The 144,179-nt window shown below is 39.8% G+C and overlaps 2 protein-coding genes across 5 annotated transcripts; one reads left to right on the top strand and one right to left on the bottom strand.

The window, feature by feature from the left end:
- Positions 1–42,367: 42,367 nt before the first annotated feature.
- AP3S1 (adaptor related protein complex 3 subunit sigma 1) lies at positions 42,368–118,130 on the bottom strand. 4 transcript variants are annotated; one of them, XM_019968033.2, is made up of 7 exons: positions 117,927–118,127; positions 87,200–87,291; positions 83,782–83,893; positions 69,627–69,698; positions 52,289–52,396; positions 49,101–49,141; positions 42,913–43,087 (listed from the first exon to the last, which is right to left on the bottom strand). In XM_019968033.2, exons 1-6 carry the CDS (start codon positions 117,993–117,995, stop codon positions 49,106–49,108), a joined length of 489 nt encoding a protein of 162 aa, XP_019823592.2. In that variant the 5' UTR covers positions 117,996–118,127; the 3' UTR covers positions 42,913–43,087; positions 49,101–49,105. The 4 variants fall into 4 exon arrangements, with proteins under 4 accessions (XP_019823591.2, XP_070652935.1, XP_019823593.1 ...); XM_019968032.2 differs by lacking the exon at positions 49,101–49,141 and having other exon boundaries at positions 42,368–43,087; positions 117,927–118,122; XM_070796834.1 differs by lacking the exons at positions 49,101–49,141; positions 117,927–118,127 and adding an exon at positions 108,270–108,290 and having other exon boundaries at positions 42,368–43,087.
- A 96-nt stretch (positions 118,131–118,226) lies between these two features.
- Positions 118,227–141,426, top strand: ATG12 (autophagy related 12). The gene is made up of 4 exons (XM_019968031.2): positions 118,227–118,645; positions 130,629–130,765; positions 138,978–139,040; positions 139,654–141,426. The coding sequence occupies exons 1-4, from the start codon at positions 118,483–118,485 to the stop codon at positions 139,711–139,713; spliced, it is 423 nt and encodes a 140-aa protein (XP_019823590.2). The 5' UTR covers positions 118,227–118,482; the 3' UTR covers positions 139,714–141,426.
- Positions 141,427–144,179: the final 2,753 nt, after the last annotated feature.

Genomic DNA, 144,179 nt, shown 5'->3' with positions numbered 1-144,179 from the left:
ATTCTCCAGGCAAGACTACTGGAGTGGGTTGCCATTTCCTTCTCCAGGGGATCTTCCCGACCCAGGGATTGAACCCGGGTCTCCCGCATTGCAGGCAGACACTTTAACCTCTGAGCCACCAGGGAAGCCCTTTCACTTTCACTTTTCTCTAACCAAAGAATGTACAAACGTCTAAGGCCCTCTGTGGAGCAGAGTCCTCACGGGCTGCCAGACAGCTGCCATGAGAGGCCTTACTGCATAATAGCTAAGGGCACATACTCAGAACCAAGCATCAACCTAGTTCCTCCATTAGTCAGCTTGTCATCTGGGATGGTTTCCTGCCTTATTGAAGATACAGTTTCCTCACGCATAAAAAGGAGACAAGATGCTGTTTACTTCAGAGGGTGGTAGCAAAGCTTAACTGAAGTCACCCAGGTGAAGAAATGGGCACAGCACCTCGTCCAGGGCAAGTGCTGAAGAAATATTCATACTAGTACTATTGTGCTTGATGTATCCATCAGGATGATCAGGCTTAATCAACAAAGTATGGCTTTGGCTAATATAGGCAGATAAAAAGGAACATGGTAACTTAAGGGAATAGCTTAGAGACTTAAGAGGTAAAGAATTAGATCATGGAAGGGACGGAAAGCAGGGATCTGCATAACAGCAGGAAGAGTCTTTGTAGGGGACTACTGTCTCTGTTTTTCACTCTGAATATCGCTGGGCTCAGACTTACATTCCAGGGAGAAAGTAGGTGATTGGCTTACATGTTGGTTCCATGATTAGCCCACCCAACTCTTGGAAAGATAAAGATGCAGAGAAAACTCCTTAGAAGCTGTGGTATTTTTTGGTCAAGGGGAAGAGAAAAGAGGATGTTCACAGTGAGAAGCCTAAGGCCAAGCAGCAGCATCACTACTGGTAGGAGGGTGAAATCTGCTGACGTGGTCAGAGAGACAGAAGATTGTGGTGATGCGCATAAGGAGGGCCAGACTTTCCAGGGGTTTCTGGAAGGCCAGCAAAAGGGGTTCAGAGTTGGTGTGTTAGGAACTTAGGAGACACTGAAGGGATTTGAGGAAGATTAAACATAGATTAACGTATGTTTCACATATAGAGTTTGGCAGGGTTGGGTAGTATAATTTGGAAAGGGGAGAAAGAAAGCAGTTTAGACTCCAGAACACTGCATAATTCTCCATTTCTGTATTGAACTAGATGGGGATATTGGGAAAGGACTAAAAAGGTCTAGACGAGAAAGATGTTGCCTTTTTTCAGAAAAAAAATTTTTTTCAAAAGTCAATAGGATAGCTAACATCAAAATGTCAGATAAGAACAAGAGTTGGAGAGTAGGTAAAGAAAATGGTACCCTCATACCTTACTGGTGGAAATGGAAAGTGGTACAGCTTTTATACTTTGGAAAACAGTCTGACCATTTCTCAAATGATCCATCTCAGGGTTACTATATGGCCCAGCAATTCTAGTCCTTGGCATGTGCCTAAGTAAAGTTAAAACATATGTGCACACAAGCAGTTGTGCATGCATGTCTATAACATCCTTATTCATGGTAACCAAAAAGTGGAAAAATCGAGATGTCCACTAGCTTATGAAGGGATAAACAAAAGATAGTATATCTAGACAATGGAATATTATTTGGCCATAAAAAGGGATGTTGCTGCTGCTAAGTCGCTTCAGTCATGTCCGACTCTGTGCGACCCCATAGATGGCAGCCCACCAGGCTTCCCCGTCCCTGGGATTCTCCAGATAAGAACACTGGAGTGGGTTGCCATTTCCTCCTCCAATGCATGAAAGTGAAAAGTGAAAGTGAAGTCGCTCAGTCGTGTCTGACTCTTCGCAACCCCAGGGACTGCAGCCCACCAGGCTCCTCCGTCCATGGGATTTTCCAGGCAAGAGGACTGGAGTGGGGGGCTGTTGCTTTCTCCAAAAAAGGAATGAAGCACTGATATAAACTACAACACACATGGAGCTTGAAAGCATTAAGCTAAGTGAAAGAAGACTGCATGATTCATATGAAAGTCCAGAACAGGTAAATCTATAGAAACACACAGGAGAGTAGAGGTTTCTTAGGGCTGGAGGCGGGAGGGACTAGAATGGGAGGATGCAGAGTACAGGGGGGGATAGCTTGAGAGAGCACATTTTCTTTTTGAGGTGTTGCAAGTGCTCTAAAATTGACTGTGATGATGGTCACACACATATACAACTATCCTAAAAACCCACTGAACTGTACAATTAAAGTGGGAAAAATGGCATGATATGTGAACTATATCTCAATAAAATGCTTTGAAAAAAGCCATCAGGATGTGGCAACTTAGGATAATGGGGAATGAAGCAGAGGAATAAATCTATGATAGTCATAATGCAAACTACTGGGGTCAGTGGGAGACTACAGTGTAAGGACAAAAAGAAGATGGACAGAGGAACCTGCCTGGTGGCAGAAAGAAACATACACAGGCGCACCCGTGTACCTGAGACACAGGCAATGAGTCCACAGTGGAAGAGCCGTGCTGAGTGCGGAAGAACTGATGCCTTCTAACTGCGGTGCTGGAAAAGACTCTTGAGAGCCCCTTGGACTACAAGGAGACCCAGTCAATCCTAAAGGAAATCAACCCTGAAAATTCATTGAAAGGACTGATGCTGAAGCTGAATCTCCAATGTTTTGGCCAACATCATGATGTGAAAAGCTGACTCATTGGAAAAGACCCTGATGCTGGGAAAGATTGAAGGCAAAAGGAGAAGAGGGCAGCACAGGATAAGATGATTGGATGGCATCATTGACTCAATGGACATGAGTTTGAGCAAACCCCAGAAGATAGTGAAGGACAGGGAAGCCTGGTGTGCTATAGTCCCTGGGGTTGCAAAGAGTCAGACACGACTTTGTGACTGAACACCAATAACAAGAAAGTTTTAAAAGTGACCAGGAAACAAAGGATGTGAGAATGCTCTTGGGTCAGCTAAAGTTCCTCTTCCTGGAGACATGGGCTGGTTTTATAATGACAGAGGAATGCATCAGACCGGATTTCAAAAAGGTTGTACAAGTTTAGATGTAGAAGAAAGACGTTCATTTTCTTCCCAGGGCTAGGTGGCAAGTTATTGAACAATACGGTGTTTCTGTTACTACAATACTGTCTTCAGTTCTGTGTGCTGACTTCAGATCCTGGCTGGCTCACCTCGACGTGCCCCTCCCCAGCTAGTTCACTGTCCTGCACTTAAGGACTATTCAATAATTCTTAGTAATCTCAATTTTAGATTTTCACTTTCACTAATCTACCCAACATGGGAGATACAAAGATAGTCCATATGATCAGCCCATACCCACCCCAGCTCCATCTGCATCCTCCTACAGCTCCGCACAGATATTGTGATGGCCTTTCTGTGATTCTGCACCCTCTATAAGATTGTTCTTGTTGATTCTAAGACATGAGTGAGGCAATATCACACACTGCAGATGACTTCATCCTATTTCTGGCATTTCTTCCCTCCTTGTTTCTGGTTTGCAAAAATCCAAGGAAAACCAATAATGGATGATACCTAGAGAGAATCGTGGTAAGCCCCACCTGATGATCTGAAGATGTTTTTAAAATCAGATCACTGGCCAGTCTCTACACATTGTGTCAAACTGACCAATCTCTACACACTCTGAAAACACACGCCTATGTCAGATTGGGCCTAATACAAGAAAGGCTATGATCTCTCTCTTGCAGTGATGAAAACTGACTTTTCTCTCTACTGAGGAATCAGATAAATCTCTGGTCACGAATATTTCAGGTCTGAACCTGGCACTTCGTGGACATTGTCTTTTTTAATGTTCACTGAGATGAGATGGCCATCTCATGTGAAGAGTTGACTCATTGGAAAAGACTCTGATGCTGGGAGGGATTGGGGGCAGGAGGAGAAGGGGACGACAGAGGATGAGATGGCTGGATGGCATCACTGACTCGATGGACGTGAGTCTGGGTGAACTCCAGGAGTTGGTGATGGACAGGGAGGCCTGGCGTGCTGCGATTCATGAGGTCGCAAAGAGTCGGACATGACTGAGCGACTGAACTGAACTGAACTGAACTGAGATGAGAAAACAGGCCCAGAAAAGCAAAGGGATTTGCCCTCCATCACTTAGGCAGGATTTCTGTTTACAAAGACTGGCTGGTAGCTGATATTCTACAATGGCTTGGAATGTTTAATGCCCACCATTCAATAATGCCTTTGGACAGTGGCGGCCTCTCAACTCCAACCCAGTTGCATTGCTCGGCCGTCTCCCAGCTGGGACCGGCCTCAGCAGAACCAAATACAGAAGCTCCCTGCTGCTCAGGGATGGAGGAGCCTGAAGCAGGCCTGGTGTTCTGCCTCACTGTTCAGACACTTTGATACTGACCACCTCTTAACTAAATATTACCAAATAATTCATTCCCTCCCTTCATTTTAAAGACCACGCTCATTTAAAAGGAAATGTAATCCATATGTTTCTAGTTCCTTTACATTCAACTCACTAACAATATATGCTTTTGCAATGGCTACTTCATGTCCAAATGTCTTTGGAGACTTTTTTTTTTTTCACGAGGCCAGGAAGCTGTATTTTGGACAAGAGTAATCACCAAAAGGTTTAAGTTCACAACTTGAAACTTCAAACCCATAAGGTTTAAATTGTAAACTTGCCCACTTCGTATTCTGAAAGGGCTCTAAAGAGCAATAATAGCAAGGATCTGGCAAGTATTAATACATGAACATCTGGAAAAGGGAGGTGAGGTGCAAGGAGGGGAGAGGACAATGACCGATGCGGATGCCCTCAGGAAGCCAGGCCAGGGCAGGGTGCCTGGACGGATCCAGAAGACACTGCGTGCTTGTACTGCTGATGTTCCTGTTATGAAATCAGCAGTGGCAGCAGCAGCCAGGAGAACACACCAGGAGCCACAAGGGAATCAGGGTCGAAAACAGAGCGAGGACTTGGATCTGTATTTTATATAAAACTGAAAAAATCCGTGGCTGGGCTCTGAAGCCCCTATTTGTTCAAATGTCATAGGAAAGGGTCTCTCCTTCTGCTGCATTACAGGTAAAAAAAGTATGGAAAGCTAACTTTTCAGTCCGTGGATTAAACAGTAACTCTCTTGATGAGCTCTATATACTGTAGTGCCTTCTTATGTGTTTCTTTTTATCTTGATTTAGATAGGACCAAGGATTTTCTCAATTGTGATGAACATCACAAAATGGAAATAAAATTTGACTAGCTTGGGACCTCCCTGGTAGTATAGTGGAAAAGAATCTGCCTGCCAATGCAGGGGACACAGGTTCGATCCCTGGTCTGCGAAGATTCCATATGCCTCGGGGCAAGTAGCCCTGAGAGCCACAACTTCTGACCTTGCATGCAGCAACTACTGAGGCCCGGGCACCTATGCTCCACGGCAAGAGAAGCCACGACAATGGGAAGCCCACACATGGCAGCGAAGAGTAGCCCCCGCTCCCTGCAACTAGGGAAAGCCTGCATGTAGCAACGAAGACCCAGTGCAGAAAAAAGTAAATCTATAATTTTTTTAAAAAGCACTGTTTCTTTAAAAAAATAAAGTTGACTGGCTTGAAAAGAATAAATAAATTCTTCCTAAAACTGTTGAAATGTAAATATTTTCTATTATTAATTGTAGATAATAGAAAACAAAGACAGAGGGGTGTATGAAATCTGACCAGATGGGCATTTTCTTGGAGAAAAATTAAAATTACATGATTCCTAGCTAAAGGACTCGCGATGGAAGTAATGATTTAAAAAAATGCATGATGGGTTTCTCCCATGACATCACAGGCCTCATGGAGAGGTAGGCAGCACAGGAGAGCGTGAAACGACAGTCTCATAGACAAAGTCCTCACTGACGAGCTCCAGCTCTTTCCGCCACCCACACCTGCACCAAGTCTCCCTTTGGGTCTCCTTGGCCTAGTTTCTTGCCTACTCATGGAGTTAAGACAATGATCTCCTAACAGTCCTCAATTCCACAAAAGGAGCCAACAGTTAGGGCAGGATGTGGAAGGAATTTTCGACACTGGAAGTACACACACCCCATCAGGTCTGAGCTCTCGTACGGAGCGAACGGGGAGCTAGCTTCCTGTCAGTGTCTCTGCATCATTTATCCTGTTTCTGGATCAAGCAACACAGAAATTGAAAGGAGATGGTTCTGACCGACACTAAATTCTCCATCACCATTTCCCTTGAAAGAAGGAAATAATATATTGATTGGGAAAGAAGACTTGTAAAGAGGCTCCAGGTAAACTGGATGGAAGGAAGAGTGAACCTCCTAAAGAGAGGGTCCCAGGGCATCTATGCACACCCTATATGTCTGTGTGTCTCATTCGTGGAAGAAGGCAGGCCGTGACTCTGCACAGGCCAACCTCCTCTGACGCTGCCCTACAGTGGCCAGCATGAGCAACAGAATTAGGAATCATCAGGAAAAATACTCTATTGCTGCCTGGCTCTTCAGCCTTTACCCTAACACTTCCCACTACTCCCTAAACTGTTTAGTTGCTCAGTCATGTCTGACTCTTTGCGACCCCATGGACTATAGCCCACCAGGCTCCTCTGTCTATGAGATTTCTTGCCATGAGGCAAGAATACTGGAGCAGGTTGTCATTTTCTTCTCCAGGGGATCTTCCTGACCCAGGGATCAAACCCATGTCTCCTGCATTATAGGCAGACTCCTTACCACTGAGCCACCAGGGAAACCTACCCCCTAGGCTACTGTAATGCTAAATGGGGCCACACTGAAAGAGCAAAGATGGGGGCAGAAAGAAGGTATGGAGCTCTCTGCCTCCTACCTGGCCTGATACACATGGAAGCCACGGCTTTGGTAAGTAACTCAGAAGGAAATACAAGGGCACAGGTATTCTGCAACCATCAAATAATGAATATAAATGACCTATATGTCCTGACCTTTGGATGTAGCCAATCTTTAGATACAAATGAGGTCGCATGTATGGTACTGCCCCAAAGACACTGTTTGGTACACTAAGTAGCAGAAATTGCAGTGCTTTCTGTCCAAGAGTTCTCTGGGCCCCAGATAGCTTCATATGGTGTTACCAATAAGAGCTAGAAATTTGCTGCTGTCACCAATACAGCTGCTCTTGGACGAGATTAGGATTAGGCCCCTTGAGACCACTGTTGGCTAGATGTAGAAGACAAGTCGCAGGTTCTTGAATGGCCTAACTTTTCCAGTTCATTACACACATTTGACACATTCTGGGCGTGCAGTATTGGAAGCTGGGTGGGTGGGTCCTCCAGAAGCAGATGCTGAGATGAAGTTTGGAATATGAGATATTTCAGTTCAGTTCAGTTCAGTCGCTCAGTTGTGTATGACTCTTTGCAACCCCATGAATCGCAGCATGCCAGGCCTCCCTGTTCATCACCAACTCCCGGAGTTCACTCAGACTCACGTCCATCGAGTCAGTGATGCCATCCAGCCATCTCATCCTCTGTCATCCCCTTCTCCTCCTGCCCCCAATCCCTCCCAGCATCAGAGTCTTTTCCAATGAGTCAACTCTTCACATGAGGTGGCCAAAGTACTGGAGTTTCAGCTTTAGCATCATTCCTTCCAAAGAAATCCCAGGGCTGATTTCCTTCAGAATGGACTGCTTGGATCTCCTTGCAGTCCCAGGGACTCTCAAGAGTGTTCTCCAACACCACAGTTCAAAAGCATCAATTCCTCAGCGCTCAGCCTTCTTCACAGTCCAACTCTCACATCCATACATGACCACAGGAAAAACCATAGCCTTGACTAGATGAACCTTTGTTGGCAAAGTAATATCTCTGCTATTGAATATGCTATCTAGGTTGGACATAACTTTCCTTCTAAGGAGTAAGCGTCTTTTAATTTCATGGCTGCAGTCACCATCTGCAGTGATTTTGGAGCCCCCCAAAAATAAAGTCTGACACTGTTTCCACTGTTTCCCCATCTATTTCCCATGAAGTGATGGGACCGGATGCCATGATCTTCATTTTCTGAATGTGGGGCTTTAAGCCAACTTTTTCACTCTCCACTTTCACTTTCATCAAGAGGCTTTTTAGTTCCTCCTCACTTTTTGCCATAAGGGTGATGTCATCTCCATATCTGAGGTTATTGATATTTCTCCTGGCAATCTTGATTCCAGCTTGTGTTTCTTCCAGTCCAGCGTTTCTCATGATGTACTCTGCATATAAGTTAAATAAACAGGATGAGATATTTACTAGGAGTCAAAACCTGTGACAGGAAGCAGGATAAAGCAGGAATGAGCTGAGGGAAAAGTCAAGCTGTGGCATAGGCCAAACCAGTGCGGAACTCTGGGCTGAAAACGGCCCTTCAAAACTTACTCAAAGCAAAGATCTGAGAATTTATACCCCTGAAATAAATGGCCAGCCCATGTTCAGTTACCAGATGTAGACTACTGCCTGAGAATGGACGTGGCCTTGGGCAAAAGCAAGTTCTCTGCAGGTGAGGTAGAGTCTAAATCAGATGATGGCTAGAGGCTGTTTGCTGGTTGCACGTCTCACTGCTGGTTAGCAAATGCTTCCTTGAAGAGAGATCTCTATGGTGCCTATCACTGTCTACCATACGGATGGGTTAGTCCAAACTAGGGACGAGGGGAAAGAGATGAAAAGATCAGTTCAGTTCAGTCGCTCAGTCGTGTCTGACTCTTTGCGACCCCATGGACTGCAGCACAGAAGATAAAAATATATAAATGGGACAAGGAGTGAAGAAGCTGGAGCCAGTGTGTGTGTGTGTGTGTGTGTGTTAGTTGCTCAGTCATGCATGACTCTTTGTGACTGCATGGGCTATAGCCTGCCAGGCTCCTCTGTCCATGGAATTCTCCAGACAAGAATACTGGAGTGGGTAGCCATTCTCTTCTCCAGGGAATCTTCTGAACCCAGAGATCAAACCTGGGTCTCCTGCATTACAGGAAGATTCTTTACCATCTGAGCCACCAGGGAAGCCCAGAGCGACCTAGACTTGAGGCCAAACCCACTCCCAGTCCTCGGCCTGGGAAGACCTGGAGTCAGAGGTCGCTTTTAGCCTCCACTGTAACGACCCCCACCATGAAGCCTCCAACAACCTGATAGGCTTGCTGATTGCAACTTGATCCTCTTGGCTTGGGCGTCAATCTCCTCAATGATGATGAGGCATGGGACCACTCAGTGCCCACATTTGTACAACCCAAAAGGGGGAGTGGTTAAGGAGGTGGGCAGTTAAGGTCTTATTTGACAATCAGTTCAGTTCGGTTGCTCAGTCGTGTCCTACTCTTTGCGACCCCATGGACTGCAGCACGCCAGGCCTCCCTGTTCATCACCAACTCCCAGAGTTTACCCAAACTCATGTCCATCGAGTCAGTGATGCCAACCATCTCATCCTCTGCTGCCCCCTTCTCCTTTTGCCTTCAGTCTTTCCCAGCATCAGGGTATTTTCCAATGAGTCAGTTCTTCGCATCAGGTGGCCAAAATATTGGAGTTTCAGCTTCAGCATCAGTCCTCCCAATGAATATTCAGGACTGATTTCTTTTAGGATGGACTGATTGGATTTCCTTGCACTCCAAAGGACTCTCAAGGGTCTTCTCCAACACCACAGTTCAAAAGCATCTTCAGTGCTCAGCTTTCTTTATAGTCACATCCATACATGACTACTGAAAAAAACAGCTTTGACTAGACAGGAGGCAGAATATAAGTTCTTGACCTTCTCTTCAGTTCTGTGAGACTGAGAAACCAGTTGTATTTGACACCAGCTGTGGAGCTGGCAATACACTATTATATTGGATCTTGGTCCTCCCCACCTTAGCCCATTCCCTAAGTCCTTTCCTGGGGGTGCACAAAATAATAAAGCACATAAGTTTCTACCTCCGCCTCCACTCATTGAAGAATCCAGGCTAAGATGATTTGTTTCTTAAGTTAGGGCAAAATGTTTCAGTATTAAAAGTTACCATGCAGCAAAACAACCAATCATGTGCAAAGGACATGGCTGGTCCAGGACCTCAAGACTGTTGCTGGGTAGAAATTCCCCACCTCAACCCTCTTACCCTGCTGGTGGGAATGTAAGTTGGTGCAGCCACTAGGGAAAACAGTATGGAGGTTTTTCAAAAAAAAAAATGGAAACAGATTTGTCATTGCTGCTGTTGTTCAGTCGCTCAGTCGTGTCCGACTCTTTGTGACCCCATGGACTGCAGCACGCCAGGTCTCCCTGTCCTTCACCATCTCCCAGAGTTTGCTCAAACTCATGTCCATTGGGTCAGTGATGCCATCCAGCCGTCTCGTTCTCTGTCATCCCCTTCTCCTCCTGCCTTCAACCTTTCCCAGCATCAGGGTCTTTTCTAATGAGTTGGTTTTTCACATAAGGTTTCAAAGTATTGGAGCGTCAGCTTCAGCATCAGTCCTTCCAATGAATATTCAGGGTTGATTTCCTTCAGGATGGACTGGTTTGATCTCCTTGCAGTCCAAGGGACTCTCAAGAGTCTTCTCCAGCACCACAGTTCAAAGGCATCAATTCTTCAGTGCTCAGCCTTTTTTACTGTTGAGCTCTCACATCCATACATGACCACTGGAAAAACCATAGCTTTGACTACACAGATCTTTGTCAGCAGAGTAACGTCTCTGTTTTTAATATACTGTCTGGGTCTGTCTTTGCTTTTCTTCCAAGGAACAAGCGTCTTTAATTTCATGGCTGCAGTCACCATCTGCAGTGATTTTGGAGCCCCCCAAAATAAACTCTCTCACTGTTTCCATTGTTTCCCCATCTATTTGCCATGAAGCGATGGCACCAGATGCCATGATCTTTGTCTTTTGAATGTTGAGTTTTAAGCTAGTTTTTTCACTCTCCTCTTTCACCTTCATCAAGAGGCTCTTTAGTTCCTCTTTGCTTTCTGCCAGTAGGGTGGAGTCATCTGCATATCCAAGGCTATTGATACTTCTCCCTGCAATCCTGATTCCAGCTTGTGCTTCATCCAGTCTGGCACTTCACATGATGTAGTCTGCATAGAAATTAAATAAGCAGGGTGACAAATATACAGCCTTGATGTACTTCTTTCCCAATTTGGAACCAGTTGGTAGTTCCATGTCCAGTTCCAACTGTTGCTTCTTGACCTGCATACAGGTTTCTCAGGAGGTAGGTAAGGTGGTCTGGTATTCCCATCTCTTTCTTTCAGAATTTTCCACGGTTTGTTGTGATTCACACAGTCAAAGGCTTTAGCACAGAGTCAGTGAAGCAATCTCACTCCTGGGTACATATCCAGTTCAGGTCAGCTGCTCAATCGTGTCCGACTCTTTGCGGCCCCATGAACTGCAGCACGCCAGGCCTCCCTGTCCATCACCAACACCCAGAGTTTACCCAAACCTATGTTCATTGAGTCGGTGATGCCATCCAACCATCTCATCCTCTGTCGTCCCCTTCTCCTCCTGCCTTCAATCTTTCCTAGCGTCAGGGTCTTTTCAAATAAGTCAGTTCTTCGCATCAGGTGGCCAAAGTATTGGAGTTTCAGCTTCAGCATCAGTGCTTTCAGTGAATATTCAGGACTGATTTCCTTTAGGATGGACTGGTTGGATCTCCTTGCAGTCCAAGGGCCTCTCAATATATCCAGACAAAACTGTAATTAAAAAAGAAACACACACCCAGATGTTCACTGCAGTACTATTCCCAACAGCCACGATACGGAAGCAGCCTATATGTCCATCGCCAGATGAATGGATAAACATGCGGTACAATACATAATGCAATGTTAGCCATGAAAAAGAACCAAATAATGCCACTTGCAGCAACATGGATGGACTTAGAGATTATCATACTAAGTCAGAAAAAGAAAGGCAAAGACCGTATGATATCACTTATATGTGGAGCCTAAAAATATGACACAGATGAACATATCTATGAAATAGAAACAGACTCACAGCATAGAAAACTGACTTGTGGTTTCCAGTGGGGAGGAGGGATGGTGGAGGAAAGGCTGGGAGTTTGTGATTAGCAGATGTAAACTATTATATATAGAATGGATAAACAACAAGGTCCTACTCTATAGCACACTGAAATGTATTCAATGTACTGTAATAAAACATAATGGAAAAGATTATGAAAAAGAATATATATATATTTATACATACCTATATAACTGAATCACATTGCTGTATGGTAGAAATTAACACAACATTGTCAATCAACTATATGTCACTAAAATTAAAAAAACATTTCCCCTCCCCACCCCACCACCCATCAAAGGAAAAAAATCTAGATTCTAACTTTGCCCCTTGCCCACTTCCCCTTGTAATTTAGCTTTAATGCATGCAAGTTTGCCCCAATCTCTTGCCTTTTACTATGACCAAAAATTCAGGGAAGTACTTATATCATTTTTTCCCCCAGCTTAGAAGGCTGGGACTATTGAGTGTACTTGTATTTCTTCTTTGAAGGTGAAAAGTGAAAGTGAAAGCGAAGTCGCTCAGTCGTGTGTGACTCTGTGCAACCCCATGGACTGTAGCCTACCAGGCTCCTCTGTCCATGGGATTTTCCAGGCAAGAGGACTGGAGTGGGCTGTCATTTCCTTCTGCAGGGGATTGCCCCGAGTCTTTGAAGGTAGGGAACTCAAATCAAGAAGAGAGTCAGAAACATTCTATGTCCTGAACCTTCATCTGGTATCTGGTGTCCAATACAGAAACATTATTCCCATTGTTCAGACACACCCATAAGAGGCACATTTTCAGATGTGTCTTTATGAGGAATTCCTTAGAGCCACAGTGGAACGGGCCAAAGGAAAACTGCAGCGCATTATACCAAGCAGCACCATTTACAATTCCAAAGAAATTATTCCAGACTAACTGAATCCTCTCAGCGCTGCACCTAAATGTGCACCATAATGTGCTGAAACACCTGCTAGAGATGAAGTACGCTGAGTTCCCCACACAGGAACCTTCAAGCCGTGAACTTTCAGAGTGCAAACATGTGCTCACACGTCCAACCACACAAGTTAGTTCACGTGTCTGGCGTGCATCGTCACGTGTGTGCGTCCTCTACAGGGAGCTGTGCTTTTCTGTACTTTACCGGGCAGTTGTTTCTGATGTCTGTGGATTTGAGAAGGCAGATGACGAGTCCAAAAAACAACTTACCAACCCTAAGTGAGAACCTAGAGGTGGATCTGCAAAGGGACGATTTCACTGAATTCCTTTCGGTGCAACATGAGGAGCTTACCAATGAAGACCTGATGGGATTGGAGGCCCAGAGAAAGGATAAGAGAGACAAGAGGAAGAACTCACAGAGGAACTGAAGAGATTCACAACCCAGGGAATAGCAAGGGGGTTTTCTTTATTTGAAGAGGCACTTTTAGCTTTTTGAGGCACAGGATCTGAACATAGAATGGTGCACGAAGGTCATAGCAGCCATCCAGTATGCAATCCAGGGCTGCCGTGTTATCTAAAAGAGCTACTACCCAGATGTCACTGGATCGTTTCTTCAAGAGCGTAGATATGTTGCTGGTGAATTTGAGGTTTTTCTTCATGGTAAAAGAATTTGGAGATGAAGCAGAGCGGTTAAGAAAGTAAAGTGAAAGTTTACTTAAGTAAGAATACACCCTTATTGGCAGGATGGAAGCTGAAGCTCCAATACTTAGGCCACCTGATGCAAAGAGCTGACTCATTGGAAAAGACCCTGATGCTTGGAAAGATTGAGGGCAGGAGGACAAGGGGGCAACAGAGGATGAGAGGGTTGGATGGCATCACCGACTCACCAGGCAGAGTTTGAGCAAACTCCAGGAGACAGTGAAGGACAGGGAAGCCTGGCATGCTGCAGTGCATGGGGTCACAACGAACACCACCACCCTCAGAGGGAGAGCAGGCCGGCAGTGAAGAGCTGCCACTGGGACCTCTCTGGCAAGCCAGTTATGAGGGGCATAAAAATGAAGGGGCAGAATATTCACTGGGGAAGTAGGAGTCTGGGGGTTGACTTCCGTGACTTTTATCCCAGCTCCATTTTCCCAAGAGGAGGAGGGATTTCTGTCGCTACTCAACTTAGATCAGAAGGTCATGTTGTTGGGACAAGATGAGTAAGATCTGTAAGGCTAACCTTCTGGTAATGAAGCACAATGAGCAAAAGTTTGCATTGGGATGCAGGAGAGGAGATTCCCACCTTTCCCCACCTTTCTTTGTCTGCTACTTGAACCCGTAACACCCAAAATGTTTGGTGGCCCATCAGTACGAAGATTACTGCTTTCCTTTGTCTGCCTATGTTGCTGTTCTGTAATTAATTTGTGTCTGACTCTTAGCGACCCCGTGGACTGCAGCACACCAGGCTTCCCTGTCCTTCACTGTCGCCCAGAGTTTGCCCAAACTCATGTCCATTAAGTTGGTGATGCCATCCAACCATCTCATCCTCTGTCGTCTCCTTCTCCTCCTGCCTTCTATCTTTCCCAGCATCGGGATCTTTTCCAGTGAGACGGCTCTTTGGATCAGGTGGCCAAAGTACCGGAGCTTCAGCTTCAGCATGTCTGGCTGTGGACCCCTGTACTTACAAGATGCATGATTTCCTGCCCCTGCCTCCATTTCTCTGCTCATACCTAGCTACCTGCCTGCTGCAACAGACAGACTCCAACCCAGCAAGAAACCAGAACCCGTGTCGTCAACATCAGGCATGAGTGAAATTGCAGCTTGCCCTACATCTCCTACTGCTGATGACCCTTCAGCTCTCGCATCTCCCATACCCCCTCCCTCCTCCGGTCAGTAGCTCTTCTTGCCTGCTCACTAGGCTGTGAATGTTTTTTGACACCCTGTATGTCAGCTGATGTACTGTACTACTGCCCTTACTACTGTAAGATTAAAAAGGTTTTCTCTATTTTTTTGTGTTTGTTTTATATATTATTTGTGTGAAAAGTATTATAAACCTATTACAGTACAGTACTATATAGTTAATAGTGTTAGTTGGGTGCTGTTGACTTAAAAATTATTCATAACCTTATGTCTGGAGTGATGTTTCATTTGGTGGGAACTTTTAGGACTTTAAGCCCAGGAGACAGCAACTCAAGTAACCCTGAGAGAGGTGTTCCGAGGACATGGGGAAAGGAGCCAGGTTATAGAGAAGTTTTGCAACCAAAGGCAGATAGTCTGAACATCAAAATATTGTTATTAATTAAAGGAAGCCAGATAACTCAAGTTAAGGAATTTAGCACTTTCTATGTATGGGAAAATGCAAGAGTCTGGGCTCACTGGAACCATTCCTTTGATAAGCACCTCAGCTGTCTGGGGCCAATCTCCCATGTTTTCACACCCTGAGCTTGCTTTGCTCCGGTCTTACCATGGAGAGTAGCTGTAGTCTGACAGCTGCTGCTGCTGCTATGTCACTTCAGTTGTGTCCAACTCTGTGCGACATAGACGGCAGCCCACCAGGCTCCCCCGTCCCTGGGATTCTCCAGGCAAGAACACTGGAGTGGGTTGCCATTTCCCTCTCCAATGCATGAAAGTGAAAAGTGAAAGTGAAGTCGCTCAGTCGTGTCCGACTCTTAGCGACCCCATGGACTGCAGCCCACTAGGCTCCTCCGTCCATGGGATTTTCGGCTGCTGGTAGCTCTTTTCCTTACCAGTTCCCTTGGCGCTCACCGGCTCACACTGGAGGGCTGCGATCTCGCTGCTGACTGTGACACCCTTGTTTCCTGATACAGTAGGAAAGACTCCATTCCTTAGTACCTAGGCTAACTTTGCTGGAGTTTGCTTTCAGAATGAAACTCATTCATATATAGGGGACTTACTGTGATTTTTCCGTCTTCAGCTTCGCAACGGGGAGGCGGGGGATGCTCTGGGGCAGCCCTCGTTGGAATAGCGCGAGGGTCCTGTTGTTGAGAAACAGGGCAGGGTCAGGCTTCGGGTGTCCCTGCTTGTTACACTCCCAGAACGCCCCGCCCGCCTGCAGGTGCTGTGAGCTCGGGAGGCACCTGGACACCAGTGCGTTGCTCAGAACCTGTGGCTCTCCTTCCCGGAGGTGGGGAGCCTGTTCTGTAGGGAGGAGCTGGGAACCTGAGGGACAGAGAGCAGGACCCGTCAGGACCCCAAAGCTATGCAAACCTTCAGCTCCGTGACGCCCTCCCCCAGTCCTCCAACAGTACAGAAGCAGAGGCTTCACCAAAGAATAAGCAGGAGGCCCAGAAGAAATAATAAGTGATCCAGGGAGCTTAGCGGAACTTTAGGCCGTCACTGCAAGGAGGCAGAGGCCTGAGGCAGCTGTCCAGACGTTACACCTCGGCAGTCTCTCTCCTCTGCGCTCCCGGCGCTATCTTCCTCTAAAGCCACAGCTCCATGCAGGATCCTGTGAGCCTAGTTTCGAAAGGACAGTGCTCCCGAACAGGTAGAAAAAAATCAAACAAGAGGGGAACCAGCTCCATTTGAATTAAGTGTCAGGGGCTGGAATAAGAGAGCGTGTGGCATGGAAGCAAGAGCTCTGGGCTAAGCAAGAGGCTGCTTGACTCCCGTCCCTCACCCACCCGAGAGAGATGTCCATGAGTGCCCCAGTAAGGCCCTAGCCCCTTGGAACCACAGAGGTCTCACCTCTGAGGAGGCTGGCTGTTCGCCTATATCGGAGATTTTCAAGCTTGTTGTGAAGCGGAACACTATTTATTCAAAACAGATTTTTTAATTTATTTTTTTCAGGAACTGCTGTGGTTAAACTTGGAAAGGAAACAGTTGAGAATTCCTGGTCTCAAGGATTGAAAATTCCCCAGCACGACTCCCTCATGCCCTGCACCCTCCCCGGACACAGATGATGTCTTATCCTCCACACTCGCACAGCAAGACCCCCTTAAGGGACTCTTCAAGTTTCTAAGTGATAGTCAAAGATCAGAACTGTTATGATGTTCTAGCAGAAAAGAGGGAAGATGAAAGATGATCTGGGCCCCACTCTGTGACAGTTACTTGTAAATACAACCACAACGGGAACAACTCTGCATAAATTGGAGAAGAAAACATGCTGAGGAATTTTGTCCTGGTTGGTAGACCCGGAAAATGCCTGGGAGAAAACGGGGGCCCAATAAATGCGTCCAGAGTTGAGACCCTGTTTGCTCAAGGCTTTGCGGGTTACCAGCCTTCCCTGCTCCGCAAGAGAGTTCCTCAGCCCCCGCAGGCCTCCTTTCTACCAGTGAAGACACCCTGGTTCCATCCTGGCTCATCCCAACACGTCAAGAATTCAGAGGCCCTTGGCTGGATGCCAAATGTCTCTAGCCTAAGAATCTCCTTCAGCATGCTGCCATTAGCTTCTGAGGGTCTCTCTTTTCCAGAGACCCTGGTACCCCTCATGCACCAGCTGGTATAAAGTAAAGATGGAATTCTAAGCCTGGAGTTGGCTTGGAAGCCCTCATAGACTCATCTGTAGCATTCCCAGTAGTTTCCAAATGTGGAACAAAAATTTTACACACACCTCTTAGGAAGTCAATTGATCCATCAGCACTGAATGTACTTCTTGAGAGCAAGGAAATATTCAAACTATGAACCAAGTTCTACATCACATGAATGGACAAATCAGAATGGATGAGAACGTAGTGGGCCTTGGAGACCTCCTGTTGGGCCAGGTGTTGACTTTATTTGATAAATAATGTTAAGGGTTGAATTGTGTCCTTCTCAAAATTCATATGTTTAAGTCCTAACCCCCAGTACCTCAGAATGTGACCTTATTTGGAAACAGAGTCATTATAGAGACAGTTAGTTAAAATGAGATTATACTGGAGGATGGCAGGCTCCTAATCCAATATGAAAAGGGGACATTTGAACAGATATACTCACAGAGAGGACACCATCTAACATGAAGGCAGAGATCATCAGACCAATGTGTCTATAAGCCATGAACACCAAAGATGGGCAGCAAGCTCCAGGCAACTGTGGAAGAGGTCTGGAATAGACCTTTCCCTGAGCTGAAACTCCAATAATTTGGCCACCTGATGAGAAGAACTGACTCATTGGAAAAGACCCTGATGTTGGGAAAGATTGAAGGCAGGAGGAGAAGGGGACGACAGAGGATGAGATGGTTGGATGGCATCACCGACTCGATGGACATGAGTTTGATCAAGTTCTGGGAGTTGGTGATGGACAGGGAGACCTGGGGTGCTGCAGTCCATGGAGTCGCAAAGAGTCAGACACAACTGAGTGACTGAACTGAACTGAACTGGGCATCTTCAGAGGGAGCATAACCCTGCCAGGATACTGATGTCAGTGAGACAGTAAATTTCTCTCATTGAGGCCACCCAGTGTGTGGTCGTCTGTTACAGCAGTCCTAGCAAGTCAGCATGGATGGGGAGTGGGGTCTGGGGGTCCTGGGACAGAGCCTGGGTGGCAGAGGGAGAACCTTCCGAGGCTTATGGCAGTGTGTATTTTCCAACAGGTACGAAAGCATTTCAGTACTTGAGCAATCAGCTCGGCTATGCATCAGTTTGTATACAAACTGATTACCCGGCCAGACTCTGCGGTGGGGGGCTCACAGTCCGTCTCTTCCAAGGATATATAAGAGGAAAGAGGATTATGTTTTCAGGAAAGTTAGAGAAGGCACCTGCTTTAACGGGGGTGAGAGAAGAAGATGCTTCTTCAGGTCTGTTTTAGCTGTGTGAGCGCCTCCAGCTCCATTCTGGGTTACGCACCTACTACAAGCCACTCACGCTTCCCAGGTGGCTCAGGAGTAGAGAATCCACCTGCCAACGCACAAGACATGGGTGGGTCCTAGGGTGAGGCAGACCTCCCGGAGGATGAAATGGCAACCCACTTACTCCAGTACTCTTGCCTGGAGAATCCCATGGACAGAGGAGCCTGGTGGGATACAGTCCATGGGGTTGCACAGAGGTGGACACGACTGAGCGACTAAGCATGCACTCACCAGTTGCTTAGGTGGCCCAGGCACAGCAGAGGACACAGAGGCTAAGACTCAGCCTCTCATCTCCTATAATTTGCATTTAGTTGGAAAGACAAGATTATGTCATTTAAAAAAGAAGCTTATATAAACCTATGAAAACTTGAGTTCAATATAACTCATACACATTGTTGTTGCTATTACTCTAAGAACCCACTCAGATGACTACACTGAATTAAAGATTCACGTCATCCTAAGAGCTCTTTCATGAGATGAATGGCTATGAAATGCTCAAGCTGACCTTCTCTTCTCTTCACACCTTCTCTCTCAGATTGTGGGCTCTTTCTAAACAAATCAGAACAGATCCATCAGCTTTCCACATATGATCTCAATGTTCCCCTCACAAAGTTTTATAGTCGCATTCTTGACGTTTGAATTCATTTTACATTTGGTTTCTGTGAGTCCATCATGGTTGTGAAATGTTAGGGGGCCTAGCTTGTGTTTCATTGACTTGCCCTCAAGCCTGCTGAGATTTCTAGTCTGCTTAGGGCATGTGGATGTGGGCCAGACACGCAGATAAGAGCTGTGTACTGACCCTTTCTAGAAAAAACCCAGGAGCATTCTCCACGCAGTGAGGAAGGCAGGTCTGACGGACAGGAAGAGGGAGGGGATGGGTGAGGCTGAACAGCAACAGGTCTTCCCAGAAGTGGAGGATTTGCCCAGGGCCTTCCTGGGACCCAGGGCCCACCAGGAACACGGTGCCCTTTTTAGCCCCGTTTATACCAGAAGGGCACACAGCCTCAGCATCATTCCCTCTGAATGAGAATGTGCGGGAACAGAGAGGATGTGGACGAGTTCTCATCTCTCAGAGAACTGTTGTTGGAGATTCCATGGGATATAATCCTGGCCACACAATCCAGGAGGAAGCTCCACCATCTGCTCCCTTTGTCTCTGGGCCCAGTCTGGATTCCGTGAAGTCAACTGGCAAAATGCGTCCTTTCCTCTGGCCAGAAACACGGCGTCTTTAGAAATCTGAACTCACCTTGACTCTTCTTCCCTCTTTTTGTTCTTGGGCTTTGCTTTTCTTAACTACTTCAGATCTGAAACTTGGACACCCACTAAACAAGAAAAACCCTGTCACTGCAGATTCTGTGAGGCTGGGAGACAGGAGCTTCAGGAATAGAACTGGGAACAGATGCATTTTGAATATCTATTATTTAGAAACGTACCTGGATGTTTTATAAACCTTTGAATCGACTCTCCACAAAGCTCCTGTTGGATCTGTCTGGATCCCTCCATCACCGTCACAGACCCAGGGGTAGCAGTGCTGTGGTGTAAGTGACGCTTTACTTTCATCATCACAACCCCAATTATCAGCCCTTTACAAACGATCACAGTCACGTGCACATGGTGTGCTGCTGCTGTAAACGAAGGAGAAATTACGCTATCTTTTCATTTTAGTCCTAGCCCTAGAGTTGGTCTGTTGGTTACAAATTCTCCAGGAACTGTGTCAGCCTGGGATCATCTGCAGGCAAACACCTTCTCAGGGTGGAGGCTTCAGAAGAGTGTTGGCTGACACTTAGGTGGGCTTTAACACCCTGCTAGTAAAATCTTAACATACTCCTAAGAAGACAAAGAGCAGAGTCATATCTAAACCCAGAATGTAACAGTTTCAATAATCTGGGTGAATTAAAGCATTAAGACACACACTCACTAAAAAGTCCAAAATAAAGGCCAATTGAAAAGTAAAAGATTTAGAAGAATTTTAATATTTTCTACTTTCAAATTCATTTCTGTGTAGGTTGGTTTATTTCCTTGGAAATATACATAAGCAAACACTTGACTTGTTCTAGCCAGACATTTGTGGGCTCTTGGCCTGATGTACAGACAGCCACGATGGGGAGGAAGGTGGGGACGCCAGGGAGTGGAAGTGACACTCAGATCCTGGTGGTTGTTCCTTGTGGATGGACTCTGATGATTTCTAGACATTGTATCAATCTGTCCGCAGGATCAGTGTTTTCTCCAGGGTCTCCTATTAGTTCACAGTGGAGCTGGAGTCTGCTTCTACCATGCTTGCAGTGCCTAGCACAGAGCTGTGTCCACAGGAGACATTCCAGGAATGAATTCTAAAGGTTGTGGGTGAATTCCACTTTTATAAGTTGAATTATACTTTAAGAACATACGCAGGGGGAGAACATATGGGGAACACATTTAAAGGAATACTGCATTGGACCATTTTGTAAAGTTAGAATAACTTCCTGATTTATTTGTTCCGTAAGCAGAATTGGGCTTATCAGGTTTCCTTAAAACTGAACACACAGAACACTCTGTTCCTCCATTGTAACGTAAAGGGATCAGGCTCAATGATTTTGAATATTTTTCTTTTTATTGAATATTTCTTCCAGTGCTAAAATTTTAAGGTTTTAGAATCTTCCTTCAAATAACATTGAAGTTTAGAAATTGAGAGTTTTGGCTGCCTTTTCTGCTTTGAGGGACAGAGAGAGAAAAATTGAGTGATTCTTCTCAAGTTTTGTCTTCTTTTCATTTATTCACAATCAACTCCTTATTGCAATTATATCCTCCTGAAATAGTTATTTGTATTATGTCAGCCCTACCTCTCCTATTAGGCAGAGCTGTATGGCACCCCACTCCAGTACTCTTGCCTGGAAAATCCCATGGACGGAGGACCTAGTAGGCTGCAGTCCATAGGGTCACTAAGAGTTGGACACGACTGAGCGACTTCACTTTCACTTTTCACTTTTCACTTTCATGCACTGGAGAAGGAAATGGCAACCCACTCCAGTGTTTTTGCCTGGAGAATCCCAGGGACAGGGGAGCCTGAAAGGCTGCAGTCCATGGGGTTGCTAAGAGTCGGACACGACTGAGCGACTTCATTTTCACTTTTCACTTTCATGCATTGGAGAAGGAAATGGCAACCCACTCCAGTGTTCTTGCCTGGAGAATCCCAGGGACGGGGGAGCCTGGTGGGCTTCTGTCTATGGGGTCGCACAGAGTCGGACACGACTGAAGTGACTTAGCAGTAGCAGTACTCTGGATTAAATGTATTGTTTGCCTTTAGATATGCTTTACTTCTTGACCACAAAAGAAACGAACCCTATTGGGTTGAAGTGGAAATAACAGAGCACACCACCTCCCACCCCCCATCCCCGCCCCCGCCTCTGCCCCATCGTGGCTGGCTGTAAAAGTCATGTATCTTGGAAGCAAAAATCACACAATTAAGACCCTTTGTGTGTGTGGGAGGGGTGGGGGGAGGGAGTTTCCACAGGAAAAATGTTTAAATGCTTTTTGTTTTTTTAGATTATGAAAGTAACAACAAAAAGGTAACAACATTAAATGTACCGATGGATTATGATAATTTAGCAAGCTCTCTCTTGAGCCAAGTATCCTATAAATCCTTATAGAAGGGAACTACGTTGGTTCCTTTCCTACCGTAACTAAGATAGCATCGAGTTCTTGATGACTGGTACTTCTCTCTTCAATGCCTTTATTTAAAAAACATGGTGACTTCAATACTTTGATAAAAATAACATGATTATTAAAAATAATTCAAGTAGTTCAGAACATCACCACAAATTTCATTAGTTAGAAACAGTAGTCCTTAAAATGTGGCGGACAAACCCTTGCGCGCTCTTGGAGAGAACGTAAACTGGCGCAGTCATCACGGAAACCAGTACGGAGGCGCCTCAAAGTTTGCAAATAGAATTTCCATACAATCTAGCGATTCCACTTCAGGGTATTTATCCGGAGAAAATGAAAACACTAATTAAAAAAATACATATATGCACCCCCACGTGTGTATGTGGGGCATTGTTTACCATCGGCAAGGTATGGACGCAGCCTGCGTCCATCGACAGACGAATGGATAAAGAAAAACAGATCACACACCAAAGTGAAATACTACTCAACCATATAAAAGAATGAAATTTTGCCGTTTGCGGCAACATGGATGGCCCTAGAAGGTATTATTATGCTTAGTGAATAAGTCAGAGAAAGACAGATACTGTGTGTGTTCACTTACATGGGGAATCTAAATATCTAAACGAAACAGAAACACACAGATACAGAGAATTATACATACAAACTTCCTTCTGTGGCTGCCAGAGGGAAGAGGGGTGGAGAGAGGGGCAAAATGGTGAGTGGAATCAAAAGGTACAAACCACTAGCTATAAAATAGCTGTTACAAGGATATCATGTATAACACAGGGAATATAATCAATCTTTCATAGTAACTTTTTATATGGGATATAATCTATAAAGTTATTAAATTACTGTGTGTATACCTGAAACAAATGTAGTATTGTCAGCTATATTTCAATTTTTTTAAGTGTCATTTCGCTGGTCAGAACAGTCAAAATCAATAAGTTTACAAATAATAAATGCTGGAGAGGGTGTGGAGAAATGACTCCTCCTACACCGTTGGTGTAAATGTAAACTGATGCACTGATGGAGAACGTTATGGAGGTTCCTTAAGAAACTAAAAATAGAGTTACCATATGATCCAGCAGTCCCACTCCTGGGCATAGAGCTGGTAAAAAGGGAAACTCTAATTTGAAAAGACACATGTACCTCAATGTTCACAGCAACACTATTCACAATAGCCAAGACAGGAAAGCAACCTGAATGCCCAATGACAGATGAATGGATAAAGAAGATGTGCTATGTATAAACAATAAAATATTACTCAGCCATAAAAAATGACACAAAATAGTGCCATTTGCAGCAATATGGAAGGACCTGGAAAGACAAGTATATGTCACTTATTTGTGGAATCTAAAAAAGACACGAATAACTTACAAGACAGAAACGAGTCACAGACGTAGAAAACAATCTTACAGTACCAACGGCGAAGGCACGGGCGCGATAAATCAGGAGTGTGGGGTTAGCTACTGTATATGAAATAGATACACACTACAATACACCCTGGGCTTCCCCGACGGCTCAGCGGTCAAGAATCTGCTTGTTACGCAGAAGACCCGGGTTCGATCCCTGGGTCAGGAAGATCCCCTGGAGAAAGAAATGGCTACCCACTCCAGTGTTCTTGCCTGGAGAATTCCATGGACAGAGGAGCCTGGCGGGCTACAGTCCGTGGGGTCACAAAGAGTCGGACACAACTTAGCAACTAAACAAAAGCAAGAAGCAAGGATTGTACAGAGAGTTCCCTTATGCCCAGCTATCCTGCCTCCAGTCGTCCCCATTGTTAACAGTCCCCACTAGTCCCCATACTCCGTTAGTATCCTCCATTAGGATACTGCTGATGAGGGGGTAATTTGCCCCCTATCCTTCTTAAGTTCTTTCAGCTGGTCTGGTAATTAAACTGATACAAGACAGAAAAAAACAGGAGGAAAAAACAATTTAATTTGTATGCATGGAGGTCTCATAGAACTAGAATCCCCGAAGTGACCAAAGCAAACTGTTTATGAATCATATTTAGACAAAGAAACAGTTATTTGTGAAGACTTGACAAAACAAAGGGGCTTGTGCTTGGAGCAGCAGACTGAATGAAGAAGCAACAGTTTGTTTACACAGCTTTCCCAGCCCTGAATTCCCTAACTGGTGACCAGGATGCTTTCCATCCTCCTGGTGGGAGGACACCTTCACTTGGGAGATTTATTTCCTGCTTTCAGAAAGACGGGGTCAGAGTCAGTTTTAAAAAAAAAATTTTTTTTTCACCAGCAGCTTCTCAAGTAACTTTAGTCCAAAGCAATCAATATGCCATTGAGGTATATTTTTGGACAGCGCTAAGTGTGCTCCGTCATGTCTGACTCTTTGCAACACCCTGGACTGTAGCCCGCCAGGCTCCTCTGTCCATGGAATTCTCCAGGCAGGAATACTGGAGTGGGTTGCCATTCCCTTCTCCAGGGGATCTTCCCAACTCAGGATTGAACTCAGGTCTCCTGCACTGCAGGATTCTTTACCGTCTGACCTACCAGGGGACAGCCCTGGACCTCAACAATACATTTGTCAAAACTAATGATAATTTGTCAAGGCTAATGAACATTATTACTGACAAAATTCCATACTTTATTCAAACTTCCTTAGTTTTCACTTGATGTCCTTTTCCTGTCCCTGGGACTCATCTGTTGGTCGGACACCACATTACAGTAAGTCGTCACTTCTCTAGGCTCGTGTGGTCTGTGACAAGTCCCTCAGGTTCTTCTGGTTTTTTAGACTTGAGAATTCTGAAGAACATGGGTCAGAATACTTCATAGCTTGGCCCTCAGTTTGGGTCCGTCTGATGTTTTTCTCATGATTGGAGTTAGCATGCTTGGGAGGAAGACTGCAAAGATAAAGTGCCATTCTCATCCACCATGTCCAGGGTATATGCTATCAACATCGCCGATGATGTTAACCTTGACTACATCTGCGGCCGTGTTTGCGGTGTTTGTCAGATTTTTTTCCACCTTGTCCTCCTTTCCAAACTGTACCCTTTGGAGGGAAGTCACTCTAGGCAGCCCATATTTAAGGGATAAAGAGTTATGTTCTATTCATTTCAGAATATAGCCCCTACATAAATTATTTGAAATTGGTTTTTGTTTTTTGCCACAATGCTCAGCTTGTGGGATCTTTGTTCCCCAGCCAGGAATTGAACCCAGGCCCTCTGCAAGTGGAAGTGAGGAGCCCTAAGCACTAGACTGCTAAGGAATTCCTTGAAATTCTTTTGTGCAGAAAATTTGTCTCTTCTTATTTATTTACCTACTCATTTATTTGTGTCAGTATGGATTCAAAGGTATTTATTTTGTACTTTGGGTTATAATCCAATACTACATTATTTATTTTGCTGTTCCAATTGTTTCAGCTTTGGCCATGGATACTGCTTTCAGACAGTCCTTGACTCCCTTTGACATACACCCAGTGTCTTGTTTTTTTGTTTTTTTTTTGAAGGATAATTGCTTTACAGAATTTTGTTCTTTTCTGTCAAACGTCACCATGAATCAGCCATAGGTACACATATATCCCCTTCCTTTTGAACCTCCCTCCCATCTCCCTCCCCAGCCCACCCCTCTAGGTTGATACAGAGCCCCTGTTTGAGTTTCCTGAGACATACAGCAAATTCCCTTTGGCTATCGATTTTACATATGGGAATGTAAGTTTCCATGTTACTCTTTCCATACATCTCTCCCCCTAAGTCAGAAAGAGAAAGATAAATATCGTACTCTAATGCATATATACGGAATCTAGAAGAATGGTACTGAAGAATTTATTTACAGGACAACAATGGAGAAACAGACTTATGGACTGTCTTGTTTTTCTGAGCATTTCTTCACTTTCTGGCACCATAAGATGCTCTAGGTTCATCTTGTGTATTCCCGTCCCAGCCCTACGATCAGACATTTCTCCAGTGAGTCCTGTTCCCCTTTATGGAAAGATGGTATTTAGAATCCAAGATCTGGTGCTGGGTGTTCTCTTTGTTATTGGAATCTAGCACTTCTTTCCTTCTGGTTTCTTCTAGACCCTCTCAGCTGACAGAGTAGAGAATTTTTTCTGTGTATACTAACCAGTATATATACACATATCCCTTGGACTGCAAGGAGATCAAACTAGTCAACCCTAAAGGAAATCAACTCTGAATATTCATTGGAAGGACTGATGTTGAAGCTGAAACTTCAATATTTGGGCCACCTCATGCGAAGAGCTGACTCATTGGAAAAGACCCTGATGCTGGGAAAGACTGAAGGCAAAAGGAGAAGGGGGCAGCAGAGGATGAGATGGTTAGGTAGCATCACCAACTCAATGGACATGAGTCTGAGCAAACTCCAGGAGACAGTGGAGGACAGAGGAGCCTGGCGTGTTGCAGTCCATGGGGTCACAAAGATTTGAACATGACTTAGCAACTGAACAACAAAAATATACATATCTATAAATATTCTTTATGCATCTGTCTATATAGTATGATAAACATGAGTCCATACTAATGTCTGCAAGTCTAATCCATTACCATACATTTTAAAAATACTGCGACAGTAGAGAAATGTAAAGCCAATGTGATTTTTTTCTCTGCTTTTATTTAATTCACTTTTCATAGCAATTTTATCTTTGGCATTCAGTAACTTTACCAGGCCCTGCATTAGAGTTGACCATTTTGACTGAACCCAGGCTCCATGAGTGGGACAGAAGTGTTCAGAGGACAAGACAAGGAGAGCACCTTCTCCACGATTTCCGGGCTAAGCTCTACGGTGGTTGCTCCATTCCTGACACGAAGATTTCTCTTTGGCCTCTCGTATTGTTCAACAAGTGTAAAAACTCTTCCAGGGCAAGTAACTTAAAGTAAGGAATTGTAGTTCACTTAGTTTTAAAATATATGTTTACATTTGTGCAGAGTAAAAGTCACTATTTGTGATGCGTAATTCAGTGTCTTTTCACAAATGTATAGAGCTGTGTATCTATCCCAACAGTCATGATACAGAGCAGCTCATGCACCCTCTAAACTGCCCTATTTCCCTTCATGGTCAACCTTCCTTCCAGCATTTGATAACCACTGACCTATTCATAAGCCCTATAGTTTTGTCTTCTTCAGAATGTCATATAGCATGCAGTCTTTTGGATCTGGCTTATTTCACTTTGCAAAAAATGCATTTGAGATTCTTCAACATTATTATATAAAATCTCATAATTTTAATATTAATGTCTATATGTACTATATCAGCATAGCTTAGGTTTTTGCTCTAGTGAAACCCTAGAACACCTCTTCTAGCTTCCTTTTGCTACATAACAGATCAGCGCAGTCTTAGGAAGTCTAAACATCAGTCTGGACTTCCCTGGTGGTGCAGTGGATAAGAGCCTGCCTGCCAGTTCAGGGGACACAGGTTCGATCCTGGTCCAGGAAGATCCCACACACCGTGGGGCAGCGAGGCCTGTGAGCCACAACTACTGAACCCAAGCTCCAGAGCCCGCCAGCGGCCATGACTGAAGGCCGCCCACCGAGAGCCCGTGCTCTGCAACGAGAGAAGCCACAGCAATGAGAGGTCTGCGCATGGCCACGAAGAGCAGTCCCCGCTCACTGCAGCTAGAGAACGACTGTGCAAAGCAACGGAGACCCAGTGCAGTCATAAATTCATGTTGATGTATGGCAAAACCAATACAATATTGTAAAGTAATTAACCTCCAATTAAAATAAATTTATATTAAAAAATTAAAAAAAATTTTAAAGCCCAATAAAATTATATTACAAACCCTCCCCCCCACCAGTTTATTAACTCAGTTTCCATGGGTCTGGAGTCCAGGCTCAGTGGATTCCTCTGCTCAGGGTCCACAGGCTGCAGCCAACATGTCAGTCTGGGTTGCCACCTCACCTGAGGCTCACAACCCTCTTCTAAGTTCACCTCCGGCAGAACTTCAGTTCACTGCAGCTACAGGGCTGAGGTCCTCGCCCTGTCAACACTTTGACTTCAGTGCTGTGACACTGATTTTGGATTTCTGACCTCTCAAATTGTAAGAGAATAAACATGCGTGCTTTAAGCTACTAAACTGTGGTCATTTGTTACAGCATCAATGAGAGACTAAAACTGCGCACTAGGAGAGAAGGGTATGGCCAGAGGATGTGTTAACAGAACAGGGACTCTCAGGCTCTTCTGACTGTCAACTCTTGGTAAGAAATACGTTTTATATTATATCCAGTATGAGCAAACACACACAGTTAGACACAAAAACATAATGCAAAGTTTTACAAATCAATATTTATTCCACAAAGTATTACCGTGACATTTTCAGAACTGTTTTATTCTATTCCTTTTTTTTTTTTTAAATGCTGGTTGAAAGTGAAAGTCAAAGTCGCTCAGTCGTGTCTAAGTCTTTATAGTCCATGGAATTCTCCAGGCCAGAATACTGGAGAGGGTAGCTGTTCCCTTCTCTAGGGATCTTCCCAACCCAGGGATCAAACCCAGGTCTCCCGCATTGCAGGTGGACTATTTACTGTCTGAGCCACCAGGATAGCCCAAGAATACTGGAGTGGGTAGCCTGTCCCTTCTCCAGGGGATCTTCCTGACCCAGGATTTGAACCTGGGTCTCCCGCATTGCAGGTGGATTCTTTACCAGAACCCACTAAATAGATTTCATAATCTCCTGAGTATCTTGAAAAACACTCCTGTTCAGGGAAGAGTCTACCACCTAAGAAACGTAGACTAGAACCTAATTGAGATGGGCTTTAAATGTCAACTTCTTGGGAATTCCTTGGGCGTCGAATGGTCAGGACACCACGCTTCCACTAAGATCTCACAAGCTGCACGGCACAGACGAATTAAAAAGAAATGTCATCCTCGTGACAGCATAGGACAAATGCTTATAGTTGGTGCTTATAGTAGCTTATAGTTGGTGCCACTGCCATCTGGGGCCCAAACAAAGTGCAGACTTTGTTTAGCTTTTCTCTGGAATTCCAAATGATTCTCTTCTCCAGTGGTTCTCAACTGAGGGTGATTCTGCAGCCCTGGGGACACGGGACAAACATGTCTGGAGACGTTTTTGTTGTTGCAACTAGGAGAAAGACTGCTACTGGCATGAAGTGGGTGGAGGCCAGGGCGGACACTGCCGACCATCCCACAACCCGCGTGACAGCCCCCACGACAATGAATTATCCAGGCCTCGTGTCTATGTTGAGGTTAAGAAGCCATGCTCCACCTGAACCTTCTCTTAGTCTGCGGTGTCCAAATCAGCTGTGTCTGTCTCCTTAGAAGCCCCTTCCAGGCCCATCCTCCCTTACTATGCCCTATGGTCTAAAATGTTGCCTTTTCTAGCTGGCCGAAGACAGTCACAAGCTCTTAAGAATTATGTTTGTGTTTTAGTCCATGAGGGCTGCTGTAACAAACACCACAAACTGGGTCGCTTATACACAAATGTGCTTCTCAGTTCAGAGGCTGGGAGTCCAAATCGAAGTGCCAGCGTTACGGAGTGAGGTGGTCCTCTTCCGGCTTGAGACTTTCCAGCAATCCTGGGTGGTGGAAGAGGAGAGGGAGGCCCAGGGTGCCACCTTTATAAAGGTATGGGTCCCATCTGGGAAGGCTCTGCCCTCATGACTAAGTGCCTCTCAAAGGCCCTGTATCCTGATAACATCACCTTGGGGGGGTTAGATTTCAACACATTAACGTTGGGGGAACACATTCAGACCACAACAGCTTGTGATAAACGGCAGCTGCCTTTAGAAGGGCTTACAAATGGAAAGCAGGGATTGGTGAAAAATGCATGAGCTCTTCTTGGCACACAGCGGCTTACTCCAGACTGCAGCGCTCAGTGAATGACTCCACCACACCTACAAACTGTTTCAGACTTGCCAAACTACAAAACAGCTCATCTGGCCATCGTTTTGCTTTATTAGATTTTACTACAGTCAGACTTAGGGGCTTCCCTGGTGGCTCAGATGGTAAAGAATCTGCCTGCAATGCCGGAGACTCAGGTTCAATCCCTGGGTTGGGAAGATCCCCAGGAGAAGGAAATGGCAACCCACTTCAGTATTCCTGCCTGGAAAATCCCACGCACAGAGGAGCCTGGCAAGCTACAGTCCATGGGGTCACAAAGAATCAGACACAACTGGGCAATGAACACACACAGTCAGACTTTACAGTTGAAAGCCATCTGAATGGGAGACAAGCAGCACTGGTCCATTGAAAACTGAAAAGATAATGACTTCCATATTATAAAGCTGTTTAAGAGGTTTTTCATTCTAAAAATAACTTTACAGTGTCCCTAATTGTGTACGTTCCATGGGCAGGGCACTGGAAAGCAGTTTAAGAGTAGAAGGGAACAGTCAATAACCACCTTCTGTTGCTGCTGCAAGTAAGTGGTGTAAAGTATACCGTATGTTTAGGAAGTGACATCTAATTAGAGCTGATGGGGGACAACTTTCTAAGGGAGGTGCAGGCCATAATCGCAGGGCCTTGGGAGACATCAGGAGTGACATGCATAGAGGAGGGCGTGGTAGTGTCTACTGTAAAGGGTGGGTTGTGAAAATAATCTATTTCAGCCTTCATATTTGGGGTGGTCTTTAGGGAAAAAGTACCACATGCATTGTTAATTCTAGAATGAATGGTTCTGTGGTTTAAGTATGACTGTCTCGTCCAGTTTCAGAGAAACATGAAAGCACCTATAAAAATAAACTCCAGGAAGTGGAAGATACGTTACAAAGAGGGCTTTAAACATAATAATTAGAATTCCTGCCTTCCGAAACGAAGATAGCTTTACTGTGGAAAATACTCCGGCCTGAATTTCTGTGTTGCAGTATGCAGCCCTCCCCCAGCCCCAGGGGAATCTGGAATAGTAGTCTTGGCAAACCAAGCATCAGGAGCTTAAATGGTTAAGGAAGGTGTCTGAAAGGGAAAGTTCCAGAAGGGCACTGTTCCAAGCAGAACAAACCTTGAAAGTGAAAAATATTCTTTACTAGCCAGCCAGGATCCTTCTGCACTTGTATGTATTTCGCCCCCTGGAGCAAAAACACATTTTTTTTTTTTTAACACAACCATTTCATTAAATGCCAATCTTGTTTGGCACTGTGCTAGGCACATTACATAGATTATTCATGGAGTTTTCTGCTGTGTAGTTGTCATGTCCGACTCTTTTGCAACCCCATGGACTGTAGCCCACCAGGCTCCTCTCTCCATAGGACATGTTGGGCAAGAATACTGGAGTGGGCTGCCATTTCCTTCTCCAGGCGATCTTCCTGACCCAGGGATCGGATTGAAACCACGTCTCCTGCAGCTCCGGCATTGTCAGGCATACCACTGAGCTACCACGTTAAGCCCAGTTCATATAGTCATCCCAGTAATTCTATAAGTACCATTGACATATTCTACTTACATGTGAGAAAACAGGCTTGGCCGCCTTGCATATTTGGTTTAACACGAACAAGCTAGAATTAAAAATCTGATGATTTGCGAGGAAACCAGAATTGAAAGAGACACGTGCACCCCAATGTTCATCGAAGCACTGTTTGTAATAGCCAAGACATGGAAGCTAAGAAAGCTGTGGTACATATACACAATGGAGTACTACTCAGCCATTAAAAAGAATACATTTGAACCAGTTCTAATGAGGTGGATGAAACTGGAGCCTATTATACAGAGTGAAGTAAGCCAGAAAGAAAAACACTAATTCAGTATACTAACGCATATATATGGAATTTAGAAAGATGGTAATGATGACCCTATATGCAAGACAGCAAAAGAGACACAGATGTAAAGAACAAACTTTTGGACTCTGTGGGAGAAGGCGAGGGTGGGATGATTTGAGAGAATAGAATTGAAACATGATGCACGTGAGTTTGGGTGAACTCCGGGAGTTGGTGATGGACAGGGAGGCCTGGTGTGCTGCGATTCATGGGGTCGCAAAGAGTCAGACATGACTGAGTGACTGAACTGAACTGAACTGATATATATTACCATATGTGAAATAGATTGCCAGTCCAGGTTTGATGCATAAGGCAGGGTGCTCAGAGCTGGTGCACTGGGATGACCCTGGGGGATGGGATGGGGAGGAAGGTGGGAGAGGGGTTCAGGATGGGGGACACATGTTCACCCATGGCTGATTCTTGTCAATGTATGGCAGAAACCACTACAATATTGTAAAGTAATTAGCCTCCAATTAAAATAAATAAATTAATAAATAAAAATCAGGTGATTTGAATCTAGAGATCATGAAATTAATCATTGTGGTACCTGCAATCTTTCCCCAGTGGCTCTCCTGCAAAGCAGGAGCTGCTGGAGGCATGGGTTTGATCCCTGGATTGGGACGATCCCCTGGAGGAGGTCATGGCAACCCACTCCAGTATTCTTGCCTGGAGAATTCCATGGACAGAGGAGCTTGGCGGGCTGGGTGCTCAGGGCTGGTGTCACAAAGAGTTGGACGTGACTTCTTACCCTTAAACATCTCTCATTCCCTCAACCCCGAGCACCTCCACGGGGTCACAGAGTTGGACGTGATCTTTTACCCTTAAAAAACATCTCTTGTTCCCTCAACCTCCAGCACCTGGTAACCACCATTTTACTCTGTTTTTATGAGTTCTGCTTTTTTTAGATTCCATCCTCAGGTGTTATCATACCTACTATTTATCTTTCTCTACCTGACGTATTGCACTTAGCATAACCTCAAGACCCACGGGGCTGTAAATAGCAGGATTTCCTCCTTCTCGTGGATGAGTAATACTCCACTTTGTGTGTGTGTGTTTCTTCTTTTCCATGTCCTCACTGACACACACCTCTTGTTGTCTTCATAACAGCCATTCTAACAGATACGAGTTGATATCTCACTGTGACTTTTTTTAACCTTTTTAAAATTGTAGTTAACTTCCAATGTTGTATTAGTTTCAGAGGTACAGCAAGTGATTCAGTTATATACATATATATACAAACATATTTTCCTCAGATTCTTTTCCATTATAGGTTATCATGAGCTACTGAATATATTAATAGTTCCCTGTGCTACACAGTCGATCCTTGTTGCTTATCTATTTTATGTACAGTAGTGTGTATCTGTTAATCCCAAACTCCTTGTTTATCCTATCCCTTTCCCTTTGGTAACATAAGATTGTTTTCTATGTCTGAGTTCCTTTTGTAAACGAATTTCTTTGCATCATTTTTTAAGATTTCACAAGTAAGTGATAGTGATACTCGTCTCTGACTTACTTCACTTAGTACGATAATCTCTAGGTCCGCCCTTGTTGCTGCAAATGGCACGATTTCATTGCTCTTTACAGCTGAGTGTGTGTGTCTGTGTTTGCCACATCTTCTCTCTCCATTCAGGTCTTGATGGACACGTACAGTCCTTCCGTGTCTCGGCTATTGTAAACAGTGCTGCTGCGAACACTGGGGTGTGATCTTTTTGAATGAGAGTGTCCACCCTTTTTGGATATATGCCCAGGAGTGGGATTGCTGGATCAGATGGTAACTCTGTTTCTGTGGAAGATGTCATTGGAACGTCCACAGTGGTCACTTTGAATCTGTGGGTGGCTTTGGGAATGGGGGGTTGCTGTCAGCATCAGGGCGCCACGAGCTGCTCCTTTTCCTCTCCCCTTTTATTTGCAGCAGGTTGGTCATTCACAAGCAAACGAGAGTGCCTCTTTATATTACACCAGGAAACAGAGTCGGGTGGGAGAGGGGAGGTGAAACTGAATGCAAAATAAGGCGGACCAGCAAAGGAAAACAGAGAAACCTGTGGAAGTCCAGAGAGGCCGTCAGGAGAATCAGGAATGGGATGAGAATGGAATGGGAGAGAGTCAAGTTTGGAAACAGAGGAGGAGAATCTCAAAAAGGCAGCCCTCCTTCCCGGGGTAACACCGCCCGCTCTGGGCTTTCCCTGCATTGACAATGGTGATTCCCTCACAGTTCAGTTCAGTTGTCTCTGACTCTTTGCGACCCCATGAATCACAGCACACCAGGCCTCCCTGTCCATTACCAACTCCTGGAGTTCACTCAAACTCATGTCCATCGAGTCGGTGATGCCATCCAGGCATCTCATCCTCTGTCGTCCCCTTCTCCTCCTGCCCCCAATCCCTCCCAGCATCAGAGTCTTTTCCAATGAGTCAACTCTTTGCATGAGGTGGCCAAAGTACTGGAGTTTCAGTTTTAGCATCATTCCTTCCAAAGAACACGCAGGACTGATCTCCTTTAGAATGGACAGGTTGGATCTCCTTGCAGTCCAAGGGACTCAGCAGTGGCCACAGGACTGGAAAAGGTCAGTTTTAATTCCAATCCCAAAGAAAGGCAATGCCAAAGAATGCTCAAACTACCACACAATTGCACTCATCTCATACACTGGCACCCCACTCCAGTACTGTTGCCCGGAAAATCACATGGATGGAGGAGCCTGGTAGGCTGCAGTCCATGGGGTCGCGCAGAGTCGGACACGACTGAAGCGACTTAGCAGCAGCAGCAGCATACACTAACTGCTGCTTAGTCGATTCGGTCGTGTCCGACTCTGTGTGACCCCATGGACGGAAGCCCACCAGGCTCCCCTGTCCCTGGGATTCTCCAGGCAAGAACACTGGAGTGGGTTGCCATTTCCTTGTCCAATGCATGAAAGTGAAAAGTGAAAGGGAAGTCGCTCAGTCGTGTCCGACTCTTAGCGACCCCATGGACTATAGCCTACCAGGCTCCTCCATCCATGGGATTTTCCAGGCAAGAGTAATGGAGTGGGGTGCCATTGCCTTCTCCGATACAGCAGTAAAGTAATGCTCAAAATTCTCCAAGCCAGGCTTAGCAATACGCGAACCGTGAACTTCCAGATGTTCAAGCTGGTTTTAGAAAAGGCAGAGGAACCAGAGATCAAATTGCCAACATATGCTGGATCATGGATAAAGCAAGAGAGTTCCAGAAAAACATCTATTTCTGCTTTGACTATGCCAAAGCCTTTGACTGTGTGGATCACAATAAACTGTGGAAAATTCTGAAAGAGATGGGAATACCAGACCACCTGACCTGCCTCTTGAGAAACCTATATGTAGGTCAGGAAGCAACAGTTAGAACTGGACATGGAACAACAGACTGGGTCCAAATAGGAAAAGGAGTTCGTCAAGGCTGTATACTGCCACCCTGCTTATTTAACTTCTATGCAGAGTACATCATGAGAAACGCTAGGCTGGAAGAAGTACAAGCTGGAATCAAGATTTCTGGGAGAAATATCAATAACCTCAGATATGCAGATGACACCACCCTTATGGCAGAAAGTGAAGAGGAACTCAAAAGCCTCTTGATGAAAGTGAAAGTGGAGAGTGAAAAAGTTGGCTTAAAGCTCAACATTAAGAAAACGAAGATCATGGCATCCGGTCCCATCACTTCATGGGAAATAGATGGGTAAACAGTGGAAACAGTGTCAGACTTTATGTTTTGGGGCTCCAAAATCACTGCAGATGGTGACTGCAGCCCTGAAATTAAAAGACGCTTACTCCTTGGAAGGGAAGTTATGACCAATCTAGATCACTTTGCCAACAAAGGTCCGTCTAGTCAAGGCTATGGTTTTTCCAGGGATCATGTATGGATGTGAGAGTCGGGCTGTGAAGAAAGCTGAGCGCCGAAGAATTGATTCTCTCATAGGGAGATGGAAACAAAAGGGTGAGTGGCTAACCAGTGGGCTGCATGGGTCACAGGAGGATGACCTGTTTCTCTAGCAGCATGGATTTCTGAGGAAGTCTCTGTGACTGAGGGGGAAAGTGGGTGAAGGAGGAAAGGGAAAGAGGCAGACAAGTAGAAGGAATGGCCTTACAGGAACAAGAGCCCTGCGATCTGCTTCAAGATTTTGGCAGGAGGTCTAACCCGCAATCAAGGCGCTCCCTGCTGCGGAATGGGCATCCACAAAGCCCCAGGTGCTAAGCCTACACTTCCCCAGTGCGCTGCTAGCTTTTTCTATGCCAGATTCTATTCTACCAGGAGCTCCGAAGTGCAGCCCCAGCGCTCGTTTAGGTAAGTGGAGCCGAAAGTTTGACCTATAGCGCCACCATGTGGAAAACAAAAGTTTCTAATCGCCCATCTGCTAAATTGAACAAAGGAAAACAAAGAAAGGTGTGTGGTATTTCAAATGCAACCATACAGGCGCATTTCATCAAACACTGTAAAAAAAAAATCATGGTAATATGGTATAACAAAACGAAAACAATAATTCTGTAGCAACGGAGCCCACAGGTACAGAATATTGCAATCTGATAAAGAATTCAAAACAGTTGTTATGAAGAGATTCAATGAGCTACAAGAAAACTCAGAACAGCAATTAAAAGAACTCAGGAGTAAAATTAATGACTAGAAGGAGTTATTTACCAAAGAGACTAAAAAAAAAAAATTTTTTTTTTAACAAACAGACAAAAATTCTGGAGCTGAAAAAGTCAATGACTCTGATAAAGAATACATTTGAGAGCTTAGGAAAAGACACAGAAAGATAAAAAAGGAATTAGTGATCCAGAGGATAAGAACGTGGAAATGACTCTGAAGAGTAAAGACAAACTAAGATGTTTAAAAAGTAAAGAAACCCTATGAGAACTATGAGTTATGATGAGAAAAACAAATAGAATAGTTGGTCTACCAGAAGAGTGAAAGAGGGAGCAGAGAGTGTATTTAGAGAAATAATAGCTGAGAATTTCCAAACCCTGGGGAAGGAACTGGATAAACAAGTCCAAGAAACTAGTAGACCATCCTATTATCTCCATGAAAAAGAGAGCTTCCCAAGACACATTATAATGGAATTGCTGAGAACTAGCAAGAAGGAAAGAATCTTAAAGGCAGCCAGGGGAAAAAAGGAAGTAACCTACAAAGGAACTCCATTAGGCTATCAGCAGGATTTCTCATCAGAAATGCTACGGGATGGGAGAAAGTGACATACATATTCAGAGTGCTGAAAGATAAAAACTGCCAGCCAAGAACACTTTATCCAGCAGTTATCCTTCACAGATGAAGAACAAAGGCATTTTCAGACAAACAAAAACTGGCGGAGTTCATCACCATGAGACCTGCCTGGCAAGAGAGGCTGAAAGGGGTTCTTCAAGTTGAAATGAAACGATGCTAATTAGTGACATAAAAGTAAATCAAAGTGTGCTATACTCTAGCAATGGTGAAAAATAAACAGAATATAGATGACATTTTAAAGTTTTAATTCTTTAATTAAAATTTATTAATTCTATTAAACAATTCTTTAAAGATTAATTTTTAAAATTTAATTAAAAAATAATTCATTAAAGAATTACTCCAATCCACAAATTTCCATTTGTCTATGCCTTCTTTAGTTTCTTTCAACAGTCTTGTAGTTTTCATTCTAGAGATCTTTCACTTCGATTAAATTTATTTCTAGATATTTTTCTGTTTTTGAAGTTATTGTGAAAGGGACAGTTTTTTCAGATCTTTTGTTACTGTATAAATGCATCTGACTTCTGTATGTTAATCTTGTGTCCTGCAACTTAACTGAATTTGTTGATTAGTTCAAACAGCTTTTATTGAGTCTCTGGGATTTTCTCTATTTAAAATCACAGCATATCATCTGCAAATAATGTCAATTTTATTTCTTCCTCTCAAATTTGGATGATTTTATCTCTTTGTCTTGCTTAACTGCTCCAGCTAGGACTTCCAGTACTACATTGAACAAGAGAGTTGAGAGTGATACTTGCTCCTGATCTTAGGAAAAAAGCTTTCAATTTTTCTCCATTGAGTATACTGTTATAACGTTACCTGTGGATTTCTCATTTTGGTTTCGCTGAAGTATGTTCCTTCTATACCAATCTTTGGAAGGTTTTTATCATGAAAAGATGTTATATTTTGTCAAGCGCTTTCTCTGAATTTATTGGTTACTCTTCAGTTTTCTCTCTCATATATATATGGCACCCCACTCCAGTACTCTTGCCTGGAAAATCCCATGGATGGAGGAGCCTGGAGGGCTGCAGTCCATGGGGTCGTTAAGAGTCGGACACGACTGAGTGACTTCACTTTCACTCTCACGCACTGGAGAAGGAAATGGCAACCTGCTCCAGTGTTCTTGCCTAGAGAATCCCGGGGACGGTGGAGCCTGATGGGGTGCCGTCTCTGGGGTCGCACAGTGTCGGACACGACTGAAGCAACTTAGCAGTAGCAGCAAATATATATATATATAGAAATATTTAATATCTAGTTTTGGAGTCACACTGAATGAGCTGTGTTAAGTCAGCAACTGCAACACTAGCAACAGAATCCTAATGAAACTTGTCCTCAAAATAGCTGTGATTTTGAATCACTAGACAAAACATGATTGCTATTATTTTTGGTGCCCTGAAATATACTTTTTTTGGGTCAGACTTCAATGAGCTGAGGAGAAATGGAGGATGGGGACTCCTTTCTTTGCAAACAAGATGTTTTGATATGAGGATCCTGAAGTGAATGCAGGGCTGCTGTAGATGAAAGAGATACAACCCTTGTTGCACCCCTAGAGGAAGCATTTCTGGGACCCAAGACCTCTAGACCATAATAGACCCTAGAGTTGAGACGACAGGAAGCACACTTTCCCCCGGCAGGTCATGGGGAGTGGGGTGAGTTTGGCCGCTCCTACTTCTGCCCCGTGGCTCACCTGCTGGGAACAGAGCAGCACGTGCTGACTGTCGCCTGAGGCACCCAGTGCCCCAGCTGTGCTTTAAAAAGGCCATGACGTGGCCCTAGCAGTCCAGCAGCTTGAGTTGGGCGGCAGGTAACAAAATCGGTTGATCAACTGTTCTGCATTCACTGCAGCACCTCCTTTGCTGTAAGGCAGATGCCTTGGTCCTTTGTGATGCTATGTGGGCCCTCCCGTGTGAGCTGATCAAACTCTTTGTAGGTCCTTCAATAGTGATGCTGGTTGAGGACATGCAGCCTGGAAACAAAAGCCCATATCCAGAATATGCGTCCATTCTGTCAGGATTAATTCACTCCGCTTTCTAAAACGGAAGGGGCAAAAATTACTTGCCACAAGCGGCTGCTGGGTTTCCTCAAGGGAAGGTGCTGCATCGGGGGCTCAGCACTGGTCTCTGTTACTGGTAGAAAGACATCTGACACAATCAGTGGCTAAGTTAGCCTTGATGAGCAGGAGCTCATGCTGCTGGGCCCACGTGTGGCCTCAATCCCTGGATACCCCATTCAAGCTCCACTGTACCAACCTGAGGCCGATGGCAGAAGCACAGGAACACTTTGCTGAGCCATTCTGCTGTATTTGTCAGTACAGCATTTCTTCAGATGATTTCTATCGTATTTGATGGTTTGAACGAATTCTAGCTTTTCAGATGATTTGAATCGTCTTTCTAACGATTCAAAAATCTTCACATTTTCATGCTTATTCCGATATAAATCTATCCACAAGCCTCCTCCCCAAGCTTCCTTACCCTGATCTTCCAATCTCTGTCCTTCTGGGGCTTTGGCTAGCCCCTGCATGCTCCCACCATAACGGGGACAGAGGCACGTGGTGAGGTTAGATTGCTAGCTGGCAGTGTCAGCTTGGGAACCGTGCCCAATAATCCTCAAAAGGTTGGGTATTTTCCATTTCCCAGTGTCTGGTTAGTCAAGTAAGTCCCTTTAAAGGAAGTCGTGGAAAAATAATTCATCTATGCCCTTGCCATGCTTTGCTGGGTTGTCCTCCTGGAGACTCGATCTTTCTGTGAATCAGTGAGTTCTGGGTCTGAGAACCGGCTCAGGATCAGAAACTGGACCACGAGTCATGCCTTTTTATTGTGGTGGTTACTCTCAACCTGGTCATCCGATTTTTTATTTCTTTTGATTATGCAGATTGGGCAATGCCCTCACTGGCTGACCACCTATCTTGCACCTTTCATTTAAAAGTACACACACACCACTCATTCTCCCTTTTTCTTGGGTAATTTGATAACATGCTGTGATGGTTAATTTTATGTGTCAACTTAATTGGGCCATGGGGTTTCCCAGACATTTGGTCAAACATTCTGGGTATTTCTGTGAGGGTGTTTTTGGCTGAGATTAACATTTAAATCAGTAAACTGAGTGAAGTATATTGCCCTCCCTTGTGTGAATGGGCCTCACCCAAACAGTTGAAAGCACGAGTAGAACTTAAAAGGCTGATCCTTTTCATTGCTCCTGTCGGAGTGCCTTCAAGCTAGGACATCAACCTTCTTTTCCTTGCCTTCTCATTTAAAAATGATCACCAACAAATGATGATTTTATTTAAAAATATTTATCATAAGGAACAGGCCCACATGAGTCCCATTCATTATAAGTTCCAAGGTCTGCAGGGTGAGTTGATAAGCTGGAGACCCAGAGAGCCTAAGGTGGAGCTCCAGTCTGAACGCTGGCAAGATTGAGATCCAGGATGAACCCTTGTTTTATTTCAACTCTGAAGGCAGAAAAAAGCCGATGTTCCAGTCTGAAGGCAGTAAACAGGAGGAATTAAAAGAGGCAGCCTTTTCATTCTATTCATGCTTTCAACTGACTGGGTAAGGCCTGTTCACATTAGGGAGTGCAACATGCTTTACTCAGTCTACTGATACAATGTGAACCTGTCACACACACACACTCACACCCTACTGGTTCCAGAGAACCCTAACTAACACACATGCCACAGATACAGATACCCTTTTTACCTAGATTTTTCTCACTTAACATTATATTCTAGGAATCAATTTTATCAGTGTTTAGCACTAGAGAGGGATATCTCATTGTGATAACTCCATAAGACATCCTAATGTGGATGCAATCCAACTTCTCAACCAGTCTCCTTATAAAGGACATTTGGGTCACTCCAGCCTTTTGCTGTTAAAACTAGTATGACAGCTACCATTATTTATTCAACCATTTCCTTACTGGTGGGCAATGAAGATATTTCCAGTTTATTATATAACTATTATTTTGCTTTAAAAAGGCGATGAAATAATTACCTTTGTATATAAAGATATCCAGGAATGCTACGAGAATACAGAGTCTCCAAAGTGAGTCACAGGGTATGTATGATATGTGTATTTTTAAGTTTTTAAAATTTTCACAGAACTTGGCATATACATTTAAGTTACAGTAAATTACATTCCCACCAGCAATATATGACAGTTTTCATCCCTCACATGCTCTCCAGCACTGGGTATTGTCACCCCTCCTAATTTTTGCTAGTATGACAGAAGAAGTGGAAGTGAAAGTGTCAGTCGCTCAGTCGTGTCCAGCTCTTTGCGACCCCATGGACTGTAGCCGCCAGGCTCCTCTGTGCATGGGATTCTCCAGGCAAGAATACTGGAGTGGGTTGCCATTCCCTTCTCCAGGGGATCTTCCCGATCTAGGGATTGAACTCAGGCCTCCTAGATCACAGGCAGATTCTTTACTGTTTGAGCCACCAGGGAAACCCATGACAGGTGAAAGAAAAATCTAATTGTTCTTTAAACTTGCATTCCTAGGTTACTAGTGAGATTAAGCATCTTTACATCTTAAGTGATCACTGAGATTTTGTTTTCTATGACTTGCTTATTTTTGTCATTTGCACATGACTGGGTTTCTTTCTCATATTAGAATATAGTGAGAGATATTCCACTATTTAGGTTAAAGCATAATCTGGCCTGGAAGTTTCCCTAATTTTGGTACATTCTAACCAAACAAAAAATTTTTCCATAATTCACACCTCTCCCCCAGAAAAATGAAAAAAAGAAAACATACATATTGCCAGGCACTCTTGTGTGGTACTGCAGATAGCTCCATTAGGACAGGGACTTGTTAACCTGGCACATTTGTCAATCGACTGAAGAGCAGGGGCTTCCTTGCATGTTCTGCTTTGCATAACTTTCTTCAAGAACTTTGATACACTTCTGAACTGATGGAAATCCCAATAATCACAGACTGAATTTCCTGAATGGGGCTTAGAGTCAGATTAATTTTATTAAAAAAAAAATAGTGACTTTTCTTATACCCCAGACCTTGGAGTAAAATTCACACATGCCACAGACCTAAGGAAATATTTCAAAAAAAGAACATTTGGGGAGAGAGGACTATAACTACAGGGAAAACCTTAGTCTAACTGGAGGAAGAACCTCACTCATGGATCACAAGATAAGACTAAATATGAAAATGTGGGCAAATTACGTGATACACTGCTCTTGACTTGTGAAATAATTTAATTTTACAATGAGCTTCTGAATGTTAAAAATATAAATTAAATAAACCAACATTAACAGCTGCTTAACAGTGATAAAATATACTTTTATTTTTTTGTTGAGTCAGAGGGTCGTAAAAAAAATTATTGCTAAAGTAGATATCAGGCAAACAGAACAGTGCTTTGTAAGTCCGGTTACCTTGGAGTTTATTTAAACTAAGAGAAATAGGTCATAATGTTTTCATGCAATACATACTTCGTTCTTTAAATAACAATTGTGACAAATAACAGAAATTATTAAGGAATGTTGCACTTGTGATCCATACAAAACACCAACATTTTGGGTTGTACACAATTTAAAGAAATGTCCTGAACAGTTTTCGAAATACTGTAATAGCCAATACATACAGGCATGCCTTAGGTGGCCACAGGAATGCAGTTTAAAAAATGAAGAAAAAAAAATCACACTGGAACTACTTAATTTCTTCAAAACCACTGAGCAAGAAAAGCAACATTGAACTTCCACACTGATTTTATATAATGTCTATACAGTACCTTGACTTAAATCCAAGAGTAAAAGTTAAGACTCTCCTCCTTTATTTTTGGTAAACAACTGCATGGTAAACTTAGATGACTTTTTCCCCTGGATTTTACCTGGGAGTGGCCTTTTTAATTTTTTATTTAAAAGAGGGCAGGTTTGGCACTTTTATACTGATGTCACCAATGTTAATATTTCTTGGGATCTCAGGAAGATTCATATTCTTTACAGCTGATACAGCACGGGCTGGAGCTCCTGCTAAGCCAGCCTGTATACAGAAGCAAATAAAAGAAAAAGAAAATGAACAACTCAGGTGTAGCTCACCAAACACACTAAAACTGGAGGACAATGGTAAAAGATTTTCATAGAACAAGCTTAGAGACCAGATGGTAGTTTGAATTGGTATGGAATGGTTACTTTGAAATACTAATCTATAAAGAGAAAACAGTTGACACATTAAAAAATACAGTGAGTACATGCAATGATAACAATGTAAAGATTTAAATACAAATTAACTTGTACTATGGAAACATCACACAAAATATTTAAATTGCATAGCTAGATCTTCACCTTTATCTTGATTTAACTGACTTATGATATAAACATGAAGCATATTTTACATTACTTTCCTTATTAGACACCTCTTGCAACAACTGTGATAGATTTTGGGTTTTTGCTTTTAAACTGTCATTTATTATTAATATATGCTGTGAAATAAAAATTGAAAGTAATAAATCATGTTTAGTTACTTAGGGCTAAACCCTTAAAACATTTCAATACAATAAAGCTTTTTAAAATATGTTTTACAACTGTAGAGGTTCTTCTAAACTTTTCTAGGAAAGTTCCAGAACATTAAAAAACAAAATCAGGCTTTTAAAGTGAAGCCTCAATCCAAAGAGAATGGTTCTGTCAAAAAATGAAACTGTAAGAGGATCAATCCAACCCTTCAATGCATTAGTAAAAATATAATGATTAAAAATATTTTGTCATATAAAGTAGATTCAACATATGTTCAGTTTATAATATACAAATTTGGAGAAAGAAACAGCATAAATGCAAAAGGTAGGATATATATGAATACATGAATTTAACAATTTCTTATGCCATTAATGTGTACAATATCTGGCTTTCATCTTAGAAGGACAATTTGTAATTTGTGAAAAATTTTGAGAGAAATTTTGAGAGAAAACATGCTTAAAATTATAAGAAAAATGCATATACATCACTTTTCTCAAAAAACTACATCAATCGTCATTATGTTTTTAAGGTTTAATTTATATATTAATTAGATTTCATCAATTTTTACTCAGTTTATATAAAAAAGTCAACAAACATATGGGAATTCAGTACCATACATTATCTTGCACAAAAGCAATTAAGTAACAAAAACAAATCTTCCACTTTGCTTAGGTTTCATATATGAGACAGTGTCCATGTTATTAGAAAGATGAGTTTTAATGTCCCTTTTTGTAATTTAGTTTGTTTTTTCTCTTATGTAATCCTACCTCTTTTGTTAATTAAAAAATAGTAATAATAAAGCTGTTACCTGAGAAAAATCTTGACTGATACAAAATAGGCCAGTGTAAACTATTAGCTGAATAAAGGATACAAACATTGTTAAGCAATGAAATAAAAGCCATGGATTATCAAGTCAGAATTGGAAATAATAGAAAAATCAGCAAAATAGTATTAATAATATATATGGTCCACACAGGCAATGATAAGGGTGATATGGATGAAAAACTCCATACCCAATTAAAGGCTAAACAGGGCCGGAGAATTCAATTTTTATAATTTAATGGAGGTTAGTTGTTTTTGATGTATAACTAAAAATTTGATTGACCTCTACATTTATACCTACCTGAAATAGTGCAGTTTTTGTTATACCCCACTTCTCTCCAACTGCCCCCCAAAAGATGATGGAGATACAGATGAATATTATTTGGGCTTCCCAGGTGGCCTTAGTGGTAAAGAACCCGTCTGCCAATGCAAGAGACATGGGTTTGATCCCTGGATCGGGAAGATCCCCCGGAGGAGGGCATGGCAACCCACTCCGGTATTCTTGCCTGGAGAATCCCATGGACACAGGAGCCTGGCGGGCTACAGTCCACAGAGTCGCAAAGAGTTAGACACAACTGCAGCGACTTAGCACACATGCCAACTTGGTGTTTTCAAGTTCAGTGTTTAGCTACCAGAATTTAGAATGGTTTAGAATCAGAGAAGACTCTAATTCAAAGAGCTTTTACCATGTTGTAGGCTTTCTTCCTTTTACTAAAAAGTATGCTGTTTTCTGAGGGAACAAAAATTATTTAACAAAATTACAGACAACCTGGAAATAGTTATCATTTTTCCAGGTAAAAAGGTTTTATATTTTTTTCTATTTAAATAAGCAACTTGCTCCTATTTCTACTCTGGAATTTATATACCAGGTGCTAGTTATGAGTAGGCTATAGGAAAGCACTGACAAAGTATTTAAGTATAAATACTTTAAAACGCATGAATTATTAGAGGATTTTTATTATTGAGAAAAAGAGAGAGAACAGGTAGGGGTGCATGTGTGTGTATGTGTCCATCTGTTTTATTGGATGCTATGCTTAACATTTATAAGTAGTAAAAATACATTTTTGTAGTATTAAATGTCATTGTCAAGAAGCTTTCTTTCCCTATAATACCCTGTATCATAAGCAGCTAAACTAGAGAATAAAATTGCATCCTGTTAAATTTCATTAGATTAAGTCGTTTCTTTGTGACCACAGACGGTGTTGACTGCTGGCTGCTAATAAGAATACATAAAGTCAATATAGCAATTGATTTAAATAGCATATATGTGCCAAATTCATATTACGTAAAACCAAAAAGTTTCTAAGTCAACAAACTACAATTCCTCTAAACATAAGCAGCAAGCCATAGACATGCAAAGGGTGGTAACTAATCAGAACACGCAAATGAATTTAGAGAATCAAATTATTTCTCAAGCATGTTCAATACTTCTGTGTAGTATGTCACAAATTTAAATGATAGAAAACTTAAAAATTATAATGTGTACTTCAATTAAGTTTTAATTAAACTAACATTTTAAGAAATCAGATTCTGTAGAATATAAAATGGAAAGAAAAACATGAGAAGGACTGTTGATCAGTAAGTAGACGCTTAGCAAATGAGCTGTTAATGTACAAAAATTCAGACTTTAAAAAATAATAGACCTCATGTCACTCAGATAGTTAACACCAGAACTGCTATAAACACATTTCAGTTTCAGACTTACATGAACGTGAAGTCTGAAACATTTTTATTAAAGAATAAAATGTAAAAGAGGTAATTTGCCATTAGAAAATCAGTTTGCCAACAAAAAGGTATAAAGGAATTTTCATCTGAGTTGAGCTCTTTTAGATATACTCAAAACAAGATAACATTTATTAACACAATTTTTTAACACTGAAATTTACAGAAATTAAGTTTACCTGTCTTGTTAGTAGTATGTACAGTTTAAAATGTAAAAATAAGATACTTCTGACAGTACAACATAGTTCTTATAGATTTAAGATTACACAGTTGACATAAAGCAGAAATAAAAAGAATGAAACCCTACTGGAGAAATAACTTGTTTCCATCTAAGCTGTTATACTCGAGCACCACCATAGCAGGTAAACTGCAGCAACTTCACTAACAAAACAAATACATGAATCCAAAGCAGTTAAGAGTATGAATTGGATGGAGGAATGAAGTACAGTATATAAAAGAATGATCATGTTTTCTCTCCCATGAGATTAAATAAATTAACAGAATTAAGAGAAAGAAAACAAAATGAAGTCTGCAAGTATACCAAAATGAGGCCAAACAGATAGAAGACTTATACAGACATACTCTCAGAAATTTCAAGCACTTGAATCACAAAGATAGTAATGGATGGATATGATTCGTTTTTGATTTTTTTTTTAATTGCCAGACCCAAAAATAAACAAAATGTGTGCAAGCAAAACTGAAAAAGCAGCATTATAAAATATATTTCATTCAAAGACTCTGAAGGCTCCCTTTTCCTCATGCAATAAGCAATTAGCTTTCTCCAAGGGAAAAGGAGAGAACCTAGATATTTACTTCATCTAACACATAAAACATTCTACCATCTTAAAATATTTTTTCAAGCTTGAAATAGACCATAATAAGATGGTAGTTGGAATAATTTTTACATACTAAAACCTTTACCCACCCATCCTGCTGGAAGTTGCTATATGCACAATTCATAATTTTGACCTAACAGCAAAGTGAAAGAACATCAACATTAATAAACACAGTATTAAATGGTTTCAGACTCAAAATCATTAACAAAATAATGGCAGGTTTTGAAAGCATGTTTTGAGCAGAATGGAAAATGTCAGTATTTTAATTTCTGATTTTAAGGCAGAATAACTTTTAAACTGGGGACAGGCTTGCTCTTTGCTTTAAAGGCAGTGTTTTAAAACTGCAATTATAAACAGATTAGAAATGCTGCTGACAGTCCTCTAGTGAGCAAGAACGATGGCATTTTATGAAAATTTTTATCAAAATGAGAATATTTAAAAATTGTAAACCTTTCAGGTCTAGTAATTTTATGTAATCTTAAATTATAGTTTTAATTTCTAGCATAGGATTTACCTGTGTGAAATAAATATAGCAGACTGACATCATTTATGGATTTAATATAAATAGTTTTGACCATGACATGTGACCTCCAAGGTCCTCACCATAATTCTGAAGGGGAGAGTAACTGGGCATGTCAAGGTAGAGGGGCAGAACCAACCCACAAGCTGACTTTCTAACATCTATATCTGAGGGCCACTTTTCTTGTTCTCTATTCTTTGAAAATAGATACTTGATTAAAAAAAAAGCAAATCAGTAGTTTTACTGATAGATGTTATAAGACCCAAGTTACTGATGGTTCTATGCTAGAAAAAACAATTTAACATAAATTAAAGGCTGGAATGTAGAAATTGGCAGTGATTTGAGATTAATGGAATAAACAAGACTGATTATGCATTTTCTGTCCCTGGGATACAGTAATACAGATCTGGGGTTCAAAAGTGTGTCCCCAGCTTCATAAGATAAGGCCCACAAGCTCAGGATAAGAAATTATAAAACCACCTGTATGGTGCTGCTTTCTAAACATATCCAGAAAGTAATAATCTAGTGTCTAAAAAACGCTGCCAGATTCTCAGTGGCATTTTTCTAATTACTAAAGTGGCTAACCTAAGTTTATATATTTTTCCCTGCATGAGACTCAAGAAAGCATTTTCATTTGAAATTTTAAATGGAGGTATGTAAACATTTTCATTTTTCCTGAAATGGCTCTGTACAAAAAGTTGTTCATTATCATCTCTATATGGAAATTCACACAGGTAACCTGTGGTGTGAAAAATTCACAGGAAATAGAGAAAATTTAGTTTTGTAGGGCTAGGAGTCTATTTAAAACATTTTCAATTTTTGCCAATATGCTTTGCAAAAATTTTCAAGGTTTACAATATCTTATTGAGTCATATTATGATATATTTAGATATCAGAAGCTTGCTACAGTAGAAATCCATTTTAGTTTGGTCAATATATTTAATTCCATGTTTTAGAGCATTTAGTTCAATTTTAGAAAATTTCTGATTTTACTTTGCTGGCCACTTTCAATATTCATCTGTCAGTCAAAACTGTAAAAGCAATTCTGTTAAGACTTTGGAACTGAAAACCATTAAGTGGGAGGAAAGGGACTATTTAACAGTCACTGTTCTAAGCCTTTGTGGGTTCCCACTTTGTATCCAAATCTCTAAAGGTTCAGCTTTTGGTTTTTAAATTCAGAGCTTCTAAAACCCAGCAGGCAATTTTATGTTATTAATAGAATCCTAATTTAGAAAGATGAGGGAAAAGTATCTGTGAGAGTTAAATTAAGATCGGTTCTGCCATATGGTGCTCAAAATAAACTCTATAATTTATATGCACAAAGTAAATTGTCATTTCTAGAAATGTAATTAATCAGTTAGATGACAATGTTTTTAAAAAAAGAACAAAAAATTTAAACTTTCCTTCACAATGCAGGCAGACAAAACAGAACAAAGATGACATCAATGATATACTAATAAAATACACTAAGTCCAATAAAAGATGAGTAACTACAGGGAGAAACGAGAATGGAAAATAGCTACAGGGACTATATGGGCTCATTAACACAAAGAATTTTTGAGTCTGGCCTAAATAATTAATTGCCTTTGACATCATTTTGCTTTCCCTTTGTTAAAGTACATTTTTCTCAAAGTCAGCAATACCTTGTCTACCTGTCCTGTCTGGGAGATTGAAAGATAAAGGTCTGTAAGAGAGAAGAATGGAAAGAGCTAGAAAGATCAGGATGTTCGGAAAAAAGAGGACTGACTTTTAAAAAGTAGTGACTAAATTCAGACCCATTTATTCATCTTGAAAATCACATGAAATACATATGTTCCCAGCCCCACCCCTCCACCTCCACACCCAGGGAGTCTTTCCACACCTAGGCAGATCCTGAGTGCCTCTTCCAGGTCCCCAAGTCCCAACAACCTCCCAGCTTAAACCCTCCTTTCCCAAGATCCCAACCTTATAGTAAACCACTTATCTATTAAAGCAGGAGAGAGGAAAATCTATTCAGAGCATTATCTTTGATTCTCATCTTTTAAAAGATCTGAGTCATCTTTGCTTCTACTTGTCTAGGTAATTAAACTGGCTCACTTTTGACTGTTACTGGAAATACACTACTTTTAAAATAATAAAATCTTTTTATTTCTGACAAAGTTAAAGGGACCTTGAAACATCCATGTTATATTTTAAAAGCTGTACTGTAACTACATCCAGGCTTTTTAAAAGACACATGATATTCTAAACAATAGTCAATTTTTAGAATATGATAAATAAGTCTTTTCATCAATCATGGTTTTCTGAACTTTAAGATTTTCTTTGTAAATTTTTGCTTATATAGTACATTTTAACTAAAATTTTGTTAAGAGTAAGATTAATAAAAGCTTACAGTTTACTCACAAATAATTTTGGATTATTCTGCAGTCATATATTTGGTAGATATAACCAACTTAAATAATACGGAAATGAAACCCTTATGAAAATCTTTAACATTTCCCCGTGTCTGGAATAAAGCTGGCAGCCTTCCAAACACATTTAACATATATGAAAATTACTGGAAAATTACACAAAGTCAATGTTTCTTCAACACAATTTCTTAAAATGTGATCAGAACTAAATTATGGCTTCACTATGACTCAAAATTCTATCTTGTGAGTAAAATATTAGCAGACATCACATATAGGGAAATGCTTGATAAATACATAACATTAGTTTATCCCATCAGATTTAAAACATATTTCTCTGTAAAGAAGAAAAAGAAAACTAATTTGGCAGTAGACAACAATTGATTACACATGTTAAAAAATGATCAGTGGATGAAAAACGGAAGTATTCATTCCCTAGGATTCAAAACCAGTTTCAATAGCACTGTTTCGGTGAAAGGACATTTTACAAGTTGTAATATTCTTATAACCATTTCCACTGAAAACATCAATTCTGTATTTTACTGCTCTTTATAGATAAGAAAAACTGGCTTATTAACAAAGTTTTACTGGACAATCAAAAAGCAAATATCCATTATGGAATAATTATAGGTCTCTTATGACTTCTATCAATATTACAGATGGCAAACTAAGGAGGAAAAGGGGTGAAGGGCACCACCAATGGAAAGGAATTAAATACCTGGAAAGGCGAAAATTCCAGACAAGAAGTTGATATGTTTTTACAGATGATTACATAGAATTTATAAATTACCACATACCACTCATTTTGGACTAGTTATTAAGGGACTGTATCACTGTCTGTGTCTTAGCATTTAAAATCTATATCCATACAGTTTTGCAAAGCAAAGTTTAAGATTACATAAATTATCATTTTAAGACCTTAAAAACTATAGCTTAGAGCTTATAGTAAATCTTTTGCCATACTGAAAAATCCATTGCAAGCCAACTCTAAATATTCTAAATATTCTGAGCCCTTTTCCTTGTCCTAAAATGAAATTTTTTCTATTAATCTAGTTTGTTTTCCCTTTTCAAAAACCAGTATTTTAAAAACTGGTTATAGAACATATAAAATATATACAATTACTTAGAAGAGTCATAATTTTAAGTTCTTCCCCATTTCAAGCCCTTCCTTTGGGAAACCAAGAAGGATAATAGACTGAGGTAAGGAGGAATGTAGGACTTACTTTAATTTAAAATAGAACATTGGAAAAGGCTTTTATACAAAACTTCAACTGTTTCTAATCCTCAGATTTCAGATTTATCCACCATCCTGTATTTCATTTAATTACAATGAGCACAGCATTTTGTTATGCTGATCCTTTAAAGAGCCAACAAGATAAAAATTCTTCACAACTCACCTGTTGTAAATCAATACTAGCATATTTTTAATATCTCTCTGCTTTTATAGTAATATTTACTTTAGATTACCTGAACACCTCTACTAATAATTATAAATAAAATTAGTTTTCTACTCTGAGTTATGACTATAAATATCAGAGGTAAGGGTATCCTCAAACATGTATAGTGCTAAATGAGGTATCAAGACTATTCATCCTTCTAAATTTCTTCTACAGCAATAAGAGACCACTAAAATAATGCCCACTTGAGTGGTTCAGCTTCAGCACCTGTTATATTCAGTCTTGTTATTGATAAATTCAGCTTTGTTATTGATATTCAGCCTTGTTATTGAGGGAAGAAGCATGCAATTATAAAGTAGTTTTACACAAGGCTAAAGTGCTGGTTGGTCCTCATTCACTCAACCTAACAGCACAAAGTCAGCTGTATATCACCAAATCTTGCTCTTCTAGAATTCAACAAAAGCCATGAATACATGTGTCATTGTATCAAGTATATATGATTTAGCTAACGTGTCAGTGACCTTTGACAAGGATCCAGAAATAAAAGATTAGAGTGCTGAATTTCTTTTTTTTTCAATGTACATCCAGGCCTACTAAGCACCTATTATTAATATTACTTCCTTATGAGAATTCCATTTTCTCTCCCTTCCTTTTTCAGAAATAGTTTTATAAAACATTAAATTCAAGTATCTTTGAAAACCAGTTCTAAGATTTCTTGGATAATTAATGACTAAGAACATAACAAATACTGATTCCACTATTCAAGTAAATGACTTCTTTTTTAAGCAATAAGAATTGGAAATTTTATTTATTACTCAAAGCAATTATGACTGTGGCTAAAAGAATACACAAAACTATTTGGTGGATAGTGGTCACAGAACATTTAACATACTAAAATGTGTATATTCCATTTATTTTCAAAACCGAATAAGCCTACCAGCTGTACTAAAGGGTGATACTGAAGGACAAACAGTGAAAACTACAAACCATGCATAGTTTATGATCACGCTCACTCCCTTCAGTAACTAGAGCACTTTCCATTCTCACCTCAGATTTCTCCAGTTTATTCTGTGCGTCAATTTGTGTAACAATCTCATTCATGTTGGTCTCCAATACCATTCCCCCCATCACCATTTCTGCAAGAATATTGTGAACCTAAAGGAAAATATAATACACATCCATAAAGAAAACTATGTTTCATGATTCCAGTAATTTTTCTTTCAAATACTGCTGTGTCTGTTTTATGAGCTGTAAAATAAAAATAATTTGGAGTGAGAGTTTATAATACACTATGTCACTGCTGTGAAGCCTTAGGTAATTATACAAACCTCTTTAAATCTTAGTTTAATGAGCTATAAAACACGGATGATAATAATAATATCTCCTTCCTAGAGTGTTGAGAAGATTAAGTGAGGTCAACCACCATGGAAGTGCCCCCAAAATAAATAATCTACAAACATTAGCTACCATGATTATAGAATCAAAATTAAAGCTAAAAAAATGACCTATTAGGGCCTTATATACTAGATTCTTCATCAATAATTATTAAGTTGTTTTATGCTCGAGGTACTTAATAAGGCTATCTGGCCTTACTACTAGCTCTAGATTTAAAATGAAGCAAATTTTTTTTTTTTTTTTTATATTGTGCTTATTTGCTCCATCATGTCTGACTCTTTGCAATCTCATGGACTGTAGCCCATCAGGCTCCTCTGTCCATGGAATTTTCCAGGCAAGAATACTGGAGTGGAGTGCCATTTCTTTCTCCAGGGGATCTTCCAGATATCAAACTGCTGTCTCTCCTGTCTCCTGCATTGGCAGGCAGATTCTTTGGCGTTAGTGGTAAAGAACCTGCCTGCCAATGCAGGAGATACAAGTGATGCAGGTTTGATCCCTATATTAGGAAGATTCTTCTGGAGAAGGGCATGGTAACCCTCTCTAGTATCCTTGCCTGGAGAATCCCATGGACAGAGGAGCCTGGCGCACTACAGTCCAAAGGGTTGCAGAGTCGGACAAGACTGAAATGACTTAGCATCCTGTCAGTATAGTGCTGAGTATTCCTGCCTGTCATACGGGAGACTGGGATTTGATTCCCGATGGGGAGGCAACACACCCTTTTTGAGTTCCTGGTGGCTCAGATGGTAGAGTCTGCTTGCAATGCAAAAGACCCGGGTTCGATCCCTGGGTCGGGAAGATCCCCTAGAGAAGGAAATGGCAACCCACTCCAGTACTCTTGCCTGGAAAATCCCACGGATGGAGGAGCCCGGTAGGTTATAGTCCATGGGGTCACAAAGAGTCTGACATGACTGGGCGGCTTCACTTACTTTTCTTTCTAGCATAGCATAGCATAGCGCCACCTGGGAAGTGGCACTTTTGTTATTTTATAGGAAGTGGTGCTTTCTTTATATTATAGGTACTTTAATGATACTTTTGGGCTTCTCTGATAGCTCAGTTGATAAAGAATCCACCTGCAATGCAGCAGACCCTGGTTCAATTCCTGCGTCGGGAAGATCTGCTGGAGAAGGGATAAGCTACCCACTCCAGTATTCTTGGGCTTCCCTTGTAGCTTAGCTGGTAAAGAATACTCCTGCAATGCAAGAGACCTGGGTTTGATCTCTGGGTTGGGAAGATCCCTTGGAGAAGTAACAGGCTACCCACTTTAGTATTCTGCCTAGGAGAATATACAGTCCATGGGGTCACAAAGAGTTGGAAAGACTGAGCACCTTTCACTTTTAATAATACTTTTACCCCAAAGCTCTCTCTACATATCTAATTACTCAGATTTTTCATGATCAAAAACATTACAATGACAAAAATATCATTTTCCATTGGGGAGAAAAACTATAACCCAGATGTTTTATCATAAGGAATTTACTGAATCAAAAATCACCAATTCAAAGCTGAAGTGGGTGTCAAGAGCAGTATACTGTGCTATAATACACATTTTTTAAAATAATGTGGCAGCATTAAGAATGGAGACTGTGAAATTAGATAGGTGTAAATACCGACTATCACTTATTAGCCATTCACCCTTCAGTAGTTACTTGACCTCTCTGTCTGTTACCTGTAAAACAGAGTTAGAACAGTATGCACTGACTTTTCATAGGGATTCAACAAATTCATGAATGGTACTGTAGCACAGTACCTTACAGGGTTTTCTTTTTAAACAAAAACTTTAAAAAAGTTAAATATAGAATTAAGCTATTCAATTTTCATTCTTTTAGGATTTCATGCAAATATATTCATGATTTTTAAAATATCTTATCATTATTTACTAATGTTTCATTTTGGAAAGTTGGACACTTCACACTCCAATTCTGAAAAATTCTACAAATTATTCTTCCTTAACAAACAAAATAAAACAAGAAGCTACAGAAGCTTTAAAAAATAGTACTAAATATCATCACTTCAACTAATATCCTTTCTGTTACTAGATAACATTTATTAAAACTCTGTTTTGATGCTGCTGGACTTACAATATCTGACTTAATTCTCACATTAACCTGTTACACTGAGAGAATAAACCAGCTTACTCAAGATACATAAGCTAATACGTAGCAAATTAATGACTCAAACCTAAATCTGATTGATTCAAGTCCAATACCTTGTTTTCTTCTGTTAACAATAATAAATGAAATAATTTATTCATAATAAGTACTATTTTTTAGTCAATCTATGAAAATCAGTTAAAGGTTAAGAAGGTAACTAGGTGATAAAATTACCTTATAATAGCTAATAAGAACTGTATGTGTAAAAAGTGTTCAGAAAGAAAAGTCACGGCAGGGAGAAATATCAATAACCTCAGATATGCAGATGACACCACCATTATGGCAGAAAGTGAAGAGGAACTAAAGAGCTTCTTAATGAAAATGAAAGAGAAGAATGAAAAAGCTGGCTTAAAATTCAACATTCAAAAAATGAAGATCATGGCATTTGGTCTCATCATTTCATGGAAAATAGACGGGGAAAAAACAGAAACAGTGACAGAATTTTATTTTCTCGGGCTCCAAAATCACTGCAGATAGTGAGTGCAGCCATGAAATTAAAACACGCTTGTTCCTTGGAAGAAAAGCTATGACTTAGACAGCATATTAAAAAGCAGAGATATTACTCTACCAACAAAAGTCCGTCTAGTCAAAGCTATGGTTTTTCCAGTAGTCATGGATGGATGTGAGAGTTGGACTCTAAAGAAAGCTGAGCACCAAAGAATTGATGCTTTTGAACTGTGGTGTTGGGAGAAGCCTCTTGGGGGTCCCTTGGACTGAAAGGAAATCAAACCAGTCAATCTTAAAGAAAATCAGTTCCTGAATATTCATTGGAAGGACTGATGCTGAAACTGAAACTCCAACACTTTGGCCACCTGATGCTAAGAACTGACTCACTGGAAAAGACCCTGATGATGGGAAAGATTGAAGGCAGGAGGAGTCGGGGATGACAGCGGTGGTTGGATGGCATCAATGACTTGATGGACATGAGTTTGAATAAGCTCCGGGAGTTGGTGATGGATAGGGAAGCCTGGCATGCTGCAGTCCATGGGGTTACAAAGAACCAGACAGGACTTAGTGACTGAACTAAACTGAGGGGAAAGAGATTCATTAAAACTTCTCTTTTAGCAGTAGAAATTCCTCTCTTCTTTGTAAAACAAATTCTCATGAGACAGCATGACTTCTAACAGTGATAAACGTGTAGCAATTCCACCAGTCCCGTTTTGCTCAGGCTTTCTTGTGGCTTCATCCCTACACACATTGTTCTACTGCCTTTCAAAACATCTTAGATCACAAGCACTAGATTGGTAGAACTGTAGATTTCAGTAATACTGAAACGTCTGCTAAGTTTAGAGGTATCAAAATACGAGCAGCCTACCAGTGTGAGTTGTAAGCAACAAATTCTAAGAATGTATGCAAATTTGTCCTCAAAGTTAAAAAAATCCTTATGAAAGCAAATTTAGATCCTGAAAAGACAGAAAATACGAGCTAAATTCCTAAACATAATCTCAGTCATTACAAAGATAATAAATGCATAAAGATGGTATTCTCAGTGAGGAGGTACCATAAGTTATGTAGAAATCCAAGGAGATGAACAGTTTGGGAAAGAGAACTATCAACTTGGAGGCTGCTACTGCTGCTAAGTCACTTCAGTCGTGTCCGACTCTGTGTGACCCCATAGACGGCAGCCCACCAGGCTCCCCCGTTCCTGGGATTCTCCAGGCAAGAACACTGGAGTGGGTTGCCATTTCCTTCTCCAAGGCATGAAAGTGAAAAGGGAAAGTGAAGTTGCTCAGTCGTGTCCGACTCTTAGCGACCCCATGGACTGCAGCCCACCAGGCTCCTCTGTCCATGGGATTTTCCAGGCAAGAGTACTGGAGTGGGGTGCCATCACCTTCTCCAAACTGGGAGGCTACTCCAATACTATCCAGGTTGCTGTTGTTAGGTTGCTAAGTCGTGTCCAACTCTGCAACCCCATGGACTGAGCATGCCATGTGTCCAAAGTAAGGTATGGCATATGAGGAGAGGAAATTTAGAAGGTGAACATGTCCAGTGACAGAAAAATTCATGTTCCAAGAATTGGGAAGAATTTTGGCTGACTTAGTAAGAAAAAGAGGATAAGCTCTGCCTTCAGCTTAGCCCTAACTCATATGGATGACATGTTTCAGTATTTTGTTTTATAAATCTTACCAAAACCAGATTTTTAAGGAAATAAAAGGGTAACAATATGCTTATAATACAACTCATCTACTAAACTGCTTTGATGTTCACCTAAAAGTTCAATAAGTTTTCATTCTCTTTTATGAATTTTTTTAAGTGTTTAAAAAGTGGCAAATACCACATTAACGATGTATTTTTGCTTTAAAGAAAAAAATGCCCTATCTACCCAACCACACAGCTTCTTCTGGACATAGACCATAACTTTTAAATTTCATTTTTACTTTTTAAAAAATTCACCATATAAGAAAAACATAAACATATATAAAAACAGTCTCTACCACCCTCTGCTTCTGTTATTAGGTCCCTCTATTCAAAGATAATCACAGTTACTTGTATCTTATATATCCTTCCAGAAAACTGACGCACATACTCGTTATATGTGTGTGCATATCTAATGTACACAAATGAGATTACATTGTACACACTATTCTCATAGTTCTACAAGAGAATAAAAATTGAATTGAAAGTTACAGGCAAGAGAAAACGAGCCTGTCACTTAATAAAGTAATAAAACTTACTGGAGCCAGATACATGTATAAAAACGATCAATGAAACTGTTGGTAAGAGCAAACAAAAATATAAAATTAAAATGGTGAGTCTACCATATTATCACACACCTTATAATGAGAGAAATATACAGATTCTTCAGGAATATAGTTATTAAATGAACAAATGAGTGGGACAGAACAATATCTATAATACAGTCCCATTGAGGTACACTAAAAACATTACATACATTCACACACTTGGATATACCCAGAAAAATTCTGGAAAGGCACATAAATCATTTTTAAAATAAGACTTTATCTTTTAAGAGCTGTTTTAGGTTCAAAACAAAATTAAGAGGAAGGTACAGAGGCTATCCCACACATACAGCCCTGGCCTCTGACAGACACTGCCTACTGAGAGTGGCGAATCTGTTAAAGCCAATGAACCTACACTGAGACAAGATCACCCGAAGTCACAGTCGCTCTCAGAGCTCTCTTCTGCTGTTCTACATTCTATGATAAACAGCCATCACTGTTGTGTCCCGGAGAGTACCCAAAATACCCTCTATGGTCCATGTATTCATCCATTCCCCTCCTTCCCCAGCTCTGACAACCACTAATCTTTTCAGTATTTGCATAGCTTTGCCTTTTCCAGAATGCCATACCGTTGGAATCATACAGTACATAGCCTTCTCTGATTGGTTTCCTATACTTAGCAATATCTATTTTAAGGTTCATCAATGTCTTTTCATAGTTTGATAATTTGTTTTTAGCACTGAATAAAATTCCACTGATTGCATGTAACACAGCTTGTTTTTCCATTTACCACTGAAAGACATCTCGGTTACTTTCAAGTTTTGGCAACTGCAAAAAGAGCTGCTATAATCATCCATGTGCATGCTATTGTATGGACCGAAGTTTTCCACTCTTTTGGGCAAACACCAAGGAGCACAGCTGCTGGATTGTATGATGACAGTAGGTTTACTTTTTTGAAAAGAAACTGCCAAACTGTCCTCCACAGTGACTACCTTTTTGTATTCCCACCAGAAATGAATGAGAATTCCTGTTGCTTCACATCCGTACCAGAATTTGATGTTATCGATGTTCTGGACTTTAGCCATTCAAATAGGTGTACAACGTGTTATAAATATTTTTTAATAGATAGTAGTTACCTAAGCAATGGGACTGGAGGACTGAGGAAGAAAGAAGACTTACTTTCTTCTATAGATTTTATTCATTTGTCTTGAAAACTTTTAACACAAGCATATATTGCTAGAGAAAAAAAAAGCTTCTCTTTGGAAGCTTTTTGGAACTCTTTGGTTCAGAGGAACAATATTAAAGGCAACAGCCACGTATGTATTTAAGTAATTTAAGAGGTAACTCAAAGGTGCTGAATATTTGTGAGTGATAAGAGAAGACAAGCATGCCACCTTTTACATTGTTGAACAATAACTCTTTTTATGAGTCAATGAAGAACATGACATCATGAGAAATGCTGGGCTGGAAGAAGCACAAGCTGGAATCAAGATTGCCAGGAGAAATATCAGTAACCTCAGATATGCAGATGACACCACCCTTATGGCAAAAAGTGAAGAGCCTCTTGATGAAAGTGAAAGAGGAGAGTGAAAAAGTTGGCTTAAAGCTCAACATTCAGAAAACGAAGATTATGGCATCTGGTCCCATCACTTCATGGGAAATAGATGGGGAAACAGTGGGAACAGTGTCAGACTTTATTTTTTTGGGCTCCAAAATCACTGCAGATGGTGATTGTAGCCATGAAATTAAAAGACACTTACTCCTTGGAAGGAAAATTATGACCAACCTAGATAACATATTGAAAAGCAGAGATATTACTTTGCCAACAAAGGTCCGTCTAGTCAAGGCTACGGTTTTTCCAGTGGTCATGTATGGATGTGAGAGTTGGACTGTGAAGAAGGCTGAGCGCTGAAGAATTGATGCTTTTGAACTGTGGTGTTGGAGAAGACTCTTGAGAGTCCCTTGGACTGCAAAGAGATCCAACCAGTCCATTCTGAAGGAGAGCAGTCCTGGGTGTTCATTGGAAGGACTGATGCTGAGGCTGAAACTCCAATACTTTGGCCACCTCATGTGAAGAGTTGACTCATTGGAAAAGACCCTGATGCTGGGAGGGATTGGGGGCAGGAGGAGAAGGGGACGACAGAGGATAAGATGGCTAGATGTCATCACTGACTTGATGCACATGAGTTTGGGTAAACTCCGGGAGTTGGTGATGGACTGGGAGGCCTGGTGTGCTGCGATTCTTGGGGTCACAAAGAGTCAGACACGACTGAGCGACTGAACGGAACTGAACTGAAGAACATGAGACTTCTGCTTAAAACTACTACAACATATACGTTTAAGTGGTCTCTGTATTATTTTATTATTATTTATACAGCATTATAATGTCCACTCGGAGAAGGCAATGGCACCCCACTCCAGTGTTCTTGCCTGGAGAATCCCAGGGATGGCGGAGCCTGGTGGGCTGCCGTCTATGGGGTCGCACAGAGTCGGACATGACTGAAGTGACTTAGCAGCAGCAGCAGCATAATGTCCACTGTTGGCCTCTAATAAGTGCATCTAACAAGTATTAGATGACAATATGACAACACTTTTTCTTCTTCAAAATCATTTATCTCAATTATCTTAAAATTTAAAAAACATGGCATTCTTTTTATATGTAACAGTTTACCCCATCAATAAACCACATTTATTAGATATTTATATATAGTGCTACAGACAGCAGCATCTTGGTTGAGTAAAGCCTATATAATCATTGGAGAGTAAATGAAGATTAAATCAAACAGATTTCACTTTTTAACAGTTACAAGTCAAGTAGAAACAAGCATCTAAAACCAAAGAAATGGAAGGAGGTCAAATTACATAGAGTCCTTTCTATGGACTGTCACTAGTTTTCAAAACATAAAAGCTACTTTGTTGTAATTTATGCTAGAAATGAGGTCCTTGGCACCAAACGTCTTTTAATTTGACTACACTAATATCTTACTACAGGGGTAGTCAAGTAAAACATGGCATATACAATATTTCACTTAAGAATGAAGCTGATACATATATATTGATATGGAAGGATCGGAGAAGGCAATGGCACCCCACTCCAGTACTTTTGCCTGGAAAATCCCATGGACGGAGGAGCCTGGTGGGCTACAGTCCATGGGGTCGCTAGAGTCGGACACGACTGAGCGACTTCACTTTCCATTTTCACTTTCATGCATTGGAGAAGGAAATGGCAACCCACTCCAGTGTTCTTGCCTGGAGAATCCCAGGGACGGGGGAGCCTGGTGGGCTGCCGTCTCTGGGGTCGCACAGAGTCAGACACGACTGAAGTGACTTAGCAGCAGCAGCAAAGAGAGATGAAGACAAAAGCAAGGCATAGAACATTATGTGAAATAAAAACATAATCATTCACTGAACCAAGAGAACTATGCATATCCTTGAAAATAAATACAAAGTATTTATTTTATAAATACACTATTAAGAGGAATGACTTCTGGGAGCACCGTGCGGTAGGGGTGAGTTGGTGCACGGAGGGGATGAGGGAAGAAGAGCTTTCATGTTTAATCATATAGCCTTCAGTGTTATCTGACTTGTTTCTAAAGGAAGGTAAGCATTATTATTTTAATTTTAAAATAATGAAACATATGAGTAACACTGCAGTGTTAATGGCTGTCTGAGTGCCTGTGAGAAAAAGACAGAGGCACACAGGTATCACACGTCCTCCTAAAACAAGTGTGAGCTCCTTGAGGACTGGGGTAAGGAAATAGTTTTCACATAACCCTGCAAAGTGTGAAGGACTCAATAAATATTCTGTCAAATGTGTTTTGCAAAGAACATCTTCTTCTCCTCTTGCAAAAGGAGCAGGAGTTTTGAAAAGGGGTGAAGAGGAGGCAAAGCAGAGTTACAACTCTACTCTAAAAACTATAGTACTGTTTAGGTTTTTTAAGTGAGACAGAATAGCCAATTAAGATGAAATGACATATTTAAGATATGCTAGAACATTTCCACCTATGTACTTACGTGGGTCATATGCTTACTAATTTGATAATAAAATGCTAATATACATATTTGCTAAGACAAATTTAAACAATGTACCTAAAGTCATCTTTAATACCTGTATTTATAATTCTAAGTGGTCTAAATAAATCTCACTTCACATTTTGGTATTTCTTCAAATGTAAGTATAGCTCAGTTCAGTCACTCAGTTGTGTCTGACTCTTTGTGACCCCATGGACTGGAGCATGCTAGGCTTCCCTGTCTATTACCAACTCCGGGAGCCGACTCAGACTCATGTCCATCGCGTCAGTGATGCCATCCAACCATCTCATCCTCTGTTGTCCCCTTCTCCTCCTGCCTTCAATCTTTCCCAGTATCAGGGTCTTTTCCAATGGGTCCATTCTTCGCGTCAGGTGGCCAAAGTGTTGGAGTTTCTGCTTCAGCATCAGTCCTTCCAATGAACACTCAGGACTGATTTCCTTTAGGATTGACTGATTTGATCTCCTTGCAGTCCATGGGGCTCTCAACAGTCTTCTCCAACACCATAGTTCAAAGCATCAATTCTTCAGTGCTCAGCTTCCTTTAGAGTTCAACTCTCACATCCATACATGAATGCTGGAAAAACCATAGCTAGACTAGATGGACTTTTGTTGGCAAAGTAATGTCTCTGCTTTTTAATATGCTGTCTAGGTTGGTCATAACTTTTCTTCTTTTTAAGCACCTTTTTATTTCATGCCTGCATTCACCATCTGCAGTGATTTTGGAGCCCAGAAAAATAAAGTCTGACACTGTTTCCACTGTTTCTCCATCTATTTGCCATGAATTGATGGGGCCGGATGCCATAATTTTAGTTTTCTAAATGTTGAGTTTTAAGCCAACATTTTCACTCTCCTCTTTCACTTTCATCAAGAGGCTCTTTAGCTCTTCTTCATTTTCTGCCATAAGGGTGGTGTCATCTGCACGTCTGAGGTTATTGATACTTCTCAAGGCAATCTTGATTCTAGCTTGTGCTTCATCCAGCCCAGCATTTCACATGATGTACTCTGCATTAAAGTTAAATAAGCAGGGTGACAATATTCAGTGTTGACATACTCCTTTCCCAATTTGGAATCAGTCTGTTGTTCCATGTCCTGTTCTAACTGTTGCTTCTTGACCTGCATACAGATATCAGGAGACAGGTCAGGTGGTCTGGTATTCCTATCTCTTTAAGAATTTTCCACAGTTTGTTGTGATCCACACAGTCAAATGCTTTGGTGTAGTTAATAAAGCAAAAGCAGATGTTTTTCTGGAACTCTTGTTTTTTTTGATGATCCAGTGGATGTTGGCAATTTGATCTCTGGTTCCTCTGCCTTTTCTAAAACCAGCTTGAACATCTGGAAGTTCATGGTTCATGTACTGTTGAACCTGGCTTGGAGAATTTTGAGCATTACTTTGCTAGTGTGTGAGATGAGTGCAACTGCGCAGTAGTTTGAACATTTTTGGCATTGCCTTTCTTTGGGATTGGAACGAAAACTGACCTTTCCCAGTCCTGTGGCCACTGTTGAGTTTTCCAGATTTGCTGGCATATTGAGTGCAGCACTTTTACGGCATCATCTTTTAGGATTTGAAATAGCTCAACTGAAATCCCATCACCTCCACTAACTTTACATTTGAATACTAAAAACATCATTACTTTATGAACCACTGAAAAGGAAAAATGCTGCTAATTAAATTATGACAAGCTATAGAATTGTAAATGTATATTGATCTAAATTAAAAGACACTTGCTCCTTGGAAGAAAAGTTATGATCAACCTAGACAGCATATTAAAAAGCAGAGACATTACTTTACTGACAAAGGTCCATCTAGTCAAAGCCATGGTTTTTCCAGTAGTCATGTGTGGATGTGAGAGTTGGACTTAAAAGAAAGCTGAGTGCTGAAGAATTGATGCTTTTGAACTGTGGTGCTGGAGAAGACTCCTGAGAAGAATCCATCTCTTGGACAGCAAGGAGATCAAACCAGTCAATCCTAAAGGAAATCAGTCCTGAATATTCATTGGAAGGACTGATGCTGAAACTGAAGCTCCAATACTTTGGACACCTGATGGGAAGAACTGACTCATTAGAAAAGACTCTGATGCTGGAAAAGACTGAAGGCAGGAGGAGAAGGGGATGACAGAAGATGAGATGGTTGGATGGCATCATGGACTCAATGGACATGAATTCGAGCAAGCTCTGGGAGTTGGTGATGGAAGGGGAAGCCTGGCATGCTGCAGTCCATGGGGTTGCAAAGAGTCAGATACAACTAAGTGACTGAACTGAACTGATCTCAAAAATGTGAAAGAAAATCAGCATTTTAGAATCAATGAAATATGATATTTTCTTATCATGCTTTAGCTCCACAGGTATTTATAAATAAAAGAAAAGCTATAATGAAAAACTTTAAGTAAGAAAATGGATGTCTTTGGGTTTTACTGGAGTCACACCAACATTAAAAAAAGAGCTTACCTTCAGAAATAGATCTTCTCAAAATGTACTTATCAGAACTTTATTAAATCTAAAAATATGTTAAATTTTTGTATAATTAATTCTCCAACAGGTTAGCTGACATTACAAAGTATTATACAAATCAAAACTTTCACTTGGTAATGTCATTAAGCTGAAGAAAGTACTTGCTTGTTTGCCTAAGGAAGTACCTGGTTCTACAGGCATGTGGTCAACATTGAGATTGATGCAACTGAGCAGGTTCTGCTGCTCAAGAGCACAGTCTCCACATAGACTTCTCTCTTCTTTAACATTATATCGTGAAAGAAAAGTCTACAGTATGATAACTTTGAAAATGATTTTGAAAGGAATTAAGAGTATATTTTGCTAGTCCATCAAAATTTTGATACAATTTTCAAGGCAAAATGGACAGGGAAAGCATACAACATACTTTAATATATTATAACATACTACTAATTAATACATTTTTAAAATTGCTGAATATGCCTCAGTCTTTCTCTCTTCTATATTGGATATTTCTTGTTCCATTTTCCTTGACCTGTAAACTATCTTTCCATTTTCAATCTTTTTGTCTCTCAAAATATATTAATTAGAACTTCATTAAATCTAAAAATACATTAAATTTTTGTGTAATTACTCTTCAGGAGGATAGCTGACATATCAAAGTGCTATATAAATCAAAACTTTCACCTGATAATGTCATGAACCTGAAGAAAGTCTTCGCTGAGGAAGTAATTGGTTCTGTAAGTATGCAGTTAATACTAACCACATATAACTTTTAACCATGAACATATAACATTAACCACAGATAACATTTTCAGTCTTTCTTGACTTTTTATGCTACAATATGGGCAATGGGTTCTACCTTTCTATTTACTCAGACGTGTCTGTTTAAATTTATCCGTTGAAAATTTTAATTTTGATATTTTTTTCCTTTTTCAGAAATTCCATTAACTCCTCTAGTAGTTACACATGCTTTCTCATGGAGCATATTTACTGATTGTTCAGCCTATTTTTCATTTCTCTTGTTGAGATGGCTTTTTTTTTTTTAAAGAAAACAAGCAATGAACATCAGTGTAAGATTTTGTGAAATTTGAGCAAAATCTGTTAAATATAATATTGCATCACATGTTAATTTTCTATTTTTTTTTATAACATAGTATTTCTATTTTTTTTTTTTCTCTGCTTACTCACTGGTACTTAGGCGTGGTTGCTGAAATCTCTTAAAGGTTCATTTCTTCTGTTGGTGGAAGGAAAAGAAGACTCTCATCGTATGTCCTGTGGTTTAAGGACTGGCTATGAAACTCCTTAAGTGAGAATGGGCTAGAGGAAACCACCTTAGCTCTTAATTCTTCATTCTTCTGGCCCGAAGGGTAGGAAAGATACTGAGGCCTCCAATCAGATCTCCCTTACTCTGATCTTTTTCTTTGCGGGGTGGGGCGGGTAAGAAGCAGGGAGAAATAGAGCATATTACAGCTGTCAATGTCAAAGTCATACATGTTCCAAACCAAGCTCTTTATAAATCTTCAGCTCTACCATCTTTGCCCTGGGATTTGATAGTGTGTTGCGGTAGCAGCAACAACCTGGGGCTGCTCAATTAGAGCCAGGCTGTGCAGGAAATGGGCAGGTAACACAACTGAGCAAATAAGCAGACCTTCCTAGTAAACCCACAATGGCCATGTAAGTAAGAAATAAACCAAGTTACTCATATTTTAGATCTTATGACTGCAATATAACTAAACTGTAATAAAGAGTCTGACTCTATTTTTGATGTCTGCCTGCTGACAGCTTGCAAGCCCCACTGTTCTCCCTTCTCCTCTCCTGCCCACATCTGGGAGAACTGATAAGAAAGTCCATGTGCTCCTTCCTTTACACTGCCAGGAAATTCAAACTGTGCAAGACCTGAGCTACATGTGGAAACCCTCATTCTAGTCCCAACCCGCTAACCACATAAAACCTCAAGATAGTCACTGTTCTTGTTCTCCCCCTAAACGCTTATTATGTGACTGATAAACCTTCTCATATCAGATCTTCTTGGTGTACATGTGGTATCTTCAGTCTCTACATCCAAATAAATTTGGGTTGGGGGTACTGTTCCATTCTTCAGGGTGACTACAAATATTAGTTTATGTGACTGATAAAGAAACTGTTACTTAAAGGCTGGTAACGAGAAGCTCAACAACAATCACAATAAAGGAAAAGACAATGGCTTAGGGGTTGGTTGGTAGATCACGTGGAGATTATCGTATGAAAGTTAGTGATCCAAGTTTGTAGTGGTAAAACATTGGCAAAAAAGCAGATAAATTTACCCATGAAAACTCATTTCTCTCTAACATAAAAACTGATACTGTTACCATGGATCCCAGAGAGACAGCATGTAGCACAAGATAAACATACTGCATAAATTAGAAATAATCTGGTATTTGTTACTGCAACATAAACTAATCCATCTTGACTGATAACAGAATGGGTATTCTTTACAACTTCCTTCTTTCCTTTACCCAAATGTGGTCTAACAGCACTCACAGGGTTGTGCAGAATTTGCCCCTAAGAAGAAATGAGCTAAGATATTTAGGAGATCCCTGACTGCTAGAAGGTCCAGGGCTGCTTGGCAGCTGAAAACAAGCCTACTTTCACAGAAGTGATTAAAAAAAAGACTAGCATTGTTTTAGATAGAGAGTATTGGGACAGAAAAAGACCCTGATGCTGGGAAAGACTGTAAACAAAAGGAGAAGGGGGCAGCAGAGGATGAGATGGTTGGATGGCATCACTGACTCAATAGATATGAGTTTGGGCAAATTTCAGGAGACAGTGGAGGACAGAGGAGCCTGGAGTGCTGTAGTTCATGGGGCTGCAAAGAGTTGGACACGACTTAGCAGCTGAACATCAACAACTAATAGGGACAAGAAATGTCTACTTGACTGGTCTGTAACTTCTGTTAAACTGAAACTTTTTCTCATTGCATTGAAGAAAAATTAAAACAAGATTTGAGGCCAGAAAGAAGAGGCACAGCTAATTTTGGCAGGTTCCAAAACAGTGATACATGGTTGTGTGATATGAACAGGCTACTTACTATATATATGATCCTATAAAGACATATTTGCTTGTGTACTTAATTGTACCAAAAAATCTAGAAATACACATACTCTAAAATGCTAACACTCTTGAGAGTCCCTTGGACTGCAAGGAGATCCAACCAGTCCATTCTGAAGGAGATCAGCCCTGGGATTTCTTTGGAAGGAATGATGCTAAAGCTGAAACTCCAGTACTTCGGCCGCCTCATGCGAAGAGTTGACTCATTGGAAAAGACTCTGATGCTGGGAGGGATTGGGGGTAGGAGGAGAAGGGGACGACAGAGGATGAGATGGTTGAATGGCATCACTGACTTGATGGACATGAGTCTGGGTGAACTCCAAGAGCTGGTGATGGAAGGGAGGCCTGGTGTGCTGCGATTCACGGGGTCACGAAGAGTCGGACACGACTGAGTGACTGAACTGAACTGAACTGAGTGTCAATTAAACAAGGAGGTGATTAGACCGGGGTGGTTCTAATACATTAACAGTCTGCATGAGCAAAGTGAAACCTAAGCCTGAAATGCCTCAAGGTTAAGAAATCAAAACCTAAGACCAACCAACATACACAGCCAACCTGGCTTTCCCAAATAATGTAACTGCTTAAGCAACAGCCAGGGTTTCCCTGATAGCTCAGTTGGTAAAGAACCTGCCTGCAACGAGGGAGACCTGGGTTCGATCCCTGGGTTGGAAAGACCCACTGGAGGAGGCAAAGGCTACCCACTCCAGTATTCTGGCCTGGAGAATTCCATGGACTATGTAATCCATGGGGTCGCAAAGAGCAACTTTCACGACTGAGCAACTTTCATGCAATAGCCATTCACTTTCACTTTCAAGCAACTTTCATTTTTTTCACTTTCATCAGATAATTCCCTTGCTTTGCTTCTGCTTCTTCTCTATAAATGCCTTTCATTTAGCTTGCATCAGTGGAGTGCTCATAACCAATTCTGGTTAGGTGCTGACCAATTTGAATCCATTTTTATGCAAATAAACTTAAAATGTTTAATGTACCTCAACTTATCTTTTAATACTAGACAATCTCTGAAATTGAGATGGCTTCTATTTATTTTCTTATTTGCTTTTTCTGATTTTTCTAAAATGAATGTATATTAATGTAAAATAGAAGTTATAAAAACACCGTGTGTCATGTATGGAAGGTATATATATGTAAGAGTTTAATTTTTCTATTAAGGAAAATTTTTCTATTACAAATGCAACAACTTTATTCCTACTGCAACATTTTACAATAGAATCCTCCATTTTCTCAAAAAATTGCTACATGTAACATATAATGATTTGAGCAGTCATTTGATCTAATGATCTCTGAGCAATCATTTTAAAAATAGAATTTTAAACATTTTAGCCATGTACCAAAACATACTTTAGAATATTGTGAACCCTAAGGCCTAAAAATAACAGGAGTCTTTGTAAGTGCAAATAGCATAAGATAGATAATAGAAAAAAGCAATAGAAAACTAAAAAGAATTCTCTTAAAAATATCCAGGTTAAGTTCTTTATGCAAAATGAGTCAATATATGAAAGTAAATGACTTAGATGAGAAATGTGACCTAAAGGACTGGCTAATGGTAAATGTATTCTTCTGATGTTCACAAATAATAAAATGCATTTTTTTGTTATGTCTTCATTGTGGTAGTGTACATAACTAAATGCATTTGCCAAAACTCAGTAAAATGTATGCTTAAAGCTGCTGAATTTTAATGTATGTGAATTACATTTCAATGAAGCTTCTAAAAATCACAATTTTTTGTTAAAGTTTTCATATTTCCCAACAATTTTATTCAATGATTTAGCCATTCAAAACAATGTTATATTTTATCAACTTAACAGAGAAAAAAATCCATGTATAGTAGAAGTGGAATCTCTCATAAATTCCCTAACCCCAACAGCCAGTAACACTAAAGAATTCAGTCATTCTCCCTCGCTCTCACCTCCTTTCAATAGACCATCAAGTCCTATCAATTTACCTTCTTTCATCTCAGCTCTACTGCCTTAGTTCATTTCTTTCTGGACTACTGCAGTACACTTCTAATTGATTTCCTTGTCTTTACTCTCCCACCTACCAATCCACCACCCTTAAAGCAGAAAATTATTTTGTTTTGTCCCTCCCAAAATGAACAAACAAAGCAACAAGGCCAAAAAACACTTGTTTTAAGAAATTAAATTGGTTCAGAATGAAGTCCCAAATCCATGCGAGTAAAGGTACTTTAAAATTAGATTTCCTGATCAATATCAAATCTTCCCCTCATAAAAAGCATGTATTTTATATTTCTGCCTGTAGAGTCATCCCCTCCTTTTCTGTCTGTGAAATATCTATGAACCCTTTAACCTTTTTTTCTAAAACAAAACAAAAAAAATCCAGTTTAAATGTAATTTCCTTCATTCTCATCTCATCCTCTAGATATGAATTCCTCTAGGTCAGGGTCTGAAGCTTCTTCACTAAACACAGTGCCTGGCTCGTAGTAAACACAACTAATGAACTGAATAAAGGATTAAAAATAGCATTATTCACTGAATTTATTTTTACTTTGACAAATACAAATTAACATTTTTCTAAGATAAAAATTTTAGAAAATTTGATAATACAGAAGCTGTACCTTGTCTACATGGAAAATTAAATCCAGTTCACAGACGTTTTCAAAACACTTGTCTAGTGTTTCCACAAATACCTAAAGAAAAGAAAAAAGGTTAAAAGCTTTTGAGAACTATACAAGTTCATTCAAATCTATTACCTACAAGGCAGACAATTTGTAACTGAGAACTAAAATGTCTAACTCCACTATCACATTTCTCTTTTTTAAAATGAAAACTGTATTAAGTACAAAAGGAATAATTATAGACTACTCTTCTAAACTAATTTTCAATATGGTAATAACCAAAATAAACTTCACTGAAAATTATTAAGAACCAGAAATTGTTAGCACCATTACTTACAAAACTACTGACAAATACTCAAATCAGGCTCCCTTTCTTCACATGAGGAAAAAAGAAAACCTGTCATAAGTGTCTGTCAAGCTGGACAGGCACGGTCCAAGTCTCAGCCACATCTAACAGAGCCAGCAGTTTTTAATTAGCGAAGCAGGATAAAAGATTATTAAAATTCAAACTCATGGACAGAGCACAGGCTTTTAGAATCAGACTGACCTGGACTCAAACTCTGGCTAGAATTCCTGTATGACCTTGTATGGGAAAAGGGTAACTCAGTAAGCCTGGCTTGGTCAACCCTACCCATTCCCCAAAATGGACTGCTTACAGACTAGTCTCTGACTAGTTCCTGGGACCCCAGCTCTGAGCCCTTGGAAGGTTCTGTTTGATAAGAGTGTTTCTGCATGCCTGAGAACCTGGGCCACACTGTACCAGCATGACCAGACAGTTTATGCTGACAACGTGATTTACGATGAACACATTTTTTTCTCTCAGGTTCTGAAGCTTAAGTAGTTCAGTCACAGAGGTATCACACGCCTATGTGACTGACCCCTAATAAGCACCTAACACTGCCCAAAACACATCTACTAGCCAAAGTCACTACTATTTACCTGTTTGTTTAACATATATGATGATTACAAGTTAAAACAAAAATAGAAAATTCTAATTCTGCTAATAAACATTGATATAAAAGTAGGGAAATTATGTGGTTGCCAAAACTTTGGAATTTGCTTATAACTTAGAAAAAATGTTGTCAATATTTAAACCAGAGTAATACCAACTATTGATTATATTCTTTGCAGCCAAAGATGGAGAGACTCTATACAGTCAGCAAAACCAAGACCGGGAGCTGACTGTGGCTCAGATCATGAACCTTTATTGCCAAATTCAGACTTAAATTGAAGAAAGTAGGGAAAACCGCTAGACCATCCAGGTATGATCTAAATCAAATCCCTTATGACCATACAGTGGAAGTGAAAAATAAATTTAAGGGACTAGATCTGATAGAGTGCCTGATGAACTATGGACGGAGGTTCGTGACATTGTACAGGAGACAGGGATCAAGACCATCCCCATGGAAAAGAAATGCAAAAAAGCAAAATGGCTGTTTGGGGATGCCTTACAAATAGCTGTGAAAAGAACAGAAGCAAAAAGCAAAGGAGAAAAGGAAAGATATAAGCATTTGAATGCAGAGTTGCAAAGAATAGCAAGAAGAGATAAGAAAGCCTTCCTCAGCGATCAATGCAAAGAAATAGAAGAAAACAACAGAATGGGAAAGACTAGAGATCTCTTCAACAAAATTACAGATGTATGGCACAACCAATACAATATTGTAAAGTAAAAAAAATAAAAGAAAATCAGAGATACCAAGGGAACATTTCATGCAAAGATGGGCTTGATAAAGGACAGAAATGGTATGGACCTAACAGAGGCAGAAGATATTAAGAAGAGGTGGCAACAATACACAGAAGAACTGTACAAAAAAGATCTTCACAACCCAGATAATCACGATGGTGTAATCACTCACCTAGAGCCAGACATCCTGGAATGTGAAGTCAAGTAAGCCTTAGAAAGCATCACTACGAACAAAGCTAGTGGAGGTGATGGAATTCCAGTTGAGCTATTGCAAATCCTGAAAGATGATGCCGTGAAAGTGCTGCACTCAATATGCCAGCAAATCTGGAAAACTCAGCAGTGGCCACAGGACTGGAAAAGGTCAATTTTCATTCCAATCCCAAAGAAAGGCAATGCCAAAGAATGCTCAAACTACCACACAATTGCACTCATCTCACACGCTAGTAAAGTAATGCTCAAAATTCTCCCAGCCAGGCTTCAGCAATACGTGAACCGTGAACTTCCAGATGTTCAAGCTGGTTTTACAAAAGGCAGAGGAACCAGAGATCAAATTACCAACAACCACTGGATCATTGAAAAAGCAAGAGAGTTCCAGAAAAAATCTATTTCTGCTTTACTGACTGTGCCAAAGCCTTGACTGTGTGGATCACAATAATCTGTGGAAAATTCTTCAAGAGATGGGAATACCAGACCATATGACCTGCCTCTTGAGAAACCTATATGCAGGTCAGGAAGCAACAGTTAGAACTGGACATGGAACAACAGACTGGGTCCAAATAGGAAAAAGAGTATGTCAAGGCTGTATATTATCACCCTGCTTATTTAGCTTATATGCAGAGTACATCATGAGAAACTGTGGGCTGGAAGAAGCACAAGCTGGAATCAAGATTGCTGGGAGAAATATCAATAACCTCAGATATGCAGATGACACCACCCTTGTGGCAGAAAGTGAAGAGGAACTAAAAAGCCTCTTGATGAAAGTGAAAGAGGAGAGTGAAAAAGTTGGCTTAAAGCTCAACATTCAGAAAACTAAGATCATGGCATCTGGTCACATCACTGCATGGGAAATAGATGGGGAGACAGCGGGAACAGTGTCAGATTTGACTTTTCTGGGCTCCAAAATCACTGCAGATGGTGACTGCAGCCATGAAATTAAAAGATGCTTACTCCTTGGAAGGAGGGTTATGACCAACCTAGATAGCATATTCAAAAGCAGAGACATTACTTGCCAACAAGTCTGTCTAGTCAAGGCTATGGTTTTTCTGTGGTCACGTATGGATGTGAGAGTTGGACTGTGAAGAAGGCTGAGTGCCGAAGAATTGATGCTTTTAACTGTGGTGTTGGAGAAGACTCTTGAGAGTCCCTTGGACTGCAAGGAGATCCAACCAGTCCATTCTAAAGGAGATCAGTCCTGGGTGGTGTTCTTTCAAAGGAATGATGCTAAAGCTGAAACTCCAGTACTTTGGCCACCTCATGCGAAGAGTTGACTCATTGGAAAAGACCCTGATGCTGGGAGAGATTGGGGGCAGGAGGAGAAGGGGATGCCAGAGGATGAGATGGCTAGATGGCATCACTGACTCGATGCACATGAGTTTGAGTGAACTCCGGGAGTTGGTGACGGACAGGGAGGCCTGGCGTACTGCAATTCATGCGGTCGCAAAGAGTCAGACACGACTGAGCGACTGAACTGAACTGACTGAATACCACCTATGAAAAATGTAAATACTTTTTTTTAAAGTGTCTTGCAGCAAAATATCATTATAACTATATGCTCCTAACTTAGGAAAAGAATTTTTAAGATTAAAGCTAAGTTTAGTTGAAAACTTAAAAACCTGTTTCAAAAAACTCTTCCTTAACTTTAAAGTTAGCAAGAATTACTTATAATTAGAATCGAAAGCCCCAAGGCAGACACATACTGCGAATCTGTTACATGGACAAGGTCAATAGAAAACTAATAATCTACAAACTGAAATTAAGAAATTAAAAAAAAAAAAAAAAACAAGTTAATGGGCTTTGGGAACAGTAAAAAAATAATACAGTTGTTGCTGCATTGTATTTCACAAAGAGAAAGATAAAAAGTAAAAAACCAGAAGTGGCATGGTAAATGGCACCCTCTTGTGTTTCATTTTTAATGATAAAAGTTTAAAGTCAATTTCAAGGTAACTGTTATCTTCTAAGTAGCTACTCATTAATCTCTGGCCTTAGAAATTCAAAAGCTGGTGGGAGAAAAATTACTTTTAATTTACTAAGAATAATTTTTTAGGTTTTCCCACATTTTAATACTTGTATAGCTTTCTAAAAATAAATATAAACATAAGATATTCAGAAAAATGCCACATTCACATATAAACTGAGTCTCCCTTACCAGTGCCCTTCTAACAACAAAACTTCCTTGGGTCTCCTCTCTCTTTAATTACAAACTTATATGCCTGGGTCTGTATTTCTTGGGCTCTAAAATCACAGCAGATGTTGACTGCAGCCATGAAATCAGAAGACGTCTGCTTCTTGGCAGGAAAACTATGACAAACCTAGACAGTGTTCTGAAAGCAGAAACGTTACTCTGTAGACAAAGGTCTGTATAGTCAAGGCTACGGTTTTCCCAGTAATCACAAACAATTGTAACAGCTGGACGGTAAAGAAGACCGAGCGCCAAAGAAATGATGCCTTCAAACTATGGTTTTGGAGAAGACTCTTGAGAGTCCCATGGACAGCAAGGAGATCAAACTAGTCAATCTTAAGGGAAATCAACACTGAATATTCATTGGAAGGACTGATACTGAAGCTGAAGCTCCAGTATTTTGGTCATCTGATGCAAACTGTTGACTCATTTGAAAAGTCACTGATGCTGGGAAAGATTGAGGGCAGAAGGAGAAGAGGGTGTCAGAGGATGAGATGGCTAGATGGCATCACCGATGCTGTGGACATGAACTTGGGCAAATTTAGGAAGATGGTGAGGGACAGAGAGGCCTGGAGTGCTGCAGTCCATGGGGTCGCAAAGAGTCGGACACAACTCGGTGACTGAACAACAGCAGTAATGCCTGGGTCACAAAGGGTAACAGGAATCTATCACAAGCTTAGTACCTAAGAGTGCTTAGTACGCTACTAAAATTACAGCTTAGCCTCTAACAATGAAAACCAGGGCAAGTTATTCAACTCCAAGCCTCATTTGGGCATAATAATGGTGCCTATGCCACAGAGTTGTTTTAATGATTAAAAGAATAAATATAAAGGGCTTAGAACAGTATCTCACCAAAAAAAGTATTTGATATATGTTAGTAAGGATTAAAATATGATATACAGATGCAGAAATAAAAATGTGCACTAGGTAAAATAAATGTCATGAAAATTTCCTTAAGCAGTATCACTGATTTGGCAGGCCCTTCTTTAGACTATCTAGGTAAAAATATAAAGAATTTCTAGGCTTACGGACTTCTGCTAAATTTCAGGAGGAACCAATCCTACTGTTTCTAATCTATAATATTAAATAAAATACATAAGTGTTAAATACATACATAAATATGACATACATAAATATCATGAAAATTTCCTTAGGCAGTTATCACTGATTTGGCAGGCCCTTCTTTAGACTATCTAGGTAAAAATATAAAGAATTTCTAGGCTTACGGACTTCTGCTAAATTTCAGGAGAAACCAATCCTATTGTTTCTAATCTATAATATTAAATAAAATACGTAAGTGTTAAAATACATAAGTGTCATGTTATAAGACAAGAAATGCCTTAAACCCAAGAATACAGGGCATAAATTTAAAAATATGCCGAGATCAAAAAAATAATAATTTTGTTCAGTCAGCAGCGAGATGTTCTAGAGAAACACTGGCTTAGTTCAAATAAAGAATCAAAAAACATCAATAAAAATGTACTAACAAAGCTAGGGAAGACAGACTGAACTTAAAATCTGACCAATTACCCTTGAAGAACAACTATGAATACAGGTGCACATAAGATCCAATAGAAAGTATGATGTTTAAAGTACGTAAATAGCACTTGAGTCAGCATATGACTGGATTCTGGAGTGGACTTCCACTAAAGCTGACCTAGATACTAACACGTCAATGATTATAGATATTTTTTCTATCAGTAAAAATGAGACATTTATTGTGCATTTACCATGTAGCAGTTAATTGAGACAAATTAAACTCTTGACTTCAATATGAAAAAACTGAGTTGATGAAAGGGCTGTTTTCTGTATTCATGTCATAATGATTCTTTAAGAATTCTTAAAGAACTCAGTGATTCTTACTGTGTGATTAGTTTCTATTTTTTTAAATAAAAATGAAAAAAAACTAAAGGCTAATGATGATAATAGCACACAGTGGTAAAGAATCCACCTGCAAAGAAGGAAATGGAGGATACAAAACGCGGGTTTGATCCTGGGTTGGGAAGATCTGCTGGAGGAGGAAATGGCAGCCCACTGCAGCATTCCTGCCCTGGAGAGTCCCATGGACAGAGGAGCCTGGCGGGCTACAGCCCACGGGGTCGCAAAGAGTCAGACACAACTGGTATTTTTAAAATATGTATTTACTTATTGGCTGTGTCAGGACTTAGTTGTGGCCCACGGGCCTAGCTGTCTCGCAGCATGTGGGATCTTTTCAGTTCCCTGACCAGGTATCAAATCGGTAACCCCCGCATTGGAAGGCAAATTCTTAACCACCCGACCACCAGGGAAGTCCCTACAACTGGTATTTTGAGCACTGATCTAAAACAAAATACAATGAATAAAAACCTTAGCTTTTCCTTATAGAATATCAACTAGTAAATATAAAAATCATGAAAAAAATCACCATTTGGCAAACACCACAATAATTCAGGCAGGAATCATCAAAAGATGCTAAAAACTGATGACCAAATTATGATTAGAAAAAATATTATTTATATACTATCAAAATTATTCTCCATAAGATAACTCTAAGCACAAAGAGGCAAGAGAAGTTTAAGTAGGTAAATCTGGCAGGCACTTTATCACAAGTAATGGGACAAAATGACATCATGAATATCCTCATATGATGCATTTGAGAAGGACATAACATTACTTGTGATATTCAAAAATATATAACCCAAATTTAAGCATTAAGAAACATCATATCCAAACTGAGGAATACTCTGTGAAATAACTGGCTAGTACTCTTCAAAGGATCAAGGTACAAAAGACATGAAATGAATGGAAGACAAAGGTGAAGAACTACTACAGAGTGAAGGAGACTTAGAAGACAGAAAAACTAACACAATACATGACCTTAACTGTACACTTAACAAGAAAAATTACATTAATGGCACAGCTGGCAAATTTTGAATACACTCTGCAGATATTAGTATTTTATAAATGTAAATTTCCTGATATTAACTACCTACTTGAAATTATGGAACATGTTAAATTTGAAGAATCTGGATGAAGATATGGTATTGAAAATTCTTTGTATTGTATTAATATTTACCACTCTTTTAAGTCTAAAATAATTTCAACATGAAAAGTTTTTTTTTAATTAAAAAAAAAAAATTTTTGAAAAACCAAGATGAAAAGGTACTCTTCTCTTGTATATCCAATCCCCCCTGAAATCTACTATTCTATGCCGACAAAGAAATCACATTATTTCAAGGAAAAATACTAACATAAGCTGAGTTTTTCTTTCAATCCTACTGTGAAGGGGAAAAAAATAAATTTTAACTTCTAGCTCTAAAATTCTGACTTTACATACTTGAGTTCTTCACCACTATAAAGTAATAACCATGTGTCTGCTACATTCCGGGCCCTGGGCTGACTACTTTATGTACACTAGCTCCAATTCTTATCACAATGCTGGCAAGGCAGGTATGGATATTAGCATCTACAGACAAGAAAATTTGGGATGGATAAGACTAAGTAATTTACTCAAAGTTACAGAACTGTTAGATGACATAACCAATACTTAAGCCCATATCATCAAACTCCAAAGACCAACTTGACACTATAATGCCTCCCAAGGGGACTGCTGAGAGGTCAATAAAACATGTAAATTAGAATAGGGAAAGGGAAAGAGAAGTCGCTCAGTCGTGTCCAACTCTTTGCAACCCTAGCACGCTCCTCTGTCCAAGGGCTTTTCCAGGCAAGGGTACTGGAGTGGGTTGCCATTTCCTTCTCCATAGACTAGGGAGCATCATCAAATTTGACACCTGGATTTATCATGAAAAAACAGCAATGGTAATAACTGAAAAATGCATTACTTCAATTATTATATTGAAGTAATTTCAATATTTCAACAATGAAAATAAGACAGGAAAAGGATTTTAGGAATGCTGAATCACCCTAACAGTGTTGATTCAAATTGTTTACAGAACTATTTTTTGGTTTCCTACATACATAAAAAACAAGTCTTATTAAAAACAGAAATTTCTAATACTCTGGTAACACAGTCTAGTGGAACAAGTAGAATTTTCCTAAAATGATCCTGGGTGTGCCTGGATCACTGTGGATTGCCCAGAAAAGAAACAAATCGCGCCAAATCGTGCCATGGTTCCCACTTTCTCCAGCAGGAGGAACTGCACCAGAATTCATCTCTGTCTGGAACCAGGGGCTTATCCTTCTCAGTCCCCAAAAGGGAAGCTGCAACTTCCCACAGTCCTCAAGAGCTGGTCAGTTAGGCTTCCCAGACAATTCTTAAAAACAGGTGGCACCTCAACATGTACAGCTCAAAGCTTAAGTAATGTATATGCCACCCTATGGACTAGGATACTTTCAATGAAGCTGATCTTTGTAATAAGAGAACAATGATGTGGTGGAAGGTGTGAGCCCTCCGTTGGCACACTATTCCATGTGTAGTGGTATCTACATCAGCACAGCTTCCTATACGATAGTGCAAAGACCAGAGAATCTTCAGCTGAGTGTTCTTGGCTTATGTGAAAGTTGCTCAGTCATGTCCGACTCTTTGCGATCCCATGGACTGTAGTCCATGGAATTCTCCAGGCCAGAATACTGGAGTGGGTAGCCTTTCCCTTCTCCAGGGCATCTTCCCATCACAGGGATCGAACCCAGGTCTCCTGCATTACAGGTGGATTCTTTACCAGCTGAGCCACAAGGGAAGCCCTCTTGGCTTAAAGCATGTATTTATGAGGATAGTGTATAAAGTATTATTCATTAATACACAAACTGAATTCGGTAAAGAAGTCTTATTTTTCTTTTTCATTTTTACAAGAATTTGGGCTTTTTTTTTTATCCTATATGGTCTTAGATGAAGTCTTAGGAGGAATTCTGCTTTGTGATAGAGTTATGTGGCTTAGAGGGATAGGCTTATGCCCAAGAATTCCTCCTAAGACTTCATCTAAGACCATATAGGATAAAAAGAAGCCCAAATTCTTGTAAAAATGAAAAAGAAAAATTAGACTTCTTTACCCAATTCAGTTTGTGTATTAATGAATAATACTTTATACACTATCCTCATAAATACATGCTTTAATGATAATGTCAGCTAAAAAATTTGACTGCTATAAGTCAGTCATTTAGCAACAGGCTTCACGTACACTATATATTTTTTAATGCTTGCACCTATTCTATGCGCTATTGTTATTATTATTACTACCCCCATTTTGCAGACAAGCAAAATCAGGGTTAAAGAGGGCCTGAATGGTTTTAATCGCCACTAGCGTGCTTTAATTGACTGATATTTCTAACAACTCATAAGGTCTATAGGAAGTATACTGAAATAGGCATACTTTACAACTGAAAAAAATTCAAGGTCTGTAAGCATTAAATGACTTGCTCACTATCATATTAAATTAACCTTAATAGCAATAAGTAAAATAACCTCACAAACGTCTGTGTAACAGTACTACATATATATAATGCTATATATAGATGCTACATATATAAGAACTCTAGTTTATATACATATTCTAACACCAAGGTCAAAACATATCTTTCTAAATTTAGAGACAAGTTTAGCAGTTTATTCTCCATTTCTTCCTAACTATAACTGAACAAGATTGACACTGAATAACTGCTACATGTGACATCATGCAGCAGAAAGCTGTTACAAAATTTGGAATGACTGAGTAAACTTCTATGCCTCCATTATCAGCGTGGCATACTAAATTAATTGAGGACACTGTGCTTATAAATAACTCACACAACCAACATGAATATTTAATGGAGTCCTATTCTCACTCTGTGTAAATATTTCAACACTTCCAATGAAGATATGCTACAACAGAAAGGACTTCAAAAAGGCTAGCTTACAACTCTGAAACTGGATTATACTGCAGTCACTATCACACTAAAATCGCACACACAAGAAAGAAAAAAAGGCCATCTTTTCCCTCTAACAAAGAATTAAAAGAAAATAGAAGCTGATTATTCAGCTTGCTGGCATGCTCGTATAAATCTCACAAGGAAGGTACTAACAAGTCCTTCTTTCGGATTTTACATAAGATGAACAGTCAAATTTGACACAGCACACTGGTGCCTTAGAAACACAAAATCTTTGCATGAAAGTACTAATATGAGTGGCCAATGAGCATTTGAATTGTATCATTTTTAATATTCAAAAAACCACAATGAAACATGTATTTAGTCATCACATACCGATGCTGATTAAGTTTTCTTGACCCATTCTCTAACAAAAATATAAAACCAAGAGGTTTTGATCTAAACTCTCTTGATTTATATAATTTTCCACTTTTACTTGTATTACACTTGCCTTTCTCAAAACTAGAGGATGAACAAGGCCAGAAAATCATTTCTAAATAAGCTTTGAAAGGCTGTTTGTTTCATGAGACAGAAGCAGAAACAATAAGCTACTCCCTTCCATTTTGTTTACTCAATTTTTTTTAATGACTAACTTGTGCATACTCAGCAGTCCCTCTTCTTTAAAGATCTGTAATAACCACAGGGGCAAGACAGTAACTACAGAACTTCCAACATGTTCACGGGAGTTGATAGAACCTATCTCTGTAAGGCAAATTATACAAAGTTTCTTTTTTTGTGACATAACAGATCAACATGTAATAACTCAATAGGATTTTCTTATAAAAACAGCTCAAGTCTACATTAGAAATGGAAAGATAACACAATTCTCCTGAAATTCTTTTCTCTGTATTTTATTTAGGATCAAGACATATTACCAACATTTCAAATAGTCATGGCTAAGAAGTTTTGCAAAACACAAGACACAGTTTCCACTTTTCATAAATACATGATAGACTTCAGATATGACAAAGGATATTTGGTTTTTAATTCCCATCCAAGCAGTAACAACCATGCTGTCATATCCATTAAGATCAGCAATAATATCAAAATAGTAATCAGTGATGGATGAACAATACAGGTAGGAAGATCAGAAAGTACAAAGGTTGTAAGGTAAAAGCATAACCTGGTGTATCTGAGGAACACAGAGGCCAGGGTGGGTGAAGCGAAGGGGAAAACACTAGAAAATGGAGATGAGTAATAAGGCATGGGGAAGAGAGTCAGATTATGTGATTCATGGGTCATTTATAAGGAATTTGGCTTTTACTGTGAGTGAGAGGGGAAGCCATTGAGAATTCAATATGGAAGAGTGTAAAACACAACATATTTGAACACTATCACCCTGGCTGTTATACTAAGAAAAGGCAAAAAGGAAAAGACAGTGGAAGCAGGAAGACCAGTCAGAAAACTACTGAAATAACCCAAGCAAGAGCTGATGGTGGCATGGACCATGTAGAAGCAGTGCAGAGTGGATTCTGTATACTCCAGAGTTTTTGCCAGAGAAGATATGAGAGAGATCAAGAAACTAAAATGAAGCAACTCAAGTAGGAGGCTGCAAACCAGACAAGCATGGTGTCCTGGAAGCCAAGTGAAGAAGATATTTCATGAAGAAGAGAGTGCCAAATAATCTTGATCTAAAGGAGGGCTGAGAAGCACCTTTAAAGTTAGCAATAGCGGAGCTGAAAAACCTGATTGGGACATGTTCAAGAAAGATGGGAGAAGGAAAATTTAAGACACTGCATATAGAAAACATTTTTAAAGTGTTTTGCTATAAGGAGAGGGAAAGAAATAAGGCAGTGGCTAGAGAAGGAAGGAGGGACAGGATTTTTAAGATGGAAGAACATATTAACACATTATAGACTAGCGGGAATAATCTAGAAGAGAAGAAAAAATGATACAGAAGAGAGAAACATGCCAGAGCAATGAGGAGGAAGTAGACTAGTTTATATGGCACCCCACTCCAGTACTCTTGCCTGGAAAATCCCATGGATGGAGGAGCCTGGTGGGCTGCAGTCCATGGGGTCGCGAAGAGTCAGACATGACTGAGCAACTTCACTTTTACTTTTCACTTTCATGCATTGGAGAAGGACATGGCAACCCACTCGAGTGTTCTTGCCTGGAGAATCCCAGGGATGGCGGAGCCTGGTGGGCTGCCGTCTATGGGGTCGCACACAGTTGGACACAACTGAAGCGACTTAGCAGCAGCAGCAGCAGCAGACTAGTATATAAGTGGGGGAGCTGGCCTTAGCTAGGAGCAAAGTTCACTCATCTCTTACAGAAAGGACAGAGCGCAAGGATGCAAATACAGAGTCTGTGGAAGTTCCCTTCTGGTTGCCTAACAAACTAGGAAGCTATATGCTGGAGAAGTGCTAGAGGTTTGAGAAAGGAGGAGAATGTATCAGCCATTGTCTAGGAGTGTGGGAGAGTGAAATGACCGGGGAAATATAATATGATTACTGGCTAGCATTAAGGACTCCCTAAGGTCTGGGACCATGAATTTAAAGTGAGGCCAGCATGTATGGTTATCTTTTTTTTCTCAGATGTGTGGGTATAGGCAAAAAGCTGAGTATATGCGAGCCTCTGACTATCAGGATTGACCATGGAATTTAAGCTGGGCAAGGAAAGTCAGACATCAGGAGGATCAGGGACAGTGAGAAAAAGATAGATTTAAAAGAGAAGATCCCAAAGATCCACTGAAAAGACAAAAAACACAGGAAGAGAATACAGGATCCTAGAAATATCTATTTTTCTAAAATTGCCATTTATTTATTAATAAACATTGAATAGTTTAGAATATATAACTATAGCTAGAAAACTGTCAATAAATATTTTTATCCTAAAAAAAACCACAACAACCAAAGAAAAGGACTGAGGGTCCCAGTAGGCTCAAAGAACCATTGGAGTAACAGAAACTGATATCAAAAGATAAGAGATGGTAGCACAGAGTGGAAACTGTGAGGGACCGAAGTCTGGATAAACACAAGGTCTAGAAGTGAGTACTGGAGTGGGATAACAGGCAAAATTCATTGGAGAAGAGGAATTTCAGTTTGAAGATACCAGTGTACTGAATGAATTACCCACATGAATGTGGAAATACCTAAGAATTATAATACAAGTAGTACTGGAGTGAATGTCATGGGACTAAGAACTAGTATCTGTTGGAGACAATTCTCCATGGGTCTTCCATTCCTCTACATCATGTGAACAAAGGTACTAACTACCTTTATTGTGGATTAACTTTCCAAGCAAACTTGTATAGCCAACCGCCTTGGAAAATAGTGTTTCCCTCCAAAGCAAAGGGTACTGTTCCTTTGCTTGGAAGACATTCTCTTCCTCTAGGACTTGGGCAGACATGCTTAGTGTCTGTTACGAAAAGACACCTTATCGAGTCACACTTTAGGAACTGGGACTTGAGTAACCAGTGAAAGCAGATGCTGTCACTCTGGCTACTGCTTTTGCTGTTAGTAATAAAGTCCTTTGTTTCGACACCAGAAACACCACTCCCCTCCCTCCATCTTTTGTTAGCATCCATGAAACCGTGGTAGTTTTAGCTTGCAGGTAGAGTAAAATCTCAGACCACGGAAAGTTTCTGACAAAATCTCCCATGAATAGGGAGTGAGAGGTTACTGCAATGGGTAGAAAGGATGGGTAGAAAGAGGTATGGTTTGAGAACATGAGATAAAGTCTGGAGATGTTTTAGAAGAGAAAAAGGTCTAGAAAAAGTAATGAAAAGCAAAGAGAACACCCTTCAGGCTCAATGAAGTGAAGAAAAGAGGAGAGAAAACTACTGTTAGAGAAGGTGGCAGGTATTATCATCAGGGAAGCCAGATTTAACTGACAGCAAAAAGATGGAAGGCAATATTAACAGAAGAGGCTGAAGGAATTTGCTGATAACTGACCTTGAGTTTACAGGGACATTGAGGCAGACTTGCAGGAGACAGGAAGGGGCAGGTTTGGGTTAGATCTGGATACATGTGGTAAAGGGCTTCCTCTGGTGACTTACGTGAACAGGAAAACGGGCACAAAGACGTTAGCTGTCGTCAGTTCCCATCAGGTTAAACCAGTCTGTGTGTTTCTACATCCCCCACACTTCTTTTACACACTCAACATCTACTATGGGATACTTTATTTCTTACCAAACAAAACATCACTATAGAAAATTTAAGAACACAGAAGTTTTATAAAACAAAAATGCCAAAGTTGTTTTTTAAGATAGTAAGAGGCAAGTGTTAACTTACTTGAATTAGATCTAAAATGCCAAGTTCACTTTCTGAAGAATCCACACAGAAGACAAAATATAATGTTGCATAATGTCTATAAATCAGTTTGTTGTCAGATCCTCCGATTAATCTAAATGACAAAACAAAACAATTGGAATGTTATAGAAACAAACTGAAAAACATTTTCGTTAACTCAAGCAAACTGATCATTTTTTTAAAAACTTTCTATAAAATGAAGGTATCAAGTGAACTAGATGGCTGTTATCTTCAGAGAAGTCAAGTAAAAGATGCCAGTGCTTAATCTCAGTTCATTCACTCAGTTATTCACTGAGTACTCACTATGTGTCAGGCACTGAGCGTGGGTAAGCAGCAATGAACAAATAAGAGAAAGTGGAACTACGTAAGTGGAAGGAACTACTTAGAGAATCAAAACAGGACAACGGCACACCGACAGATTTGCTACTTTCTGATTGGGAGTTAAAAGAGTTGATATTTAGGCTGACATTTAATGATAAGAAAAATTTAGAGATGAGCATTTCAGACATAGGCAAACTAATAAAAAAGCAAATTAATCAAGAATGAAATATCTATACTCAATAAAGAAAAAGAAAGCTTCAATCAATGAAAGATAAGCACATGATTAGGCCAGAGAAGTAGGCAGAAATGAGTCCATAGTGCATTTTTAAGTGCTTACTAGATTTAATCCCATAGGTCACAGTAAGTTACAGAGCTTGAGATTGATTATCAACTAGGAAAAAAAAAAAAGGACATTTCTTCTTCAGTTTTGGACAGACTTACTATCAAGTTCTTCTCCAAAAGCACATTTTGTTTTGGAGTAGAAGAGTTAAGAGATATTCAATTCTTTTGCCAAAAACTTTTTTTTACTGATTGGAGTTTCAGCATTTTAAAAATACAGAATCATTATAAACACCTTTTATTTTTCTAAATATAGTTTAGCTATTCCATAGTTAAGTTTACAAAAATCAAAGCTAAACATAATGAGAGCTAACTGAACATTCAAAGATGACATAGGAAAATAACAACTATTTCTTTTCTTTGGCCTCACCTTGAGGCTTGTGGGGTCTCAGTTCCGCAACTAGGGATCAAACCCATGCCCCCTGCACATGCACCTCCAGGGAAGCCCTTATTTCTTACTCAGTAAAAGTAATACTAAATTCACCAGTTTGTAGAAACAATTTCCTTAAGTATATACTCATTTATTATTTTATATCCTTTAATACCAAAAATGAAAATTATCTTGGACAAGAATGCAAACGCCTACTATCTAGACAAGGCACGCAATGTAAAGGCTCCCTGCGTGTGTACGTGCACTGCCCTTGCATGTGACCCTTGGAAAGGACAAAGAGCACAAACAGCAGGCCCCTCCTGGCTCTGCAGGGTAGCCATTCACCTTACGTTTCTGCCTGGCTCTGCTGTAAAAGAAGACCGAGTATTTAAAAAGTATACGTTTTAAAATGGCAATTAAAGTTATTGAAAGAAAATAAAAATATTAATATAAACACATTTTATTATAATTTCATCTTTAAGCTCTATAGTACAATACTGATTCAAATTCTTGTATAGAATGTAACACACAATACAAAAAGCACAGAATTCTAGAAATCCTTAGTCCAAATATCTCATTTAACGTAAGAGGAGAAAACTGAGGTACAAAGAATTTTAGTGACCTAACCAAGAAAACCAGCTTGTTAGTAACAACACTAGGATTAAATCAGATGTGCAGCCCCATTTCTGAGGCAATATTTACTTTCTACTTTTTATAAGGCTGAAAAGAATAATCACAAATTCAAGTCTTACTTTCTGGTTCAAACAGTGCCCTGGTTAGACCAATCAATTTCTTGCACATGTACCGCAGGCAGTACACTGTGCTGGGTGATAAACTTCCTACGAGATTAGAAGATCAAGAGACTGAATAAAGGGAAATGATGGTACTGGCAAACCCAAGTCAACTACAGAAGTTTAAGCAAGATAAGTGAAGTTCAATTAAAATACAAAAACAGAAAGCAGGCACATCTATTGAAATTGGAGGCCTCAAGTTAACAGCAAAAAATCATATGTGTGTATTTGCAAATTTAAGTGCAACATGATATAACCTTTTAAGAAATGCAAGTAAACTTTCTACATGATAAAAAGTAATTTATGGTCAGGTATGAATGAATTCTCTATTATGAAAACTATTCTTTATAATATACATCATCTACCTTAACAATACAGAAAAGTGTAGGTTTCTCTGACTAATTTCTAATTATTCACAGTGAAGTTCAGTTAAAGTTGAGTTTTTTTGAATTGTCAGTGAGGAAATATCCTGGTAAGAAATTAAACATATAAGCATGGAAGGGAACATCTATGAAACCATTTGAGAACAAACTGTTTTCATGAAACCCATTAATTTAAATTTATAACAGTTGGCAAACTAATTATATGCAATTTTATTTATTCATTTTAAAAATAGAAAAGTCTGTTATCTGAATTTGAACTTATTTTATCTAGACACATACATATATAATATATGAAAAGCAGACTTCAGAATTGTTCATAATATAAAATAAAATATACTATCTAAATTTTTATGAAAGCAAGTTCATTCACCCTAAGGAGTACTCTGTAGTCATTAAAAAGAATGAGATTGCTCTAGATGGGTTTATATGCAAAGCTTTTCAAAATATAAGTGCAACATGATAAGCAAAATACATGTGTGATCCCATAAGTAAAACTTTTTAATGTTATACTTGTATGTGCTGTGTTTAGTCGCTGAGTAGTGTCCAACCCTTTGTGACCCCATGGAGTGTAGCCCGCCAGGCTCCTCTGTCCATGGGGTTTCTCCAGGCAAGAATACTGGAGTGGGTTGCCATGCCCTCCCTCCAGGGGATCTTCCCAGCCCAGAGACTGAACCCAGGTCACTCACATTGCAGGTGGATTCTTTACCATCTGAGCCACCAGGGAAGCCCAAGAATACTGGAGTGGGTAGCCTATCCCTTCTCCAGGGGATCTTCCCGACCCAGGAATTCAACTGGGGTCTCCTGCATTGCAGGCAGATTCTTTACCAGCTGAACTACCAGGGAAGCCTTACATTTTTATATGTTAGTGCAAAACTAATTTTCTAGAAGGATACACAAGAAACCAGGAAGAAGGACTAAAGTTGGAGGAGGAAGACTTGGTTTATGTTTTATATTTCTGTTTGAATTTCTGCCATATGAACATATTACCTTTATATAAAATGCCTTTATAAAAATTTTAAAAGAAAATGATTAAGTATCTTAAAATTATTTAAGTTAGATTTATAGCTAATATAAGAGGCAATTAATTCCCCTGATCCAATTAATCAAATTAGGAAATTTTACAATAAAACAATTAAACAGTGATACTCTACTCATACAGTCAAAGATTAGAAATGTCCATGAAATGCTTTACTTACAATCCTCCTTCTAGGAAATTACAAACATTTTCATCTCTCTTAGATACCAAATGGAATGTCTCCCTGATGATTTGCTGTTGTGTATCTTCACTCTGAGAAAGAATAATTCATATATGTTAGAGTCCAATTTATAGGTTTAACAGTTTTATAAGAATTTGAAAATAAAAGACAGTAATCTGTCTGGGAAATTCATTTAAAAGTATAGTCCTTGGAGAACTAACCTATTATATCTTAATAGAAACAAAACCCAACATTTCAAAATTAAAAAAAAAAAAAGCAAAAACATAACAAAAAAGCAGCACTTAATATTTTCCAGTAAAACAAAACTTATTTCTCAGCTTCAAAAACCAACAAGAAAAATATAAGACACATGAATTATAGACACTGGTAACAGGGATACTAGATATCAACTAGTCAAAGTACATTGTACAAGTGGGTAAACTGAAACAAAGAGATAGTGTTATAAACAATTCATGGAGCTAATCTATATTTTAATAGAAGAGAGAACAGAAGTTTGGTGCTCTCAATTAAGTAAGTTTCAGTGCAAACTGAGGTAAGAGTTTATCTAGCTTACTTATCTTTATGTAAGCACAGCTTAAAACCAAGAATTGACTCAACAAATATTTACTAAATTCACCAAGCAATTCATATCCCAGTTAAAAAAGAATCAACTTCTCGAACACTTCAATATAAAACTGGGCAAAATCATGAACAAGAAATTTCCCAGGAAAGAATACATGATGGTCCATAAACAAATGAAACGATGCTGCTGCTGCTGCTGAGTCGCTCAGCCGTGTCCGACTCTAGCGACCCCATGGACTGCAGCCCAGCAGGCTCCTCCGTCCCCGGGATTTTCTAGGCAAAAGTACTGGAGTGGGGTGCCATTGCCTTCTCCGGAAAAGATGCTAAACCTCATTAGTTATGAAGTGAAATACAAATTAAAGCAACAGTGAAATAACTCGACATGTACCGTATGAGCAAAAATATAAAAGTATGACAATATCAAATGTTGAAAAAGATACGGAGCCAAAGAAATTCTCGTGCTACCAGGGGAAAGGTTAATGGTATAACCACTCGGGCAAGAAGTTTTACAATTCAGCACTCTACTCTTAGGCACAATGCTAACCCATATGAAACCATTGTTTCTGAAAGTCAAAAACAGTAGAATATTGACAACTACATATACATAATAAATTCTTAACCTGTATACCAAGAAACACATAGAAGAATGTTCATAAAGGCACCATACCACAATGACAACAAAAAAAGCTGAAAACAACCCAAATGTTCACCAATCACGTAAGTTACAGTATGCTTATATAATGGAATCCTATAAGTAGTAAAAATTAAGCAAATTATACCCACCAATATGAATGATTCTCAAAAAATTAATGTGGAAAAATGGAGTTACCAGAGCTCATGTTGCTATTTTTAAAAAATACCACAAACAGATGACTTAACTAACAGAAAGAAATGTATTTTCTCACAATTCTGGGGGCTAGAGGTTCAAGACTGAGGTGCCAGGATAGCTGGTTTCTGGTGAGTGGCATCTTTTTGGCTTGAAGACAACCACCTGCTGTTGCATTCTTACATATCCTTATGGGGAGAAACGGCAAGAATAGGCTCTCTGGTATCTCTTCTGGTAAGGGCACTAATCACATCATGAGGGCCCCGTGGTCATCATCTCATCTAAACCTAATTAAGTTCCAGAGTCCTAACCCCAAATCAAATTGAGGGTTTTCACTTCAACAAGTACATGTAGGGGGTACACAATTCAGTCTACAGTAGGGGAGAAAAGCAAGTACCAGAATAATATGTAATCACTCCATTAGTATAAAATTCAAAAACATGAAAAACTAAACATTATGTCTGACAAAAATTTGGGGCTGATAAAAATAAAACTATAAAGAAAATCATGGAAATGATGAACAGATTTCAAAGGCCTATTTTCATAGGAAGAAACACAACTGTCATTCATAGATGAAAAGATTTTCCACATAGAAAATCTAACATAATTTACACAGAAGTGATACAATTAATAAACAGTTATAATAAGAACACAAAGACATTACATAAAAATCCTACTGCCATTCTAAACTTCTGCAAGAATGAGTTGCAAAATGTAATTTTAAAAAGAACCATCAAAAACCATGCATCGCCTAAGAGTAAAGGAAACAAAATAATTGCAAGAAAAAATGTAAAACTTTACTGGAAAAAGTTAAAGAAGATCTAAGTAAATGAAAATATGTATAATGTTTACAGAGTGAATGATCCAATATTATACAAATGCTCAAACTCCCCAAAATGCTCCAAAGACTTAAGGTAATTCTAATCAAAATTTCAACATGGGTGTGGGAGATAAACTTGAAAACCTGATTACAACTCAAAATATGATTTATATATGAGAACAGAGGGCTAGAATAACCAGACACTCAAGTAGAATATAAGAGGACCTGCTGGCCAGGTGAGAATTATTATAAAGCCACAGTATTTAAGATAACATATTGGTGCAGAAATAGGGAAAATGACTGATGAAGCCAGAAGCACACCCACACATAAGTACAATAATTTAATTTTAAACATAGTATGCACTACAGATTGGCAGGGATGGAAGGGCATTTTCATAAATGGTCCCAGGATGAAAATTTTTGTTTTTTTTCCAATACAGTGAACTTCTAGGTCTCATATTATACTCAAAAATCAGTCCCAGATTGATTAAAAATAAATGTCAGTGCAACCTAAAAGTCCATCAACAGAGGATTGGATAAAGAAGATGTGGTACATATATACAATGGAATATTACTCAGCCATTAAAAAGAATGAAATACCCTTTGGACCTACAGAGTGTGATACTGAGTGAAGTAAGACAGAGGGCAAAATTATTATATGACATCCCTTATATGTGGAATCTATAAAGAAATGATACCAATGAACTTACTTACAAAACAGAAAGAGACTTACAAACTAAGAAAATGAAATTAAGGTTGAAGGGAAGGAAGGAAGGGAGAAAGGGATAGTTAGGGAGTTTGGGAAGGTCATGTACACACTGCTATATTTAAAATGGATACCAACAAGCACCTATTGTATAGCACATGGAACTCTGCTCAATGTTATATGTCAGCAGAGATGGGAAGGGGTTTCGAAGGAATAGACACATGTACATGTATGGCCGAGTCCCTTCGCTGTTCACCTGAAACTACCACAACACTGTTAACTGGCTATACCCCAATACAAAATAAAAAGTATAAAGTTAAAAAAAATGTCAGTGATGAAGCTACAAAAATCTAAAAATACAGAATACCTTTATAACATCGTAATACTGTTGGACTTTTAAACAAGACACAAACGATAACTATAAAGGAAAAGATAACTATAAAGGAAAAGGTTTGCAAATTTGATCACATCAAAAGTAGGCACTTTTAACGCTGAAGTGACATCACAAAAAGAATTAAGAGAGCTACAAACATGACAAACATTTCTACAATACATAAAACTGACAGAAGGAATAGTACCTAGCACACAAAAAATACGTAAATGCCAACAAGAAAAAGATAAAAATTCCAACAGAAAAATAACTTACAAAAATAAGACTTGGAATACAGTAAACTAATAAGTTTCTCTATAGCAACGAAAACCATCAACAAAATAGGTAACCCGCTGAATGGAAGAAAATGTCTGCAAGCCATATATCTGATCAGAGGTTAATACTCAAAAGATATAAAGACTCCATACAACTGAATAGCAAAAAAAAAAAAAAAATTCCAAAGAATCCTAATTTTAAACCTTAGGACAGAAAATCTAAATAGACTTTTCCAAAGAAGACATACAGATGGCCACATGGTACATGAAAAGATGTTCAATATCAGTAATCATCAGGGAAATACAAACTAAAACCACAATGAAGTATCACTTGACACCTGTCAGAATGACTATAATAAAGATGCTCAAGTGTTGGCGGGCAGGTGGAGAGAAGGGAACCATGGTGCACAGTTGATGGGAATGTAAATTGGTGCAGCTGCTATGAAAACCAGTATGGAGGTTCCTCAAAAAAGTAAAAACAGAACTACCACATGATCCAGCAATTTCACTTCCAAGTTTTTATCTGAAGAAAATGAAAATACTAACTTGAAAAGATAAAGGCATTCTCATGTTCATCTGAGCATTATACACAATAGCCAATATATGGAAACAACCTAAGTGTCCATGCGTAAAGAAAACAAACGTGGTGCATATAAAGGCATACCCTGGAAATATCGAAGGTTTGCTTCCAGACCACAGTACAGCAATAAAAGGAGTAACACAAAATTTTTGGTTACCCAGTTCATAAAAAAGTTATGTTCATTCTATAATGTGGGCTACTAAGTATTCAACAGGATTATGTATATATAAAAAAAGTACATACCTTAAAGAATACTTTATTGCTTAAAAAAAATGTTAACCATCATCTGAGCTTTCCCTGAATCATAATCTTTTCACTGGTGGAAGGTCTTGCCTCAGTGGCTGCTGACTGATCAGGGTGGTGGTTGCTGAAGGTTTGGGTGACTATGGCAATTTCTTTTTTTTTTTTTTGGGGGGGGAGTGCCAGCCATGATCATAATTGTCCTAGATCCCTCAGGCTGCTACAACAAATTACCATAGACTGCATGGCTGCAACAACAAACACTTATTCCTCACAGTTCTAGGAGCTGAGAAGTCCACGATCAAGGTGCTAGCAGATCTGGTATTTGGTGAGGGCTTCCCTCTTGACTTGGAGAGGCTGTGGTCTTGTTGCATCTTCACATGGAGGGGATCAGAGCTTTTGTGTCTCCTCTTATAAGGACACTAATACTTTTCATAAGGCTTCCACCCTCCTGACATAATTACCTAAGGCCCCATGTCCTAATACATAATCCTCATTGTGGATTAGAATTTCAATGTATGAATTTCGGGAAGATACAAGCATTCAGTCCATAACAATAGTAAATAGCTTGGTTTATCACTTCAGCCTGTTTTCTCCAGGCACCTAGAACCTGCTCTCTATGGGTGGTCACTAGGGATGTGGGAGGGGCTGCTGCTTCTCTGGGCAGCCCGGGTCCTGTGGCCTGACCTGTGTTTATGGAGACCCTGACTCCACTGACATGGGATTGCCTGTGCATCTTTTAAAATTATCTTTTATCAAAGTATAGTTGAATTACAATGCTAATAATTACTGCTGTATAGCAAAGTGATTCGGTTATACATATACATATATGTGTGTATATATATATATATATACACATCCATTTTCATACTCTTTTCCATTATGATTTATCATAGGATACTGAATGTAGCTGCCATGCTATACAATAGGACTTTGTTTTTTATTCATTCTATATACACCAGCTTGTATCTGCTAATCCCAAATTCCCACTCCTACCCTCTCCCCTAACTCCCACCCCTGGCCAACCTTGGCAACCACCAGTCTATTCGTATGTATGATTCTTTTTTTTTTTTTTTTATTCAATTTTAATTAAAAAAAAAATTATACATGTGTTCCCCATCCTGAACCCTCCTCCCTCCTCCCTCCCCATACCATCCCTCTGGGTCGTCCCAGTGCACCAGCCCCAAGCATCCAGCATCGTGCATTGAACCTCATATGAACCTCTCATTTCATACATGACATTTCACATGTTTCAATGCCATTCTCCCAAATGGCAATTTCTTAATATAAAACATATTAAATAATTAAATAATAAATAATTAAATAATAAAAAATAATATAAAACAACAGTGCAGTTTGCCACATTGATGGACTCTTCCTTTCATAAAGGAGCAATCATGCAGTGCTGCTTGACAGTATTTTACCCACAGGAAAATTTCTTTCAAAACTGGAGTCAGTCCTCTCAAAGCCTACAACTGCTTTATCAACTAAATTTATGAATTATTCTAAGTCCTTTGTTGTCCTAACAACACTCTTTACAGCATCCCCACCAGGAGTAGATTCTCTCTCAAAATATCTCAAAAAATATCTCATTTCTTTGCTCATCATTATGAAGCAACTCCTCATCTGTTCAAGTTTTATCATATTGTTGTTGTTCAGTCGCTCAGTCATGTCCAACTCTTTGCAACCCCATGGACTGCAGCACACCAGGCTTCCCTGTCCTTCACATCTCCCAGAGCCTGCTCAAACTCATGTCCATTGAGTCAGTGATGCCACCCAACCATCCAGTCCTCTGTTATGCCCTTCTCCTCCTGTCTTCAATCTTTCCCAGCATCAGGGTCTTTTCCAATGAGTCGGCTCTTGTATTGGAGTTTCGGCTTCAGCATCAGTTCTTCCAATGAATATTCTGGATTGATTTAATTTAGGATTGATCTCCCTGCAGTCCAAGGGACTCTCAAGAGTCTTCTCCAACACCACAATTTGAAAGCATCAATTCTTCGGTGGTCAGCCTTCTTTACATCCAACTCTCACATCCATAAATGACTACTGTAAAAACCATAGCTTTGACTACACAGATCTTTGTCAGCAAAGCAATGTCTCTGCTTTTAACACTGTCTAGGTTTGTCACAGCTTTTCTTCAAAGGGGCAAGCATCTTTTAAATTACATGGCTGCAGTCACTGTCCCCAGTGATTTTAGAGCCCAAGAAAATAAAGTCTGTCATTGTTTCCCCATCTATTAGCCATGAAGTGATGGGACTAGATGTCATGATCTTCATTTTTTGAATGTTGAGTTAAAACAAAATGAAAAGCCAGCACTTTCACTCTCCTCTTTCACCTTCATCAAGAAGTAAAAATATTTCCTCTTTGCTTTCTGCCATAAGGGTGGTATCATCTGCCTATCTGGCATTGTTGATATTTCTCCTAGAAATCTTGATTCCAGTTTGTGCTTCAACCAGCACAGCATTTTGCATGTATACTCTGCATATGAGGTATATAAGCAGGGTGACAATATGCAGCCTTGATGTACTCCTTTCCCAATTTGGAAACAGTCTGTTGTTCCATGTCCAGTTCTAACTGTTGCTTCTTGAACTGCATATAGATTTCTTAAGAGGCAGGTCAGGTGGTCTGGTACTACCATCTCTTTCAGAATTTTCCAATTTGTTGTGATCCACACAGTCAAAGGCAATCAATGAAGCAGAAGTAGATGTTTTTCTGGAATTCTCTTGCTTTTTCTATGATCCAGCGGATGTTGGCAATTTGATCTCTGGTTCCTCTGCCTTTTCTAAATCCAGCTTGTACATCTGGAAGTTCTTGGTTCCAGTACTGTTGAAGCCTAGCTTGGAGGATTTTTGAGCATTACTTTGCTAGTGTGTGAAATGAGTGCAATTGTGTGGTAGTTTGAACATTCTTTGACATTGGAATGAAAACTGACCTTTTCCAGTCTTGTGTCCACTGTTGAGTTTTTCCAATTTGCTGGGATACTGAGTGTAGCACTTTAACAGCATCATCTTTTATAAGAATCTGAAACAGCTCAGCTGGAATTCCATCACCTCCAGTAGCTTTGTTTGTAGTGATGCTTCCTAAGGCCCTCTCGGCTTCACATTCCAGGATGTCAGGCTCTAGGTAAGTGATCACACCATCATGATAATCCAGGTCATCAAGATCTTTTTTGTATAGTTCTGTGTAATCTTGCCACCTCTTCTTAATCTCTTCTGCTTCTGTTAAGTCCATACTATTTCTGTCCTTTATTGTTTCCCTCTTTGCATGAAATGTTCCGTTGGTATCTCTAATTTTCTTGAAGAGATCTCTAGTCTTTCCCATTCTATTGTTTTCCCCTATTTCTTTGCACTGTTCGCTTAGGAAGACTTTCTTATCTCTCTTGCTATTCTTTGGAACTCTGCATTCACATCCTCAGGCTCTGCTCCTAATTCTAGTTCTCTTGCTATATCTCACACACATCTGCAATTACTTCCTTCACTGGAGTCTTGAATCCCTCCCCTGCAAGTCATTCACAAAGGTTGGAATCAACTTCTTCTAACTCCTGTGAATGTTGATATTATCACCTCTTCTCCTGAATCATAAATGCTCTTAATAGCATTTAGAATGGTGAACCCTTCCCGAAAGGTTTCCAACTGACTGCCCACATCCATCAGAGGAATCACTGTCTGTGGCTGCTATAGCCTTACAAAATATATTTTTTAAAGTAGAAGACTTGAAAGTCAAAATGAGTTCTTGATCTGTGGCCTGTATACTGTATTAGCAAGCATGAAAATGACATGAATCTCGTACATCTTCACCACAGCTCTTGGGTGACCACCTGCATTGTCAATGAGCAATAATATTTTGAAAGAAATTTTTAATTTTTTTTTATGAGCAGGAGGTCTTAACAGTGCACTTAAAATAAATTCAGTAAACCATGTTGTAAACAGATGTGCTGTCATCTGGCTTTGTTGTTCCATTTATAAAGCACAAGCAGAGTAGCACAACTTTAGCATAACATTAGCATAATTCTTCAGGGCCCTGGGATTTGGGGAACGGTAAATGAGCGATCCCCCAAATCCCAGGGCCGATGGCTTCAAATGAAAGTCACCAGCTGCACTAGCCCTTAACAAGAGTCAGCCTAGTCTTTGAATCACTGATGCCAGGCCCTTCCTAGATGGCATCTTCTTCCAATAGAAGGATGTTCTGTCTACACGGAAAGTCTGTTGTTTAGTACAGTCACCTTCGTTCATCATCTTGATTATTCTGAATAACTCAATGTAGTTTCTATATCGGCACTTGCTGTTTCACCTTGCTCTTTCATGTTACTAAGCTTTCTTTCCTTAAACATCATGAATGAACCTCTGCCAGTTTCAAACTTCTCTTCTGCAGCATCCTCACCTCTGTCAGCCTTTACAGAGCTGAAGAATTAGTCATGCTCTGGATTAGGCTTTGGCTTAAAGGAATGTTGTGGCTGGTTTGCCCTTCTATCCAGACCACTGAAACTTCTCCACATCAGCAGTAAAGCTACTTCACTTTCCTATCATTCGTGTGCTCACTGCAATAGTACTGTTAATTTCCTTCAAGAATGTTTCCTTTGCGCTCACAGCTTGGCTATCTGTTTGGTGCAAAAGGCCAAGCTTTTAGCCTACCTTAGCTTTCAACATGCCCTCCTCACTAAGCCTAACCACATCTTGCTTTTGATTTAAAGTGAGAGATGTGGGACTCCTCCTTTCATTTGAACAATTTATAGACTATGATCAGGTCATTCACTGCTGTAATTTCAAAGCTGTTGTATCTCAGGAAACAGGGAGGCCTAGAAGTGGGGGAGAGAAGGGGACTGGCTGGTCAGTGGGGCAATTAGAACACACACATTTGGTTTGCTCTCATATATGTGGGTGGTTTGTGGCATCCCCAAAATTTACAACAGTGACATCAATGATCACTCACAGACCATTATAACAAAGAAAATAATAATGAAGATATTTGAATTTTACAAGAATTACCAAAATGTGACACAGAGACACAAGTGAGCAAATGCTGTTAGAAAAACTGGAGCAGTCTTGCTTGAGGTAGGGTTGCCACAAACCTTCAATCTGTAAAAAATGCAAAATCTGGGTTAAAGTGTGATAAAACAAAGGGCAATAAAATGAGGTGTGCCTGTAAATCTGTATTATTTTTAAGTCACTAAGTTTGTGGTCATTTCTTAGGGCAGCAATAAAAGTAAATACCTGGCCATACTGAAAACAGGGGCAAAAAAGAAAATGTCAATAAGCCAGATGCTGAAATCCCTAGTTCTTTACTTTGATCAGCTCCCAGAATTCTATACCAGAGCTGGCACAACTGAAAGTCAACTATACATATCTCTTCCAAATTCTGCATTCCGTCACACGATGTCACTACATCATGTTGAGAGCATGAAACTGACCATAACGGAGTACTTATACCATGTAGCAAATACTACAACATAGAGCTCTTTCCTCCCAGGTAAGCCAGTTGTTAAAAAAAAAAAAAATACTGGCCATATGTATGTCTTCCTTAAATGCAAATCAAAACTTCAAAGAGGTATCATTTCACACTGGTGAGAACGGCTACCATTAAGAAGTCTACAAATAATAAATGCTGGAGAGGGTATGGAGAAAAGGGAATCTTCCTACACTGTTGGTGGGAATGTAAGTTGGTGCAGTCAACTTACAGGAGGTTCCTTAGAAAACGAAAAACAGAATTACCATATGATCCAGTAATCCCACTCCTGGTATATACTCAAACAAAACTATAATTTGAAAAGATACATGCATCCCTATGTTCATCGGTTCAGTTCAGTACAGTCGCTCAGTCGTGTCCTACTCTTTGCGACCCCATGAATTGCAGCACGCCAGGCCTCCCTGTCCATCACCAACTCCCGGAGTTCACTCAAACTCATGTCCATCAAGTCGGTGATGCCATCCAGCCATCTCATCCTCTGCCATCCCCTTCTCCTCCTGCCCCCAACCCCTCCCAGCATCAGGGTCTTTTCCAATGAGTCAACTCTTTGCATGAGGTGGCCAAAGTACTGGAGTTTCAGCTTCAACATCAGTCCTTCCAATGAACACCCAGGACTGATCTCCTTTAGAATGGACTGGTTGGATCTCCTTGCAGTCCAAGGGACTCTCAAGAGTCTTCTCCAACACCACAGTTCAAAAGCATCAATTCTTCAGTGCTCAGCCTTCTTCACAGTCCAACTCTCACATCCATACATGACCACTGGAAAAACCATAGCCTTGACTAGATGGACCTTTGTTGGCAAAGTAATGTCTCTGCTTTTGAATATGCTATCTAGGTTGGTCATAACTTTCCTTCCAAAGAGTAAGTGTCTTTTAATTTCATGGCTGCAGTCACCATCTGCAGTGATTCTGGAACCCCAAAAAATAAAGTCTGACACTGTTTCCACTGTTTCCCCATCTATTTCCCATGAAGTGATGGGACTGGATGCCATGATCTTCGTTTTCTGAATGTTGAGCTTTAAGCCAATTTTTTCACTCTCCACTTTCACTTTCATCAAGAGGCTTTTTAGTTCCTCTTCACTTTCTGCCATAAGGGTGGTATCATCTGCATATCTGAGGTTATTGATATTTCTCCCGGCAATCTTGATTCCAGCCTGTGCTTCTTCCAATCCAGTGTTTCTCATGATGTACTCTGCATATAAGTTAAATAAGCAGGGTGACAATATACAGCCTTGACGTACTCCTTTTCCTATTTGGAACCAGTCTGTAGTTCCATGTCCAGTTCTAACTGTTGCATTCTGACCCGCATATAGGTTTCTCAAGAGGCAGGTCAGGTGGTCTGGTATTCCCATCTCTTTCAGAATTTTCCACAGTTTATTGTGATCCACACAGTCAAAGGCTTTGGCATAGTCAATAAAGCAGAAATAGATGTTTTTCTGGAACTCTCTTGCTTTTTCCATGATCCAGCAGATGTTGGAAATTTGATCTCTGGTTCCTCTGCCTTTTCTAAAAGCAGCCTGAACATCAGGAAGTTCACGGTTCCCATATTGCTGAAGCCTGGCTGGGAGAATTTTGAGCATTACTTTACTAGTGTGAGATGAGTGCAATTGTGTGGTAGTTTGAGCATTCTTTGGCATTGCCTTTGGGATTGGAATGAAAACTGACCTTTTCCAGTCCTGTGGCCACTGCTGAGTTTTCCAGATTTGCTGGCATATTGAGTGCAGCACTTTCACAGCATCATCTTTCAGGATTTGAAAGAGCTCAACTGGAATTCCATCACCTCCACTAGCTTTGTTCGTAGTGATACTTTCTAAGGCCCACTTGACTTCACATTCCAGGATGTCTGGCTCTAGGTCAGTGATCACACCGTAGTAATTATCTGGGTCGTGAAGATCTTTTTTGTATAGTTCTTCTGTGTATTCTTGCCATCTCTTCTTAATATCTTCTGCTTCTGTTAGGTCCATACCATTTCTGTCCTTTATCGAGCCCATCTTTGCATGAAATGTTCCCTTGGTATCTCTAATTTTCTTGAAGAGATCTCTAGTCTTTCCCATTCTGTTGTTGATTGCTGAGGCAGGCTTTCTTATCTCTTCTTGCTATTCTTTGGAACTCTGCATTCAGATGCTTATATTTTTCCTTTTCTCCTTTGCTTTTCACTTCTCTTCTTTTCACAGCTATTTGTAAGGCCTCCCCAGACAGCCATTTTGCTTTTTTCTATTTCTTTTCCATGGGGATGGTCTTGATCCCTGTCTCCTGTTAAATGTCACAAACCTCAGTCCATAGTTCATCAGGTACTCTGTCTATCAGATCTAGGGCCTTAAATCTATTTCTCACTTCCACTGTATAATCATAAGGGATTTGATTTAGGTCATACCTGAATGGTCTAGTGGTTTTCCCTACTTTCTTCAATTTAAGTCTGAATTTGGCAATAAGGAGTTCATGATCTGAGCCACAGTCAGCTCCTGGTCTTGTTTTTGTTGACTGTATAGAGCTCCTCCATCTTTGGCTGCAAAGAATATAATCAATCTGATTTCGGTGTTGACCATCTGCTGATGTCCATGTGTAGAGTCTTCTCTTGTGTTGTCGGAAGAGGGTGTTTGTTATGATGGATAAACAACAAACTCCTACTGTATAGCATAGGGAACTATACTCAATATCCTGTGATAAACAATAATGGAAAAGGATATTTTTAAAAAACAATGTATGTGTATTACTGAGTCACTTTGCTGTATAGCAGAAATTGGCACAACACTGTAAATCAACTATATGTCAATAAAATTTTTTTTTTATTTTTAAAAATATACCATCCAAACCTCACTTATAAAAATTCCTATACTATCTTCCATGGTAACTAGATGCAGAAGTTCCTTTGACACCATTTCAAGAATGACAAATAAATGCCCACAAAGAAGGTTCTAGCTGATCAGGAACACTAATACTAGACTTAATGGGAGTGAAAAATAAATCTTTATTGTATTAGGCATAAAGACTTGGGGAGATTGCTGTTATAGCAGTTTTATCGTTACACTAGTGAAACTGCCTAGCCTGACCATCTCAAGTAAAGCTCATATAGACAACCTCTATGGATTCAGTAGTCATGTATGGATGTGAGAGCTCAACAATAAAAAAGCAGTGCCAAAGAACCAATGCCTTCAAACTATGGTGTTGGAGAAGACTCTTGAGAGTCCCTTGGACTGCAAGGAGATCCAACCAGTTAATCTTAAAGGAAATCAATCCTGAATATTCATTGGAAGGACTGATGCTGGAGCTGAAGCTCCAATACTTTGTCTACCTGATGCAAAGAGCTAAGTCATTGGAAAAGACCCTGATGTTGGGAAAGACTGAAGGCAGGAGGAGAAGGGGATGACAGAGGATGAGATGGCTGGCTGTCATCACTGACTCAATGGACATGAGTTTGAGCAAACTCCAGGAGATGGTGAAGGACAGGGAAGCGTGGTGTGCTGCAGTCCTGGGGTCACAAAGAGTCGGACACTGAGTGACTGAACAACAACAACCTGGAGTCAGGGTCTCCAGTTAGCTTTTCGTATCCTACTTTTACAAAGAAGTCGACCAGAGATCAGTGGACATCCGATGAAAGCTCTAAATAAAAGCTAAGGACAAAACTAGGGGTGAAAAGCAACCGAAAGGAAATAAACCAAGTAGACTGAAGAAAAAATTTAAGTATATGTCATTAAAACTAGTGAGGTAAGAAAAATAATCCAACTATGAACAGGAACAGCATAACATTCAGAAATTTTTTAGAAAGAGTTCATGTAAATTAAAAATATGAGGATAAATTTTAAAAATCAGGGGAAAGACTGGAAAATAAAGTGAGAAAACCATTCAAAAAATCGGACCAAAGGGCAGAAAAATAGGTGAGAAAGAATAACAGAAGTAGAACAACAATCTAGAGGAATGCTAAATAAAAAGAGATTCAAAAAAAAGAACTGAGAAATTTTTCAAGGACAGAAAACAAGAATTTCCAGAATTAAAGGGCCCATCAAGAACCCAGCACAGCTAATGAAAACAGATTCATGGCAAGGGTCCGTGAAACTTAAGAAACTGCAGACAAACAGGAGTCTATGTATTTTCTGGAGAGTAAAAAGAGGTCTATACACAAAGAATAGATACTTTTAATTTCATCAGGCTTTTTGATAACAATAGTGGAAACTAAAAGGCAATAGAGCAATGCCATCAAAATTCTGAGGAAAGGTTATTTCCAGCAAGAATTCTATTGCTGGAATCTATTGCTGGTTAATGTAAAGTTACAGTCTCTTCAGACTTGCAAAGTCTCAAAAAATTTTATTAATATCTCCCATGATCTTTCTTTCTCAAGAAGTTACTGGAAGATATGTTCCACCATGGTAAGGTAATAAACCAAAATAACCAAGCAAGAGGAGATCCAACACAGGAACAGGAAAAATGAATATCTACAATAACAAAGATTCTAACATGACTGCCATAAAGCAGGTCCAAAGGATTTCAGGAGAGATTTCCTTTCTTTTTTTTGGTGGGTTCCAGAGTCCCCCTGTGGATAGCTGTTCAACAGCTAGTTGTGATTCTGGTCTCTCACACGAAGAGATGAACGCATGTCCTTCTACTCTGCCATCTTGAATCAATCTCTCCAGGAGAGATTTCTTCAGGAATAAGAAACTGAGAGAAAATGTATAGAACTGAGACAACTGACAAAGACATGAATTAGGGGTAAGTAAACTTTCTTTCAAACAAAAGATTAGATCAAAGGAAAAGGCAACTGTATCTTCAAGGAAAAGGGAATGTCAGGAAACACTAATCGACTTATGGTTCAGATGAGGATGGTGTTCACAAAAGAAACTAATGTAAACACCAAATACTGATCTAACCAAAATTATGAAATAACTATGAAAGGATTGGAAGGATACAGATGTTGAGAGGGAGAGGTCGAAAAAGAGCTAAATAATCATTTTCAATAGCAGAAGTCAACAGATCATGCCTACAAGTGAAAAATGCCCATTGCCTACAGGCAACGAAACAAGCATGTTATTTAGAGACATGTAATAAACACCGAGTTATCAGATAAATGTATGTACCTACAGGAGGGGGGGAATAAGAGCATGTTATTTTTCATAATAAATTCTACAGAACTATATAATAGCTCTTTGTGTGTTTGTGTTCAGTCGCTTAGTCATATCCGACTCTTTATGACTCTTTACGACCCTGCTAGGGTCCTCATTCCATGGGATTTTCCCGGCAAGAATAATGGAATAGGTTGCCATTTCCTCCTCCAAAGGATATTCCTATCTCCTGCACTGCAGGCAGATTCTTTACTGCTGAGCCAGTGGGGAATCCAGTTACATTCTATAACCTATGCTTATGTATACAACTTTGATAAGCAAGCTAAAAATAAAAAAGGGAGGGAAGAGAGTATGGATTCTGCAACCAGACTACCTGGGTTTATTCCTGAATATGGTCTTTATTAACTGTGTAACTTTGAGCAAATTGCTTTACCTGCCTGAGTTTTCCTCTGGTAGCAAGAATAATAATATTTACTCACAGAGTTGTTGTGAGAATTGAATTAATACACATAATGCTCTAAAAAACAACAGCTGGCACATAATAAGCATGGATTAACATTGACTTACTCTAGAATATTCATTTAGAGGCCTTGTCATCATCCATTAAATAGCTCTAGAATTCTAATGATAGTATAAAGGTCGTACAGGAGTTTTAAGAAAAGTTATCTTTTTGCATTACATTATTGTTTATAAACAAATAACAGGTTAAATATGTTAAACTTTAATTACGTTTCACTGTTTTAACAGTAAAAAGAATTTCTCATACAAACTTCAAGACTGCTACTTGGAATCATCTTTCTTAAAATACCAAGCAATACTCAACTGAGAAAATCAATACTAGAAAGAAGCCCTGAAATTTTATTCAAGCAACCAAAGTCTAAGTTAAGATTAAACAAATCAAGTCTCTACAGACAAAAGACAATTTCCCTTTCTTTAAAAATCAACTTAATTTAACAGCTTTCATAAAGAAGCCTGGAGCTTGCTTCAGGCTGATCAGATTTCCTAATGCTACAGTTTCATAACAGAAGTCAAAAGATACACATACATTTCAGTCAGTCACATCTCCTAGATTACATCGGTCTAAAGACAACTAGAATTACATAAAGAAAACAATGCTTATTATTTTTAATACTTCTTAATCCACATTGAAAATTAAATTTTAAAAATCCAGTAGCCCACTAATAAAACCTTACCTTTTTCTATGTTCCTTCCTTGATTCTAAACATATATCCCAAACAAAAGGCGACTTTAAAACCCAAACTTTTCCCTAATCAGACAGTAAATGTATCATTATCCACTTCCCTGCCTCCCACAAATAATTTTTTTCTTAAAGTGCATTCATTTACTCCACTGAATGTCAGAATATCAACAATTACCAACACAAAAAGAAAGTTTCTTTTCCAAAAGAGCTTAAAACAAGAAATAAAATGAATATATCTACTTAGCATATTTATTTCATATGCTATATTTTGCCTTTTTTATTGTTCAAAAAAGAAATAGACATCTTTATGATAAAAGGGGATAACCTCTGACATAAGAACAGCACAAAAATTATATTCAATACTGTAAGAAGCCAAGGGGAACACATGATTTTCAGCAGCAAGATTATTTTCAAAGAAAAGTGACATATATCTAGGGATGGACTTACAGAACAGACAGAATTCAGGAATGCAGAGAAGGAGGAATGTGATGCTACTTGATATTGGAGGCAGAAGGAAAAGTCTGGGCCAAAGCAAGGACCAGAGCATGACCCAAGTGAGCAGCATATATGAGGAATAATAATTAGTTTACTTTGCATTAAAATGCAGAAGGGAGAGAAAGACTGTCTTTTTCCTAACGGGAAAAGAAATTTGCAAACTAAGCCACAGAGCACTCCAACATTTAGAAAACATGAAAAAGAGAAGCCCTCAACAAAAAAAATTCAGTTACGTGGGTTTTTTTTTTTTTGCCAGATCTCGCCCAAGTTGGAAGTCTGCCTGGAAACTTGGTATATGTGAGTAGGCTTCACTTTTAGCCTGAGTGTATAAAGAACAAGCAGTCATCATACCCCTAAATCCCAACCAACAAGGAGAGAAGACAGCACCTGCAACAGAAATTATACTAGCGCTTGCCCAGACAGTTTATTAAATTTCTTTGAACTCAATGGTGTTTCCCCCTACAACATATAAAAATGTACTAATAATGCTTAGCACAAGAAAGCACTCAATATGTGAAAACTATTATCAACACTCTAAAATTAACATCTATCATACTAAGAAGTTTGCCACTTTCAGTGGCAAAAACCCTATTATTTAATTTAAGTAAAAAACAGCTGAGAAGGTGATAGACTGAGTCTGAAATATTTAAAGAGAGAGCCTGAACTGTGGTGGAAGCTGAAAGGTCTGAGAACTAAAAATCAAAGTAAAATTGGGGGAGGAAAGTTGGAGTAAGGTACCTAGACAATTCAATGGGAAAAGAATAGTCTTGTCCATAAATGGTGAGAGGAAAACTGGATAGCTACCTGCAAAAAATGACATTAACCTCTTACCCCACACCATACACAGAGCTAACTCAAAAAAAGATCACAGACCTAAATGTAAGAAAACTACAAAACTCCTGAAAGGAAATATAACCTATATGATCTTGGATTACACAAAGTTTTCTTAGATATGCCAAAATAACACAGGCAAAAGGAGGGGGGAAGGGAGGATAAATTGGACAAAATCAAAATAAGAAACCTTTAGGGACTTCCCTCAGAGAAGACAATGGCACCTCACTCCAGTACTCTTGCCTGGAAAAATCCCATGGTCAGAGGAGCCTGGTAGGCTGCAGTCCACGGGGTCGCTAAGAGTCGGGCACGACTGAGCGACTTCACTTTCACTTTTCACTTTCATGCATTGGAGAAGGAAATGGCAACCCACTCCAGTATTCTTGCCTGGAGAATCCCAGGGACAGAGGAGCCAAGTGGGCTGCCATCTATGGGGCCGCACAGAGTCGGACACGACTGAAGCGACTTAGCAGCAGCAGCAGCAGGGACTTCCCTTGTGGTCCACTGGTTAAGAATCCGCCTTCCAGGGCAGGGAATGTGGGTTTGAACCCTGGTCAGGGAACTAAGTTCCCACATGTCACAGGGTAACAAAGGCTGGGTACTGCAACAAAGAGGTGATGTGGCCAAATAAAGACAGACTTTAAAAATCACAAACCTCTGTGCCGCAAATGACACTGTCAGGAAAGCAGAAGCAACAACAAAGATGCACAACTCATGTATCTGCAAGGTGTCTGCGTCCAGAGTAAATCAAGAACTCTTACAAACTCAATAACCAAAAGACACATAACCCAACTTAAAAAGGGATTAAGGATTTGAATAGACTTTTCCCCAAAGATATACAAATAGCCAATAAGCACATGAAAAGATGCTCACTGTCACTGTCATTAGGAAAATATAAACGAAAATCATGAGACACCATCTGACATCTACCACATTAACTAGAATCAAAAAGACATGTAATAAAATAAGAATTAATGAAGATATGGAGAAATTGGAACCTTCATACATTGCTGATGGGTATTTAAATTGGAATAGACAATCTGGAGAACAATCTGGCAGTTCTTTAAACAATTAATAAACATTGTTACCATATGACCTAGTCATTCCACTCCTAGATACATAACCAAAAGATATGAAAATACATGTCCACAGAAAAAATTTGTACATGAATGTTCATAGCAACACTATTCACAGTAGTCAAAAAGTTGAAACAGTTCAAACATCATCCATCAACTGATAAAGGGACAAACACATGTGGTATGTCTATACAATGGAATATTATTTGGCCATAAAAATGCAGTACTGATACGTGCTACAATATGGGTGAATCCTGAAAATATGCTAAGTGAAAAGACGTCAGCCACAAAAGACTACATATTTCATGATTTCATTTATATGAGATGTCTAGAATAGGCCAATCTAAATACACAGAAAATAGATTAATAGTTGCCCAAAGGCTGGGGGGAGTAGAGATTAGGGATTGACTGTTAATGGGTATGAGGTTTCCTTTGGTTTGATAAAAATGTTCTAAATATATATTATGCTGATAGTTGCATAATACAGCCATGAATAAAAAAATTTTTTTTAATCACTGAATTATATATACACTTTAAATGAGTAAATTTTATAGTATGTGAATTATAAATTATACCTTAAAGATTTTTTTAAAGGTTAGGTAATTCTTTAAAATTAAAAAAAAAAAAAAAAAAAAAAGCTAGGGCAAGTTTTTTAGCTTTCTGTTTAAAACACCTCCCAATGAAACTCTCTTCTCTGGAAGAATCTTGTAGAACTTTGCATTTTGTAATTAGAAGGAAGTTCACTCCAAAACAAGGTCTACAAAGAGACGATTCATTTTGAGGAAATAGAAAGAACATCCAGGAACAATCTCTGGACTGTTCTATAGTCCCTTAGCTATATAACTTTCCAACCAAGGATAGGAAGTAACAAGAAGTAGTAATAATAAAAGTAGCAACAAAAGTTATTATTAATTTAGGTAACAAGTACTGAGTTTTTATTATGCATCAGGTTTTGAAAGTATTTTCTTACCCAATATTCACTTTAAAAAACCTTTTTCAAAATAAAAGTCCACAGCAGAAGACTGGTTAAATAAATTATGATATATGATTCAATAAACTATTATATAGTCATTAAAAAATCATTTTCTGGATATGATACCAAAAGCACAGGAGAAAAAAAAAAGATGGACCTCACCAAAAGCAAAAATTTTGTGCATCAAAAGACACTATCCTTTGAAAAGGGATACCACTCCTTGGGTGAATAAGCAACTCACTGATTGGGAGAAAATATCTGCAAATCATGTATCTGATAAGAAGCAACTCAACAACAAAGAAACCAAATAGCCTGATTATAAAATGGGCAAAGTTCTTAGATATTTCTCCAAAGAAGATATACAAACGATCAGTAAACACACGAAACGACGCTCAACATCACTAGTTAACAGGGAAGTGTAACCTAACACCCAGGTTCACAGCAGCATTATTCACAACAGTCAAAAAGTGGAACCCAAGCATCCATTAATAGACAAATGGACAAATAATGCATGGCACGTGCATATATACATATTATTCAGCCTTGAAAAAGAAGGAAAAGTTGACACATGCAATAACACTGTTAAATCTTTGAAGACACCATGCCAAGTGAAGGGCTTCCCAGGTGGCACTAGTGGTAAAGAGCCCATCTACCAATGCAGGAAAAATAAGAGACACAGGTTCAATCCCTGGGTCAGGAAGATCCCATGGAGGAGGTCATGGCAACCAACTCCAGTATTCTTGCCTGGAGAATCCCATGGACAAAGGAGCCTGGCGGGCTACGGTCCATGGGGTCGCAAAGAGTCAGACACGACTGAAGCAACCTAGCACGCATGCATACCACGTGCCTGCCAAGTGAAAGAGGCCAGTCATGAAAGGACAAACATTGCGAGATTTCTCTTTCATGAGATTCTTAACCAAATTCATTGAGACAGAAAGTAGAATGGTGGTCGCCAGTGGCTTTCCAGGGGGAAGGGGACAACGGGGGGGTTAAGTGTTTAACAGTGTACAAAGTTTCAAGTGGGGAAGATGAAGAAGTTCTGCAGACAGATGGTAGTGATGGTTACACAACACTTAATGCCACAGAGCTATATACTTAAAATGGTAAATCTGTTACAAATGTTTTATCACCATAAAAATCATTTTAGAACAATCACACTAAGAATTACCAGTGACAGGTAATGGCAGAATACATGTGCGGTGGGATGAACTCAAAGTCTTTCCCACTTAACTGGCGAGCACACAGTCATCAAAACAAAACAGTGGGTCTGACACCAATCAAGAGCCCTTTGCTCCTGGCTAACAAAGAGAACAGCGACTGACAGCCATGGATTCCTGCATTGGGAGGCTCCAAGCAAAGCAGAAAAGATGGAAATGCTTCCTGGCACAATAACAGAGCTGGTCTAGTAGGCATCACAGAGATTTTGCTCATCTATAATTAAGGCTGTGAGATGTCTGAGAAAGATAAATACTTTTCTTCTTGAGCTGTGTTACTTCACAGGTTACTTAGGAAACGAAACCAGCTTGATCACTGGTCTCATTAATATAGAGGCTGCACAGAATTGAGTGCTCACTTTTACCTTCATTTGCTGGGCGAGCTCTCCTGCCTCTCCAAACCAGGTAGAGAAGAAAATAATTGAGCAGAGGGGAGCATCACTACCTCTCCTGCAGAGGCGAGAGGCAGTGTTCAACCATGCAAAATACAAGTGGGATTCAAGGAGAAACGCCTCTTCCTGTGGAGAGCACGACAGGGATGATGTCATCTGACTGAAAGACTCGAAGAAGAGAAGGCGCGGTTTGACACAGGCATGAGTCCCTCTCTCTCTCTCTCTCTCTCTCTCTCTCAGTTCATCTCCGGTCACTCTTCCCTGCGATCACTCCGCTTGCCTTCTCGCTATTCCTCCACACCAACTGTGGACCCGTCTGAGGGATCCTACACCTCTTTCTGCCTGAAACGTTCTTTCCTGAGTTTTTCTCAAACACTCCCTCATCTCATACAGTTCATCTTCTCCAACATCAGGTTTGTAAAGAGTCTTTCCTTGATGATTTTATTTAAGATAGCTTCTCCCCATCATTCTTTATCCCCCTACATGGCTTCATTTTTTTTTTCACAGACTAATCACACAGTTTGACATAATTCATTTATTGTTTATTTGTCGTCACTGGAAAGTATTAATAAACCCATAGGGCAGGGAGGCTGTCAGTCTTACGCATTACAATATTACCAGAGCTTAGAACAGGGGCATACAAAACAACATATAAACATGTGTTGAAGGAATATGGGCAGGGGAGAAGAGAAAGGAGAGTGCAATGGGCAGGTCAGATAGTATCCCAAAAGGACACTCTTACTTTCAAAGGACTAAGCCTGGAAGTGTCTCCCCTTGGAGTCTTAAGAATTTAACACCTGATAGCTAGAATGTTGGCCTTTACTCCTCTTACACAGCTTGAGAGTTTCCTGACCCTTTAGCAAAGAAAGCTGAAAATCTGTATTGCAGTTCAGATGAGTTGGTGAGAGGAAGGCTGACAGGGCCAGAATTGCCTTGGCTTAGCAGCAGCAGTGAAAAAATCAGTAACCCAAAAGTACAAAGACAATTTCAAGTGCTAAAGAAGGAATCCCTTGACTTTATCACAAAAATTAGCAAAGATTTCCTTTCAGAATCAAAAAAAGGGAAGGGCCCTGATACACTCAGGTTACTTATGTAAGTTCAATTCTATGGGGGGAGGGAGGAAGATATATATGGAGGAAAAAATACATGCAAGTTATTAAAATACAATTAACATACATTATGCATTTTTAAATATTTAATAATCAAACAGCTAGACATGAGATGGTTGGATAGGATCACCAACTCAATGAACATGAATCTGACCAAACACTGGGAGATAGCGAAGGACAAGGAAGCCTGGTATGCTGCAGTCCATGGGATTGCAAAGAGGTGGACATGACTTAGTGACACGACATTAACAGCAAGACATTAAAATATTTGGTTATCTTAAAGCCACAAGTGTTCTATAAATCCAATGACAGCTTCAACGCATTCTTTGTGTTATTAGTGTCTAAAAGGGATATACTCTTCATTGGGATACTCTAGAGAAAAAATTTAAGAAGACATAGAGAAGAAGTACATTAAATAGCAACAGTTATCTATGGGTGGTGAAATCAAGGATGACCTTAGTGATCTTAATACTTACATATTTTTCATGTAATCACAATAAATTTACTTAAAAATTAAAACAATAAATAATTTAGCAATCAGCTTAACCAAAGAAATATAATACTGCCACCTGATACAAGGCCTTTTTCTGTTCTGAAAGGCAGAGGAGTGGACTATAATTTTTCCCCCAAACCAAAAATCACTGTGATGGTGAACATTTTATTTCTTCCTTTCAACACAATTGGCAACAGGTTTATTAATCTTAATTTTTTAAAAAGCAAGTCTTTAAGCATACTACCTACGAAAATTGTGATTATATTAGGATTTGAATTTTTCAATATTCCACTGGTATAAGGAATACCTTGAACTAAGTACTAAGTATGATTTTTTGTGTCACGTGTTCAGAACCACATAGTACCAAGAACTAGTCTTGACAGTAACATCCTCAGAAACAATCTAAAATTACTGAGAAGGGGGCTTCCCTGGAGGTCCAGTGGTTACGAATCTGCTTTGCAATGCAAGGGACACGGGTTTGACCCCTAGTCCAGGAGCTCCCACATGCTGCACAGCAACTAAGCCCACGTGCCACAATGACTGGGCCAGGGCTCTAGAGCCCGGGAGCCGCAACTGCTGAGCCCACTCCTGCAGCTACTGAAGCCCCTGTGCCTCGAGCCTGTGCTCCTCAACAGAAGACGCCATGCAACGAGAAGCCAGCACACCACAGCAAAGGGAAGCTCCGCTTGCCACAACTAGGGAAAGCCTGTCTTTGGCAATGAAGACCCTCCAACCAGAAAATAAAATAAATCTTTAAAAAAAAATAAAATAAAATTACAGAGAAGAAGAAAATATCTATTCAAAAGAAATAACATGAGCCCTTATGATTATACAGTGGAAGTGAGAAATAGATTTAAGGGCCTAGATCTGATAGATACAGTGCCTGATGAACTATGGAATGAGGTTCGTGACATTGTACGGGAGACAGGGATCAAGACCATCCCCATGGAAAAGAAATGCAAAAAAGCAAAATGGCTGTCTGGGGAGGCCTTACAAATAGCTGTAAAAAGAAGCGAAAAGCAAAGGAGAAAAGGAAAGATATAAGCGTTTGAATGCAGAGTTCCAAAGAATAGCAAGAATAGATAAGAAAGCCTTCCTCAGCGATCAATGCAAAGAAATAGAGGAAAACAACAGAATGGGAAAGACTAGAGATCTCTTCAAGAAAATTAGAGATACCAAGGGAACATTTCATGCAAAGATGGGCTCGATAAAGAACAGAAGTGGTATGGACCTAACAGAAGCAGAAGATATTAAGAAGAGATGGCAAGAATACACAGAAGAATTGTACAAAAAAGATCTTCCTGACCCAGATAATCACGATGGTGTGATCACTGACCTAGAGCCAGACATCCTGGAATGTGAAGTCAAGTGGGCCTTAGAAAGTATCACTACGAACAAAGCTAGTGGAGGTGACGGAATTCCAGTTGAGCTCTTTCAAATCCTGAAAGATGATGCTGTGAAAGTGCTGCACTCAATATGCCAGCAAATCTGGAAAACTCAGCAGTGGCCACAGGACTGGAAAAGGTCAGTTTTCATTCCAACCCCAAAGAAAGGCAATGCCAAAGAATGCTCAAACTACCGCACAATTGCACTCATCTCACACTAGTAAAGTAATGCTCAAAATTCTCCCAGCCAGGCTTCAGCAATATGTGAACCGTGAACTTCCTGATGTTCAAGCTACTTTTAGAAAAGGCAGAGGAACCAGAGATCAAATTTCCAACATCTGCTGGATCATGGAAAAAGCAAGAGAGTTCCAGAAAAACACCTATTTCTGCTTTATTGACTATGCCAAAGCCTTTGACTGTGTGGATCACAATAAACTGTGGAAAATTCTGAAAGAGATGGGAATACCAGACCACCTGACCTGCCTTTAGAGAAATCTGTATGCAGGTCAGGAAGCAACAGTTAGAACTGGACATGGAACAACAGACTGGTTCCAAATAGGAAAAGGAGTACGTCAAGGCTGTATATTGTCACCCTGCTTATTTAACTTATATGCAGAGTACATCATGAGAAACACTGGGCTGGAAGAAGCACAGGCTGGAATCAAGATAGCTGGGAGAAGTATCAATAACCTCAGAGATACAGATGACACCACCCTTATGGCAGAAAAGTGAAGAGGAACTAAAAAACCTCTTGATGAAAGTGAAAGTGGACAGTGAAAAAGTTGGCTTAAAGCTCAACATTCAGAAAATGAAGATCATGGCATCTGGTCCCATCACTTCATGGGAAGTAGATGGGGAAACAAAGGTCCGTCTAGTCAAGGCTATGGTTTTTCCAGTGGTCATGTATGGATGTGAGAGTTGGACTGTGAAGAAGGCTGAGCGCTGAAGAATTGATGCCTTTGAACTGTGGTGTTGGAGAAGACTCTTGAAGAGTCCCTTGGACTGCAAGGAGATCCAACCAGTCCATTCTGAAGGAGATCAGCCCTGGGATTTCTTTGGAAGGAATGATGCTAAAGCTGAAACTCCAGCACTTTGGCCACCTCATGCGAAGAGTTGACTCATTGGAAAAGACTCTGATGCTGGGAGGGATTGGGAGCAGGAGGAGAAGGGGATGACAGAGGATGAGATGGCTGGATGGCATCACTGACTCGATGGACGTGAGTCTGGGTGAACTCCGGGAGCTGGTGATGGACAGGGAGGCCTGGCATGCTGCGATTCATGGAGTTGCAAAGAGTCGGACACGACTGAGCGACTGAACTGAACTGAACCGAACTAATGAAGAGGGAATAGTGGATACTTTTTTGCCTACCCACATCCATTCCTCTCTTCCATTTTTCCAACAGAATACCAATTTTCTTCATATTTCCACCCTCATCCTCAGCTGTAAGTGAAAGTGTGAAAGTCGCTCAGTCGTGTCTGACTCTTTGTGACCACATGGACTATACACTTCATAGAATTCTACAGGCCAGAATACTGGAGTGGGTAGTCTTTCTCTTCTCCAGGGGATCTTCCCAACCCAGGGATTGAACCCAGGTCTCCTGCATTGCAGGTGGCTTCTTTACCAGCTGAACCACAAGGGAAGCCTGAGGTGTAAGGGTGGATCCCAGTTACTCTAACCAGACTGGGTAGAACCACCCAGACTGAAGGGAAAGATATAGTCTAGGATTATAGGAACAGATCTCTCTCTCCTTGTTGATTTTATTAATTATAACTGATTTCAAGGAGGAAATCAACCTTTGGATATCAACTTTGTAAAGTGCAGGGCAGAGAAAGAGAAAGAAACTGGATTTATAGTGAAGTCATTGATTTGCTGAATCAAATAATTTTGGAGTTTGTCTATTAGTCTGCATTTCCTATTCTGTATCCTAACAAAGTTCCTTTTAAAGCAAATTGGAGTCAGGTTACATAAAACTCAATTTGTATAGCCAAAAGTGTCCTAACTCATGTGGAAGGAAATAAAATAATTTTGAATTATCTTGTTAACAAACCAGTCAAATACTATGTGTTAATATGTGATAATACCTAAATTTAAACTTAGAATTGTTGACATACAATCATAAAAATAAGTTTAACTATCCCACTTGCCACAATGTCTTAATAGCTGCAAAAAAAGACATCAGTCAACACCAATGCATCTTTCTCAAAGAACTTTTTGAAAGAAAAATAGTTATATATACTTATACTTTATATTTTTTATGTAAACAAATTCAAAAAAAGGAAAGAACAATATAAGCATTCTATCTAGGGCTTTCATTTAGTTGAAAAACAACTTAATAATCAGATATAGTTTATAAGAATGTTGAGACAACTCATGTATGTAATAGTTTGAAAACTTTCCTCTTTGTACTTTGTGTATACCCTTATAAATACACAATTGCTTAAATCTGTAGACACCATTACAATAATTCATATAAAAGGAAAACACTTTTATTTTATTACAGATATTCACCAAAGGATATGCCATGGTGCATTAATAACATGAGAATCATAACCCAAGGGTTTTTTTCCTTGCTTGATGGCTATATAAAATATATATATGGCTTATGAAATATAAATCTCTTTAGTGATTTATAGTAATATACAAATATTGCCAGGCAAATATTAAAACACTAAAGTTTACTGTTGCCAAGTCGCTGTGGCTAAATGTCAATTAAAGAAGTAAAGCAAGAAAAACATTTGAATTTCTGCAGTCAAGTTCAAGGATGTGCTTGCGTGCTAAGTTGCTTCAGTCGTGTCTGACTCTTTGCAACCCTATGGACTGTAGCCTGCCAGGTTCCTCTGTCCATGGAATTCTCTAGGCAAAAATACTGGAGTGGGTTGCCATGCCCTCCTCCAGGGGATGTTCCCGACCCAGGGAGAGAAGCCGCATCTCTTACGTCTCTTTCATTGGCAGGTAGGTTCTTTTATCACTAGCGACATCTGGGAAGCCCAGTTCAAGAATACAGGAGGGAAAAACAAAAGTGAATGAATTCTGAGTCCACTTTTTAAATCTTACATGTCTGATTCTAGCAGAATGAACCAAAAACATCAGTTTAGAAAACCGAGGGTGACTTTATATGTCCCATACATTGAACAGCAGGTTGGAGGCACCATCAAATCTAAATATTTATTATAGCAAGAACTGGAAATCTGTATTATTAAAGGGTAAATACAAACTGTTGTATCATAAGGGAGAATAAATGAGAAATAGAAATTCAATGCAGTAAGGGAAACTGGTTGGCATGGTTAAACAGTTTTCAAACTCTTCGGTGTCAAATCATTATTGCTGGACTCAAAGCTCAGCATCCTATCAGAGTACAGGAATGATACCCAAACCACATCCCTAGATATCCCTCAATAAATTAAGCTCAAAACTCTCAATGTTATTGGATATGTACTTCTTAAAGCCTCTTTCAACTAAAAACCAAAACAGCTGCAGCAACAGCTGTTTCCTCATTACTTCCGTCCTAAAGACATGGATTCTTAAAACTTTCAGTTAATAAAAAGACTAAATTTTAGAGTTGGAAGGAATAAGAAATACAGAGTTCTTTATATTTAAGGCTTAATGTTGATTGCAGAGGGTAACACTGCTACTGCGGCTAAGTCACTTCAGTCGTGTCCGACTCTGTGTGACCCCATAGACGGCAGCCCACCAGGTTCCCCCGTCCTTGGGATTCTCCAGGCAAGAACACTGGAGTGGGTTGCCAAATCTGTTTAAAACCTGATACCTTCCATTAAGGAATGTATAGGATGCACCAAGGAATTATGCAATCTGAAACAGAATAGTATACCATCATAAAATAAAAATAAAATCCTAAGAACCAAGAGGAATCTTTAAGCAAGACAAAAAGGCTTCAACGGATGCTTAAGTGATGAGGTACACCTGGAACCTGGGCATCTGGCAATGGTAGGGAAGGACACCGCAGGCAGTGAGAATAGAATAAACTCTGTTGCCCCATACACACAGGCCTTGCTTCCTCCTTCTGCAGACAGTCTGTTCTTGCCATGCTAGTCCTGGTGTTCTTCCAACAGGACACGTTCTTCCATTCCCTCCTTAGGACTTTTGCACCTACTTCTCCCTTTGCCTGGAAAGAATTTCCCCCAGATAATTGCAACGCTGCCTTTCTCACCTCTTCCAAGTCTTTGCTCAAGTATCACCATCTCAGCAGAAACTTATCTGACTATTCTATTTTAAAGTGCCACCTTTGCATTCCCTATCACCCTTCCCTGCTTTATTTTTCCCACAGCACCTATTACTATCTGGCATGGTATATATTCTACTTATTAGCTTTGTCTATGTCCCAGCTGAAAAAGCATAAGTTATCTGTTTGTTCACCTCCAAATTTTAAAACACTGCCTGCACACGGTAGGCATGAAATCAGTATTTGTTGACAAACTGACTGATGGAATAAAAACTGAATAAATGAACTGATTGAATGAAAAGGATTTCTGCCATCAAATGGCAAGCAAATATACAAATAATCTCAAATTATTCCTGAATGACAAAAATAAATAAAAAGCTGGCAAAACTCGAGTTATGAAAGAGTAATAACATTTCCTGGCATCCCCCACTTCCTCATGTTCAGTGACCACTAGATTCTTCTTTTACATCTCTTAGCAACCTACTCCCAGCCACACCAGTCATTTAGCAATGGACATGAGTTTGAGCAAATTCCGCGAGATAGTAAAGGACAGGAAAACCTGGAGTGCTGCAGTTCACAGGGTCGCAAAGAGTCAGACATTTCTTCACGACTGAACAACAAAATGACACCAGAGCTGCCACTGTTCCACATTAACCTTACTGCTACCTCCTGAGTAAAGGTTAAAGATATTTCTGTTGCCAGCAATGGACAAGAGAAAAGAGGTATTTCTGCATTTCAAATTCGACACATTTTTCTGCACATAGTTAAAGTCTACACTACAGGAGTAGTTACACTGATATTATGGATTAGCCACAAAACCTTCTACTTTGAATAGCGCTTAATTATTAAGTGGAGATATGGAGAAACACATGTTAAAATTCTGTTTCACAACTGGAACATACTGTTTCTACACTGCAAATGGATGGCAGGACAAAATGGCTCAAAGAAAGATACCTTCAGGAAAGGCTAGCACAACAATGTATTTAAGGCAAATGGGTAACAATGTAAAATCAAGGGGATTTTTTTCCATTCAGAAAAATCAACTAGAATTTTATCCTGGATTAAAGAATGATGTAGAATTCTTAAACGTATTAGGATGGAAATTATACTACACTAAAATGAAACAGGAGTAGTAGAAAATATTCTTTTCTACTTATCGCCAGCAAAAGCAAAATTACTTACGGATATGAGAAATGAGCTCAAGATTTCTCACTTCAACTAACACCTCCACACAGACTGCATTATCATTTCAGGCAAAGTGAAACTGTCACATTTAATTTTTAAAGGCAGGAATGACTTCCATCTGGGATTTATCTGCATAAAAGTGTTAGCCGTGGCACAGTTTCAATATTTAATTGAAAGTTCATTTTCTGGCTCTAAGCAAAATGTCCAATACAAACTTATATACAACAATAAATAATGCAACAATAAACAAGAGTCATATGTCCACATTAATCCTATCACTGAGAGCCTAATTTTGTGTTTCCACAGTGGTAAATTTTGCCCTCAGATAGGCACACTGGTCTGTAACCCTCCATCAAACAGTGATAAATTACTTGTAAATTATTACCGTAAAACCTGCGTTTTCCCACAATATTTACACTTCTGAAAGAGTTGAACAAATATTACTATTCTCTGCAAGCAGAAGAAAAACTATAAATTAGGGCAAACTCCCTTACGTAGAAAAATGACAAACCAGTCGCTGAAATGGTCACTTTCAGGTATAGCATCGCCGTTCTACTTGATCAAACAATCCTCGCCAGTTAATGCAGGAGTAAATAAAATACAGCCGCTAGGGGAAAAGCCACAGAGAAACGTTAGGTCCTCACTTATCTTTGTCGTTAAAAAGGAGACACCGGAAAGTCACACTGAGCACTCGATCACGTATGGCAGCCTACGGGAGAGACTACAGAGCGTGCAGGTCTCTCCAAACGCAGGAAGCCAAAGTTCCTGCGCGACAAGAGGATTACAGCGGAAAAAAAAAAAAAACAAAACACTAGCCCATCTGTCCACACAGGAGAAGAGAAAGAAGTCAGGCAGGAAAGGCTGGGAGTCGGGGAGGTGGGGCTGCCAGACCAACCGGCTCTAACAGTCTCCCTCGGCTGCTAACAGGAGCGGGCTGCAAACCCGGGTGGGCTGCAAACCCCGCGCGCTCAGGTGGGCTGCAGCCGCCGGACCCGCTTCGGCCCCGCACCGGGAAGTCTCCAGGGCCTCGCCCGCACAGCCGGGAAGCCACCCAGCCCACAGACAAGCGGAGGAGCCGCCTGAGAAAAGCCACGTCGGAGGAAGGGAGCGCGGCGGGAGGTGGGCACCCGGCACACCCACCCGGAGGCTGACAGCCAGGAGCGCGCGGCGGCCGGGGCGCCAGAAGGGCCGCGACGCGCCTGAGGGGGTCGCCCGGAGGGCGCTGCCGGCCGCCAACGACTCCCCCCTCGCCCGGATCGGCGGCGGCGGGCACTCACATAGGGCTGGTAGAACTTGGAGAGCCGCGGCTTCCCGTGGTTGTTAAAGATGAGGATCGCCTTGATCATGGCTGAGCCGGGCGGACCGGGTGGGAGCTGGGGGCCAGGGCGGGGGCGGGCGCGCGAGCCTCGCCTCCGGATCTCGCCGGCTGTCCTTCCCCACCCGCCCCCTCGCGCACACGCGCGCGCGCGCGCCCCCGAGATTCGGGGCGGGGCTTGCATGGGGCGGGGCTTGGGAGGGGTTGGCACGGGGGGAAGCGGAAATAGCTCCAGGACCGGGGCGCGGAGCTGAGGGGCGCGTGCGCACTCGGCGGCTGACGGAGACGTCGCCCAGAGACCTTTTCCGGAAGCTTGCTAGAGTGAAATAGTAGTTGCTCTGTCAGCGATCTAGGGACCACAACAGATTCGACGCAGAGGACCAACCTGCGATTCCGAGTCAGGGTTGGGTTCTCCCCCGCCCCTACCCCGGTGCCTCTCTAGAGATGTTCTTTGGAGCAAGGCCCGCCCACTGCACTCGCTGAGCCAGCGCTTCCGCCCTCCCTTCCCTCCAAGCAAGATGGCTGAGGAGCAGGAGTCTGCGCTGCAGCTCCCTCCCTCAACTGCTCCCGAAGCTGAAGTGCCTACCGAGGTCTCCCCAGAAACAGCCACTCCGGAGCCCCCTTCTTCTGCTGCAGTTTCTCCGGGAACAGAGGAACCTGTCGGTGACACCAAGAAAAAAAGTAATTTTCAGAGCACTGTCTCTCTGGGCAGAGGCGGGAGGTTGAGGTTGTGTTCGAAAAGGGATGGAGGCTAATAAGCAAAAATAGGGTAGGGCCGGTTCCAGACGAGGTTCTTGACCAGTCAGGAGAAAGGAAGTATACTTTTCGGCTTTCGAGACGTTTGAGTTGAGTGCCTCGAAAGAAAAGCTATCCCTAGAGGCGCCGTCGCGATGTGGTGCTGGGTTTTAAAACCGTGTACTCTCATCTTCCTTTAAAATAGCCAGACTGCGAGCTATGTGAGGATGGGAGCACTGTGGGATCTTGGTAGCTCCGAGTACTTAATGCGAGATCTAATTATTTGAATAGTGACTTTAGCTGATACGGATTGTTGTTGTTCAGTCGCTCAGTCGTTTCGGACTCTGTGCGACCCCATGGACTGCAGTACTCCAGGCTTCCCTGACCTTCACCATCTCCCGGAGTCTGCTCAAACTCATGTCCGTTGAGTCGGTGATGCCATCCAGCCATCTAGGTGGTAAGGATAGTCTGTAGCAGATCTGAAGTAGAATCCACACCTTCCAACTAGGTCACCGGTTTTTTTATACCAAATGGGTGTGAGCTCATCTTGGACCAAAAAACGGGTTTTGAACACTGCTAAGGGAAAACCGAAAACATTAGCATCGCCTTAAAAAAAAAAAAAGCAACACCATTTTGGAATCTTTGTAACGAATTACATTCATTACAAATCATTTCATTGCTTGAACTCGCTGTCCTCAACCCTTTATTGCTTGAGAATTAGTTCACCATTGTAAAATACAGAAATTCCTTTGTAAAATGCAGAAATTCCTAAGTGGAGCACTCTATGTAGAGTTGCCTATGAGAAAAGCAGGAAATCATTTTCTGTCCCGAGTCTTAAAGTGTAGGTATGGCATTTAGTGCTTACTGATCTCTAGGCCTTTCATCCAGCTTCATTTTCTGCTACTGTGGAGTGTAATTGTCTGTCCCATCATTGTCCCTCTTTTAAGTCAGACTGACCCTACATTTGAGGGAAGTCTTCTCTGTCATTTCCAGCTGATGCACAGTAGGGGAACAAAACCCTGTAATTATTTCTGTAGATAACCATTAAAATCGTCCTTCAGATGAATCCCTTGAGTTTTACAGATCCTCTTATTTTTTTGGAGTCATTGTGTTAGTTTCAGCTGTACAGTGAAGTGAATCAGTTATACATATATCCACTCTTTAAGATTCATTTCCCATGTTGGTGATTACAGAGTATTGAGTAGCATGCCTTATGCTATACAGTAGGTCCCTGTTAGTTATCTGTTTTATATATAGTAGTGTTGTGGAGAAGGCACTGGCACACCACTCCGGTACTCTTGCCTGGAAAATCCCATGGATGGAGGAGCCTGGTGGGCTGCAGTCCATGGGGTCGCAAAGAGTCGGACTGACTGAGCGACTTCACTTTCACTTTTCACTTTCACGCATTGGAGAAGGAAATGGCAACCCACTCCAGTGTCCTTGCCTGGAGAATCCCAGGGACGGGGGAGCCTGGTGGGCTGCCGTCTATGGGGTCGCACAGAGTCGGACACGACTGAAGCGACTTCGCAGCAGCAGCAGTGTTGTTCCCTTTTTTAAAATTTAAATTTATTTATTTTAATTAGAGGCTAATTACTTTACAGTATTGTATTGGTTTTGCCATACATCAACATGAATCCCCCACGGGTGTACATGTGTTCCCAATCCTGAACCCCCCTCCCACCTCCCTTCCCATACCATCCCTCTGGATCATCCCAGTGCACCAGCCCCAAGCTTCCTGTATCCTGCATCGAATCTGGACTGGCGATTCATTTCCTACATGATATTATACATGTTTCAATGCCATTCTCCCAAATCATCCCCCTCCCTCTCCCACAGAGTCCAAAAGACTGTTCTATACATCCGTGTCTCTTTTGCTGTCTCGCATACAGGGTTATTGTTACCATCTTTCTAAATTCCATATATATGTGTTAGTATACTGTATTGGTGTTTTTCTTTCTGTCTTACTTCACTCTGTATAATAGGCTCCAGTTTCATCCACCTCATTAGAACTGATTCAAATGTATTCTTTTTAATGGCTGAGTAATACTCCATTGTGTATATATACCACAGCTTTCTTATCCATTCATCTGCTGATGGACATCTAGGTTGCTTCCATGTCCTGGCTACTATAAACAGTGCTGTGATGACAAAGACAGAAATATAGATCAATGGAACAAAATAGAAAGCCCAGAGATAAATCCACGCACCTATGGACACCTTATCTTTGACAAAGGAGGCAAGAATATACAATGGAGAAAAGACAATCTCTTTAACAAGTAGTGCTGGGAAAACTGGTCAACCACTTGTAAAAGAATGAAGCTAGAACACTTTCTAACACCATACACAAAAATAAACTCAAAATGGATTAAAGATCTAAACATAAGACCAGAAACTATAAAACTCCTAGAGGAGAGCATAGGCAAAACACTCTCCGACATAAATCACAGCAGGATCCTCTATGACCCACCTCCCAGAATAGTGTTGTTCCCTTTTATTGCCTTCCAATTTACTCTAAGCCAAAACAGACTTTGAAAGGGTTTGTCTTAATATCTAGCAGTCTCAGTCAACAGTTTACTATGTACTTGACCCTGGAGATCGCTGTGAGAACTGTGGCTAAAAAATAACTGCTCACAACCTCGATATGGTCTGTTTTCTTGGGTCTGCTCAATTTATGATTTTTAACCATCCTTTAAAAATCAAATTTTCATTTTCTGGGTCCTGTGAATATTTGAGTTAGCTTCTCTGATGTCACACTTACTTTCTAGCTATTGAATTTCTACCCTGAAATTGTCATCCTTTTTTGAGGACCTTTTTTGATAGAAAAAAGCCTAAATATTTCATATATTCCACATTTGGTTTAATCTACAGCTTATTGAAGCAGACCCAGGTTGTTAGTTCTTGCAGCCCTTTAGGATCATCTGAGGGAGCTTTTGAACTACCAGTGCCAAGGCCCTACTTCCAGAAGATTCTGATTTAATTCATGTAGGCATCTGTATTCCTGTAAATGTTCTTCCAGTTGAGTCTTATGTGTAGCTATGGTTGAGAACTACAAGCAAATTACCTTTTATAATTTTTTTTTTTAATGTATAGCTTTAATTATAAATATTTTTCTTCTGTAGTTTCTTGCCCTTGCCTTCTTCAGTAATACAGCTTACTATTTTCTGCTTCACATTCTTGGAATGTGCAGTTGCAGTTGACTGATTGATAGCCCCAGGGAATTTAGGGAACAGGGACCAGGTGGTGTGGAAGATCAGTTAACCAAAATCCCCTTAGTTATCTCCCAGTTCATCTTTTTTCCTTGGATAACTGAGATCAGAATTACCAAGTGGAAGAAGAAAGATAAGCTTTAGTAGAAAGATAAACAGTGCATGATGGGTTCCAGATGGCTTCATTCCAGGGATAAACTTGAATAAATTGATCTCAGTAAACTCATAGTGACCCAATTTTTTAATACCAAGGAATGGGACAAGAAGGATGTAACAGAATGGAGTTGACTTTAGGGGGCAGCAGAACACTTCTGCTTTCAGTCTTTCTTTTGATTTAATAGTTAATTTTATTTTAATTGAAGTATAGTTAATTTGGGCTTCTCAGGTGGTGCTCTGGGTAAAGAACCTGCCTGCCAGTGCAGGAGGCTTAAGAGAGTCGGGTCAGGAAGATCCCCTGGAGGAGGGCTTGGCAACCCACTCCAGTACTCTTGCCTGGAGAATCCCCTGGACAGAGGAGGCTGGAGGGCTACAGTGTGTAGGGTTGCAGAGAGTCAGCTATGACTGAATCAACCTAGCAAGCATGTGCATAGTTAATGTACAGTGCTGTGTTAGTTTCAAATGTCCAGCAAAGTGAGTCAGTTACATGAGTGTGTATTGCTCAATCATGTCCAACTCTGTAACCCTATAGACTGTAGGCCACCAGGCTCCTCTGTCCATGGGATTTTCCAGGTGAGAATACTGAAGTGGGTTGCTATTTCCTACTCCAGGAGATCTTCCTGACCCACGGATCCAACCCAAGTCTCTTATCTCCTGCATTGCCATGTGGATTCTTTACTTCTATGCCACCTGGGAAGCGCCTATTCAGCTAAACATATATGTATAGATTCTTTGTCATATTCTTTTCCATTGTACATTATCACAAGATAATTGAGTATAGTCCTATTTACCTGTTTTATATCTGCTACTGCTAAGTTGCTTCAGTCATGTCCAACTGTGTGACCCCACGGACTGTAACCTATCAGGCTTCTCCGTCCATGGGATTCTCCAGGCAAGAACATTGGAGTGGGTTGCCATTTCCTTCTCCAATGCATGAAAGTGGAAAGTGAAAGTGAAGTTGTTGAGTCGTGTCTGACTCTGTGCAACCCCATAGACGGCAGCCCACCAGGCTCCCCCGTCCCTGGGATTCTCCAGGCAAGAACATTGGAGTGGGATGCCATTTCCTTCTCCGATACATGAAAGTGAAAAGTGAAAGTAAAGTTGCTCAGTCGTGTCCGACTCTTAGCGACCCCATGGACTGCAGCCTACCAGGCTCCCCCGTCCATGGGATTTTCCAGGCAACAGTACTGGAGTGGGGTGCCATTGCCTTCTCTGTTTTATGTTTAGTACTATATGTTAATCCCAAACTCCTAATATATTCCTCTCCGCTTTGCTGCTGCTGCTAAGTCGCTTCAGTTGCGTCCGACTCTGTGCAACCCCATAGACGGCAGCCCACCAGGCTCCTCTGTCCCTGGGATTCTCTAGGCAAGAACACTGGAGTGGGTAGCCATTTCCTTTTTCACCTCTCCCCTTTGGTAACTATAAATTTGTTTTTTATGTTTGTGACTCTGTTTCTATTTTGTAAATAAGTTCATTTGTATCATTTTTTTAGATTCCACATATAAGTTGTATCATATGATAATTATCTTTTTCTGTCTGACTTAATATGATCTCTAGATCCATCCATGTTGCTGCAAGTGGCATTATTCTGTTCTGTTTTTCGCTGAGTGATACTCCACGTCTTTTTTCCCATTCGTCTGTTGATGAATACTTAGGCTTCTTCCATATCTTGGCTATTTGAATAGTGCTGCTGTGAACATGTGGGTGTGTTACTGTTTTCTCCAGATACATGCCCAGGAGTGGGATTGCAGGGTTTTATGGTAACTCTATTTTTAGTTTTTTAAGGAACCTCCATACTGGTCTCCATAATGTCTGTTAATTACATTCCCACCAACAATGTAAGAGGGCTCCTTTTTCTCCACACCCTCTCCAGCATTTATTACTTGTAGACTTCTTAATGATGCCCATTCTGATTGATGTGACTTCATGGTAGCTTTGATTTGTATTTCTCTAATAATTAGCAGTATTGAGCATCTTTTCAAATGCCTTTTGACCATCTGTGTCTTCTTTGGAGAAATATCTGTTTAGGGCTTCTGCCCATCTTCTAATTGGGCTGTTTGGTTTTTTTTTGATACTAAGTTGTAAGAACTCTTTGTATATTTTGGAAATGAATCCCTTGTCTGTTACATCATTTGTAGATATTTTCTCCCAGTCCATGGGCTGTCTTTTTGTTTCCTTAATGGTCTCTTTCACTGTGCCAAAGCTTTTAACTATTAATTAGGTCCTATTTGGTTACATTTGTTGTTATTTCCAGTACTAAAAGAGACAGATTCAGGAAAATGTTGCATTTTATGTCAGTGTTCTGCCTGTGTTTTCCCCTTGGAATTTTATAGTATCCAGTCTTACATTTTAGGTCTTTAATATATTTTGAGTTTATTTGTGTATGTGGTGGTAGTGGATGTTCTGATTTCATTCTTTTACATGTAGCTGTCTAGTTTTCCCAGCAGCACTTACTGAAGAAACTCTTTTCTTCATTGTCTATTCTTGTCTCCTTTGTAGTGGATTACTTGACCATAAGTGTGTGGTTTCATTTATGGGCTTTCTCTCCTGTTTAATTGACCTGTGTGTCTGTTTTTGTGTCAGTACTGTCTTGTTTTGGTGATTGTAGCATTGTGCTGCTGCTAAGTCACTTCAGTCATATCCGACTCTGTGCGACCCCATAGACGGCAGCCCACCAGGCTCTCCGTCCTTGGGATTCTCCAGGCAAGAACACTGGAGTGGGTTGCCATTTCCTTCTCCAGTGCATGAAAGTGAAAAGTGAAAGTGAAGTCACTCAGTTGTGTCCAACTCTTCGCAACCCCATGGACTGCAACCTACCAAGGCCCCTCTGTCCATGGGATTTTCCAGGCAAGAGTACTGGACTGGGTTGCCTTCTCCAGACGGTAGCATTGTAGTATAGTCTAAAGGCAAGGAGTGTGATTCCTCCAGCTCTGTTCTTTCTCATGGTTGTTGAAATACTTGTTTTAGTTCTGTGAAAAATGCCATTGGTAATTTGATAGGAATTAAATTGAATCTGTAGATTGTCTTGGGTGGTGTAGTCATTTTAACTATACTGATTCATCCAATCCAAGAACACAGTATATCGTTATCGTTCTTTTGTGTTGTCTTCGGTTTCTTTCATCAGTGTCTTACAGTTTTTGGAATACAAGGTTTTTGCCTCCTTATTTAGGTTAATTCCTAGCTATTTGATTGTTTTTCATGCGATGGTAAGTGAGATTGTTTCCCTAATTTCTCTGGTATTTTGTTGTTAGTCTGTGGAAATGCAGCAGATTACTGTACACTAATTTTGTATCCAGCAACTTAAAGGAATTCATTGATGAGCTTTATTAGCTTAGTATCACTGATTGATTTGCAGATGTTGAAAACTCATCATACCCCTGGGATAAAACCCACTTGATCATGGTGTATGGTCCTTTTAATGTATTGTTGGAATCAGTTTGCTAGTATTTTGTTGAGGATTTTTGCATCTGTCTTCATCAGTGATACTGGCCTGTAATTTTCTTTTTTTGTGATACCTTTTTCTGGTTTTCCAACAGGGTGACCTCATAGAACGAGTTAGTAAGTGTTCTTTCCCCTGCGATTTTTGGGAATAGTTTGAGAAGAATAAGCATTAAATCTTACAAATATTTGGTAGAATTCACCTGTGGTCCTGGACTTTAGTTTATTGGCAGTTTTCGAATTCCTCATTCAGTTTTAGTACTGGTAATTGATCTGTTCATATTTTCTATTTCTTCCTGGTTCAGTCTTGGAAGATTGTACCTTTCTTAAAATTTATCCATTTCTTCTCAGTTGGCCATTTTATTGGCATATAGTTGCTCAGAGTAGTCTCTTACGATCCTTTGTATTTCTGTGGTGTCTATTGTAAACTTCTTTTTCATTTCTGATTTTATTGATTTGGGCCCTCTTCCTTTTTTTCTTGATGAGTCTGACTAAAGGTTTATCAAGTTCGTTTATCTTTTCAAAGAACCAGCTTTCAGTTTATGTAATCTTTGTCTTTATTTTATTGACTTCTGCACTGATCTTTATTTTTTCTTTCCTCCTACTAACTTTGGATTTTGTTTGTTGTTCTTTCTCCAGTTGCTTTCGATGTAAGGTAAGGTTGTTTGAGATTTTTCTTGTTCCCAAAGTAAATCTGTATCACTGTCAACTTTCCTTTTAGAACTACTTTTGCTGTGTTTCATAGGTTTTGGATCATCGTTCGTTTTCATTTGTCTCTAGGTACTTTTTATTTCCTCTTTGATTTCCTCAGTGATGCATCGATTGTTTAGCTTCCATGTGTTTGTGTTTTTTGCAGTTTTTTTCCAGTAGTTTATTTCTAGCCTTGTATTGTTGTGGTCAGAAAAGATGCTTGATATGAATTCAGTTTTCTTCAGTTTACCAAAGCTGGCTTTGTGGCACAGCATGTAATCTATCCTAAAGAATGTTCCCCGTGCATTTGAGAAGAATGTGTATTCTGCTGCTTTTGGATGGAACACTATAAATATCAGTTGAGTCAGTCTAGTCTAATGTGTCATTTAAGACCTATATTTCCTTATTGATTTTTCTGTCTGGATAACCTGTCCCTTAATGTAAGTGGGGTGTTAAAAGTCGCCAACTATTGTTGTGTTACTGTCATTTACTCCTTTTATATCTGTTAACATTTGCCTTATACATTGAGGTGTTTCTCTGTTGGGTGCATGTATATTTACAATTGTTATGTTATATCTTCTTGGAGCGATCCTTTCATTCTTATGTAGTGTCTTTGTCTCTTGTAACAGTCTGTATTTAAAGTGTATATTGTCTGATACAACTGTTGCAGCTGTGGCTTTCATTTGATTTCCATTTGTGTGGAATACCTTTTTCCATTCCCCACACTTTCTGTCTATATGTATGTTTAGATCTGAAGGGTTTCCCTGGCAACTATACAGATTTTGTTTTTGTATCCATTTAGCCAGTCTTTTTTGGTTGAAGCATTTAGTCTGTTTTCTCTTAAAGTAATTATTGATATCTATGTTCCTATTGCCATGAACTTAAAAAACACTTACTCCTTGGAAGGAAAGTTATGACCAACCTAGATAGCATATTAAAAAGCAGAGACATTACTTTGCCAACAAAGGTCCGTCTAGTCAAGGCTATGGAGAAGGCAGTGGCAACCCACTCCAGTACTCTTTCCTGGAAAATCCCATCGGTGGAGGAGCCTGATAGGCTGAAGTCCATGGGGTCACGAAGAGTCAGAGATGACTGAGCGACTTCACTTTCACTTTTCACTTTCATGCATTGGAGAAGGAAATGGCAACCCACTCCAGTGTTCTTGCCTGGAGAATCCCAGGGATGGGGGAGCCTGGTAGGCTGCCATCTATGGGGTCGCACAGAGTCGGACACGACTGAAGCAATAAGGAAAGTCAAGGCTATGGTTTTTCCAGTGGTCATATATGGATGTGAGAGTTGGACTGTGAAGAAAGCTGAAGAATTGATGCTTTTGAACTGTGATGTTGGAGAAGACTCTTGAGAGTCTTGAAAGAAGAGACTCCCTCTTCTTCCAAGGGGACTGCAAGGAGATCCAACCAGTCCATCCTAAAGGAGATCAGTCCTGGGTGTTCATTGGAAGGACTGATGCTGAAGCTGAAACTCCAATGCTTTGGTCACCTCATGCAAAGAGTTGACTCATTGGAAAAGACTCTGATGCTGGGAGGGTTTGGGGGCAAGAGGAGAAGGGGACGACAGAGGATGAGATGGCTGGATGGCATCACTGACTTGATAGACGTGAGTCTGCGTGAACTCTGGGAGTTGGTGATGGACAGGGAGGCCTGGTGTGCTGTGATTCATGGGGTCGCAAAGAGTCGGACACGACTGAGAGACTGACCTGAACTGATTGCCATTTTGTTGATTATTTTGGGTTCATCTTTGTAGGACTTTTTGTTTGCCTTCTTTCATTCTCTTGTGATTTGATGAGTATCTTTTGTGTTAAGTTTGGATTCCTCTTTCTTTTTTGTATGAATGTCTGTTAATAGATTTCTGTTTTGCAGTTACCTTGAGGTGTTTATGTAGGAGCCTATACTTATAGGTACTTGTTTTAAGTTGCTGATCTCTTCATTTTAAATGCACTTTAGATACTTTACAGTTATACTTTTCCTCTTTTCATAGTTACTGTTTTGATATTATATTTTACATCTGATTTGTTTTATGTATTGTTTAAACTGCCTATTATGGATACAGATGATTTTACTATTTTTGTCTTTAAACTTCCCTGCTAGCTTTGTGTACAAATGATTTCCTGCCTTTATTGCATGTTCGCCTTTACCAGTGAGCTTGTCTGTGTCATAATTTTCTTATTTCTAGTTGTGCCCTTTTCTTTTCCAGCTACAAAAGTTTCTTTAGCATTTTTTGTAACGCTGGTGGTACTGAGTTCTTCCAGCTTTTTTTTTTAATCTTTAAAGTTTTTTATTTCCTCATTATATCTGAACGAGAGCCTTGCTGGGTAGTGTGTTCTTGGTAGTAAGTTTTTCTCTGTCATCACTTTAAGTATATCATGCCACTCCCTTCTGACCTGAATTAAAAAATCAGCTAGTAGCCTTATGGAAGTTCCCTTGTATGTTTTATACATACAAGTATTTTGTTTATCTTCAATTTTTGTCATTTTGTTTACAATGTGGTGTTGTATATTTCTCTGTGAAGTAATCCTGTATGGAGCTTTCTTCACTTCCTAGACTTTGGTGACTGTTTGCTTCCCTAGTTTAGGGAAATTTTCAGCTGATATCTCTTCAGATATTTTCTCAGGCGCTCTCTCTCTCTCCCTGTTCCCCTTCTAGAGTATAATGTGAATATTACACCTTTAATGTCCCAGAAGTCTCTTAAACTATCCTCATTTCTTTTCATTCTTTTTTCTGTTTGGCAGCAGTGATTTCCCCTATTTTGTCAGAACTAATCATTCTTCTGCCTTATTGTTAAAAAAACTTCCAATTTTTTTTGTTAAGTGAAGTAACTTCTGGAGAAAAATTCATAGTCTTTCTATTTGCATCTTTGTATTTTGAATTACTGAAACGTTTGATTTCTCTGAAACCTTTTTGGCCCTAGTTGATATATTTTCTTTTTAATAATTTGTATTGTTTTCCTTCATTAAAATGTTTATTGTAGAAAACTTGGTAATTACAAATAGCACAAGTAATATCAAGTAATAATCACCTATAATACTCCTACTAGGAAATACTATTTTGGAGCATATTCTACACTTACATGAATATGTGCCTGTGATGGTTTTAATGAAATTGAAATCGTTTTCAGTTTTATATGTAATTATGCTGTTTTATTGGAGAAGGCAATGGCACCCCACTCCAGTACTGTTGCCTAGGAAATCCCATGGACGGAGGAGCCTGGTAGGCTGCAGTTCATGGGTTCGCTAGAGTTGGACATGACTGAGTGACTTCACTTTCACTTTTCACTTTCATGCATTGGAGAAGGAAATGGCAACCCACTCCAGTGTTCTTGCCTAGAGAATCCCAGGGAGGGGAACCCTGCTTGGCTGCTGTCTATGGGGTCGCACAGAGTTGGACACGACTGAAGCGACGCAGCAGCAGCATGCTGTTTTATATGTAATACTTTTTGATAACTTTTAATACTATGAAATATGCTTTATAATACTTATCTTTAATGGCAGCTTAATTATCTTATGGTTTAATGAGTGAGTTATATGATACTGCTGTAAATACTCTATACATAATCATTTAATCTTTATAACAATCTTACCAGGTTTCTGCTATTATCCTCATTTTATAAGTGGAGAAAGTGTAGTATGGAGAGATTAAAGGGCTTACCTAGATACATGTATACGTACCTGGCAAGTGGCAGAGCCGAGACTTTGAACTCAGGGAGCTCAGAGTGTGTGTTAACTTTAGTATATAACTTCTTTCATAGAGTATAATATCTTTTATTTAACCAATCCCCTCTAAATATCTTTGTTGGAAATTTAGATGTATCTTTTTTAAATTAAAAATAAATGTTTCCATGAAAGTGAAATTCTTCTAAATGAATCTGTTCATATCTTGTATTTTTAATCTCAGGCATGCCTCCAGGATCATGAGTACATAAACTGTGTATTGAATGAAGATTTCAGCTTTCTAACGCCTTTTACATCCTATCCTCTTTAGGCGCGTCAGCGTACTTGTCAGTCTAGTTCACCATTGAACAGCATGAGTTTGAACTAAGCGGGTCTACTTATATCTTCACATGTGGCTCAGTGGTAAAGACTCTGCCTGCTGATGCAGCAGATGCTGGTTCAATCCCTGGGTCGGAAAGATCTCTGGTTGAGGAAATGGCAACCCACTCTAGTATCCGTGCCTGGAAAATCCCATGGACAGAGGAGTCTGGTGGGTCCATGGACTAACAAAGAGTCAGACGACTTGGCAACTGAGCAGCAAGTCTACTTATACATGGATTGTTTTCAATAAATACCTACCAGAGTAATAGATAATCCATTGTAGGTTGAATCTGTGTATGCATAAGTTATAGGTGGATTTTCAACTCTATGGACATTGATGCCCTCAGTTCCTGTTTTGACCAGGGTCAACTGTTTGTTTGTTTTTCCTTTACAGTTGACATTCTGCTAAAGGCTGTAGGAGACACTCCTATAATGAAAACAAAGAAATGGGCTGTAGAGCGAACCCGAACCATCCAAGGACTCATTGACTTCATCAAAAAGTTCCTTAAACTTGTGGCTTCAGAACAGTTGGTATGAAACCAGTGGTGGTCATTTCCCTACAGAAACTCACAGAGCATTCATCTCTCAGTATCCGGGGGGAGGGGATTGATTCTAGGACCATCTTCTGTAGATGCTCAGGTTCCTTATATAAAATGGCATATTTGCATATAATCTGTACATGTTCTCCCATATAGTTTAAATCACTTTTAGATCTCTTATGTATTACCTTATACTATGTAAATAGTTGCCAGTACCCAACAAATTAAAGTTTTGCATTTTGGAACTTTATGGAATTTTTCTCTCCAAATGTTTTTTCATCACAATTGGGTGAATCTGAGGGAGCATTCAGAGCCCATGGATTCAGAGGGGGAGCTATAGTTCCTAGGCGACAATAAATAACTTGTATAGAAATACATATGGAGCCACATATGTTACTTCAGTAATATCCTTTTATTTCTTTTGTTAGTGGAATTTCTGTGCTTTATTGAAGGATTCTCTGGTGAACCCTGAAATGAAATTAATTTTTTTAGCCTACTGTATTGGTTTTCCTCAAAAAGTCACTGAATGTCCATGCAGAAAGATCTATCCTAGAATATCGGTACAGAGAGTTCTGGAGTTCTCTTTGTTCTGGTGTCAATATTGCATTCTTCCCGTTCTTCTCAAGGTAAGCAGTGCACCTGTGCCATGTGCTGTGGAAGAACTAAGAGATGCTCAGTTCTTCCTTCATGAGTTTGAACTGCAGAAATCTGCTTATACGCAGCCGTTGAACAACATGAGTTTGAACTGCAGAAATCCATGTATACGTGGATTTTTTTCAAATACGTAGTGTACTGCTACACAACCAACAGTTGGTTGAATCTGCCTTGTATACCTAGGTTTTTGACTGCTCAGAGGGTTGGCATCCCACCCCCTTGTTTCTAAGGGTCAGCTGTATTCATTTCATACTGTGGTACATGTTAAGCATTTCATGCCAGATTGTTAGGATTACAATTTTAAATGCCACTGGTTTTGAATTTGGTATTTGACCACAGAAACTTAAACGTCTGCATGGACTTGACTTTTTGTCACATATATTAATATATAAAATACCTTTATCTTCAGATCACACTCTTGGTCCGTGTTAACACATAATGTATAAGTGGATAGGTAATTGAAGAATCATTAACTGTTTTTTGAATACAATTATGTATATGGATTGGGAAGGGATATAGTTGCTGTGAACACAGGAATGAGAACTGGTAAAATGAATGAAGTGATTATTAAGTGAGGTTTGTTGGAATTTATCTCTTTTTGTCAATGAAGAAGAAGAAACTACTCTGATCTAAGATTTTGGTGGTAATTGCTTTTCACGAAAGTGTCATGTCATGAGTACAAAAGTTAAGTGGAAGATAGGTTAATCACTACAAGTTACTTGAGATAAGGATAGCATAAAGCCAGGGATTCCTCCAAAGGAAGTTGCAAGGGGAAAGTGTTGGAGATTTTTGAGTTTTACAGGTGAACATCTCCACTTGTGATCACTTGGAATGAGAAAATCATGTTTTCTAAAGAGTGCCATAAAGAATTTGATTAAATTTCAAAGATGGGCAAGAAGAATATAGTGTCATCTACTTGCATATGGTAGCTAAAACCTGAGGAACAGAGAACCTTGCCTAGAGGTCAAGTCTAAATGGAATAGTTAGGGGGATGAGGACATACACTTAAGAGATTACTAAGGGTAGAGCATGAAGAGTTGGAGGTAACTAGAGGAGAACCAAGTAATTCAGGCATTACTTTTAGAATTTGTAGATAGAAGAAAAGACAAAACAGTGCTTTGTTCTATGTTAATGTTAGAATTTTGACAGTTTGTATTGCCTATATTCAATAATCTGAAAGGACTTGGTTGCATTTTGTATTGCCTGTATTCAGTAATCTGAAAGAACTTGGTTGATGTCAACATGTATTTGGTTGAACCACGTAAAGTTTTCATTCATGAATCGTTTCGACTCAAAACCCCAGCAATTTCATATGGTCCAATTTTAAGCTTCTATAGTGAATATGACTATTTCTTCCCTGTTAATCAATAGAAAGCATAAAAGTCATCTTTTAATCACTTTTCTAGATTAACCTAGAACTAACGTCTTCTAGCTTCATGGAGCTGCTGCTGTCGTTCAGTTGCTGTTGTCTCTTACTATTTGTGACCCCATGGACTGCAGGACGCCAGGCTTCCCTGTCCCTCACTATCTCCAGAGTTTGCTCAAATTCATATCCACTGAATCAGTAATACCATCCAACCATCTCACCCTCTGTTGCACCCTTTTGCTGCCCTCAGTCTTTCCCAGCATCAGGATCTTTTTTAGTAAGTCGGCTGTTCACATCCAGTGGCCAAAATATTGGAGCTTCAGCTTCACTATCAGTTGTTCCAGTGAATATTCAGGGTTGATTTCCTTTAGGATTGACTGGTTGGATCTCCTTGCTGTCCTAGAGACTCTCAAGGGTCTTCTCCAACACCACAGTTTGAAAGCATCAAATCCTTTGGCTCTCAGCCTTCTTTATGGTCCAACTCTCAGATCCATTCATGACTACTGGAAAAACTATAGCTTTGACTATATGGATCTTTGTTGGCAAAGTTACGTCTTGCTTTTTTAATATGCTGTCTAGGTTTGTCATAGCTTTTCTTCAAAGGAGCAAATGTCTTAATTTCATGGCTGCAGTCACCATCTGGACCCTACATTATTTTAGCAAAATAAATGTCAAAAGAAAAAGTAGTGCTGGGGATTCTGGGAAGATAGCAGTGGTGTCAGAAGGCATGAATTCCCACTAAAACAGTCAACTAGAAAGTAAAACCAAATCCCCGTAGTCCGTATACTTAAGACTCAGATGACAGTATCCTCGTGAACACTAAGATTCAAGTTGATAGAAATTCCCAACAACTACAGGATCTGTGTCTTATTAGCAGATGTGCTGCCAAGATATGCAAGCAACTTATCAATAGATAAATGGATAGAAGATGTGTACACCCACACACACACAGCACAGTGGAATACTCGTTCAGTCGCCAAGTTATGTCCGACTCTTCACGACCCCATGGACTGCAACACGCCAGGCTTCTCTGTCCCTCACCATCTCCCTGAGCTTTCCCAAGTTCATGTCCATTGCATCAGTGATGCCATCCAACCATCTCCTCCTCTGTTGTCCTCTTCTCCTTATGCCTTCACTCTTTATCAGCATCAGGGCCTGAAGAGTCAGCTGTTCACATCAGGTGGCCAAAGTATTGGAGCTTCAGTATCAGTCCTTGCCAAATATGGAAAAGGTGTATACAGTCAGCAAAAAGAAGACCTGAAGTGACTGTAGCTCAGATCATCAGCTTCTCCTAGCAAAATTCAGGCTTAACCTAAAGAAAGCAGGGAAAACCAGTAGGCCAGCCAGGTATGACTTAAATCCCCAGAGAATATACAGTGGAAATGATGCATAGATTCAAGGGATTAGATCTAGTAAACAGATCTAGAATCTAGTGCCTGAAGAATTATGGACAGAGGTCCATAATGTATTCAGTTAGTCGCTCAGTCGTGTCCGACTCTGCGACCCCATGAATCACAGTGTGCCAGGCGTCCCTGTCCATCACCAACTCCTGAGTTCACTCAAACTCAAGTCGATCGAGTTGGTGATGCCATCCAGCCATCTCATCCTCTGTCGTCCCCTTCTCCTCCTGCCCCTAATCCCTCCCAGCATCAGAGTCATTTTCCAATGAGTCAACTCTTCGCATGAAGTGGCCAAAGTATTGGAGTTTCAGCTTCAACATCAGTCCTTCCAATGAACACCCAGGACTGATCTCCTTTAGGATGGACTGGTTGAATCTCCTTGCAGTCCAAGGGACTCTGAAGAGTCTCCTCCAACACCACAGTTCAAAAGCGTCAATTCTTCGGTGCTTAGCTTTCTTCACAGTCCAACTCTCACATCCATACATGACCACTGGAAAAACCATAGCCTTGACTAGACGGACCTTTGTTGGCACAAGTAATGTCTCTGCTTTTCAATATGCTATCTAGGTTGGTCATAACCTTCCTTCCAAGGAGTAAGCGTCTTAATTTCATGGCTGCAATCACCATCTGCAGTGATTTTGGAGTCCCCCAAAAATAAAATCTAACACTGTGTCCACTGTTTCCCCATCTATTTCCCATGAAGTGATGGGACCAGATGCCATGATCTTAGTTTTCTGAATGTTGAGCTTTAAGCCAACTTTTTCACTCTCCTCTTTCACTTTCATCAAGAGGCTTTTTAGTTCCTCTTCACTTTCTGCCATAAGGGTTGGCGTCATCTGCATATCTGAGGTTATTGATATGTCTCCCGGCAATCTTGATTCCAGCTTGTGCTTCTTCCAGCCCAGCATTTCTCATGATGTATTCTGCATATAAGTTAAATAAGCAGGGAGACAATATACAGCCTTGACGTACTCCTTTTCCTATTTGGAACCAGTCTGTTGTTCCATGTCCGGTTCTAACTGTTGCTTCCTGACCTGCATATAGGCAGCAAACAAAATCATCCCAAAGAAAAAGAAAGAAGGCAAAATTGTCTGAGGAAGCTTTACAAATAACTGAATGGAATGCTACTGAGCCATTAGAAAGAAAGAAAATTTGCCATTTGCAGCAACATGGATGGACTTGAAAAGCATTACGCTAAGTGAAATAAGTCAGAGAAAGACAAATACTGTATGATATCACCTATTCATGGAAACCAAAAAATACAAAAAACCAGTGAATATAACAAACAAGAAGCAGACTTAACAGATACAGAGAACAAACTAATGGTTTCCATTGGTGGGAGTAGGGTACAATATAGGGCTGGAGAAGTGGGATGTAAGACTATTGGATGCAAGATAGGATGGAAGATGTATTGTACAACATGGGGCACATAGCCTATGTTTTGTAATAACTGTAAATAGAAAGTAACCCTTAAGAATTGTATAAAAAAATTTTTTTTAACTTAAAAAAAGAACTTCAGCCTGGAGTGTTTGGTTGCTCAGGCTCTGGGATGTGTCTTGGGGAGAGGTGGAATGAAATGTTGAAAGAATTTGAGGGACTTCCCAGGTGGTCCAGCAGTTAAGAATCTGCCTTGCAATGCAGGGAACATGGGTTAGATCCCTGGTTGGGGACCTAGGGTCCTACTTGCCATGGAGCAGCTAAGCCTGTGTGATGGCAAGTGCTGAGGTTGCACACCACAACTAGAGAGTTCTGTGCACCACAATGAAGAAAAGAATGAGAAGACAATAAATACTGAGTATGAACAATGGAGAGTAAACATACAGATACCAGGAGTCCCTGAAGAAGAAAACCAAAAGCAAAGGAACAAGACAAATACTTAGAACTATAACTCAAAAGAAATTTCTTCTAAAAAGATTTGAAACTACATAATGAAAAAACTTACCAAGATCCTGGGAATACTAACCCAGTGCAACCATCACCGAAACACATTCTGGCAAGATTACTGGACATGAAATAAAAAGAAAAATCCTTTGCACATCTAGGGGGAAAAGATCATAGCTTAGAATATTAGGTTACTTCCAGATTTGACTAGTAGAGATACAAAGAAAGTGTTGAGATAATGGATTTTATATACTATTAATGCAAAGCTGGCTTTTAAGGTAGCAACTATTAGCAGTGTGCAAGAACTGAAGAGTATGCTGTTGCCATGAACCCTTCCTGCATAATCTAATTGAGAGGTTGTAACAAACCAAAACGACTAAAGAGACATGACTTAAAAACAAATCATTAGTCTTTAAAATTTTATCCTCCCACATTCTAGCATTTAGTTAAAGATTGCATTTTGAAATTTTTACCTCCATGTATCCCCCATATAAACTACCTTAATTGCTTTTTATATTAAAGTCATTTTCAGTTGCTAACTCCTGCTACAGAGTTACATAGGTTTCTTACAGTTCTCTATTATATCTGCTGTATTGTCCCTTCGACAACTCACAACATCGTTTGTTGCTTTTGCCTACAGAGTCCTAATTATTACTCTCTTCACCTAGTTAAGTCCAAATTTGGTCCTCAACTTTTTTCTTCCAGAAAGTCTTTCCTAACCAAACGGCTAGGCTAAACTAATGCCACATCTTTGTGCTACACACCTTCTCAGATGCATCTTGCCCAAGTATATATTCTTATCTGCGTATGTTTGCTTATGGAAGGTGGGAATCAACGTTAATCCTCATTTTTGTTCCACACCTTATGCGTTTCCTAGCACATAATAGACACTCAGAGTTTGTCTACTGAAATAAACTAAATTTCATCCAGAGTCTGTTTCCTAATTTAAAGTGTACCAAAATATAATAAAATCTGTGTTCACTCAGAGTTGAACTGTCAGGAACCAAACACAAATTATTATGTCTCTATCATAGGAAATTCATGTTAAAATGCACACTGATTTCTGAAATTCTGTTAGAACCTTACTCAGTCTTAATAGTGAGTTGATATTTGATTATTTTAAATAGTTAAATAAGTATAACTATTAGTCTATTGACTACATCTACCAAGCGCTTACACTTGATGTGTACGATCTCATTTTATTGTTCCCAGCAGCTTCAAGAAGCATAGGTCCTGTTAGTTTCTGTATTTACAAACAAGCACACAGTTTGAAAAAAGTTACTTGGATTTAGAGCCAGAATTCAAACCTGGATCTCAGTAGAACCCCTCCTCTTACTTGTACTTAGTCGCTCAGTCGAGTCTGACTCTGCCAGGACTGTAGCCCGCCAGGTTCCTGTGTCCATGGGGATTCTCCAGGCAAGAACTCTGGAGTGGGTTGCCATGCCCTCCTCCAGGGCATATTCCCAACCCAGAGGTCAAACCCATTGCGCGTGGATTCTTGACCATTTGAGCCACCAGGGAAGCCCAAGAATACTGGAGTGGATAGCCTATCCCTTCTCCAGGGGAATTTCTGACCCAGGAATCAAGCTGGGGTCTCATTGCAGGCAGATTCTTTACCAGCTGAGCTACCCAGGAAGCCCTCTCTTCCTTACTTAAGAAGTACTGTTACCACTCTATATTGTCTGAAGGAGAAATGTACGTGATATTTATTCTTGTTCTAGCTGGTATCCCAAATAGTGTCTAGTAACCAACTATTTGTGTGTGTGTGTGTGTGTGTGTGTGTGTGTATTTAAGGACAGTGTGTGTATATATATATTTAAGGACTAAAAGATTAGTACCACAGTTACAACCACTGGAACTCAAACTGTCATTAAATGATAGGATTGAAAAGAGTTAGATGACTCATTTGTATAGAATTTGTAAAATTATTTGTTTCCCAATAAAACAAACTGAAACCACAAATTTTCTCTAAAGCCATATACTGTGAGCGTATTTCTTTCATATTTCTTCATAGAATATGCTCATATATGAAACCCAGGAAATTTTAGTCTTAGAATTTAATATAGATAAAGGAAAATTGTGTTAACCTTCAGTGTTTTGTTTTATTAAAAGGAAACTATGAAAAGTCACTTAGACACTATGATCTTTTGCTTCAGTATCTTCAGGAATTTTTTTAAGTACTAAAATGTTTTAGTAGAAACAGACTAGACTGAAACATTTAACAGTGAGTCCTTTAAGGAACAACAAGATTGTAAGGATATTAGATTTCAATTTTGTTACATTTTTTTTCTGTGTCATTTGGCCTCAAGTGACTTTAGGTGATGCAATGGTTAAGAATCCGCCTGCCAGTGCAGGAGATACAAAATACGCAGGTTTGAGCCCTGGATCCGGAAGATCCATTGGCGTAGAAAATGGCAACTCACTCCAGTATTCTTGCCTGAAAAGTTGCATGGGCAGGGGAACCTGGCAGGCTACCGTCCATGGGGTCCCGAAGAATTGGACACAGCTGAGCACACAGCACACAATTAGATGTTTTGATTTGGGGCTGTGTGTGTAAAACTTTGTTAAGAGAAACTTTCTTTAATTATTAATAAATGAGAATATTGGTATTTTTTACGAATGTAATTTCTTGAATAAGTCTTTAAAAGCTATTGGTGAAAACAAACGTTTCTTAGTTATAAAAAGCTGGAAACAAAAATTCTGTTACTCCTCCAAGGGAAAAAAATACTGTTCCAAAAGATCTTATTAATTACTAATTTATGAGAATTAGAAAGGAGTTTAGGGACACTTTGTTCACTTCTGAAGACAAAGAATTTGAGGTAGCTGACTGGGAATCAGAAAAATGCAGATTAATCTGAATACCTTTAAAAATGAATCACCATAAATGTTCTTCTTTCTTGCAGTTTATTTACGTGAATCAGTCCTTTGCCCCCTCCCCAGACCAGGAAGTTGGGACCCTCTATGAGGTAAAACATTCCTGCTTTATTTTCGTCATGGAATATGCTCATCTGTGTATAATGTGACCATTAACTCACATCATTTAAGAGAAGGAAATGGCAACCCACTCCAATATGCTTGCCTGGAAAATCCCATGGACAGAGGAGCCTGGTGGGCTACAGTCCAGGGGGTCGCAAGAGTCTGACATGACTTAGTGACTAAACAACAAGTTCATAATTGTCTATCAAAAAAGATTACTTTGTTGTGTCTCAATAAATGACACAGTGATTGAAAAATTAAGGAATGAATAATACAAATAGAAGATGACTGAAATATGACCAGAAAGTGAGATCTCCTTGTTTGCCTGCAGGGAGTATCCTCCACATTGTTTATATAATCAGTAATCCAGATCACCCTTCAAGAAATTGAAAAGGAGACTATGTAAGAATGATTTAATTTAGCATCTTTAACGTTTATGATGACTAGTATTTTTCCAGTAACAGCTTGTATCTGTTGAAGGAAATAGCCTTTATAGATACATGTACAAGGATATTTATGATACACATAACAATTCTTTCTTAGTTTCATCTAAAGATAACAAAAATTGAGTTTAATTTTCACTGCATTTTTTTCTTTTTGTAGTGTTTTGGCAGTGATGGTAAACTGGTCCTGCATTACTGCAAATCTCAAGCATGGGGATGAACTACAGAGGAAAAGATCTTGCTAACTTAAAAGGAATCTTCACAAAGGAAACTGCTCTGAAAAGTTTTCGTCTTGTGGTTGTAATCTGTTCAGCATGTATCTACTATGACCCACGTTTATTTAAAATATCCACAGAGTAGATGGACTTATAAAAATGTGATTTGTATTAATACAAAAATCATCATAAAAGATTGACATTAGTATATACCCATTACTACAGTTATTCCTTCAGAGGTATCTTCAAGGTATTGAAAAGGAGACTAAGATGATATAAAGCTGCTTTTGTACTACTTCTCAAAATAACTGAAATTGTTTACTTGAATAATTAGCACTCTACTGATCCCCCCCCCACAAAAAGTCAATTTACTAAAAGATTCTTTGGGGGCGTATTCAGGGAGTCAAATTTGTTTGTGGCAGTGATAGGCCTTTTCTCATTCACATTTCTGTCAACTGTTACCTTGTGAAACAGATTTGCATCGACCAGCTGGCTTTATTACCTTAGTCAGTCAGTAGAGGGCAACCCAGCTGCCAGAAAGAGTTAAGCAGCTTGGTTCTACATCTTTACCAGAAGCTAATAGCTATTCCTGCTAATTTCTAGCAAACATCTAGCCAAGAGAGCACACATGTTGACACACTGGAAAACTGCTTTAGAGAAGAGTCATGGTTTTGGTTTGTTTTATTGGGAAACAGAAGTAATTTTACAAATTCTAGACAAATGAGTCATTGAACTCTTTCAATCCTATCATTTAATGATTCTTGAGTCCCAGTGGTTATAACTGTGGTATTACGCTCTCTTTCATTTCAAAGTGTCAAAAACACTCATTGAGTAAGCTTGGAAGCATCTTTCAGTTTTTTATAATGTATTTTCCAACTTGAAAATGCTCAAAAAATAATTGGAAAATAGCTAGATTTTATGCCATGAATAAAACTACTATTTTTTTTTACTGATGCTATTAAACTGATAATTGCTTTAATAAGATTTAACTTTTTTCTTCATTCTGTATTATATTTGTGATGCAGCATTTTTATAAAACATTCTAATAAATTGAATGGAATATTCAAACAGGATCTAAGGTGTGTGCAAGAAATCTAAGTGTTTATTTTCAAAGATAATGAGAATGATATGATTTTGTCAAAGACAAAGTCCTTTGAGTCCCAGAATGTACTTTATGGTTAATGATCTGCCGTACATTATCATTAGGGAATGCCAAGGAACAATTCAGTTTAAGGTAAGGAAATCATGTTCAGTTCTCCTTTTCTACTTGAGAACAAATTTCTAAGCCCCCTTATAATGATGTCCCTGTTTAATAAATTAATGCAACTAATATTTAGCCCTGAAATAATACAGGTTGAATTGTGTAAATTTATTTTGTAAGGTGAATTAAGAAATCAGTATATGTGTTGAAAGTTGGAAAGTATATTATTTTCAGATCAAGTAAGTTGAATATGGTGAAGATCTGTTGTCTAGTTTTGTGCTCTTACAGTTTACTGAAGGATGTATATATATTTACCTACATGCATTTATATTTAACAGATGGCAAGAATGTGTTTAACCTCTGTGTATATTATGTTTGCTGCTAAGGTTTCAAAATGATAGACTGTTTACTTAATACTTAACATCAAAACTACTTGAGTTTGAATTGTGTCATCAACTTATTCTTTTTTGATCTGAATAATTGATTAATTTATTAAATCTGAGGTTAGTTAAATATGTATACTTTGTTTTCTTCCCTCACAACCTTTAAAAATAGGGCTTTACAAGTTTTTCAAACTATATTTGCAACACTTACTTGGAAGCCTAGATCCCCTAAGTTATTTGCTTAATTAGAACCTAGAATGCAATTCACAAAAATATTTTTGCAGATGTTTGAACTCTTGATTGACATGAGCTTGGGGTGTTGGGGGGTACCTGAACCTTAAGTTTTCCATATTTATGAGAAAATCAGTGTCAGTAATGTCATGCTTTACCTTACTGTACAGAGATTACAGTGTATGTAATGTTAGACTGTGGGGCTTCCCAGGTGTGCAGTGTAAGGAATCCCGCCAGTGCAGGAGATGCTGAGACTCGGGTTCGTTCCCTGGTTCAGGAAGATCCCCTGGAGAGGAGAGTGACAACTCACTCCAGTATTCTTGCCTGGAGAATCCCATGGACCACAGAGCCTACTGGGCTACAGTGGGAGTCGCACAGGTTCGAACACCACTGAACAACTGAGCGCACACACAACGCAGTGCTGTAACACTCCGCTTTATCTTTGAAGCTGCCTGTGCCAAGGACTTCACGGTGAGTTCTCCATATTTAGGGTATAAGGTAAGCTTAAGAATGTCTATCTGGAATCAAAATAAGATGGAACAGTTTCTGGAATAATTATTATTTTGGATATTGGGGGGGGGCGTGGCAGAGTTTTAACCCTGAAGGGACCTTTAATATTATCTATTCTGATAAGATTAGAAAACTCAAAGAGAAGTGCAGACCCAGCTTAGATCACATAGCATTAGATTACACTTGCTTTAGATGACACAGCCAGTTTAGTTGTGAGTAACTCACACTGGGAAAGTGCAGTGTTCAGGGGTATAATAATGAAAACCACCTTTTGTGCAGCTTCTGCTTCATTTCCCAAGGATTATAAATATACTTAGTGCAATATGCCTTAGTAAGGCATAAGGGAATTCAGCTACAGACCACATAATTAAAGGAAAGTATTCAGAAAACAGTACAGCAGATTTAGTTTTACAAATAACTCTTTTCCTTCAAAATTGTTCAGCCTGCACTAGATTATTCACTATTCCCTGAACATGCATTGTGTGTGTTTTCTGTTTCCTCCACTTCAGCCCCTTCAAGTCTCACCTCTCTGCCTAATTCATTTTTTATCTTTCTTAAAAATTACCTGAATCTCAGAAGGAGGAGATAGTCTCATAAGAACAGTGAACTACCACGCTTACAGCAGTTACTGCACTTACAACCTTATAAGCATGCTGAACACCCTTTCATCATTGTAATATCCCTAAAAATGGGATGTTTGGGGGCCTTTTATTTGGTACCCACTATGTAATACTTAGTACATTGCCTTACCCATAATCAGTAATTTATCATATATTGAGTTTATGAAATTAAGTGTGGTTTGCAAAATGATTTGACTTAAAGCAACAAGTAATTTGTTTTTAATTTTTCATGGCATAAGATAAAAATGCAATATGACAGTTTTGATGTCCAATAATTGAAGAGCTCATTTCAGTTGATAGGAAAAGACCATTGAAAAATGGGCAAAATACATTAAAATGCAGTTCACAAGAATAAAAATATTGATGGCTAATGGGGCATGAAAAGTACTGGACATCACTAGTTATAAAAAGTACAAGTAAAATCTATGAAATGCTGATTATCACCTCATTATCAGTAGTTAAAAACAATTACCAGTATTAACAACACGGGGGAAAATAAGCCCTATCATACTCTTGGTGAATGAAATATGAATTAGTACTGCATATTTAGGGGACGTTTCGGCAATCTATCAAAAGTCTTGAAATTGTAAATTTTCATTTGTTTATTTTGTCTATTCACCTATAGAGTGCCTACTATATCCTCAGCATTGGAATAAAGCATAAGATCCCTGTTCTGGAACTTTCTAGTTGGGAGGTAGATTGTCAGGTGTGAATTTAATTCTTGAAATTTTAAATTGATTTGTTTAAATAATAGTAAGATACTTGATACCAAATATTAGATTTACCTTTTTTTTTTTTTTCCTTTTTGGTCATGCCACTCAGCTTGTGGGATCTAAGTTCCCTGACTAGGGATTGAAACTGGGCTCTCAGCAGTGAGAAGGCCAAGTCCTAACCACTGGCCTGCCAGAGAATTCCCTTTGCTTTCTTCTGTGATATTGATGAAGGAAAGATAAAACGGGTATGTGTATGAATATGATTAGAATCTTGAGTTAGAGGAATCCTTATAAATCAGCTCCCATGGTTCCCTATATGTTCTCTCATGAAGCAGATATACCTGAAACTCATTGGTTATTTACAGTGACACCCTATCCATTTGGAGCTGGATCTATTCTTTACAGAACTCTCTTCCCTACTGCCTTCCTCCCTACCTCTTAAAACTGTCTCTTCCCAGTTGTACTAAGTACAAAGCATATCTTTTCCCCTTTCCCACCTCAATTCTCCCAAGTCCTCTAATTTAATCATGGCAAATCCATTCCTTCCAATTCTTTAACTAACTCCTCTCTAACAACCCACTTCCAGTCTGTCAGCACATCTTGGCAACTTTACCAAAAACACGTTTGGAATTCAGCCATTTTTCATCTCTTCTCTGACTCTAGCCAAGGCTACCATGATTTTCATGTGAAATATAATAGCCAGCTAATTGGCTTCCCTTTATCTTCTCTGTAGCCAAAATCCCCAAGTGGCTTCCTGTTTCTGAGTAAAAGTCCTAAGTGATCTAAAGTCCCCATTTCTACAGCTTGCCACCC

This window comes from Bos indicus, chromosome 10 (genome assembly GCF_029378745.1).
Source record: "Bos indicus isolate NIAB-ARS_2022 breed Sahiwal x Tharparkar chromosome 10, NIAB-ARS_B.indTharparkar_mat_pri_1.0, whole genome shotgun sequence".
NCBI lineage: Eukaryota > Metazoa > Chordata > Mammalia > Artiodactyla > Bovidae > Bos > Bos indicus.
This window is presented reverse-complemented; position numbering and strand designations above follow the sequence as displayed.

Coding starts and splice junctions, on each gene's coding strand:
- AP3S1 (XM_019968032.2), bottom strand. CDS start 117,995: ATGATCAAGGCGATCCTCATCTTTAACAACCACGGGAAGCCGCGGCTC. Junction 87,292..117,926: donor CCAAGTTCTACCAGCCCTAT/GTGAGTGCCCGC, acceptor ATTCTTTCTCAG/AGTGAAGATACACAACAGCA. Junction 52,397..69,626: donor TAATTTTCCATGTAGACAAG/GTACAGCTTCTG, acceptor ATTTTCCTTTAG/GTTCACAATATTCTTGCAGA.
- ATG12 (XM_019968031.2), top strand. CDS start 118,483: ATGGCTGAGGAGCAGGAGTCTGCGCTGCAGCTCCCTCCCTCAACTGCT. Junction 118,646..130,628: donor CGGTGACACCAAGAAAAAAA/GTAATTTTCAGA, acceptor TTTCCTTTACAG/TTGACATTCTGCTAAAGGCT. Junction 130,766..138,977: donor TTGTGGCTTCAGAACAGTTG/GTATGAAACCAG, acceptor TCTTTCTTGCAG/TTTATTTACGTGAATCAGTC.